General features: G+C 54.6%; 8 protein-coding genes, 1 non-coding gene and 1 pseudogene across 26 annotated transcripts in view; 7 read left to right on the top strand and 3 right to left on the bottom strand.

Moving 5' to 3' along the window:
* TMED3 (transmembrane p24 trafficking protein 3) overlaps positions 1-2344 on the top strand; it is a 2661-nt gene extending 317 nt beyond the window's left edge. Inside the window, exons 1-3 of one of the 2 annotated variants that reach the window (XM_055141843.1) lie at positions 1-82; positions 834-1082; positions 1765-2344. The exon at positions 1-82 is cut by the window's left edge and continues 317 nt beyond it. In XM_055141843.1, the coding sequence (XP_054997818.1) occupies positions 1-82; positions 834-1082; positions 1765-2016 (583 nt within the window). In that variant the 3' untranslated portion in view covers positions 2017-2344. The remainder of the gene's footprint in view (positions 83-833; positions 1083-1764) is intronic. The other variant, XM_004617550.2, reaches the window with a different exon arrangement.
* Positions 1-13907, top strand: part of MINAR1 (membrane integral NOTCH2 associated receptor 1) — a 13952-nt gene extending 45 nt beyond the window's left edge. The window contains exons 1-5 of one of the 4 annotated variants that reach the window (XM_055141840.1): positions 6434-6971; positions 7697-7944; positions 8460-10533; positions 11073-11288; positions 11731-13907. In XM_055141840.1, the coding sequence (XP_054997815.1) occupies positions 8470-10533; positions 11073-11288; positions 11731-11928 (2478 nt within the window). In that variant the 5' untranslated portion in view covers positions 6434-6971; positions 7697-7944; positions 8460-8469 and the 3' untranslated portion in view covers positions 11929-13907. Of the gene's footprint in view, positions 83-6433; positions 6972-7156; positions 7513-7696; positions 7945-8459; positions 10534-11072; positions 11289-11730 lie in introns of those variants that run through there. The other 3 variants (XM_055141841.1, XM_004617549.2, XM_055141842.1) reach the window with 3 other exon arrangements.
* Positions 13908-16656: 2749 nt separating this feature from the next.
* On the bottom strand, positions 16657-21135 carry MTHFS (methenyltetrahydrofolate synthetase). Its single transcript, XM_004617548.2, has 3 exons — positions 20450-21135; positions 19421-19682; positions 16657-18480 (listed from the first exon to the last, which is right to left on the bottom strand). Exons 1-3 carry the CDS (start codon positions 20561-20563, stop codon positions 18239-18241), a joined length of 618 nt encoding a protein of 205 aa, XP_004617605.2. The 5' UTR covers positions 20564-21135; the 3' UTR covers positions 16657-18238.
* Positions 21136-33292: 12157 nt separating this feature from the next.
* On the top strand, positions 33293-33399 carry LOC129406186 (U6 spliceosomal RNA). The gene has a single exon (XR_008630849.1). It is a non-coding gene; the product is annotated as a U6 spliceosomal RNA (small nuclear RNA).
* A 1853-nt stretch (positions 33400-35252) lies between these two features.
* On the top strand, positions 35253-75641 carry ZFAND6 (zinc finger AN1-type containing 6). 10 transcript variants are annotated; one of them, XM_055142884.1, is made up of 7 exons: positions 35254-35435; positions 57712-57873; positions 63602-63772; positions 64844-64952; positions 66432-66532; positions 72338-72451; positions 74719-75641. In XM_055142884.1, the coding sequence occupies exons 3-7, from the start codon at positions 63619-63621 to the stop codon at positions 74865-74867; spliced, it is 627 nt and encodes a 208-aa protein (XP_054998859.1). In that variant the 5' UTR covers positions 35254-35435; positions 57712-57873; positions 63602-63618; the 3' UTR covers positions 74868-75641. The 10 variants fall into 10 exon arrangements, with proteins under 10 accessions (XP_054998864.1, XP_054998859.1, XP_004617670.1 ...); XM_055142887.1 differs by lacking the exon at positions 35254-35435 and adding an exon at positions 40419-40447; XM_055142886.1 differs by lacking the exon at positions 35254-35435 and adding an exon at positions 40471-40487.
* On the bottom strand, positions 39263-39388 carry LOC129406340 (small nucleolar RNA SNORA2/SNORA34 family; annotated as a pseudogene).
* Positions 75642-76738: 1097 nt separating the features above from the next.
* Positions 76739-85384, top strand: FAH (fumarylacetoacetate hydrolase). The gene is made up of 14 exons (XM_004617616.2): positions 76739-76919; positions 79394-79504; positions 79948-80069; positions 80175-80224; positions 80812-80902; positions 81946-82043; positions 82117-82169; positions 82469-82568; positions 82653-82783; positions 83179-83254; positions 83825-83871; positions 84156-84257; positions 84843-84960; positions 85195-85384. The coding sequence occupies exons 1-14, from the start codon at positions 76839-76841 to the stop codon at positions 85272-85274; spliced, it is 1260 nt and encodes a 419-aa protein (XP_004617673.1). The 5' UTR covers positions 76739-76838; the 3' UTR covers positions 85275-85384.
* Positions 85385-85772: 388 nt separating this feature from the next.
* Positions 85773-90448, bottom strand: CTXND1 (cortexin domain containing 1). 2 transcript variants are annotated; one of them, XM_055143923.1, is made up of 3 exons: positions 90096-90448; positions 86936-87023; positions 85773-86638 (listed from the first exon to the last, which is right to left on the bottom strand). In XM_055143923.1, exon 3 carries the CDS (start codon positions 86432-86434, stop codon positions 86255-86257), a length of 180 nt encoding a protein of 59 aa, XP_054999898.1. In that variant the 5' UTR covers positions 86435-86638; positions 86936-87023; positions 90096-90448; the 3' UTR covers positions 85773-86254. The 2 variants fall into 2 exon arrangements, with proteins under 2 accessions (XP_054999898.1, XP_054999897.1); XM_055143922.1 differs by having other exon boundaries at positions 85781-86491; positions 90096-90440.
* Positions 90449-93878: 3430 nt separating this feature from the next.
* ARNT2 (aryl hydrocarbon receptor nuclear translocator 2) lies at positions 93879-122145 on the top strand. Of its 4 annotated transcripts, none has more exons than XM_055141873.1 (19): positions 93879-94099; positions 99191-99305; positions 100406-100453; positions 100637-100850; positions 101408-101621; positions 107962-108064; positions 108381-108446; positions 109058-109143; positions 112269-112345; positions 112909-113043; positions 113915-113989; positions 114084-114235; positions 114663-114735; positions 115610-115721; positions 117761-117857; positions 118166-118304; positions 118537-118699; positions 119115-119254; positions 120123-122145. In XM_055141873.1, the coding sequence occupies exons 1-19, from the start codon at positions 94069-94071 to the stop codon at positions 120219-120221; spliced, it is 2139 nt and encodes a 712-aa protein (XP_054997848.1). In that variant the 5' UTR covers positions 93879-94068; the 3' UTR covers positions 120222-122145. The 4 variants fall into 4 exon arrangements, with proteins under 4 accessions (XP_054997848.1, XP_054997846.1, XP_054997847.1 ...); XM_055141871.1 differs by having other exon boundaries at positions 93880-94099; positions 115610-115733; XM_055141872.1 differs by having other exon boundaries at positions 93882-94099; positions 115610-115733; positions 119118-119254.
* A 5475-nt stretch (positions 122146-127620) lies between these two features.
* ABHD17C (abhydrolase domain containing 17C, depalmitoylase) lies at positions 127621-134577 on the top strand. Its single transcript, XM_004617612.2, has 3 exons — positions 127621-128210; positions 132286-132465; positions 133297-134577. Exons 1-3 carry the CDS (start codon positions 127696-127698, stop codon positions 133514-133516), a joined length of 915 nt encoding a protein of 304 aa, XP_004617669.2. The 5' UTR covers positions 127621-127695; the 3' UTR covers positions 133517-134577.
* The last annotated feature ends 1279 nt before the right edge of the window (positions 134578-135856 follow it).

Raw genomic sequence — 135856 nt, 5'->3', positions numbered from 1 at the left:
CACCTTCGAGCTGCCGGACAGCGCCAAGCAGTGCTTCTACGAGGACGTGGCTCTCGGGGTGCGCTTCTCGCTCGACTATCAGGTGCGCCCTGCCGGGCGGAGGTGGTAGGACCTCCCCCTAGGAGGGGAGGGGGTGATGGGACTTCCAGAAGGGGCTGGAGTGATAGGACCTGGGAAAGGTGGGGGTAATGGGACCCTCCAGGAGGGGATAGGGTAATGGGACCCGGGGTGGGACCCCCCCCCACCGGAAGGGATGAGGGTAATAGGACCCGAGAGGGAAGGAGTAATCAGACCACCAGTAGGGGATATAGTGATGGGACTCCCCAGGAGGGGATGTAGTGATGGGGTCCCCCAGGAGGGGATGGGGTAATGGGACCCGGGAGGGAGGGAGTAATCGGACCACCAATAGGGGACGGAGTGATGGGATCCCCCAAGAGGGGATGGGGATGATGGGCCCCAAGAGGGAGGGTGTGATGGGACCCGGGATGAGAGAGTTTGCTGGGACCCCCCCCCCGGAAGGGATGGGGGTAATAAGACCCAGGAGGGAGGGAGTAATCAGATCGCCAGCAGGGAACAGAGTGATGGGATCCCCAGGAGGGGATGGGGGGAGGGATGGGACCCTGGAGTGATGGGCCCCATTCACCAGCTCAAGAGGTGGTCAGTCGGGCAGGCTGTTCAGCACCCCTGCATTATCCTTGAAGGGTAGTGGGGAGCAGGAGGGTTGTGGTCCCTATCAGGAGCAGGGGGCGAGGTCCCAGGCTGCTGCTATTGGTGCTCTTAGTGGGCTGCTCTTGGGGTTCTGCAGGTAGGTCATCTGCCTAGTGTACCCACAGGTCATCGCGGGGGGCCACTACGACGTGGACTGCTCAGTGGAGGACCCACAGGGTCGTAACCTGTACCATGGCACCAAGAAGCAGTATGACAGTTTCACGCACCAGGTAGAGCTGGCAGGTGTCCACCAGTTCTGCTTCAGCAATGAGTTTTCCACTTTCTCGCACAAGACTGTCTACTTCGACTTCCAGGTGGGGGATGAGCCCCCCATTCTGCCAGACATGGGGAGCCGGGTCACTGCCCTCACGCAGGTGAGTGCAGGGGCACAGCCCAGCCCCTGCCCTAACTAGAGTGAGACCCATAGACAGAACTGATCTCCATGGAAAGGTGGGGTAACCTGCCAGGGGGGCGTGTCTTGGAAGCACCAAATATTTACCGAGTGTCAGGTACCCAGGAACCCTGTAGAACAGGAGTGTCCTGGCTACTTGTTCAGGAGCTGCGTGTCTGTGTGTCCAGCAGCCATGTCACGACCTGTCCCTGGTGCTTGTGGGCTGCAGCCGTGCCTTGGCCTGTCCTCTCTTGCCTGCCGCCCCTCTGGGCCAGTGCAGATGCAGAGGGAATCCATATTTTTGACCTTAGAGACTTTTTTTTTGGAGGGGGGGGCACTTGCCTCGACTCAGGGGTTACTCCTGACTCTGTGCTCAGGGAACCATATGGCATGTCAAGGATTGAGTTTGGGCCGGCCACTTCAAGACCATCCTGTCATCCTGTCTCTCCATCATTGGCCCTTGAAATAGTCCGGGTGAATTAGAGCTCTGGGATGCTATCCTTGGTGGAGGCCCCACAGTGTTTGTGCTGTGTGCAAGGCAGGACCCCAGCCCCAACATCTCCTGCACGAGCCCTTTGCAGCCTGCACTTGGGGTCAGTCAGGCCTGGGTCTGTTCCATTTAGCCTCCCCAAGTCCCTCCTTACTCAAGGGGTTCGTTCGTTCAGCCGCTGTCCACCCCCACCCAGATGGAGTCGGCCTGTGTCACCATCCACGAGGCGCTGAAGTCCGTGATCGACTCGCAGACGCACTACCGGCTGCGGGAGGCCCAAGACCGGGCTCGGGCGGAGGACCTGAACAGCCGCGTGTGCTGCTGGTCTGTGGGAGAGACAGTGGTGCTGCTGGTGGTCAGCCTGGGCCAGCTGATGCTTCTCAAGAGCTTCTTCATAGACAAGCGGCCCAGCAGTGGGGCCTCCTAGGGGCCCCGGTGTGTGTGTGTCTGTGAGGAGGGCACCGTCCTGGCTCCAGGGCTCTACAGCTGGTGGGGAGCCAGCATGGGGGCTGTCCCTGCACACCCTGGCCACCACCAGTCGCCTCCTTGTAGTAACCTGGATGAAGACGCCCTGGGGGCTGCTCTTTTGGGAGAGGGTGCAGGCAGGGCCTGGTCATCGGTCATCGGCAGCACCCCTGCTACAGGGAGGGGCCTTCCATGCGCCCCCTGCTGCCCCAGAGGCAGGCTGGGGGGTTGGGGCCTGGACAGATGGTGGTGGGAGGGACTCAAGTCAATAAACTGACCTTGAGCCCTACCGACTTGGCCTTTCTTCTTGGCTGGAGGGGCCGTGGGCCAGGGAGCAGAGGCACCTGCAAACTGGGGGTACCTGGGGGGGTACAGTGCCAAGTCCATGATCCATGGTCTGTCCGGTGGTCTGTCCTCATTGAGGGGTCCAGCCGCGGGCTCCCAGGGACCGGCATGAAGCTGCATGTGGGGAAGGGTGAGCTGGGGGAGGGCGGCAGAGCACGGAGGGGACTCCAGGAAAACGCCAGGTTTTTTCTAGCGCTGCGGCAATATAAGAAGAAAACACCAGGGGGCAGCAGAGGCACTAGGTCTTGAGCGGTTTGGGTGCCGGTGGGCTGGAACAGAGGACCAAATAGGCAGAGACGCTCCAGACTGCTCTGGGGTTTGGTCCGTGACGGCCAGGTCAGCGAGCATCACCGGCTCAGCCTGGCTGAGGAGAGCTGGGGTGCTCCCACTGACCTCAGTGCCAAGTCCACACTTGGCTGGGGGTCCTGGCACACAGGGATCAAAACGCCTCAGGGGGCCTGGGGGGTGCTCAGCTTTATGCCTGCCAGGCCAACGCTGCCTCACCACCAGCCACAGCCAAGAGCCCAAGTTTTGTAATTAATACTCAGCTGATTAATTAGTTCCTCCAGAGGCACTGATGAACCTGAGTAATTGGAATTCACCTTTTTTCTTTTTCAAATGGATGTTAGCCACTCATTAAAGTGCTTTCTTAAGTTCCTGAGGAATAGAATCAAAAAGCCTTTTGCAATACATGTTGACTTACAATTATACTTCTCACCTTTTGTTTACAAAATTCTTACTTAACCAGGGGCTGGAGCAATAGTCTAGTGGGCAGGGTGTTTGCCTTGCATGTGGCTTACCCAGGTTCCATCCTGACATCCCATATGGTCCCCTGAGCACTGCTAGGAGTCATTTCTGAGTGCAGAGCCAGGAGTAACCCCAGAGCATTGCTGGGTGAGACACACTTTCCCACCACCCCCAGAAGAAAAAACAATCAACCCTATTTAACCAGAAAGAATTGGGAATGGAAAACGATGTATTAATATATAATATATTGTTACATCAATAATAAAATATTAAATAAATTTTAATTAAAGTTTAATTAATTAATTAAAATGAATTTTAATTAGATAATAAAATAAAATAATAAAATATTATTACTATAGCACTGTCGTCCCGTTGTTCATCGATTTGCTCAAGCGGGTACCAGTAACGTCTCCATTGTAAAATTTGTTGTTACTATTTTTGGCATATCAGATATGCCATGGGTAGCTTGCCAGGCTCTGCTGTGCGGGCGAGATACTCTCGGTAGCCTGCTGGGCTCTCCGAGAGGGATGGAAGAATCAAACCCGGGTCGGTCCCGTGCAAGGCAAACACCTACCTGCTGTGCTATTGCTCTAGTCCACTTCTATTTGTAAATTTAAAAATTATAGTAATACCTAATAATTTTCATATTGTCTATGACTGTTTCCTTGCTGAAACTGCAAGAGAAAGTCTGCAGAGAAGGTTTGTTGATGCTGGTCTAAAATCATGAAGCTCGGGGCTGGCGCAATAGCACAGCGGGTAGGGCGTTTTTGCCTTGCACGCGGCCTACCCAGGTTCTAATCCCAGCATCCCATATGGTCCCCTGAGCACCACCAGGGGTAATTCCTGAGTGAAGAGCCAGGAGTAACCCCTATGCATCGCCGGGTGTGACCCAAAAACCAAACAAAAAAAAAATCATGAAGCTCATCCTGTCATTACAGCTGAGATGGTGATCGATGATCAGAACCTTTTTTTTTTTTTTTTTTTTTTTTTTGCTTTTTGGGTCACACCTGGCGATGCACAGGGGTTAATCCTGGCTCTGCACTCAGGAATTACCCCTGGCCGTGCTCAGGGGACCATATGGGATGCTGGGATTTGAACCCGGGTCGGCCGCGTGCAAGGCAAACGCCCTACCCGCTGTGCTATCTCTCCAGCCCCGAACCTTTTTTTTTTTTTTTTTTTTTTTTTTTTTTTTGCGTCACACCTGGCTCTGCACTCAGGAATTACTTCTGGCAGTGCTTGGGGGACCATATGGGATGCTGGGAATTGAACCCGGGTCAGCCATGTGCAAGGCAAATGCCCTACCCACTGCTATCACTCCAGGCCCTTAGAACCTCTTTTGAGCTGTGTTGTGATCATATTAATATTGTATGCCAGGAAAAGCAGGAAAAAAATTTAATGAATATAGCCCATAGTAGCACCAGGAATTCCATCTAGGAACACATTTTCTATTGTATGTAATACATATGATAAACATAATTACATTGTACATATTATGTATACCATGTATAAATATTACATTAACAACTATATAACATTTAGTACATTGAACATGAGTCATTTAAATATATCTTTATTTTTTCTTTTTGGGTCACACCTGGCGATGCACAGGGGTTACTCCTGGCTCTGCAGTCAGGAATTACTCCTGGTGGTGCTCAGGGGACCATATGGGATGCTGGGAATCGAACCCGGGTCAGCCGCGTGCAAGGCAAACGCCCTACCCGCTGTGCTATTGCTCTAGCCCCCCTAAATATAACTTTATTGACACATTATTTCGGAAAGCATCTCCTCCATTTTACCTGCTTTGTATTTTGATTTGGCAGAGCCTTGCGGCCATGGGTGTAGCTTATTAGCAGACAGAGGATCCCCCACCTGCTTGCAGTCAGCCGGCCAGGGTGGTTCTTGCTGGCCAACCATGAGTTATGTCCAGGTGCTCAATGGATCAGTGAAAGGACAAAGGGTGCAAAGGGCAATAACTTCCCAGTGTATTGGGGAATGTTGCTGAAAAGCATCATTAGGGACTTGGGGCTGGGAGGTGGCCCTTGTGGGGCCAGGTGGCAGCACACTCGAGTGTGACCTCACTGTGCTACTCCAGGCTTTGAGAAGAATTTTTTTTTCTTTCGGGAGGGGTGCTTCAGGCATTGTCCAGAGGTCCCCCTGGCATTGATAACTCCATTACAGCTTCTGAAAACGCCTCTCTCCTGCTGCCAGCATCACCTCTGGGGGTCTGAGCACGGGTTCAGAGACCAGAGACATCACCTCCCCCGGAGCTTGCAGGGGGCCCCTGGCTCTGCCACTCCTCCATGGCGGGGTACAGAGGTGACTCATCTGAGCTGGTGGCTGAGATTACAGAGAACAGACGCTCACCGAGGCGTGTTTGCAAACAGTTGGCATTGTGCAGGTCTGGGGCGGGCACAGCCGCTCTTCGTACTCCCTGGCTGCATCCCTTGAGCTGCCCCCCAGGTGACCTCCAGACTTCCCTGCTCTCCCAGGAAGCGGTATGAACATCGCAGCCCCTCCTCCCCCCACCGCCAGTCAGCCTCAGCACAAAGCAAGTGGGGAGGGTACTCCCCTTCCACACCACTGACTTCCTGGAAGGTGCGGAGGACCCCATTGAGGTCCTGCTCCTGGTCTTAGCGCTGCTCAGGAGGGTCGGGACCCGGGCAAACGGAGAAGTCCTCCGCAGGGCACCAGGCAGGAATGGGGCGTCCCCAGGGGTCAAGGGGAGCATTTTTCAGCTTAGGATGCCAGGGAGCTAACATCTTGGGTTTTGGGTACCACCTTCATTCTGGGGCCCCCCTGCCCAGTGCCCTCCTCCTCCCTGCAGGAACCATGGGGCACCCTCTTACCCTGGAGACTGACCCACTGCCCCCCCAGCCCAGGTCCCCAGGCCCTCCTTTGGTCTTTCTGTGCACGGAGGAACACAGAGAAGGGTCCCCCTGCCCCAGTGGGTAAGAGGAGGCGGGCAGCGTGTCCCGACTGGGAGAAAGTGTGGGAGTCTGGAGTGCTGGCCCCCAGCGGGAGAGGGTGTGAGCGCCCCTGGTGTGGGGGGGCCTTGCGAGCCTCTTTCTGTGTGGTTTCGGAGGAAAAGTGAAGAAGCCTCATTTCACAGCTGTGAGCCAGGGGCTGCAGGGGGCCTCCAGCAGGTAAGCTGGAGTGGAGGCTTGTCCTGCTTGTCCTGTTCCCTTTACGGGACAGGGCAGCTCTGCCACTCTGACTTCTGGGGGCTGGGCTAAGGGCCTTGTGTGGGGAGGGGCGGGGGCCGCTAGGCACAGACTGTTCTCAGGCCAGACAGAGGCGGCACTCAGCTACTGGCAAACACTGGTTGCCATCGGCCCCCGCCACTCTTAACCCTGTCGCTTCCTCCCGCCTTGCGGGAGGGCATCGCCGGCGGCCGGCTGTGCTATCCCATGGGCGTGGACATCGCCCCCGGAGAGGGTCCACCCGGAGGGGCCGCGCGCCCGGGGAGGGTCACCCGGAGAGGCCGCGCGCCCGGGGAGGGACCACCTGGAAAGGGGCCGCCCGGAGGGGCCGCGCGCCCGGGGAGGGGCCACCTGGAGAGAGTCCACCAGAGGGTCGGCTCCGAGAGGGTCCGCCCGGAGGGTCCCGCCCGCCGGTGTGTGCGCGCCCGGGGAGGGCGGTCACGTGGCGGCCCATCGCTCCAATCTGGGCCCCTGACGCCCGGCCGGGCCAAGAGGGAAAATCAATGAGCGAAGTGGCCGGCGCGGCCCGGCGGGGCCCGGGGCTGCGGGGCCGCGCGCCGCGGTCACCTTCAGTGCGGGCCGCGGGGGACGCGGCGCGGCCGGACACAAAGGGGGGCGCGCGCAGGTGAGTGCAGCCCTGGGCCCTGGAGGGGAGGGGGGGGCCGGGGCGGGGGCCACTGCCTGAGTCCGCGGGGCCACTGCGGCCCTTGGTGGCCGCGGGGTGGGGAGCTGAGCCCGGCCGGGGGTCTTCGGAGGGGCGCGCCTGCAGTTTGGGGGAAGTTTCCACAGCTGAAAATCCGATTCTCCGGAAAAGACGTTTCGAGGGTTAAATTCGGGGGCTGTGTGGGCACCCGGCTGCCCCCGTGGAGAGCCCCTGGGTGCTCTCAGCACGCGCGCCCGCCGGGCCCCGCGCACCTGCTCAGCAGGAGCCCGTTGAGGACTGACACTAAGGGGAAGGGGACCCCCAAACGCGGCGACGCTGCTGCTGGGGCACGCACAAAGGGGTATGCACCCCGCCTCTGGCCGAGGGGGCCGCCTGCAGGATGCCGGAGGCCAGGACCGAGGCGGCACCGCCGGAAGAAGAGAAGGGCTGGGGGCGCTGCAGAAAGCGCCAAGCGAGATCCATTCTCCATGCCGGGCGCCTGCAGAGGACCCTGGAATGACCCGTGAGCAGGGGCTGGTGGTCCTAGGAGGTGTGGAAAGGCTTGGAGCCCGGAAGCCAATGCCAAGGGCCAGGAAGGGAGAGGACAAGAGTGCTCCTGAGTGACTGAGGACCAGGAGCACTGGGACGGGGAGCCAGCTCTGACTCTGGCGGTTCCAGGACCGAAGCCTTTTTTTCTTTTTCTCTAGATGCGACCTTGGTGACTTACCAGCTTCTAGAAGCCTCGGTGCCCTCTGGGTGGGGACGTCTGTCCCACCTCAGTCCTGAAGCTTCCGGGGCTTTCTCACGCTGCCCCCACACTTGAGTCTTGGTGTTGCAGAGCAGAAGGGCGGCAGTTTAGCAGGGAAGGCTGCCTGGGAGGGTGAACTATGTCTCTGGGCGCCTAGAGTCCCAGCCTCACCCAAATTCACTGGACTCGGGCAAGATACGTCAGAGGGTGGGTGCCTGATTCTGTGCTGCCCGAGGGGGCAGGAGGTGGGTGCAGGGGGCGGGTCTCATGGTTTTGTGCTGTCTGTGGGGACAGGGGATGGGTCTCTCTGTTTTTTACCCAGCTGCCCACAGCAGCTTGGCTGCAGCTGCCCTTTCCATGACTCTGGCCCCTCTGGGGGCATTCCCCTGCCGACCCAATTTCCAGCTTTTTCCTGTGGCTCCACGTTCAGCAGGCTCAGGTGGGAAATCACTTAACAAATCTGCTTCACTCTTTGGGTGAAGGATGACCCACCTCAATGAACGTCTTTTTGCAAAACTACTGTCATGGGTGATTTTTCACAGGGGCCCACAGTGGCTCTCAGGGCACTGTGCAGGGCCAGGGATGGAACCCGGGTCTTCGGCAGAGCCTGAGCATAGCCCCAACTGACTCGCCAGGCCCCCCCATCATTTTCCCTGGCCTTTCTGGGACACGTGGCTCTGCAGGGCGCTGACCATCCCCCTCATCCTGATGCTGTCTTCCAGGTCCTGAGCCATGGAGGCCCCCCGGGAACCCCCGCTGGTTCTGGTGAAGGTTCTGGAGGAGCTGGCCAGCACACGGCCCGCGACATCCTACCAGGACCTCTGCCAGTCACTTTGTGCCCGCCTGGATCTGCCACAGCTCTCCAGGCTCCGGAACCTGCTCTTCCATACCGCCTGCCTGGACCCCGGCTTCCCGGCCACGCTGTTCAAGGACAAGGTGAAGTGTCCCGCAGACAACTCGCAGTCCAAGAAGATCATGGTGGCTGCTGACGTGGTAACCATGTTCAACCTCATCCAGATGAGTGGCAGCACTGCCAAGGAGAAGCTGCCGGGGGCAGGGGGGTGCCGGGAAGAGGCGGGCGGCGAGGCTGAGTGTGGGCCCCTGGACTGCCAGCTCCGCCAACAGCCCTTTGGCCCAGGATACCCAGCTGGGCGGCGCGAGAGCAGGGAGAGCCCCGAGTTCCTGCCCCCCTTGCAGCCCGACTTCCTGCTGGGGGTGGGCGAGGCCAGCAAGAGCCGCACGGCATCTCTGGACCGCCTGCAGCGCCTGGGCCCTTTTGGTGTGGGCGTCCCACGGCCCTGCGAGATGCAGAGAACCTACTTCCCCATGAACCTGGACAGCGAGCTGCTCTCGGACACAGAGCCACTGCCCCCCAGCCTGGCCAGCAGTGACACCTTCCTGCCCACTGACCGGCCCCTGCTGGTGCCTGCCCGCGAGCAGAGATGCGGTATCTCCAGTGAGAACTTCCACCTGCTGGTGCCCATGGGCCCCCAGCAGGCCGGGACAGAGCGCGGGGCATCCCCAAGGCGGAAGGAACCGCCCAGGAGCCCCGTCTTCACCCACAGCTTTGAGCTGCCGTGCAGTAGCCCCGGCCTGGACCCTGGCAGGTACGACCAGCGACGGGTCAAGCATGAGAGCCTGGACGACCTGCAGGCTTCCACCTACTTCGGCCCCTCGCCTGTGCCTGGGGCAGCGGAACCGCGGCGCTGCCCCGGAAGGCCTGGAAGACCCAGCCCCTGGCCGGCCAAGAGCTGGAGCCTCAATACAGACGAAGTGCCTGACTTCGAGTGCTCCTTCTTCAGCAGAGAGCGCCCCGAGGAGAAGAAGCGGCGATACCCCAGTCCTGGCACCCAGAGCCCCATGTTCCCCACCCGGGATAGGCGTCAGGCTTTCCTGGCACCCAAGGACTCAGAGCCTGTCCTGTACGTGGCCACGCCTGGGGGGAGCCCTTCTCCTATGAACTTGGAGAACGCCGAGCCAGCCAAGGCTTTCCAGGAGGACAGGCCAGGCTGCGGCAGCAGGCAGCTGAGCACCGACACCAGCAGCGTGAGCACCCAGACGGAGCCGCTGGCACCGGAGCCCAGGGGCACCGCCAGGTCCAGCGACAGGCAGGGCCGGAAGCGGTCGGAGGAGTCTGAGGCCATCAGCGACGACATCAGTGACATCTTCCGCTTCCTGGACGACATGAGCATCTGCGGCTCCTCAGGCATCCTGCCCTCATCCTGCCACAACAGCCTGGGGTCCCTGTCCCAGCTGCCCAAGTCCGACAGTGACAGCCCCGCCGGGGGCCAGGGCCACTCGGAGGAGGAGCTGAGGAGCAGCGTGTGCCGGCTGCTGCTGCGGATCGGGGATATCGAGCGCAGGCTGGAGTCGCTGCTGGGCGTGCGCGAGGAGATCTCCCAGGTCCTAGGCAAGCTCAACAAGCTGGACCAGAAGATGCGGCAGCCCGTGGAGCCGGCGGGCCGCGCTCCACTGGACCTGTCAGAGGACGAGGGGAGCGACTCGGCCCAGCTGCCCCACACCCACACGCCTGCCCGGGAGGACACGGCTGCCGACTGGGGCTGCTCCGAGGGCAGCAGTGGCCACAGCACCAGCTTGCACGTGGCAGCCCTCAAGCGGAGCCTGCTGGCCCGGCCCTCCTCCAGGTCCCTGACGGAGAACAGTGCCACTGAGTCGAAGATCGCTAGCATCTCCAACTCGCCGCGGGGCTGGCGCCCTGTCACCCATGCCACCCACGCTGGCCGTGGGGGCCTGGGTGGGGCTGAGGGCAAAGACTGGCATCGCAAGTCCAAGGAGGTAAGGCCGTTGTAGGGGCTTCACGAGGCCCTGGAAAGTCCGACTGGCTGGTCTCCTGTCATGCATGAGGTTTCTGTGGGGAGCAAGGGCACAGGCAGGGCTCCCCCACGTGTGCCAGAGAGAACAGGAGGGTCTCCCTGAGCTCCTCTCGGGAGCTGGGGAGCTCTTGGGCTGCCCCAGAGGGATGCAATGTGGGGTGCAGTGTCAGGGAGAGGTACCCCAGGAACCCAGGATACCTTGTGCCCCCAGCAGGCACTTTGGGCAGGTCCCGCATGCATGTGTAGGGTGGCACTGTTTCTCTGTGGACAGTGTCCCCTCACCCCCCCAGAAGTGCTCTGGGGCTCCCGGAGACTTGCTGGGCCCCCAGCCCCCACCCTCGGGTAAAAGCCGGTAGAGGCTTTTCCTCAGTCTTGGGTCCATCCTCTTTGGGAGGCATTCGCATGTCTATGGTGGACAGTGTCCAGGCCTGGACATGGGGTCTGTCTGGGGTTGGAGACACGGCAGTCCAGGGGCCCACACTCGTACCCTCTCCTGCACAGACCGACCGGCAGCACGACGCCCCCCGCACTGGCTTCCTGGTGGAGCAGGTTTTCAGCCCCCATGCGCACCCCGCCTCGCTCCGGGGCCCCACCAAGGGCGGCTCATTGTATGCCAACATGCGGCTGGCCGAGGTGAAGCGGCAGCCCCCCTGGGCCCTGGAGGAGCATGTCCGCAGCATGGGTGCCAAAGGCAAACTGGCTGCACTGGACCTGCAGGTAAGCGCTCAGGTGGGTCCCCAGCCCCCAAACCCAGAGACCACCCCCAGCACCACCATCCCCCACAGCAGCCCCCCACCCCCTGCTCCAGAGGCCCCGGGCTGTCCAGGATGAGGTGGTGGCTGAGAGGGCATCTGCTGGCCTCCCCTCAGGGAGCAGAGGGACATGTGGGTCCCTGGAGGCATGTCTGCGGGGCTGTGGGAGGCCCCAGGAAGGCGGACACAGGAAAAGGTCCAGGAGGGCAGCAGCCGGCTCTGTCCACACTGATAGTGCTGGGGTGTCACCTGCATCTGGAGGGTGCGGGGACCTAGTCCACCGGGACAGTCAGACAGAGCCGTGGGGATCTTGGAAAGGCTCTTGTGTCTGTAGGGGTGGAGGCATGTGGGACTCACGCCTGGGCGGGGACGGGGAGGACCTCCTTGATGCTACCCTCGGCCCTCAGACACAGGAGTCCCTGAACCCCAACAACCTGGATTACTGGATGGAGGGGCTCCACACGCCTGGCTACGACTCGCTGCTGAAGCACAAGGAGGCTGAGTTCCGGCGCGCCAGGGGTTGCAAGCTGGCGGCCCTCATCACCGCGGCCACCTGCACTGTGCTGCTGGTCATCGTCGTACCCCTCTGCACCATGAAGTCATGAGCAGGCAGGGCGACACAGTCTCGGCGGGAAGAAGTGGGTGACCGGCACGTCCCAGGCCCGGGGCACTGAGGGGCCTATCAAGGGCTAAAACACTGATTCTGGCCCATCTGACACCATCTTCATGGGCCACCGTGGAACTTTCTGCACGCCCCCCTGTGCAGGGCAGGGCTGAGCTGCCGTGTCCACTCAGAGCCTGTCCCCATCTGGGAGTGGGGGGTCAGGGGAGAAACCCCAGGCTTCGGGCCCTGAGGGAGTGGGTGTCTCCCCAACCCTCTCTGGGACTTTGTGTGTTTGGGGCTCATACCTCAAGAACAGAGATGAGAACTTAACGCTGAGGTTCTCAGGAGTGTGGGGCCCCCACCTCCCTTATTCCGGGGGCTGTTCGCAGCTCCTCAGCCCTGGCAGGGTCCTATGGGGGGGTCTCAGCTCCCCCATTACTGACACTGGCTTTCCAATACTGGTCAGCAGAGCAAAAAGAAAAAAAAAAAAGACAAAACAGCCCCACTGAACCACATCTGTGCGTCTGTCCGTCTGTCTGTTTGGCCAGCTGGGCTCCGTCTTGTCTCTCTGAAGGCGCTGCAGTGTCCCCTGGATTCCCGAAGTCACTCCACCTCCTGAGGCCGAGTCTTCCCTGCCCCTGGGATCTGCTGGGGACGGCAATGTGAGGCCAGCTGGGGCGGCAGGGCCCAGGGAAGCAGCCTTAGAGCAACCAAAGGCCAGCAGAGCCACGTCCTTGAGTCGGGGTCAGCACAATTTGGGGGTGCCCAAGTGAATAGCTGTGTGGTGTGGCTGCTGCTGACATCCAGCTCTTCCTTTCCTGGTGCTGTGTGTGGGGTAGCTGCTCCCTGAAGGTGGCCCTGGGGTATGGCCCCCATTCTGCCATGCCTCCATCCACGCCCTCTAACTGCCTCTCTAGTCTCTCTGGCCATCCGTGGGGCAGTGCTAGTCAGCTGGGGAGGGACACAGCCACCCAGACAGGGAGAGGGAGGATACAGATCCCCCTGCCCCCATCCCAGCATGGTCTCTGCAAGGGCCATTTCCTGGGTCTGAGCCTGCATCACCACGTGCCCGAACCACCTCATTCCCATGTTCAGGCAGCAGCCTGGCCCTGCAGTCAAGATTCTGTCCTCAGGACTCAGGAGCTGTCCCGAGCTTGTGGCAAATCATTTTCCTTCCCTCCTCTTTCCATCCATCTCAATCCACTTTGGACAGCGCTCAGAAAAGCAAAAAATCCCCACCTTTAGCTTCCGGGTATCCACCTTATACCTCCTTGTTGCCTGGAGCAAACCCTTCTCTGTCCACTGCCTGCCCATGGCAGGTAGTCAGTGCCAGGGCATAGCGGCACCTGGAGGCCTGACTGATCACTACTGAATGCTCCCCTCAAAACCACAGCGGGCCGGTCGTGTTTACAGATACCCCAGAGAAGGTGATGGAGCCCCTGGACTTGGGACAGAGAATACTGCCCAGAAAGTGTCCAGCAGGTGGTTCAGAAACTCGGAACACCATGGCCTCATCTGCTTCCAGTATTGCACAGCCTGAGCGAACGTTCTGGTTGTCCTGGTCAGTCACAAGGACCCTGTTACAAAACTGGATGCCTGGGGGGTCCTGAGGACCCTGTCATGACTATGTGAGCCTGGGGTCTATTTCTAAAGGGGTTTGTCACTGCTGGCATAATGTGCGATGGGGTCTCAATATTTATTCAAGTAACTGAGAGACACAACACACTTACTTATGCCTTATGAGTGAGGGGTGTGGGAGGGCAGTTCAGGAGAGACTGGGGCTCCGGGTCTGATGCGTCCGTCTCAGCTCACTCCTGGTGCTTGGCCAATGTTATATAAAACCAAGAACTAAGCACATTTCTAGACCTTGTTTTCAAATGGCTCTAGTCACATTTGGTGAATGTACAAGGTTGGTTTGAAGCGCTCATGTAAAATCTGCCTCTCCACATATAACCGACAATAAACTTAGAAAGTGGTTGATTCCTTGCCGTGGGGTCTTTGTCCTGGGCACTGAGGAGCTAAGCTGCAGGCACCAGCCCTCATGGCCGGGCTCGGGGACAGGATGTGCTGCCTGCTGTGCTACTGTGCTGGCTGCAGGAGTTCTTAATTTCGAGACAGAAACTCATCCTTTCCTCCGCATGCTCGCCCTGCTGAGCCACATTTAAGACACTGAAACTTCCTTCTCCTGGGTCTCATGCTGCATCAGGCATAGGTGACCGTCAGTAGTGAGACACGCCTCTCCCTGGACACGCAGCCCACATGTTTGCGCTTATGGGCGTCTTGTGTCCACTGTCTGTTCCCGTACAGAGGAGGACAGGGCTGCAGCATGCCAACGTGCCATCAGTTGCGACTTTACCACTGGAACAGCGCCGAGCCCCACCTCCAAGAATGAGCTGGACTGTACTGTCTCTGTGCCAGAGGCCCAGAGAAATCAGGGGGGCCCAGGGTAGGGAGGCCTCGGAGTGGGCCAACTGAGCACCCCAGGAGTCCCAGTTCCTTTCTCATCTGCCACATCTGACCTTATCTGACCAGGAAACTCAGGACCAGAAAGGGGGTAGCAGAGGGTTGCACACAACTCACCTGCTCAGGGTCTGAGCCCCTCCAGGGCAGGGCTGTCCCTCCCCAGGGGACACAGGGAGACATGCGTCAGGGTTGTCCAATGGGGAATGCAGGGGATAGGAATTTGGAATCCATGCTGGGGATGCTCCCGAGGCCGCATCCAGAGCAGCCTCAGTGGGAACTAGACATCCTTCTTGTAGCGGATGAGGTTCCTCCAGGCCAGGCCAGGAGCTGCAGGCACCTGGCAAAGCTCTTCCATCAAATACAACTACTCTCTGAGGGCCCGGGTGTCAGAGGCCAGGAGAAAGTAGGAAGCACACAGTGCCAGATACATGTTCTGGGGAAGACTGGGGTTTTCTCATTGGTGGCCTTGGGAGGAGAAAAGTGGAGGTCTCAGGATGCACAAAGAGCAAAGGGACTGGGGATGGGGTGGGGACACAATGTCCCCCCCCACCAACTCACACACTTCCCTCTGCCTCACCTGAATCTAATTTCCAAGCCGCCACATCACAGACATCAACGGCTTCCACAGAGGTGCCAGTGAGTAAAAATAGAATCCAGAAGAGCAGGCGCTGACTTATTAGCAGACAGGAAGGAAAATGCATTCAGACACGGTGGGGTTAGGGGAGGGAAGGCTGCCTGTGTCCCCGAGATCCAGGATGACACGGAAGCCCTTTGCCACACAGATGACATGAGAATTGTCTTGCTTTCAGAGAAAAGACTCGAGACATAGTGGGGGGCTGTTGCGCTGGCTTTCCTCTCAGTGACCCCTCACAGGCCCAGGCCAGGCGCATACCCACTACATGACCTTAACTGCACCATTTCTTTTTTTTCCTTTTTTTTTAGGGTCACACCCAGTGATGCACAGGGGTTACTCCTGGCTCTGCACTCAGGAATTACTCCTGGCGGTGCTCAGGGGACCATATGGGATGCTGGGAATTGAACCCGTGTCAGCCATGTGCAAGGCAAACGCCCTACCCGCTGTGCTATCGCTCCAGCCCCTTGCACCATTTTTTTACGCAGTGTCTTCCTTTACCCTGCGATTCCCTCCACATGGCTGTCACTTCTGTGGCTTTGAAATCTTCACTCTGAGTGTGGCTACGTCCAGCCTCTCTGCCAGGCAGCACAGGTGTGGGAACAGGTGCACTGAACTTCCTGTTGTGCCATTTTGGGGGCTCCCTATGCCCACACTTCACACGTCCAAGCTCTGGGTTGTGCCCAGTGCAGAAGAGACCTCTGTTCTTTCAGTTCCGTCTTGAATGACAGGAAAGTGTGTCTTCCTTGATCAGTCACACAGCTGACCCATACATTTTTCTCGTGGGCTATTTTTTTCCTGGGGGACAGACAGCATGCTCCACACTCACTCACACCTGTGTGCCCTTGCTGAGTCTCATAGGCAGACGCCATGGTCTTGCCTGGTCTGTAGCCAACTGTGACGCCACCTGCCTTGTCCTTGTCCATGCAGCACGGGCACAGCACTGCCGCCTCCCACCAGCCAGCGCATTCATTGCTCTTTGCATCATTAGCACCTAAGGGTGACCCTGCCTTTTCTCAGGGGTAGTACACCAGCCTCAAGTGGTTCTTTCGGCCTTGGCCCAGGGGTAGCTGGAGAGGGGCAGTACTCCCCTAGGACACAGCACCCCACTAATGACTCATGCCTGCACCAGTCCCAGCTCATGATTGATCTGTTGCACCCCCTCCTCCACCTTACTGTCCCTGCCTGGCTACACTTCCCTACCTGCTGGCCACTCCCCCTGGCCCTTGGTGTTCATGCAGAGCAGCTGTGAAGGCAGAGTGTGGAAACAGGGCAGGTGACAGAGGTGCCACTAATGCCGATGCTAAAAGTAACGCAGCCTCTGACCAAGATGCGGCCTGGACCAAGAAGTCACCCCTCACCCTGTGCCCACCCTGATGGGAGATCATCGCCCTGTTAGGTCAGTGTGGTCGGCCCTGTTCTCTCCTCCTCTGCCCTCAGGGTCATGCCTCCTAGAACTGTGGCCAGGACCATCAGTCAGCTGCATCTGACATTGCTCATGGAGTGAGTCGGGATGCTGTGCTCCCCTGGAGGGCGCACCTCACCATTTCTCTGCTGATAAAACCACAATGGCTCTGGTCGTGGAGACACTTACTCTAGATAGATCCTCCCTGATTTAATAAGGCCCTGAAAACAAACAAGGGAAACTTAATTTGTCACAACAAATCATCATTTTTGGGGATGCCACATAAAAAACGATGATCTGGAGAGGCCAAGCAGCCGAGGTGCCCTGGAGACGCTGTCACATAGTGTGGAGGTCGGGAAGCAGGTGCAGTCAGGGACCAGGAGGACGCAAGCGGGCAGCACCTGGGCCGTGGGCACAGCACCCTCCCTCCCCTGAGGCTACAGATGGACAGAACAAGAGGCATTTTGGCTCCTGGGGTTCCCAGGCTATGGCCAGGACAGGTGGGAGCTGGGAAGCGCAGCAAGGATTACAGGGAACTCTGTGCCGGGACACCTGCCCCAAACAGGGCGCTGTAGGCCCAGTGGCCACACAAGTCACCAAGCAGGGTTCACTATCCCCAGGTACTAGCTGGGCTTGGGAGGAGGGTCTAGATGGCTTAAAGGGAGGGGGACACGGTGGCACCCTGAGAGGAACCCTTGTAATACACAGATTCAAACAAGAGCCTCGGGGGCTTGGCTGGGCCCCCAGAGGCCATTGGGAAATACATCAGGCAGTCAGCGGTGAGCTGGCACTGAGCTGCCCCCTACACCCCGGAGAGGACAGCATAGGCCTCTCTTTGCAGATGCCCAAAGAGGAGGGAAGCTGGGTGGAAGAGCAGGATTGTTTGGGGTCCCAGGGGACAGTGCGTTCCACCTGTGAGGGGAGGGAAGAGACCCCTCAGCAGGGGCGGCGAGAGAGGCCAGCACCTCCTTAAGCCAGTCACCAGCCCCACAGCAGACTTGGGGTACCTCCCCCTCTTCTGCTCCAAATACCTTGCAAAGCTTGTGCCTCTCAGAGCACATGACTTCCCGAGGCTGAAATGTCAGCAAAAGACCAACCATTTTTCATGGCTGATGAAAATGTCTAAAGAAGAAATTGGACATCACTTAGTACAGAAGCCCAGGCTCCCCTGGGGCTGTGCGATGCCAACCCCTGCAAATGTCGGGAGGCCACTGCCCTCTGCATGGCCCAGCCAAGTGCCCTCTCACTCCATGACGAGGGTGATGGGGTGGGGGTCCAGCCAGGGGATAGGACTGGACCCTGAACCACCGCTCTGCACTCGATGGCGTTTGAACCTGCAAGCCACATACCCACCCTTTCTGCTGCAGACTGCCCAGGAGTGAATGCCATGGGGCAGCAACCATGAATAGGGCTTTGGGCAGGTGAGGGTGTCCAGGTAAGAGGTGAGAGCACTGGGTTGGAGGGTAGGAGGTCCAGAAGGAGACAAAGGTGTCCAGGAGGTGAGGGTGTCTGGGCAGGAGGGTGTTGAGGCAGGAGGTGAGGGTGTCCAGGCCCAGGTTTGACCTGAGTCCCGAGGCTATTCCCAGGTCATTCCTAGGGGAAGGGCACAGCACTGGCTGCAGGCAGTGCTCAGCGCCAGGCCCCCTCAGATGCCAGGGGGTGATGCTGTTCTGGCCATGTCTCCATGGGATGCAGGGCCCCAGCGACACAGCATAGATGCCTGGTCCCTCAGCCCACATGCGGAGGGCAACACGGCTGTATCATGACGAAGTGACACTGGAGGGTCTGTTGGGGGTGGCACGATCAGGCCTGTCAGCAGGTGGGAGATGTGGGATCCTCATCAAACAGCACTTCGTCCACCTGCATGTCACCCTCATCCACTGGGACGTAAGGACACACCTGCTCTCGGAAGGCCAGGGCCAGGGTGTAGGGTGCTGCCGGCTGCTGGCCCAGGCAGCGCTGCAGGAAGGCGTCGTAGTAGCCCTTGCCCCGCCCCAGCCTGTGGCCCTCTGTGTCAAAGCCGAGCCCCGGCATGAAGATGAGGTCCAGGCCTCCTGCGGGGAGAGAGGGCAAGAGTCAGCGTCCGGCCCATGATGCCTCATTCCCGGACTCCCAGAGATGCCCAACAGGGAAACATAAAGGCAGGGCCAGGCCGCAAGCCCTTCGCCTACCCACGCCTGCCGCTGGGCACTCGAACCTTCCCAGCTGGGGGAGACAAGGAGAAGCAGGGGGAAGAGTCAGCGGTCAGGGGTCAGGCACAAGCCCCAGCAAGCAGGGACACACACCCTATCCCAGGACCCCCTTGGACGCCCACCTTGGCCAGAGAGCTGATTTCACAGGCAATGGCCTGAATCACATTCTGTGCCATATGCATGGGGACCCTCCCTGCACCCCCACCCCTTCCCACTGCCTCTCTCAGAGTTCCAGAGATAGGGTCTTGGAAACAGAACTTGCCTGGACTCCAAGGGGCACACAAGGCACTGAGACTGACTCAGTGATCAGTGGCTGGCGCAGCCGCGCCCCCTGCTGTCCGACACGGGGACTGCACAGGACACCCCAGTGCTACAGAAACTAATGTAATATATGTTTGTAGTTTTATTTGACTTTGAGACTTAAGAAGAAAATGCAAAAATCAGGGGCTGGAGCGATAGCACAGCGGGTAGGGCACTTGCCTTGCACGCGGCCAACCCGGGTTCGATCCCCAGCATCCCATATGGTCCCCTGAGCACCGCCAGGAGTAACTCCTGAATGCCGAGCCAGGAGTAACCCCTGTGCATCGCCGGGTGTGACCCAAAAAGAAAAAAAAAAAAGAAAATGCAAAAATCAAACCCCAAACCCCAAAGCAACACTAAAGTAACTTCAGTGTCTTTTCAGACGCTGGAACCGTTTCCCTGTAGCTGCTGGCACAGTGGGTGAAACACAGGGTCAGGCTGATGCAATGTCATGCCAGGGGCCAAGGAACACGCGCAGGGGAGGGAGCAGCAAGGCACTCACCTGTGGACAAGGCCTCCTCGAGCACCTCGTCATCGCTGGGCTGCTGAATGTTCCAGGAGGTTCTGGGCAGGGCGGCCAGCTCGTCCGGAGAGGTCAGCCGCACCATGTCCATGTGGCTGCTCCCAGGCTGGTAACGCGGGATAAAGCAGGCTTTGCCCTGCTGGAAGATGTCGTGGACAATGGCCCCCGTGTCCACCTCATCTGGCATGCTCAGGAAGATGGAGACCCTCCTGGCCTTCTGGTACTGGGGGTGTGAGAGCACCTGTGAGAGGGAGGGGAGATCCTGGAACCAATGCTCCATCTCCATACTAGGGCTGTCAGTTCCTGGGCCTGCATGCCCTCAGCTCTGCCCAATGTCCCTGCAGGACACCCCTCCTCTTGCAGTGTGACTGCACCTCCCGGTCATATGGGGCTGCATTCGTGTCCCCTGATGAACACCCCATCTCATTCACCCTCTTTCAAGATGTAACTCGGTGCCCACCCAGGCTTTGCTTCAGGACTGGACACATCATGGTGTAGTCTGGAGGCACATGGCACGGTGGCCCCCTTCCCTCGGGGTCTCTGTGGACAGAGCTCAGAGAAAAATGGGGCCACTGCACCCGCTTCCCAGGAGTCCGGAGTACGTGGAGGAAGACAAGATGTAAATGGGGGAAGTCGGGTGCAGCTCCTCTGTCTCAGAGTGAAGATATGCACAGAACCACGTTCCTGATACACTCCCAAGTGCTGATTCTGTGAGGGTGTTGTGAGGGTGTCGTGCATTTCCCAGCTGCGGGGATTTGACCCTAGACCCAGGAGAATGCAGCAGCTGTCATGGGTTTCCTTCACTATGCCAATTTCTGCCTTTCTCTCCTTCACGCTATGCCTGCGAGCTGGGAGCCAGTGCACAGTGTGGCACCCTCTCTGGAGAGCTCTCGCAATCCAGGGAGCACGCCTGCAGCGTGCGCGCCCCCACCGACGGGACGTGCGCGTCCACCCGCCTCGGGGCTGCGCCCGCGCACTGGTGGCAGCCCCCCGCTCACGCGGTCGCACCTTCTGCGTCAGGAGGTGAGACTGGCGTCGGCGCTCCTCGGCGCTCACGGCCCGCAGACGCTGCTTCAGCTCGGCCCGCAGGCGCTGCTTGGCCCCACGCACCGCCGCCGCCATCTCCGCACGCCGCCACGCGCCGTCCGCGGACGGAGAAAGCCGTTGGGACCGGGCGTCCAGATAGGGGCGTGGTTTCTAGGACAAGGGCGTGGTTTATTGCCGGAAGGAGGCTTGGGGGCGTGGTTCCCGGGTTCCATAGAGCGTACTTCTGGGGGGCGGGCCTCTAGACAGAGGGGCGGGGCGTAGGGCGTGGTCTCCCCGTACAGCCTGGGACTACGCCCCCTTCCTGGGCGGGTTTCTTGGGGCCCAGGTGTGCTGCCACAGTGAGGGTCACCGCGGCGGTGACCCTGACGCCGGGCAGAATGACGATGTTGCGAGTGAATTTGCGAGAATGGGTGGGTCTAGGTCAGTAACTTAACGGGCGAAGGCGGGCGCCAGCACCCCCAGACTCTGGCCGCGCTCCAAATTCCCCCGGCCACAGAAAAGCGAGTGGGAGAGAGAAGAGGCACAGAGTACCCAAGCCGCGGGCGATAATGTCCAAGTGGGCCTGCGCCTGACACGTGGAGCTGGGCTAGCGCTTCTGCAAAGCCAGAATGAAAATGCTGCCGGGGGTTAGGGAACAGGCAAGGGCCCTGAACCAGAGACAGCGGGACATTACTAAATTCTTCTACATACATTTTTTTTTTTTTTGCTTTTTGGGCCACACCCAGCAATGCTCAGGGGTTACTCCTGGCTTTGCACTCAGGAATTACTCCTGGCGGTGCTTGGGGGACCATATGGGATGCCGGGGATCGAACCCGGGTCGGCCGCATGCAAGGCAAACGCCCTACCCGCTGTGCTATCTCTCCGGCCCCATAACATATTTTTAATTCGCATAGCATTTTTATTTTATTTTTTAATATTAATTAATTTATTTATTTTTTGAAGTAAACAGATTTTATGTAGAGGCTTTTTGAGGGAAGGAGGAAGGGATAAGTGGAAGAGAGAATAGTAAGAGTAACGCGCTCAAGAGAGAATGCGGGCTTCTCCTGTGAGGATCTGGCCCAGGACAGACCACAGGAATCTATTTAGCTTTCTTAAGACTCTTTTTACAGGAGCCCTCATTCTAGAATAACTTGATTTTCTGCCCCTGAGCAAGGAATTCAGATACAGGCACCCCGGTTCGCAAGAAGGGTGGTGGTCAGACCAGATAACCAGACCCATATCACATGACCCATATCACAAGACCCAGAACTGCCCCCAGAACCGGGACATTCCTGAATATTGGCTCGAATACTGATCTCTAAAACCATAGGCTAAGGAGTGATGTCCTTTTAAATGGATTGGTTAAGAAAATTTGCAATATTACAAATCTATTGGCTATGAAATGCGCGGGCTCTGCTGTAACGGCCGGGGAAGGCCTATATAAGATCTCCTTTGGAGAAGCTCGGGGTCTTTTGCCCAACCTGCTGGACCTGCGTGTCCGTGTAGGCGGCTGGACCCTGGATAGCCAGTCTTACAATAAACCCTGCTTGCTGTTTGCAGTCTCTGGAGTCTGTTTGTCGTTATAGGGAGATCTCGATCCTCGCCCTAACACTCCAAGGGTGGAGAGAACCCTTACATACATCCTAGACTAGACATGAATGCATGAAAGTACACATCTCAAGAGGGGAGATGCGGGCGACACATGTGCTCGGTCACATAATAGCAAGCAACACATGGGCTCAGGCAGCATATGCGCGTCCTCATAGCATTTTTAAAATACTGCTAGAGAGATAGTCCAGCGGGTAGGGCATCTGCTTTGCAGACGAGATTTGATCTAGTCCTCCCATAGGTCCGCCTCTGTTTGCCAGGAGTAATTCCTGAGTGTAGAGCCAGAAATAACCCCTGAGCACCCCTGGGTGTGGCCCAAAAAACCAAAACAAAACAACTTAAATTTTTTTTTTTTTTTGCTAAAGAGATAGTACAGCAGGTGATCCAGGTTCAGTTTTCTGGCATCTCATATGGTCCCCGCACCCTTTCCAAGTAACCGCTGAACACCGCTGGGTTGGCATAAAAATAGTGTTGGGGAGAGAGAGCTCAGGGATCAGGGACACATACATGCAAAGCACGTGCCAGGACCTGAGTTTGAAGCCAGACCATCTTATGGCCCCCAGCCCAACGTAGGGCCAAAGCAACCCCATATCTTGTTTTTTGGGGTTTTTTTTTTCCTTTTTGGGTCACACACGGTGGTGATGCTCAGTGGTTAATTCTGGTTCTTCACTCAGGAATTACTCCTGTGGTGTTTGGGGAACCATATGGGATGCCGGGGATGGAACTTGGGTCAGCCACATGCAAGGCAAATGCCCTACCCGCTGTGCTATCCTTGGGGCCCCCCATAAGTCCATATCTTGGTACCCTAGCACTGAGCTGCCTAAATGGTTGGCCAGGTATCATGAGTGGTGGGCCTGGGTCCCCTTGAGAACTGCTTTGGAATCCCCCTCCCCACCAAAAATACTCCAAATAGGAAAGAAGTGAGATTTTGACAAAACTTTTTCTAAGTAAATAGAAATCTCCCTCCTATGGATTCTGTTACAGGACAGGGTGATAGATATCAATCTCAATCATAGGCGTCTTTGTTCATCTTGTTACTAGGTGTGTATGGTAAGATGCAACTGAGATTTATCAGTGGTGAAGAGAGATCAGCAATGAAAAGCAAGAACCCTAGACCCCTCTGTGTCCCTAGCACCACTGGCAGATACTTGCATTCTGGGATATGTGCATCTGTTTTTTTTTTTGGTTTTTTTTATAAATTGGGTTTTTTTTTTTGTTTGTTTGTTTTTTGCTTTTTGGGTCACACCCAGCGATGCTCAGGGGTTACTCCTGGCTTTGCACTCAGGAATTACTCCTGGCGGTGCTTGGGGGACCATATGGGATGCCAGGGATCGAACCCGGGTCGGCCTCGTGCAAGGCAAACGCCCTACCCGCTGTGCTATCGCTCCGGCCCCCCCCCTTTTTTTTATAAATTGGGGGTTCATGTGTTCTGGGTATGTGTTTTTTCGGGGATTGCTATCTCCTTCGAATGATGTTCCTAGCTGACCCTCTGATAGCTATTCCAGGCCTGCCAAGTACCTTCTTCCCTTTTTTTTTTTGCTTTTTGGGTCACACCTGGCGATGCACAGGGGTTACTCCTGGCTCTGCACTCAGGAATTACCCCTGGCGGTGCTCAGGGGACCATATGGGATGCTGGGATTCGAACTCGGGTTGGCTGCGTGCAAGGCAAACGCCCTACCCGCTGTGCTATCGCTCCAGCCCCTTCCTTCCCATTTTTAAGTCAGGCTCATGATGGTGCATGAGTACCTGGAGGAGGGTTGGGGACCTCTGTGTCTGTGTCACCCATTGTTGGTTAGTGACCACTGTGCATAACTTTCTGATTCAATGAACCTGCCTTACTTGAGGGGTGGGGGAAATCACATGCCCTCTGGCATCTGGGGTGTATGTGTGAGAAACCCTCTCCCCAGTGGAGCTCAGAGCCTCCAGGAAGAGGAGGAGGGGGCTGGGTGGGGGGAGAGTGGGCCCTGGAGGGGGATGGGAGGGGGGTGCGCTCTGGAGGGGAGTGGGGGAAGGGTGGGCCTTGGAGGGGGTTTGGGAAAGGGTGGGCCCTGGAGGGGTTGGCTTCTCATGCCCTACAACAGTGTCTGGTGGGGGATAGAAAGTGACTCTGGGGGGGCTGGAGCGATAGCACAGCGGGTAGGGCATTTGCCTTGCACGAGGCCGACCCGGGTTCGTTTCCCAGCATCCCATATGGTCACCCAAGCACTGCCAGGAGTAATTCCTGAGTGTATGAGCCAGGAATAACCCCTGTGCATCGATGGGTGTGACCCAAAAAGAAAAAAAAAGTGACTCTGGGGGCCAGAGTGATAGTACAGCAGGTAGGGCATTTGCCTTGCATGTGGCCAACCTGGGTTTGATCCCCAGCGTCCCATATGGATGGTCCCCTGAGCACTTCCAGGAGTAATGTAGTAATTCCTGAGTGTAGAGCCAGGAATAACCCCTGAGCACTGCCAGTTGTGACTCAAAGAGCAAAAAAAAAAAAAAGTGGAGGGGTTGCTCCAGCCCGCTATGCTCTTCCATCAGCAGCAGGCTACAGAGATAGTCTTATTCTCAGCAGACTGTGCTAGGGCCTGGCATGGCAGTGACATCCTGAGGATCTAGGGGCAAGGGCAGGAGGAGTCTCGGGCCCTCAGCAGGGCCAGCCAAGAACATCCAACCACACTATTATCCAGTCTGGGTGTGAACTTCTTCACAAATCCTTCTCCCTACTCGGAAAGGTGCCTCATGGGACAGTGTCTTTATGTGTCCAGCATTGAAGCCCTGTGCTCTAAGGGTGGCTCTGAGGCTGCTGTGAGGCTAGTGGATATCTGCCACTGTTGGTAGAAGTGCCTGTGACACTGGGGTTCAGGGATGGAGACTGCCCCAGAGGACACAAACCAGCCAAGCAAGCCCAGTTAGTGGGTGACTCACCGCTGTCAACAGCAGGCCCCATGCAAGGCTGTGTGGGCCAGAAGCAGGACTGGCACTTACTTCCTCTGCTTTCTGGGACCTCCCTCTGCTCTGTGGACCCCAGCCCCTCTCATCACCAGGATGCAGCCCAGAGCCACCTTCAGACCTTCCTATCAGTGAATGCCCTTCTACCTATACTGCCACCCACCCACACACTGTCCTACCACCATGTCCCCCACATCCATCCATCTACCCACCCACCACTATCTTTCCACCATGCCCCCCACAGCCAGCCAGCCAGTCACCCATTTATCCATCCAACCACCTGTTCAATTTGTGTTTATGGGGGCTGGAGCAGTAGCACAGTGGGTAGGCTGCTTGCATGCAGCTGACCCAGGTTCGATCCCTACGGCATCCCATATGCGCCCCCCCTCCCACTCCAAGCATTGCCAGTAGTAATTCCTGGTTGCAGAGCAGGAATAACCCCTGAACATAGTTGGATGTGACCTAAAAACAAAACAAAATAATTACCAAATTTGTGTTTTTGAATCACATGGGCATGTGCTAGGCAGTATAAACATGGTAATAGGCGTATGTCTGGCAGAAATGATTGGGTGCCCAATAGTAGTGAAATATTCCCATAATAAATGTCGGTGCTATGAAAGAAAATGACTGATGTGACAAAGGCATCCCATTTTAGGTTGTCAACTGGCCATGGGCAAGGCCAGGCCGGGGTGGTGACCTTTGAACTGAGGTCCAAGGGATGGCACAGGAAGAGGGCTGGCACTGAGCTCTTTGAGCAGAGGACAAAGAGGCACAGGCTCTGTGGAGGGATCCCAGGGCCCAGAGGGCTCAGTAGTCCTGGCAGCCGCAGCCCCCTCAGCGTTGGCAGAGGAGCACAAGGGAGCAGACGGGTGAGGGTGGGCGTGGGGGAGCAGGTATGAGAGCAAATTGTTCCTTGCACACAGCCTGTCCTCTGAAGCCCCCAGCACATTGGCGCACCATCCTCTTCCACACAGGGGAAGCATGGGGTGAGGTGTTGTTGGGTGGGTCCTGCCAGCATGGTCAGCATGGGGGACTGAAAGACAAGTGAGTACCAGCGCAGCAGCAACACCATACCCCCTTTTCATTGCGGTGCAGAGGCAGGATACATGTGCATGTGTGGGTAAACACATGTATCCTGCGCAAATGTGCATATATGTCTGTGCGCTCATGGCTAGCTGACCCCCGCACCTCCACCATACACCTACTGGGAAGCTCCTTTTCCCAGGAGTCTCTTCCTTCCCCCGTGTCTGCCAGGGCCCCACAGCACAGCCTGCATGTGTGGGTTCGAGTGCATGCATAGAGAACAGACCAGCAGGAAAGCCAGGCAAGCAGTCTGACGACCAGGGGCTTATAAACGCACAGAACCCTTGACAGGAAATGGAGCAACTGTGGCTGGTGAACGGAACGTTGTCCCATGCTTCCTGTGCTTGCCGGAACCCGGCTTCCTCCAGGGGCTATTCTGGTCTTCTCGGTTTGACTTAGCATCTTTCTGAATGATGGGGCCCACCGTTGGCTATCCAGTGCACCTGGGTGTGAGATACTGCGTGGCCAGGCTGGAGATCTGTGAGACTGTTTGGTGACAGACACACACAGCCCGAGTGTGAGGAGGAGGAGGAGGAGGAGGAGGAGGAGGAGGGCCCTGGATCCGGAAGCAGGCACTCAGAACTAAGGATGGAACTTTGCAGCTGCAGTTTCTGGGACATACTGACACAAGGGAGAAATCTGTGAGGTTGGATGAGAAATGTGGGTCAGAGGGGCCACCTCCCGGGATGTAAGCCTGTGGCCCCGCCTCAGGATCAGACATGACACTTTTGTACCTACTTCCCCTTCCCTGTTCAAGGCCCTCGGTCCTCAGACTTTGTCCACCCGTGTGGACAATCCGGTCTGCCCAGGGCAGTTCAATTTTGTTGTTGTCCCAGGAAACCCGGTGGGTCAGGCACGCCAACCAGTCGGCGCACATTCCAGGAAAGCACCGTGGATCAGCCATCAGGAAGATTCCGGGGTTAGCACCTGCCTCTGATGCGGCTCGCGGCCAGCCACGGCTCCCCGCGACGCTGGCCACTGCTGCTGACTCAGCACCGCCTGGCTGCAGAGTCAGCGGGCGGAGCCGGGACGGCAGCTCACAGCCACTGGGTTTCTGCTCAGCTGAGTTCAGGGCCCGGCTCACAGGGGAGGAGTCAGCAGGGACCCGGACGGGGGTGGGGCGGCGTCAGCCCACGGCCTCTCCTGGGGACGCCCTCTGCTGCCCTTTGGACAGAGGACTTCCAGACCCAGGGAACAGCTGGGGTCTGGGAAGTCGCTGGTCCCTGGCCGGTGGGTTCAGCGCCACACCCAGGGCTTGACGACTCTGCACTCCCATGGCCCCACCCACATCCTGGCCCCGCCCCTCCCGGGGATCTCCACCTCTGTCTCCCCGGCCTGCAGACTTGTTTCTTCTACTGCTTCTCCGGAAGTGTGTGAACTGACTTCAGAGCCAGTGAGCTCGGAAACGTGAAGTGAGCCACCCGAGGGTGCTGTCCCCACCCCACCCAGCGACTAGGAGGAGCTGATGCAGAAGCTCCTCTCCTGGCCCAGCCGCCCCGTGAGCCCCGCCTGGGAGTCCCCCCAGCCTGGGCGCCAGGTGTGGGCATTGGCCTCGGTTCTAGAGCAGCCTCCACCCCAGCCCCCATCTACTGCCTGGGAGACCGTGGCTCCGTTCCCAGTGGCTTCCTGGTGAAGGGTCCTCCATATTTCTCTCTCTGCAGGAGCTTGGCCAGCTATGTGGGTGCCAGCAGACTGAAGCGACCCCCCCAGCTGTACACCCAGCGGCTTGGCAGGTGGCACCTCCAACTCGGATGTGACCAGGAGATCATTTACAAAGGGGCGGGGAGGCCCTGGACAGCTGCAGCCACAGCCTGGGGGCGGGGGGGTTGTCCACCTGAGCACGCTAGGCTGTCTTGGTTGTGGTCACTCCTGATTCCAGCCTATTTTGAAGATCATAGCGTGATCTGTGGCCCTATTCACCCCATAAAAACTTCAAAGTCTAAGGAAGGAAAAGCACAAGATCAGCGTCCGGTGGCGTCTCTTCCCCACCCACGCTCCTGGTGGTGATAGTGGGGGCTGAGTGTTTGGGGCTGGCGTGCACGCAGGCTGACTTCCTGGGGACCTGCTCTGAATCTGCCCCCAGACCAGCAAGACTGGGCCTCCTTAGTTCCACAGGCCACCATCCAGCCATCCACCCCCGTCGTGGCCCTGGGACCCCTCACCCCACATTACCACATCTGAGCTCCACTCCCTTGCTGTCTGGGAAGTTCCCTTCTGGTGGTCAGGACTTGTGTGGGAATCCGGGGGCCAGGCTGACAGCACATGGTCCTTGATGGGGGCTCCTATGTCTTTGAGCCTTCCCTCCCCTCTGCACTAGCAGTGTGCCCATGACATCAGTGCAGGGAATACTCTCTAGAGTGTGCTCCTTGTGCAGCGTGCAACCTGGACAGCACGATGCCATGGCTGCCACAGACTAACTGGCATTTGGCTGCTGCACAGCATGCAGAGACCAGCAGGGCCCTACCTAGGTGAGGTGGCCCCTCACAGGTGGCAAGTTGGGTGGTTCTGGCTGTCATCACTCTATGCCTGGCTTTCCAATTGGTTGTTGTTATATAGACAGTGCTGCTGGAAACTTCTTTCTTTCTTCTTAGTGTTTGGGCTAAGTGCCTGGTGATGCTCAGGGGTTACTCCTGACTGAGCTCAGGAATAACTCCTGGCAGTACATGGGGGACCATAGAGGATGCCAGGGATCAAATCTGGGTTGGCCAGGTACAAGACGGTCGCTCTCCATGCTGTGCTATTCTCTCCAGCTCACTGCTGGAAATTCTTGCTTGCCCCTGGAGCGGGTGTTTTGGGGATTTCCACTGCTAGAAACACAGCAACCAGGTCAAAATTGACATACTTACACTTTAAGACCAGCGCCTTCTGCTGTCTTTGAGCCTCACTTGATGGCTCCGAGTCTCTGTGTTGTCGAGTCCTGGCCTCCACTTGGTCCTTTGTGTGCTTGGCAGGCCAGCCACATGCCTGCCAGTGGCTAATTGTGTGTGCCCTTACTCATTAACGATTGCAAAAGGCCATCTAATATAGCCCTGACCAGGTCAGGTGACACCTATAACCACTGTTTACTGAGCATTTGTTTTTTGCCCCGGATACTTTGCTGGGTACAGGCTGTTTTTTATGTAATCAACCTAATGGAGAACAATTATCATCTCTCTTTAGAGATAGCCATGGAGGCTGAGAGACAAATAGCTCGTCCCAGTTGCCTGTCCACGTCCCATGCCCACTGCCCAGTGCTGGGATCCACAGAGTCACAGAGTCACTCATCAGTGGCAGGCTCTGGGCACAGGGTGCTGCGGGCACTAACTTTCAGTTGCCTCTATGGTGCCAAGTGAAGCACTGCTGGAGTGAAGACAGGAGGCAAGAACTGATTCTGGAACCCAGAGCAGGAGCTGTGACTCCCTGCAGAAAAATATCACGGCCTTTGGAACCCAGTAGGGTTGGAAGCCAGAACAGTGCCCCCTCTGTGCCTTCTCCATCTGTCATCTCCTGCCACGTTTCCCAGGGACACACAGCTGAGCTCAAAGGGTGAGGATGCCCACCAGGCAGGTTTGGAGGCCCACTGGCCAATTCACGCATTCATTTCTGTGGAGAGCCTCCATGGAACCGTGCTTCGTGAACACCTGTTTCTTGTTGGTTGCACCGTGCTTCGTGAACAACACCTGATGGGGAATCAGGATGTCTTGTCACGCTCACAAGTTATGGCTGGTTTATCAGCTGCAGACACTTGAGGGCAAACAGGCAGGGAGAAGTATATAAGGGGGGAAGTCACCTAGCTAGTCGGTTCTCCCTCATGCGTCCCCCTTTCCTCCTTCCTCCTCGTCCCCGTTCCTGATTTCTTCTCTAACGCATGAGAAAGTTCCTGAATAAATCGCAGCCAAAAGGATCTCCAAGTTGCGTGTTTCTTCGCTGGACGAAGCGGCGCGCGACAGCTGGTGGCCCGTACGGGGAACCCGACTTCCAGTACCCCCCGGTGGATTCAGAACTTGCTTCGATTTATTCAGGACTAAGGTTCACGAGAAATCGTGACGATGAGGTTCCTGTGGTAAGTCAGGACTAAGGTTCACGAGAAGTCGTGACGATGAGGTTCCTGTGGTAAGTCAGGACTAAGGTTCATGAGAAGTCGTGATGATGAAGTTCCTGTGGTGAGTCAGGACTATGGTATCCATGCATATGTATGTTTTTGTGGGTTGGATTTTTATCTGTCTTTCCTTTTGTTTTTTTGCTTTTGCTTTCTATGCTTACTCTAAGGATCAGAAGTGCGATAAGGCCGTACAACCAGGACAAGTAGCGTTAGGAGAGACAAAGAAGGAACTGTTGAACAGAGGCAGCCGTCATGGCATTGTAGCCTCTGAGCCAGAGGAGGGTTCGGACGTGGAAAGCGAGGCCTCTAGGGGAACCCCACTGATGGAGGGACTCGCCCCAAAAAAGAGAGGAAGGCCCCGAGAACCATCCATGACCCGTCCGTCTCTTTATCCCTCGCTACGTCAATTTCAGCAGGGACGGGCTAATGGGGATTCTGACCCTCCTATTGAGGAGGAAGCTGCGATTATTCCACTCAAATAGTTTCTTTGTGTAACTTACATGATGATTGGGCGATTCTTCGATTTTCTTTTCCCAATGTTATTGATAATCATTATCCCAAACATCCACTAATGACCTTCTTTAAAACCCATCCGGTAATTTTCCCCAAAGTCACCTCTTATGTACCCCTTCGGGATGTTCCAAACATTTATACTGATGGTTCAAGTACAGGCTGGGGGGCTTATATGATAGAGGGTCAAGATCCTATTCGTATGCAATTTCCAACTATGTCTCCTCAAGTTGTGGAACTCCGCATTGTCTTAACAGTGTTTGAGCATTGCCCCTTTGCTTTCAATTTGATCTGATTCACGATACGTTGTAAATGCTCTTTGCTCACTCGAGGTAGCAGGACCCATAAAGGCCTCCAGCTCGATAGCCTCCTTGTTATCTGCTTTACAGCAAATTCTTTGGACCCGTGAAAAACCATTTTTTGTCACACATATCCGCTCTCACACAGGCCTTCCGGGTCCCTTAGCAGAAGGCAATGCTTGTGTTGATGCACTCACTAGACCATCTTGTTTTGTTATTCAGTCTCCTTTACAATTAGCAAAAAATTTTCATGACCGTTTCCATGTTTCTTCTCGGACCCTTCAACATAGATTTCAAATACCTCGAGCCGAAGCTCGGGCAATTGTTTTACATTGTTCACACTGTGTCCCTTTTCTTCCTGCCCCCTCCATGGGCATAAACCCTCGTGGTCTTGTGCCTTTATGCATTTGGCAAATGGATGTTACACATTTCTCGGAATTTGGCAGGCTCAAATATCTCCATGTATCTGTGGACACGTGCTCCGGTATTATTCATGCCACTCCCCTTTCTGGAGAGCGGTCCACAAATGTTATCTCTCATTGCCTTGAAGCATGGGCAGCCTGGGGCATCCTAGCCCAACTGAAAACAGATAACGGTCCGGCATACACCTCTGCTAAATTCACCGCATTTTGTGCCCAGATGGTAGTCTCTTTATCTCATGGCCTCCCGTATAACCCACAAGGGCAGGGCATCGTTGAGCGTGCCCATTCCACCCTTAAAGCATGCCTAATAAAACAAAAAGGGGGAGTTGGCCTGGGACGGCCCCCTCGAGAAAGAACCTCTATTGCACTTTTTACTCTAAATTTTTTGATCATTGATGATAAGGGCACCTCCTCTGCAGACAGGCATTCTTCAAAGATCCCTGTGTGCCAAGGATATGTTAAATGGAAGGATATTCTTTCTGGTGAATGGCACGGCCCGGACCCCGTGTTAACCTGGGCCAGGGGTTCTGTTTGTGTTTTTCCACAGGACAGGGCAGAACCAGTGTGGATTCCTGAACGTCTGACACGGAAGACCGCACCTCAAGTAGACCAAGAGGTGGAAACTGGTGCTCCTGTTCAGCCTGGTTCCTGTGATGATACGAGCTGAAGAAGCAGCTTTTTGGGCCATTGCTACAACTTGGCCTGCTTTAATCCCTTCCGTACCCTCCTTAGTAATAAGACCAGAGTAGAAGTCCCCTCTATTTTATAAAAGAGTGGGTGGAGTGGGAGTAGTACTATCCTTATTGCTTCTCACTGCTTTGGTTTTTGCCTGGTGTCTATTTAAAATGCAGCAAGTACAACTATTTACAAAGGCGTGATATTTGCAGGTATCCCGGCCCTGGAGGCACAGCAATCCCCCAAGCTTTGGCTTGCAATTTTGAAACAATAATCTTGCTTGGAACAATCAGGTCTAGCTGGATGTAGCAAAGGTATTGTGCAGCTGAGAGCCCTTAACTGCAGGGGACCTCCTGTAGTTGAGGAGTTTGAAAGGGTGCACTATACCCCACCTGACCCTTGGACCAACCTAAGACAGGGACCTATAAGCGAGAGGGCTCCCAATGACGGGTAAGGCCAAGGGGGCCGAGGTCGCTACACAGACTTGTTGTTCTAAAACAAAAAGGGAACTGTGGAGAGCCTCCATGGAACCGTGCTTCGTGAACACCTGTTTCTTGTTGGTTGCACCGTGCTTCGTGAACAACACCTGATGGGGAATCAGGATGTCTTGTCACGCTCAAGTTATGGCTGGTTTATCAGCTGCAGACACTTGAGGGCAAACAGGCAGGGAAAAGTATATAAGGGGGGAAGTCACCTAGCTAGTCGGTTCTCCCTCATGCGTCCCCCTTTCCTCCTTCCTCCTCATTCCCGTTCCTGATTTCTTCTCTAACGCATGAGAAAGTTCCTGAATAAATCGCAGCCAAAAGGATCTCCAAGTTGCGTGTTTCTTCGCTGGACGAAGCGGCGCGCGACACATTTCATACCCAAATGATAAAAACATAACATCAAACTTCAGGAAAACAACTTTTTGTTTTATAATCAGAAAGGAGGCACATAAAAGGAGGCTGATTAATTTTAGTTCAACTAATGTACTATTGCAGAAACAGAAATAAAGGATCTGTAAATGCTCGTAGGGTTTTAAGGGATGAATAGGAAGGAGTCTGGTAGAGCAACAGCTGAGAGTATGTGCACAGGGTCATGAAAAGGATTGTTGATTAAATGTATGATGTATCAGAAGAGAGTCTGTGAGCTGCTTTGCTGGCATCATAAAACTGGAGACCCTTACAGCTATTCTAAGATGCTTTCTCACCTGATGGTGGTTAAGAGTCCTCAAGTGCTTCCTTCGGCAGCACATATACTAAAATTGGAATGATACAGAGAAGATTAGCATGGTCCTTGCGCAAGGATGACACGCAAATTGGTGAAGCATTCCATATTTTGTTTATAAATGTATAGACATGGAGAGTATCATGCTAAGTGAAATGTGTCAGAAAGAGAGGAACAGACATAGAAGGACTGCACTCATTTGTGGAGTATAGAACAACATCACATGAGGCTGACACCCAAGGACAGATAACAAGGGCCAGGGGGATTGCCCCATAGCTGGAAGCCTGCTTCATGAGCAGAGGGGAGAAGGCAGATGGAATAGAGAAGGGATCACTAAGAAAATGATGACTGGAGGAACCAGTTGGGATGGGAGATGCATGCCGAAAGTAGGTAATGGACCAAACATGATGACCTCTCAGTGTCTGTGTTGCAAGCCATAATGCCCAAAAGTAGAGAGAGGGGTTGGGGAATATTGTCTGCCATAGAGGCAGGGGGAGGGTGGGAAAGGGGGAGTATACCCGGAATATCGGTGGTGGGGAATGGGTGGGTATTTGATCATTGTGAGATTGTAAACCAAACATGAAAGCTTGTAACTATCTCACGGTGATTCAATAAAATAAAAATAAATAATAAAGAGAGTCTCAAGTATAACCCATGGTCCCCATATCTTTTGAGGTGTTCTATAAGGTTAAAACTATTTTCAAGTGGCTGGAGTGATAGTACAGTGGGTGGGGCATTTACTTGCATGTGGTTGATCTGCATTCAATACCCAGCATCCCATATGGTTCCCGGAGCACTGCCAGGAGTAATTCCTGAGTGCAGAGCTAGGAGTAACCCCTGAGCATCGCCGGGTGTGACCCCAAAAAAAGAGTAAAACTATTTTCAAGGACTGAAGAGATAGTATTGGGGTTAAGGTGCATGCCTTACATTGTAGTTGACTGGGTTTGATCGCTAGCACCACCAGGTGTGGCTTGAAGGCTACCAGAACACCCTGGGTAATCTTGGCCTCTGGCACCTAAACAGCACCACCTTCCCAGACCCTAGCTCTGAACTGTAGGCCAGGTAGTGAAGAAATTCTTGAGGTGCAAAACAAGTGTTTAACTCAGGCCAGCATGACTCAACTGAAGGTTGAATGACTTCCAAGGAAAGCCGTGGGCTTCTCAGTTATATCTAGATGAGCCCGGGAGAAGAACTTTGGGGAAGCCATTTTTCCTCACCCTGCATCTCTGGGCCAGGGACTGGGCTCTGGGAACCTGGGACCACACACCGTGCATGCGTGTCTCTTCATGCCTGTGTCTGAGCGTGCACAGGTGTGTCTGAGCACTCGCGGTTATACAGAATTTCCCTATGGGCGCTTTCAGTCTAGTTTCCTCTAAGAGCTTTCTCTGACAGGAAACAGTGCTGCTCCGGAGGACGGAGCAAGCATCGGGAGCTGGACTTTGAGTTTGCAAAGGTAAAATGGGGTGGAGCGGGACATTGCGGAGTAGAGGCGCCTGTTCTCGTTTGGAAAGAGCTAGGAATTCCTCTCTACCCAACTGGCAATCCATGTTTCCTGGAGTTTCAATCAGTACTGGGCCCTGCGGGGTAGCAGGGTGAATCAGAACCTCCCTAATCCCCGGAGACCGGGCGAAAAGTTTAGTGTTAACTGAGGCCAAACGGATTAAGAGTTGTCCTCGCCCCGCCTTAAAGCGCCTCTCCCCGCCCCTCTGCGGGTCTAGCCAATCATCATCCGCTGCGAGTTATAACCCCGCCTTCTCCCAAGGGTCTACTCTCCAGCGGACACGCCTCTCTCCGGACTGGCAACTGGGAGAGCGCACTGATAAGTGGCCCCGCCCCTTCCTCGGGTTTTGACAAATGGCCGCGCGCGCCGGGTGTCTGCCCCGCCTCTTCCCCGCCTAGACCCTCCCCGCCCCTGCCCCGCCCGCGGTAATAATTAGGCGGCGGGCGGGGCGTGCGTCAGCGCGGCGCTGGCCAATCCCCGAGGGGCCCCGGCGCGTCACGGCGAACAGCCCGACAGAAAAGTTTGATAAACAGCGGACGGAGGGCCGGCGGCGGGCCGGAGCTAGCAGGGCTTCGGCGGCCTTACCTGTCCCCACTCACGGGCGGCCACCGCGGCGGGCAGCGCGTCAGGCGGAGAGGGCCGCCGCCAGGTGAGACGCTGCCGCCCCTCCCCCCCGCCGAGGCAGTGGCCGGAAGCGCGCAGGTGGGGGCGGGGCGTGCGCTCGCGGGCGGGCGGCGGGGTCGGTGGTCCTGTGGGGGGCGCGGGGTCAGGGATCTGGGGGCTCGGGGAACTGAGGGGCACCCGGGCTGAGGTACCTGACTGGGCTAACGAGGTGGACGCGGCCAAGGGGCTGGGAAACGGGGTCTGGGGGGCCCGGGAAGTGGGCCCGGGGGCCGTTGGGGACGATGAAGTTAGGGGGTCGGTGGCTGGCGGGCCGGGGGTGGCGCAGGGAGAAACCCCTGGGAGCGTTTATGCGGGCGGGGTACAGCCCCCCCCTCGCGTCCCGCCACCCGGGTCACTGCCCCACAGGGGTTCGGTCCCGGCCCGGCCCGCGCACTGGACTCTGGAAGCCCTCCTCTAGGCCCCCTTGTGCCGAGTCCGCCTGCCGAGCTTGCCGAGACCCCAAAAGATTTGACCCTGGGGGTCCCGACTCTGGGCGTCGTGGGAGGCGCTGCAGGTGGGACGGCGGGTTTGGTTGGAACCTTGAGCTTTGCAGCTCAAGCCCAGAAACTGTGTGGCCGACGCCTTGGATTTGGTGTTGCAACCCCCGTGCCCCCTCTGCTGCTTGCCCTGGGGGTTAGGTGCCGTGCCAGAAGCTGGGTATCCAGCGGGGAGGAAAGGGTGTCTTCCGGGTTTGCTTCTAGGTGCGGGCAGAGGATTCAGTCTTAATTCTGGTTCATAGTGTTTGGACATTGTGGGAGAAATCAAGATGACTACTCATCTCTTCTTAATTTGAATTTCTTCCCTTTGAAATTTCAATATAAGAAGTTTGGCACTATTTGCTTTATTTATTTATATTTTCAATGCAAAAATACTAAGTAGAGTCGAAAAGATGTGTAACTTGCTATCGGTTAAGTAGCCAGATTTGGTAGGGCTACTTTTGGTAGGACATTTCCACTCTGCTTTAAAAAAAAAAAAATAACGCACAGGGAGAGGCCTCTTGGGGGTTAGGATGCTAGTCTAGGTGCATCACTGGTCCCCTGTACTACAGGAGCCAAAAGGCCTGTACCCTACGCCCTAGTGTTCATGCTCATTTGGTTGACCTAGAATTGCTGAGAATGATCCAGGACCTCTGGCTTGAGGGCCTTTCCTGCCCCCCAAAACTAAAACTCGATTCTTACTCAGTTGTAAGACCAGTGTAATTTTTGCCTTCCAGAAAGAGTAGGAAGTTACAGGGTGTAAATAGCCATTGTTACATTTTGTCAGGTACAGGCCCAGTTTTTCTATTGTGTACACACTTACATCCTAAACAGTTGGAAGTTGAACTCTTAACAATACTACCAGGGTTTTCTGCCTTTAGCACTTCACTAAGTCTGCACCTGTGGCCTGCAGTGCCCCAGATGTCCTGTTGTGCCCTGGATAGCAGGCCTGTGGCTGCCATTCTGGCTTCATCTTCTATCCTACAGCCCACTCTGGCTGCTCCAATGTAGAGCCACATTTCAGTGTGTGAATTAGATTATTTTGTTCCCAGACTCACAATCCTCCAATAACCTTAAAATTCACAGAATAAAATTTAAACTTTTTCCCGTGTCACTTATACTTTAGACCTGCATTGTCCAGTGGAAATATAAAGGGAGCTATAATTGTAAAGTTTTATGATTTGGTCATTCAACCAAAAAAGTCAAACCAAAATAAGAGTTTGGTGAAATTTTATTTAGCCCCACAATATTACGATTTCAACAAGGAATCAGTGTAAGAAATTTAGTAATTTTCTGCTTTATTTTATTTTATTTATTTATTTATTTATTTATTTTTTGAGACAAGTCTTCACAATCCCGTATATGTCATCCACTTAAAGCAAATCTTGGGCTAGCTTTGTTCAGGTGCTGAGAAGCAAGAAGTATCCTGTGGTTGCAATGGGCCTTTGCCATAACCATTTCCCCCTGGCTCCATGGACAGACTTCCTCCCTCTTTGGACCCCTGCCCTGCAGCTGTGTGTGTGTGGAGGGAAGCATGAGCTGGGCCTTGTAGTTGTTGCTCCTTGTGTCATATTCCTTGAGTCCACTCCAGCCCCCCTTTAGAGATTGCCAGTTACTCACCTTTCCTATCTTGGATCCCCTCCCTTTGTAGAAGCTACTGGAAAGGGGTGTGTGGGTTCTTTTGTGCGCCCTCTACTGGAGTGTGAACTGCCAGAGGGTAGGGTTCCCTCCTACCCAACCTTCAGAGCCCTTGAGTGGTAAACTTGTCTTTAAAAGGCCATTTCAGGGGGCCGGAGCGATAGCACAGCGGGTAGGGCGTTTGCCTTGCACGCGGCCGACCCGGGTTCGATCCCCGGCATCCCATATGGTCCCCCAGGCATTGCCAGGAGTAATTCCTGAGTGTAGAGCCAGGAGTAACCCCTAAGCATTGCTGGGTGTGACCCAAAAAAAAAAAAGCAAAAAAAAAACAAAACATAAAAGGCCATTTCATTCCATACTGTACAAGTACTCTTCCCCTTTTTTTCTTTATTTTGTTTTTGGGCCACACCCAACGATGCTCAGGAATTACTCCTGGTTTTGCAGTCAGGAATCACTCCTAGTGGTGCTCTGGGATCATATGGCATGCTGGATCACGTCCAGGTTGTCCACTTGCAAGGCAAATGCCCTACCCACTGTTGCTATCTTTCCTGCCCTGCAACCTGTTTTCTGCTTTGTGTAACTGGTTATCTTGTCCTTTTTTTCATCATCATCATGGGAAGATCATCTTAACACCTAAATCTTACTATGTGTTTCTTCTCTGGGAGTCATTCTGCCGTTCTGTTGATGAATCAAAACTATTTTTGTCATTACATAAAACAGTGCTAACTTCTTCCTTCTGCAGGTCATGGTCTGGGTGATTTATCTTAGTGTTTGTCTCTTCTTCAGGTTTGCTAATCTGGTAGGTACCAGCCACCTGTGGCTCTTTAAATTGATCCAGATGGAACAGTATTAACGACTTCAGTGTCTCCACCTTAGCTTTGAGGGCATCTGGGTATAGAACAGATACACACGTGACTGATGACTGTCACATCTGGCAGCAGAGATAGAGTCTTCTGCAGTGACACAACTACATGCCAATTTGTAAATAATCATGTGGCACATAGCTGCTTCGTTTCATGTAAGCAGCATGTTAAGCCAGATGGCTGGTGAAATATGGCAAGGCTGAATTGAGATGTGATATAAGAATATAACATGACCTTGATCTCTCACACAAAAAAAATACTTTTGAAAAATTGGATGACATCTTGGTATATGTTTTGTGGTAAGTGAAATGTTGTTACCACTCACTTAGCTGTTTTGTGGGTTGCTGCCAAGACATTGACAGTGAGATTGGGCTCTATTACATTTCTGTCCTGCCCCAGACCCTGGTTTCTGCAGTGGGAGGGCTAGATCACAACGTATGAAGTGCTCCAAGATTTGAGGGGTGAATAACTTTTCTATTAGAATGTCAGAGAATATTACCTGTGCAACTTTGTTTTCAAAATAGTTTATTTCCTTGGTGATAATTTTAAAAAATAGGGGCTGGAGAGAATACAGAAGGTAGGGAAGGGTGCTTGTCTTGCACACAGTCATCCCGGTTCAGTTCCCTACCACTGCTAAATGTGACCCAGAACCAAAACAACAACAAACCCAAACCAAAACAACAACAAATCCAAATTCAAAATACTGACTGCGTTTGCAGGGAGTTCCCCTGTTTGGTGTATGCAATTTTTTTAGTTTACAAGAGATTTCTCTGTATTCAAACTATAATTTGGCTTTGTGTCCTTCTAATACATAACGTTTTCTTTTAATATTTTTCAGATGTTTCTTTCTGATGAACTGACCATTACGTTTCCAAAATTTTGAAATGGTCAACAGACATTTCTTTAGGCTCCTGATTGAAATCAGCAGCTTCAGCAGAGTGCTGGCCTTGATTCAGGGCCAGTGATACATACATTTTCTTTGGAGGAAACGGGCTTGCAACATTTTGAACTTGGAAGGCCCATTTATTATTTATTTAGTGTTTGGGGGCCACACTGCGGGGCTCATGGCTTACTCTGGCTCTGTGCTTAGGGGTCTCTCACTCCTGTGCCTGGGAATCCATGGCCTAATGTACCCCCCACCCCCTCCTCCTTGGGTTGGCCTTGTGCAAGGCACACACCCTCCCCCTGTACTCTCTGGCTCCCTAAAGCCATAACTTTGAGCCGAATTTCTGGAGATTTGCCGGAAGTGTAAGACTCGAGCTACACTTGCTTTTACTGTGGCTACGTTCTTGGAAGGCAGCGGGAACTTGGGTAGAGGTGGAAATGCGACTGGGCTGAGGTTCAGTGTTGCTGAACGCCACCGTGGTTCCTGCCTGGTGACATGGGGAGCGGCGGCGGCCAGGGCAGGAGGTGCCGGTCGTCACCTTGGGGTGCTGTGCTGCCCGGCGGGGGGGGGAGGGGGGCCCCGTCCGGGGCAGACGTCCTTTCGCATGGAGCAGTCACCTTGGCGAGACAGGCGTGCGTGGGCCCCCAAACCTGGCCAGCGGACCTGTTCTCTGCCTTCTGAAGTCTCGGTGACTTGATTCTTGTGGGGCGCAGGAGCTGGGGGGCTCTCTGGGACAAGTGCCCTACCGTCCAGTCTTCGGGCTGCTCCGGAGTTCAGGCTTGCTCGCTGGCAGAAGCCAGGGCTTTCTGCCCCGCTCGTCGCCTCCCGACCCAACTGCTTAGTCGGAGGACGGCGCCGCAGCTACGGGGCCCGCGTACCTCCGGACCCCCACCTGGAGCTGACACCGCGCTGCTGCGCCTTTAAGGAACCAGCTTATCCGGGGGCCGCGGGTCCACCTAACCTGCTAGCAGGAAAAGTTGTTGAAAAGAATGGATGGCGGCGCCTGCCAATGGCCACGTGTGGCCGCCCTGGCGGGGCGGGGCCTCGGCTGGCCAGCCAGTGGCGCGGCGCGGGCGGGGCTTGCGCCGTGGGTTTGGTTGCGCCGGAGGGTCGCTTCAAGTGAAGTTAATGTGAGGTGAGGCAAGCAGAACCTTGTGGAGTTTGGTGGGTAGGAGGTTGGTTCCCCCTCCCCGGCCCCTTCTCTCGGCCCGGACCCGCGGGGCGTGGGTGGGCCGGCGCTCTCGCCGCGGGCAGCGCGGGTGCCCGCCGAACCTCCCGTCGAGCCGGGAGCGGAACAAAGGCTGTTTGGACAGGAAATCGGGGCTGGGACCCAACTGGACGCTCGCGCGGCGGTTCCGAGGCGGTTCGGGTGGTCAGGCTCCGGGCCTTGCGCCTCTCGGTCCCGGGGCCCGATGTTCGGTTTGGCACTCCGTAACCCTCAAGTGGCCAGGAGGCACCTTTGGCCGTCGGTCAGGCCGTCTGTCTGTCTGTCGGACTCGGGGCACGGGGTCGTCGCCCCCCCCAAAGGCCTCCGCTCCCCTTCTGCTGGGAACGGCTGTCCCAACCGTGGGGGAGGGGCCGAGTGAGACGTCCGCCTGCCTGGGCTCGGAAGCCCCCTCCCCCGATCCCTCACTCCTTTGGTCCCCCCACCCACGCCGGGCCAGGGGCTTCGTGTTAGCCCCGAGGGTCCGGTCCTCAGTCCTCCCACCCGTGCGCTGGACCCTCCCCCTAGCCTCCCCCCTCCCCCGTTGGCGCCCCCCTCACTTGTGGAGGCGGGGGTGGGGGGGCTGACTCGCTCTTCCCTGCCCAGTGCCAGCCATGGCCGCCGCACTTTGCTTGGTCGGCAGACTTCTTGTGTGGGCATTTGCTCCAAGTTTGCTTTCGCCTTTTTAGGAGAAGATAGCCCTTGGAGTTACCCCCTGGCGTGGCCCACCCAGCTCCGAGGCTGAGAACACTAGGAGCCCTCCCGCCACCTTTCAGAAAAGTGCTGTACCCGAGATGGTGGTGACTCTTTCATGCCCCCCTCCCCAGTCCGGACTTGCTGATTGTTTACCCGGAAACTAATAGCCTATTTTATATTACATCTTCCAAGATGTAGATGGAACTGTGTGTTAAAATCTGGACATTAAAGTCAGCTGAAGGGAATCGGTAGGATTTATCCACTGAAGGAAGTGAAGCAGTTGCCATTTCATTGTAATGTTTTGTTGTCGTATTTACTGTTTACCTGCCGGCATAGTGTTTTACTATCTGTTGTGCGCTACTTCTGTGAAGTACTGGCTGAAGAAGCATTTTCTTCCGTAAGCGATGTCGGAACCGTGTTTTGAAAGGTGGTTAGAGTAGTGCCACCAGCCTTCCTGTCAATACAGAAACTGTAGTGAATGGATTTCTTAAATGCTGCCAACACCTTTTCAGAATTTCATAGGTTTTGATAAAAGGTAAGAAGGTGACTCCACATTGTGGTGCTATACTTGTTTCTGAAGGTCTTTGAAAGCACCTTTGACAATAAGTTAATTCTGTACATTGTTTCTATCCCCTCTCTGAAATGGAATAGGCCTATTAATGTTTAAGTGATTAACTTGTTAATGAATTTCTAGAATTTTTTTTTAAGTTGTTATAAAGCAAATTTTTAGACAACTAAAAATCCTAATATATTTTATAAATAGGCAGTAGGTCATAGGTTAAACTGTAATTCACTGCAACTGTGGTGGAACACATACAAACCTGAATTACTCAGTGCAGTCCATTTTGCAGTTTAAATAATTTAGCTTTGTTTCTGTAAACTTTTAGTCTCATTTACTGATGGCTTTTTATGTCTAACTTGTAGATCTAATGCTAGTATATTGGTCATCAGTTTGCTTCAGGGAAAAGTTGGTATTTTTCTCCTCTCAGCGCCCATCTGTTGTTGCCTGTGTGCTTGGTAGTGATGTGCGCAAAGCACACTGCTGTCGCCCTCTGAGCCATCGTGTTGGGGGGGGGGTCCCATGGCCGTGAGCCCTTTTATTGTGGGTTCTCTTTCACATAGTTGGCTGCAGTACAGCCAACAGTCACTTGCGACACTGATGATCATAGAAGGTGGTGCTGCCAGTATCACATTTGGGATTCAGGGGTTGGAATCAACTCCTTGCCTCATGCTGGCAGAGTAGGAGCTTGAACCACTGACCTGGCCTGGGGCGTGGGGCCAGTTGTTTTCTTAATGTCATAATTTTTTTGTCTTGACTGAAGAGTTTGGTGTTTTCAGATCCTTTGTTTTCTTTGAATATTTGAAATGGAGACTAAAAATGGCTTACTTGATTAGTGAGATGATTCTTATAAAATATATTTTTATGTATTTTAATATTTTAGGTGTGTCAGATTTTTCACAGGTAAATGCTTTATCCATGGATAAAACAAGTGTTTAAATATTTAAATGTGTTGGTGCTTAAATATTAACATTTTCCTTTGTTCTGAATTTGGGGAAAATATTTCTTGTCAGATTAATCTTACTGGTACCAGACTGAGGATACTTAAATAAAAACAGTCTCAGTGAAAGGTGTTTTGAACGTGGCTGTAGTTTACATTTCAATGTATACCCTCAGTAAAAGGTTTGCCTGTCCTTTTACTGCTCTGGGAACAATAGAACTTTGAGAATCTCTGAATTCAGCAGTAAGTACCGTGTTCTGGATGACAGAATTAGGGAGTATCCTCGTAGTTGGTTTCAACTAAGAGCTGGAAGCCAACTTTCTAGAGGGAAAAGAAAACTTGGAATGACCTAGTATTGGGACAAGATAAGAGTAATGATACCTTTGTTTTGTTCCTTTAGAACGGAGAGAAATGTGTACAGTCTCTTATTACTGGTCTCCAAGGGGAAAGCAGCAATTTTCTGACCCCTACTAGCAGAAGGAAATTTTTTTTATGGGTATAAGGTTGGTAAAAATGGAAAGAATCTATGGTAGAATTTTGTTATTTATTTATTTATTTGGGGGAGTTGGGCCACACCAAATGGTGCTCTCGACTCCTTACTATGCGCTCAAGGATCACTCCTAGCACTCAGGAATCACTTCTTGCAGTGCTCAGGGGACATAAGGCATGCTGGAGATCAAATCCTGTCAGCTACAAGACAAATGCCCCAACACTGTACTATCTCTAGTTGTTTTTGTTTGTTTTTAAGCAGGGACCGCTCCTTTGAAGCATTGGTGAGGGCCTGAGGTCACTTGATGTTTGTCGTCGGGGACTACCAGGGCCATACCTGACAGTGCTGGGTGGGGTAGGCATGCAGTGTTGGGATTAGACATGGCTTTGCACAGTTCAGGCCAAGTTTTGCCACTTGAGCTATCTTCCTGACCTTGGTCTTTATTTTAAATTTTGGGATTTTGGGTCATACCCAGTGGCGCCAGATCTGCTTCCTCAGTGCTCAGAGGTTGCTCCCTGCAGTACTGGGGGCCCATGTGCCATGCCAAGGATCAGATTCTCAAATCTAGGGCTCTTGCATACAAAGCATGCACTCAGCCCATTGAGCCATCTTTCCTGGCCTTCTGCCAGAATTCTTTTAAGGTTTCTTTGTACTCTATCTGGGGAATTCCAGTTCTCTAATGGTTTTCGTGTTTGGGTTCTTTATAATAAAGTAGTAAGGATTTAGGAGGTAATTTTTTTGTTGATAACTTAAAAAGTATTTATTAAATGATTTGTCTTAGAACATGCTCTGAATCTGATTTTCTGTGTTTGAATAGAAAAAAATGAGCTGAAAATGATTTTGTTTATGTTTTGGTAGAAGGAAGCAGATTTGTTGATCTTTATATATACACATACGTGTATATGTATTGGTTTTTGGGTCACACCTAAAGATGTTCATGACTTCTGACTGCACTCAGGACTCACTCCTATTGGGAGCTCAGGGGAACATAAGGGGTTCTGGTGATTGAACCAACGTATGCAAGGCAAGTTCCATACCTGCTATACTATTGCTCTCGTCCCTAGTCTTTTATATCTTTATTCACTGTGATAGCAGTATCCTGGGTACTTTATCCTCTCACCCTTCCCTTCTCTCTCTTTTTTTTTTTTTTTTGTGAGCATTTGATTTCCCAGTAAAATAGCACTGTTGACTACTTTTTCCTTCTTGAAACTCATCCTCAGTTCAGTGATTCTCTCTGGGCTTCCTTCTGTTTGTGGCCTTTGTTCCTTGCTTATGTTTGCTTTTACAACTATTAAGTTTTGGAATGTCACCGGATTCTCATCTCACCACTATTCTCTATTTTTTTTTTTTTTTTTTTTTGCTTTTTGGGTCACACCCAATGATGCACAGGGGTCACGCCTGGCTCTGCACTCAGGAATTTACCCCTGGTGCTCAGGGGACCATATGGGATGCTGGGAATCAAACCAGGTCGGCCACATGCAAGGCAAACACCCTACCCGCTGTGCTATCGCTCCAGCCCCACTATTCTCTATTCTTTTGGGTAATCTGCAGCCCTCTTTCTTTGATGAACCTCCTAGATAAAGTGGTTTCAAGATCTTGAATCTTAAATCCAAACTTTCTTTGGGTGCAAGGATGGGAAGGTTGAGTCCATGCCCTGCATATTCAGGGGCTGTTTCTGGTTCTGTGCCTCGGGGTGACAGCTCAGGGCACCCCGAGGCACAGAACCATTACTGGGGATTGAACCCGGGTACAAGGCAAGAGACAAGATCCTAACATCCTGTAATACCTGGAATTATTTCCAGATCCAGGCTTTGTCTATATTAGGTTCGAGCTTATTTGTCTCACCAGTGCTTCCTCCACTCCTGTATTATAGCCACCAGAACTAAATACTCAGCTGCTGCTTCTGTCCTCCAGCAACATCTCTTTTTTTTTGTTTGTTTTGTTTTTTTTTTGGCTCACACCCAGCCATGCACAGCGGTTACTCCTGGCTTTGCACTGACCATATGGGATGCTGTGAATCGATCCCCAGTTGGTGCCCAGTTGGTCCCCAGTCGGTCCCCAGTTGGCCACGTGCAAGGAAAACACCCTGCCCACTGTGCTATTGCGCCAGCCCTCCAGCAACATCTCTTAAGCCCCTTTCTCTCTCTGCAAACGGGTATTCCTGCCAGAAGACCAGAGTCTGGGTGTTCACTCTCTTTTTGAAGTCCAGAATCCGTCCCTATTTTTCTCCCCATCCTGGCAGAGGTGACTTTCTGTTCTTGATTACTAAGGCAGCCTCCAGACTGGTCTCTTCTTGTGCACTGCTTTTTCATGCTAGTTTCTGCTGAGACTTCCTGAGCAATTCTTTGTTGCTCTTGGATCTTCTTTCAATACCTGGGGTGTAGAATAATACCAGCTAATTCTGTGCTAAGCCTTTTTTTTTGTTTTCTCTCCTGGTTTTTGGGCCACACCCACTAGTGATCAGTGCTGACTCCTGGCTCTGTGTTCAGGGATCACTGGCTCAGGGGACCATATGGCTGCTGGGGGCTGAATCCAGATCTGCTGGTTGCAAGGCAGACACTCTCCCTATCCACTAAACTATTGCTCCAGCCTCTGTGCTTAAACTTTTTTAAACAGTCCCCAAACTTAAAAGTTAAGTGTAGTTATGCTACCTTCCTTCTACTGAGAGATAGTGTGTATAAGGCAAATTGATCTAGCCAAAGTCCCTTGTTTAAAAATATTCCTGGGGAGCAACCTGTTCATCTCTCCTCTCCTTTTCCCACCCTGCTCCACTCATTCCATCCAAATCCAACTGTTTATACTTGACCCATTAATCAGATGTGTTGCCCAAGTTGAAAGTGCCTTAAGGAACAGTTTCAAAAAAGCATTTCCGACGGTGTTTTTGAACAGATAGAGGAATCTTAGCATCCCTTAAATATGAGGAAAATGGAAGAAAGATTTAGGGAAAATAAGATAGATTTCCACATGTGGTGGTTTTTGAATTTCAGAGCTGTCAGATTCCTCACATTTAATAAAAGCTTGAGACCAAACTGTGTAAGAGGAAGATTTTTGTTAGGCAAAGTGTGAAAGCACTTTATCTGTGCTATTTGAAATGCTAATGATCTCCTTGAATAGCTGTTAGCCTGGACCTTGTATTCATTTTTACATCCAGGTGTATAAGCCATCCCCCTGGGACTACAAGACTATAGGGAGGGTCATAGTCTTTTGCATAAAATGTAACATCAGAAAAGTTAAATTCTGCAGGTAATTTCATAACAGAAGTAGTTGGAGTGCTTTTTTTTTTTTTTTGCTTTTTGGGTCACACCCGGCAATGCACAGGGGTTACTCCTGGCTTTTCACTCAGGAATTACTCCTGGCGGTGCTTGGGGGGACCATATGGGATGCCAGGGATTGAACCCAGGTCGGCCGGTGCAAGGCAAACGCCCTACCCGCTGTGCTATCACTCCGGCCCCTGGAGTGCTTTTTGTTTCCAATATTTATTTATTTCTTCCTAAAGCCTTTTCCCCCTGAAGCCTTTCCCCCCCCCCCCCCAAAGCCTTTTCATCTCTAGCTTTGAAAACAATTTGGTCATAGAATCAAGAGGTCAAATGGATAAAATATTAGAAAATACTGATCAGAATTGGTTTCATTGAAGGGGTTAGAGCTTAACTATAATTTGGGGCTAATGTAATTTCTGCTTTTATAAGCCCCCTCTCAGGAGGCCTAGAACCTTTTCAGTTTTTCTAAGCAAACTGGGCTGGTGGTTCAGTGCAAGGGACAGAAGATGTTGGGCTGCTTGGTCCCTGCACACTGAAATAATTTTCTAAAATATTTAATTGCCTGAAATAATTATTTCATTAAGCAATTTTTTCTCTAAGTTACATCTAGGCTAGACAGGTGGTCTTATCTCCTGAGTCACCTACTCACCTGGACAGGTAAGTTTACAAAGTGTGGAAGTCCCATCCTTTTCTGAAAGCAGACTCACTCACCACGTGGAGAAGTTGGAGGTGCTCTAAATATGTCCTGCCTTCTATTCAGTCATTGAACATCTGGGAACCGTGCATCATTTGTTAAAGTGATTGCTGTATAAGGTCAGCAGGAAAGGGAGAAAGAAGGCTGGAAGGGTAATCAGGAGGTGTAAACAGAAAATCCCGGGCATCCCTTGAATGTTAGAGGTGTTTGAGATCACCTTGGTGACAGCGTTCTTTGGGGAGAGGGAAAAAAGTGGATGTAGAGAGCAATGGCTTTCTTTATTCCCCAGAAAAGAGACAATTTAGAGAAGGACAAGTGGTCAGGGTAATGGAGAGAGGGATTCCAGACACTTCTGGGGGTAGGGGAGCCCAGGTTGGAAGTGCTCTGGGTGGAACGGTAAGCATTGTGAAGTAGAAAAGCCTGGAAAGGAATTTCATCATTACCGCACTGTGCTATATCAGACATGGCAACTTTTTTTTTTAATGAAACTTTTTTTAGAGTAGTTTTAAATTCACAGCAAAATTCAGAAGATTGTTTAGCGATTTCCTGTGAACTTGCTTTGTCCCCACAGTGCACCTCCTTTCCCATTAACATTCACCCTGGGAGTGGTTGGAATAGGTGACTACAGTGATTTGTCAATAAGCATCAAGTCCTAGTTGACACTGGGGTGCCTATTCTCATGTTTTCACTGCTCTGGAAATCCTCTGTATCCTATTTCCCTCCCTAAAGCCCTGACAACTATTGATCTTGTACTGTCTCCATAGCTTTGCATTATCTAGTGTTTCCTAGAGTGGGCTGTAGTACCTTTCCCAGGGATGGCACTGCTAATCGCTGATGCAGATGGGAGACACTATTTGTGGCTTAAATAAGATTGGTTTTAAGGGGGCTCTGAGTTAATGTATTTTTTTTTCTAATTAGGGGCGGTAGGCCAAATTTGGGAACCTCTACTCTTAGAGTGTCATTGAGTTGGAGCCTTACTGTGTTGCATGTAGCCTTTTCAGATTGACCTTTTTCTTAAAAAAAAAAAAAAAAAATTATTTGCAGCAGTGGTGGGCAGGGTGAATATCCAGATGTGCTTTGGGCTTACTCCTGTCTCTGTACTCAGGCATCTTTCCTAGTGGAACTAGCACTCTAATGGAATGCCAGGGATCAAACCTGGGTCAGCTGTATGCATGGCAAGCATCCTACCTATTGTAACCTGCTCTGATACCCTATTTGGATTTTTTTTTTTTTTTTTTTTTTGGGTCTCACCTGGCGATGCACAGGGGTCACTCCTGGCTCTGCACTCAGGAATCACCCCTGGCCGTTCTCAGGGGACCATATGGGATGCTGGGATTTGAACCCGGGTCGGCCGCGTGCAAGGCAAACGCCCCACCCGCTGTGCTATCTCTCCAGCCCCCTGGATTTTTTTTTTTAATGTTGCATTTCAAGAGTTCTTTATAAATGTACTTTTTTGTTTTGTTTTTGCTTTTTGAGCCACACCTAGCAGTGCTCAGGGGTTATTCCTGGCTCTGCACTCAGGAATCACTCCTGGCGGAGCTTGGAGTATCATATGGTACCATTGCCTGGGTTTGAAACCTGGTTGACAAGACAAATGCCCTACCCACTGAACTATCTTTCAGGCCCCTGGGTCAGTAATATATATATATATATATATATATGTATATATATATTTTACTATCAGAGTATCTTTTGCAAATATTAAGTCTCTGGCTTGTCTTCTCATTCTCATTCTTCTGATAATTGCTTTCCACAGGGCAGGTGTCTTTTAGTGTCCAGTTTATCAATTATTTCTTTGATAGGCTTTCCTTTTGATGCTTATATCTTAGAGGTAATCAAGCTCAACTAGGTTTTTCTCCTATGTTACTTCCTAAGAGTTTGATCATTTTGGGTTTAACAGGTTTTTGGGTTTTTTTGTTTTGTTTTGCTTTTTGGGTCATACCTGGCGATGCACAGGGGTTACTCCTGGCTCTGCACTCTGGAATTACCCCTGGTGGTGCTCAGGGGACCATATGACATGCTGGGAATTGAACCTGGGTCAGCTGCGTGCAAGGCAAATGCCCTACCCACTGTGCTATTGCTCCCGGCCCCCCACCCCAAGTTTAACAGGTTTTTGATCCATTTTGAGTTTATGTTTGTGAAGGAAGGAAGGTGTTTAGTTTTTCCGGGACCATTGTTTGAAAAGTCCATCTTTGCTCCCTTTGCATTTGTTCAGCTGAGTTGCCTGTTGTTTACATGGGTCTATTTCAGAGTTCTTTATATCATTCTGTATGTCTCTTTGTTCTTTCTACAATACCACATGGCCTTTGAATACTGCAATTTATGCTAAGGTTTGTCTGTTGCTTCTATGATTCTTCTTGGTTCCTCTTGAATGCCTCCTTTGTGGCCCTACCCACTGTCACCAAACAATCATAGCTGTTGATGTGGATTTCTAGAGGGCAGGAGCCGGAGCCAAAAGAGCTGTGGACAGAGATCTAGGTGGTTCATATTTGGTTATCACTGCCATCCCATTGCTCATCGATTTGTTTGAGTGGGCACCAGTAACGTCTCTCATTGAGAGACTTATTGTTACTGTTTTTGGCATATCCAATACGCCTGGGTAGCTTGCCAGACTCTGCCATGCAGGCTCCATACTCTCAGTAGCTTGCCGGGCTCTCCGAGAGGGGCAGAAGAATCGAACTCGGGCATATTTGGTTATATAATGATTAATTGATTGAATAAGAGAATTGAAGAGATCAAAATTTTGAGTTTAAGAATGAAAAGAACCAAAAGATGTTTATAGTGGAGATGAGGGAAGGGGGGATGGCATGGTTTGGTTCTCATAAAACCACTGGAGAGCCCATCTAGTCACTGATCTGACTCACTGAAGCAGAATGAATAACAACTGTGTTCCTGTCACTCTCTTACCTTCCCCAGGAATCATTCCAGAGGAATCTTGAGGTCACAAACCCACAGGTTCAGCAAAGTTAGTACAGTTCTCGGACTTTCATTAAGATTAAAAAAAAAAACACAACAACAAAAAACAGTTACCCTGCCTTGGTTTCTTTCTCTTCCCCTAAGCAAATCTGACGGTGAGATTCTGCAGACTCTAGGCTAGACTTTCCCATCTGAAGGCTCTGTCCCTTCATGGGGATCAGTTGCGGTGATTTATGTAGTCCTTGGATTGGACTAAGCTATTTGATGTTTGCGGTGCTTTACAGCAGGAATGCTGTATAACCTAGGATTGGTGGGGATGAGAAAGGATGGATGTGCACTCTGGTTGTGAGTTTATGTTGCATCTTCACAAAACATAAAAACATACATGGATAACTTCAGGAAGACCTTTTATGTTGGGCAGAATATCAAAGCTTAAGTGATTTTTTTTCCTTTTTGGGTCAAACCCAGCAATGCTCAGGGGTTACTCTTGGCTCTGCGCTCAGGAATTACTCCTGGTGGTGCTTGGGGGACCATATAGAATGCTGCGGTTAAGTGGAGAAAACATAAACTGAGTATAGTGTAGACAGAAAGGAAGATAGAGTTATTTTGTACTGCAGATAAAATACTGTATTTTTGCCTGTCCGCTGTTAGTTAGAACTAACATTTTATACAATAAAAGAGGAAAAGCATTAGACAGAGTTCTCAGACCCTAGGATGGAAGTAGCAAGATAATTGGACCCCAGAGTTTCTGTCAGGTTTTAGCCACAGCTGAGTATTTCTCAATGATTATAATCCCGAGAGGTCTGATTAGTTCATAGTTTACATTTGCCTAATCAGAATGGAAACCTTCATTGTTTAGTAGTTTGTTTTGAAACTTAAAGTTCTCCGTCACCTGAAATTATGAATTTTCAGAAATCCCATGGCAGAGTGGCAGAATGTAAGCACTCAGGGAAGCAGGCATTTGTATGGGTATGCTACATTTCTGACCTGTGGAGGGAGAGAGGAGGAGCCAGGGGTGAGCTGGGAGTCTCTGCCCTCCTGGGGAAGCAGGGCTGGGGTCTCCTGTGTACACAGGAGGGCAATCTTTTCCTGGGATGGCTTGCACCCTCTGAAACAAGTGAGGTGGAGAGAGAAGGAAGTGACGGAGCTTTTTCTCCAGACCAGTTATTCTTTCTCTCTTTTCTCCCCAGCCATAGCTCTTCCACTTTTGTCCAGGTCTGAATGAGCCTTAGTTTTACTGCATTTGGCCCTGTGTGACACTTCATCTGTAGCTGTGGGACTTAACATTGGAGTGAGGTCAGTGAGGATAGCTATACCCTTTAAATGACATGCAGACAACTTGTCTGCAGCAAAGAGCCAAAGTGTGTGTTCAGGATTGTGACCCGTATACATTACAGACCTGTGCATTCTGCTGTGCTAGGATCTGCAAGGGTTTGGGTGTTGATCTGAGCTGTGAGTACTCCAGTGTGCTAGTGTGCTAGTAGAGGAGGCTCTCCAAAGAGTGATGCCTATCCTTCTATTTCCTGCCTTAAAAGTACTCATTTGTTGGCTGTTTCAGGTCTTTCATGTGGGAGAGGGACTGGTTAGTGGGGAGAGGTGTATCCAAATGCTTTTTCCACAGGTTTTCAACCTTTTTAGACAATTTCAGGTTATCTGTAGGGCTTTGCTTCATGTGTGTTAGTACCTTTTCTTCAACCTATTACTCAGGTTGGACTTCCATGCTTTGACTGAATGTTGTCTTTCCCTGCTCAGTCACTAGTTATAAATGAATGGTGATTCCTGGATACAGTTGTCTTGTGTTTCCTTGGAAATAAGTTGTGTTCCTATTTCTTACTTGCCTAATTTTTGCATGAGTTTTTGGGGAAACGGTCCTCTGGTCTTGACATTGGAAGTCCCTTTGTTTTTCTATTAAATTAGTATCTCCCTAGCAGTTCAGAACAGAAAGCAGAATATGGATTGTTAAGTAGAGTAGATAGCTGTGAGTTCAAGGCAAACTAATTTTAATCAGTTTCTCTTGAATGCTTCTACCTCTATCACCCCCAAAGTTTATCAAATTGTCTGCCCTAAAATTTGAATAGAAGATTTCTTTAACAATACTTCCCTTATTTTAGTTTACATGCTTATTGATTGTGGGACAACCAAATACTTGTTACCCTAACAGCTGCTTTAGTAAGTACTGGTCCTGGTAAGTACTGTGATTCATAAATACTATAGTAAGTACAGCTGCAATAATGTAAGTACTTCATGTATTGCCAACAAAAAGCTTTTGCTGAAATTCTAGTGCACTGATACAAAACTTAAAGTGGGAATCCATTACTTGAGTCAGCTTCTGAGATGAGGTGCATCCTTTGACCAAATTTTAGTTGAATAACCGCAGTTATTATATAGTTACTGCCTTTGCAGTAGTTTGAAATCATTTTCTTTCAGCTGTAATTATGCACCTACTATTTCCTGTACTTAAACAAAATTTCTTAGTATTTATCTAAAGTATTACTCCTCAGACTTCAATCAGAATCCCTTGGGGGCTTGTTAGACCATGCTAATCCTTACGTTCTGCCTCTAGAAATTGATTCATTGGATATGAGGTAGCACCTAGGAGTTTGCAAATTTCTGATGCTGTTAATCCATGAAACTGAGCAACGTAGGGTTTAAGGTTATATGCAGAGTCCACAGTTATTACAGGGAAAGTCTGGCTATTAACTTAGCTCTTGACATTTTGAATATTACTCTTTGATTCCAACTTCAGGCCAGGGAGTTGAGATTTGAGCTTCTCCTCCGAGCATTCTTTTGAGGCAGGGTTGGGGCTGTACAGGCTTCATCTCGGTAACTAGATAAGATAGCAAATAGGGCAGGCCCTTGACTAAAGAGGTGAGAACAGTTTGCAGCTGAATGCTGCCTGACTGCTCTTTAGAATGTTTCTGTGGCTTTCATGATCACACATGGAACAGATTGGAAGACTGAATTATGCCTGCCAAATGCTTAGTCAGGTGTCTCTGACCTAGGTAGCCAAGTTTCGAGGATGTGTGTTGGCAGGGTTGGAGCTAGATGATTCCTTGGTACTTGAGAGTAAATATGTCTCTACCCTTTTTTTTAATTAAGGGAGACTTGAAAATTAATCATATCACTGGTGCTCTTCAACAACAGAAGAGGTGTGAGTCTTGTTTTAATGGTGTGAAAAGGAACAACTTTGCTTGTACTTTGTGTAGTTTTTATTGATTTTTTTTTTTCCTCAGTGGCCCCTGGGTACCACCATTAAGTCCTTGAAGAGAAAATTGTACAAATCAGAAAATCTTAAGTAAGGGCTTATTGTCTGGTGAACTGTTTCTAGATTGCCATAGATTAATCTACTGCTGACTGTTTAATGGCCTGGAAGGAGAAAAGATGTTCATTTAAAGCGGATTAGAGTGTTCTACACAGTTTCAGCATATTCCCTGATTGAGGCTGGAAATTAAAGATGAAAAGACCCTGCAAATTGAATTTACTGTTGTTGACTTATAGAGGTTTAGGGTTAGTTTGTGTGATGTGGATAAATGCAAGTCAAGTGTTAACCCCATACAGAAACCTCTGCATGGTTTTTTTTTTTTTTTTTTTTTTTTTTTTTTTTTTTGCTTTTTGGGTCACACCTGGCGATGCACAGGGGTTACTCCTGGCTCTGCACTCAGGAATTACCCCTGGCCGTGCTCAGGGGACCATATGGGATGCTGGGATTTGAACCCGGGTCGGCCGCGTGCAAGGCAAACGCCCTACCCGCTGTGCTATCTCTCCAGCCCCACCTCTGCATGTTTGACTGTTGTGTGCAGGTGTGCCAGAGGCTAGAGAGAGAGTGCTGAGCAGGATACGTGGCTCATGAGGCTGGTGGGACCACAGTAGAAAGAACTGAGTCTCACTGCCTGACTTTGACAGGAAAGTGATGGATCTCTTGACACCTGCATTATTTCTTAGTGGTGCTGTTTTGCATCTAGTTTCCTTCATATATATTTATTCCACTTGGTAACCAATAGTAGTTCCCTATAAATTGACTGTTAGCAGGATGAGTACAAGAGGGTTTGTAAGAAAAAAAATGGTTTGATGGCCTTTGGGAACTTTTTAATGTTTATCAGCTGTGCTCAGTCAGTAAACAAAGTATAATTGAACATAGTATTTAAAAAATCAGCGATACATGATCAAACCATGGACTAGATGGGGAGTGAAATGGTAGTTTTTTAGACTTATAATACAGGACCTGAAGGAAGATCTCCCTCATCATTGGACTGGTGTTGGTATCTTTGTACCTTTGGGCATGTATTGGACAGATACATACATATATATATATACATACATACATACATCCATGCTCATCATTGGACAGATGGTCACAAGTTGCTTTAGACTGCTGCTGGATTGGAGTTCGAGTGAATGGAGATAAACAGGAAATGTTGCTCTCTGTTGTGAAGTACTTGGAATTTGTAGACTACAAGGTTCAGATACTTGTTATATTTTAAAATAAGCCCTCATTTATAGAGAGGTTTCTACCACAAATAAATAGTTCATGCTTGGGGCTAGAGTGATAGCACAGCGGGTAGGGCGTTTGCCTTGCATGAGGCCGACCCGGGTTCAATTCCCAGTATCCCATATAGTCCCCCAGTACCTCCAGGAATAATTCCTGAGTGCAGAGCCAGGAGTAACCCTGTGCACTGTTGGGTGTGACCCAAAAAGAAAAAAAAAATAGTTCATGCTCCCCTTAGCAGAAATCCCCCATTGTTAGCATGTAGTAGATGTGTGTGGTCCTCTGTTTTCTTAGTGCTTGGAGAACATGTCACATGCTTCACATCCTTTTGTTTTGAAATCTTAGATGTACCATTTCTGAGGAGAAGGACATTCTTCTGTGTGCTTTGTGTCCATTACCCAATGAGAACACTGAGCACCAGTGGCACGCAGATTGAGATTGCTTCAGGTGTCTCAGTGATATTCCCTCTTCCAGTTCAGGAACCGTCTCAGAATCCTAAGTGTGTTCAGTTTGTCTTCTCTTCTGTATGCAGGAACATTTCCTTAGACTTGGAGGAAGCCAGTCCTGACTTGATTGGTCCGTGTGGGTGGAAGTTGCCCCTCAGTCTGGGTGTCTAAGTGTCTTGGTGGTTTTGGGTAGCAGGGTGGTCTTGGTAGTAGTGCTGTACTCCTGATGTGGGCTCCGTGGTAGCATTAGGAGCACAGGCCCACCTTGCCCCTTGTCGCTGACATGACAAGGGTTATTAACCTTTTGGTTAATGTTCTTCCACATAAAAGTGATTATCCTTTCTTTTGTAATAAGTAACTTGTGGAAGAGATCCTTGAGACTCATCAGATTGCTATCCACCAAGAATTGGAACACTCTGCTAAACTTGCCTGAGTGGATTATTACAGCGGTAGTTGAGGTTCAGATACTTAATTGCACAAACTCATCTCTTTCAGCTCTTGAATTTTTACATTTGTTAGGTATTTTATTTTGAACTGGAATTTGTCCTCTGAGACTTGTACTGTGAACAATAAACAGCTCTTCAGTATGAGGTGGGTTTTTTTTTTTTTTTTTTTGGTGTTTCTCTGAGTAACTCACTTCCATTTCTAGCAACTGATTCTTTTTTTTTTTTGCTTTTTGGGTCACTCCTGGCTCTGCACTCAGGAATCACCCCTGGCATGCTCAGGGGACCATATGGGATGTTGGGAATCGAACCCAGGTTGGCCGCGTGCAAGGCAAACGCCCTACCCGCTGTGCTATTGCTCCAGCCCCCTCTAGCAGCTGATTCTTAAAAAAAGACAAGTTTCCTGGACAATATACCCCGTGGCTCTTAGAACACCCATATAACTGGCGCAGTGGAAAGAGACTCACAAAACCCAGAAATTGGTTCAAAATATGAAACCAGTTCTAAACCAGGGCATTATGGATGGACACATTCCCTCTAATGTATTTCATTATTTTATTATTCTTTTAAGTTTTGGGGCCACACATGGCAATGCTTAGGAGTTACTCCTGGCTCTGTAATCAGGAATCACTCCTGGCGGAGCTTGGGGGACCATTTGGGATGCCAGGAATTGAACGTGGTTTGGCCACATGCAAGGCACATGCCCTGCCTGCTGTCTATCTCTTGCCTACCTCTCATTTAGACTAGTGCTCAAGAGCACTGCTTTGCATTGCTTTGGAGGCAGATAAATCTGGATTTGTGTCTGATCTCTGCTCTTTACTAGCTCTGGTTCTAAGCAGCTTCTTTACTGCTCCCAATTTCAGTCCAAAATTGGTAATGAGTGCATCTGCTTTTCAGGGTGGGTTAAGGAATCAGTGTACAAGGCAGCTTCCTGGGACATGTCTGCTGCTCCAGAATAATTGATAATCATTTCACAGAGAACGTACTCTCCCCTCATCACCCGTATAGACAACTGACGTCTTGCACTTGTTTTATACTGCCAGTTCATTTAAACCTGGCGTGAAAATCAGAAAGTTTTACCAGTTCAGCTATAGAACAGCTAAACTTTTGGACAAATATTTCAACTTGTGTGAAAGTTATTTTACCAAGTTACAGCTTTTGTTTTTGTTTGGGCTTATACCCATCTGTGTTTACTCATGGCTCTGTGCTTAGGGAACTCCCCTCAGTTCTTGGGAGAATTGTATGCTTTGCCAGGAATTGAACCTACGTTGATCGCATACAAGGCAAGCACCTGACTTGCTGTACTATATATCTTCAGCCTCCAGCTACTTTTCTGGGGGTTTGGATTCTTTGTTTGTTTTTTTTTTTCTTTTTGGGTCACACCCAGCGATGCTCAGAGGTTACTTCTGGCTTTGCACTCAGGAATTACTCCTGGCGGTGCTTGGGGGACCATATGGGATGCTGGGGATCGAACCCGGGTCGGCCGCATGCAAGGCAAACGCCCTACCCACTGTACTGTCGCTCCGGCCCCGGGGGTTTGGATTCTTAAGTTAATTCATATGTACAGTATAAGTAAGATTATAAAGAAACCTCTGAGATATTTTGAATGAACCCTAAACTTTTAGTTGTCTTCTATAGCAGCAAATATAAAAATGTCAGCATTAAATGACAGGTTAGAACTGAGGCAGTGAAATATGAGTGAATGTTTTCTTACAGTGTTTTTAAGCCCTGTGGCTAATATAAGTAAGTTTACTGTGTTTGTGAAACACTGTTTCCTAAAACTTATTGTAGAAATTGAGGCCCATATTATACATGTAAAGGGGAAGTAATTAGCTAGGTAGTCTGACCGTTTTGATGAAATGCTTCTGGACAGGTCTTCCAAATCCTTGGTCCTCTGTAGGTGTCTGAGGTCATCCCTCTTGACTGTTTTATAAGATGGTTCTTTAGTTGGTGGCCATTTATGCTTAAAAAAACCAAAACCCAACAATTAGCTTAAACCTTTGAAAATAGAAAAATCTCTTTTTTTTTTCTTATTTTAGTACAGATGATTATAAAAAGCAATTTTTTTATCTATCCTGTAGTTAGGTAAAGGGAAAAATACACTAAAGTTAGAAATTATTGTACATTGATCTCAGCAAATGAAATGTTTTGTTTACGAACTTTATCTTCACAACTCTTTACAAGTGAAAGCACTCCTAAACTTTTAGATGATGAAAATGTAGTTAATGTTAACTGTCTCAATTCTGTTTCCTGTTGCATGTGTTACAGGAATGAATCTGGAGTCTGCTGCAGTAAAACACTGAAGGCTTTAAAATGTTTTCTTGCATAAAACTCAAACTTTAAAGTAGCTGCTTATGAGGATAGGGAAGGCAGGAAGCTAATGTCTGTCTCAAGATACAGGACAGCTGTTTGCTCTTCAACCTCAACTGTGTGAGTAGACCTCAGCCTGGCAACCCTCCCTAATGGGCATAGCAACCTAGCACCGTCTGAAGGTGCATCGAAGGTAGCATGAGGTGACATGGCTAGGGTCTGTTGGATACTGTCGGCGGGTTGGGGGAGACCAGAATTTAATAACCAAAGTATCTCATTAGTGACCGTGCATCTTTTTTCAAAATCTTAGTATTGGAATCTGCTTATTAGTGTGAAGGAAAAGATTACATTTTAGATTAGTATTTGTTTTGCAGTTCACTCTTGACCTTTTACATTTATATTACATATATGTTAGAAATTAATACAAAATGGTTGTTGGAACTACTGATTTAAATTACAGTTAATAACAGTAGGTCTTTGTAGTCAGCATACAATTCAGAATAGGAACTGTTTTTCCTAAATGCAGTTGTCTTTTAGATAGGCCAGTTTCTTTAAAAGTTCTTTGATAATGTATCTACCCACTGAAGAAAATATTTTTTCTCTTCCTAAAAATTATCTACCTTAATGATTAGGGTGTTTTTTTGCAGATGAGGGGGCAGATGAGGGTTCTAATTTTTTGTTCTTCACGTTTCCTCATAAAATTTTCCTTCAGGGAGGGAATATGGGTTAAGGCACATTCCTTGAACACAGCAGCCATCCTGGTTCATGTGTCACCACCACATGGTACCCAGAGCATGACTGGGTACAGCCTCAGAGGCAGGGCCCCCAACTTCCAACCTCTGCTGCCATGGTTGGGGCACTCCCTGGTATTGCAGGTCCCGAGTAGTACTGCGTCCTTGGGCTTCTGCATTGAGGCATCAGCTCATTTGGCTGAGAATCCTTGGAAGAGGCCCCCAGACCCTCTAAGCACCAGTTGGAATCCTCCACTTTCCAAATTGTTTTCTCTTTGGAGTTCAGGAATGTTAATATAAGTGGGCTGATTCTCCACAGAGGAATGCATTGTCTGTATAGATGAGGTGGTTGAAAGTACAGGTGTGCGTCATATAGACTGATAGATGTGTTAGTTTAGCTAGAGTTTGTAAGCCTTGCTCGGTGGTTTAGGAGTCAGTAGAGGAATGCACTGTGCTTTCACGCCTGGGTCTCAGATGTGCTAGCTGAGGGAGATTGGAACTGACTGTCCTGGAGATCAGTGTAGGCCTTCAGGAATCTAGTGGGAACGTGTGCTACACCCCAAGAATCTTAGGGCAGTGCTGTGAAGGGTGTGTGGTTGAGGGAGGCTGATGGGCATGTAGTCAGGAGCTTTTTGAAACTCACACTTTAGTGTGTTGCATCCTACTCTCTCAGCTCTGAGTTTTAGCAGTTTGCTACTTTTTAAACTTTTGTTCATTTGTTTTTCTGTTTCTGTGCTACACCCAGTGCTGCTCAGGATTTATTCCTGGCTCTGCACTCAGGGATCTCTTCTGGCAGTGCTCTGGGAACAATATTGGATGCCAGGGATCGAGCCCGGGTCAGCCATGTGCATAGCAAGTGCCTTACCCAGTGTACTATCTGATTATTTTCTTCTAGAAATATGGCTGGGTCAGCGCCAGCTCTGCAATGAGGGGAGGAGTATTGGGACCAAGTAGCAGGCTGTCCCTTTGTCAAGAACTGTGGTTCTACAGTGACTCCCCAGGGTCGCACATTGAATCGGAAATAAAGAAGGCTTTGGGGCTACACAGTTGGCCACATGCTGACTGAGGTTTTAGCTCCTTTAGTTAGCAGGGGCACCGCCCCCTTAGTTAAAGCACCAATTCAATTCCTGGTACTCCTGGTTATGTTGGTGAGGGTTATGGTGGTGCTCACACTTTCTCACCATGGTGCTGGCTGATCTTCTCAGCTGTGATGCTTTGCTGGGGTCATGCCCTATATGTGGTGCTTGCAAACAGTAAGTGTGGTGTGGCAAGAAATTGTAGTGCCAGGATTGAGCTTGGCACATGTGGGACACAGGAGATTAGAACTCATGTGCTTTTATGGCCGGTGCCCTGAATCACTGAACTATTCCTCCAGGCTTCATGAAAAGCATTAATTTGCTGCTGTGCAGAGTAGTTTCCCCAGTAGTCGCTTTGGGAAATTACATGTTTTAAATTTTTAATCTTACCATTTAAAAGCAACAGATCTGATGACATTAAAGTTTGATGGTGATGCTAGACTTGTAATCTGTAATTAATTATGTGTTTTTATGGAAATAGACTTTTTTCTGGGTGCTTCTGAATTTGGGATATAGATACACTGAGAAATGGGCCCATTGGCCAGTGGGAGAACCTCTTCTACAGTGTCACATTGTACCAGCACACACAGGAAGCACACATCCGCTGGTACGTGAGAACATTATTGCTCAGTCTTTTTCTCTGTTGTCCCAAAAGGGCCTTTTTTGTTGGGTTTTTGGGTTTTGGCCATGAGCATCACACCCAGCCAGCAGTACTCGGGGGTTACTTCTGACTCTGTGCTCAGAAATTACTGCTGGCAGTGCTCACAGAACCATATGGGATGTCAGGGACGGAACCCTGGTTGGCCACATACAATGCAAGTCCCCTGTCCATTGTCTTACCTCTCCAGCCCCCAAATGAAAGAGATTTTTTTTTTTCTTTTTGGGTCACACCTGGCGATCCTCAGGGGTTACTCCTGGCTCTGCACTTAGGAATTACCCCCTGGCAGTGCTCAGGGGACCATACTGGATGCTGGGAATCGAACCCGGGTCGGCCACGTGCAAGGCAAACGCCCTACCTCTGTGCTATTTCTCCAGTCCCAGAAAGAGCATTTTAAAATAGTACTTTCTGTCTCATCTCCCACTTCTTAAAGTTGTCACTCCATTTGATGTCTTGAATGGGATTGAGTATCTGTTCTTTGAAGAAATGCTGCCTACATTGGGAAGACCCCGTTTATGACAGAGCCCCGGGCCTTTCTGCTCTACAGAAGCACTCTGAAAAGCCCTAATTGATGCAGGGTACAGCTAATGATAATGAGATTACAGATTAAACCTGAGGGGGAAAGAACTCACAAGAGAATCATTACTACACTTAAAGATATTTTGTGTAGGGAGGATATGCAGAGTTTGCATGCAAGGAGGCCCAGGTTTAGTCTCTGGCACCACCTGGTTTCCCGCACCCTGCTTAGACAGTAACCCCTAAGCACTGCTGGGTTGGCTCTCAAAGCAATACAAAGCAAAAATATTTTGGAGAAAATCCCGTCTCCCCAATGATTTGTTGCTGCCATTTTTGCAGATCTCTTTAAGGAAAGTCTAGCTTGATGGCTGTCTCTGAAGTTCTCTCATAGTCTGTGTGTTCCATCAATGAGATGCTACAGGGGAATGTGTTGTTCTTCAGATGGGTACTGACATTGAAGACAGCTTCCCCACATCAACCTAGACTTGATGCCCAGGACTTTGCAAGGATCCCATTGTTGTACAGTGAGAAACTAAAAACTCTGGACCTGTTCCTGTCAAGGAGCTCTGTGCTAGCCTTCCCTCAGCATGGTTTCTATTAAGGAGCATTGTGTTCTCCTACATCGGTGCTTCAAAGATACTGGTTCATTACCTGTGCTGCTTTCCTCAGATTGATATAGCAGCAGCTCCTTTCGCAGCTTGATTACTGCCCATCAGTCAGATCTGAATAGCTAGAGATTAGTTGTCTTGAGACCAAATTTAATGAGATGGTGCTTTTCCTATGAGTTTGCCAGCTGACAAGGAGCATGCTGTTAAACCGTTTGGGTGTGGCTCTCCTGTCCTAATGTGGCAAGGATCCCTTAGGGTTTCATCTCCTTTTTCTGGGCTTCTGAGGCCACTTACCCGCACAGTTAAGAGGCAGTGTTAGGAGGAGAGTGTCCATGGGGGCAATGCTTATTTTTTTTGGGGGGAGGGGGCAATGCTTATTACGGGACTCATGATTTTAGACCTGGGGGTTTGAATCTTGGTTCCACCACATACTGGCTGCAAGACATGATTCCCAAACTGCACGTGCACCCTGTTAACCCTCATGAACACAGGCAAGACATTGTTTTAATGAGATACTCACCGCCTTCTGCCACCCTGGTTATTTTTTTGTATTTGTGCAGTCTCTAGAGAGTGTGTTGAAGATGGGAATTCTCAGATGACCGGGCAAGATTCCCAGTTCCTGGTTAAAAGTCAGAATATCTCTGTGGAACAGGACATTTCCATTTAAAGGCAAATGCTGAGCCTGTTGATTCATTTTATAATCCACCATTGGTTATGAAATTTGCTGTGCCCCTCGACCCTCAGTAGTTTGCTCAAGTAATTTAGAGGTAAGGGTCAAATCAGCCGCCTTCTGTCGCTTAGTCATTTAGGGGTGTCTGGAGCAACAGTCATCCTGTTTAGAGATACCCTTCCAGGAAGTTCTGTATTAGGTCTCTCATTCCACACCCACCCACTGTGGAGTGACCTTCCTTTTACTCAAAGACCTTATAGAATCAGGATGAACCAGTCAGTACCTTCTGTCACCCTACCCATGCCAGAGAAGGCCTTTCTGGGGGAAATGGTGCACACAGTTCCTCCATCTGCTGTAATCGCGTGTCTTCCTGTGGTTTTCAAAGGCGCCTCAGTCTTGTTGGTTTGCTTTCTGAGTATTTAAAGAATAAGCAAGTGCTTTCCTTTCAGTTAGGCAAGTGGTATCTTCTTGTGACAGGATTCAGAAGTACAGAAAAGGTAGAGAGGTATGAACTCTCATTCTGGGTTCTACTTTTTCCTCCTTTGATGATTGATACTCTTTTGTCCTAATTGGCAGCTTGGTGCTCATGCAGCTGCTCTGCCTTTTCATTCATCACTAACATTTTTCTCTGTCAAAAAGGATTTAAAAATACTGTAAATGACAGAAGCACTTTAAAAGTTTTCTGTTGAACATTTATTTTCAGTTTATATATTGAGTTCCCATCCCTTGTATATATTCTTTGTTATGATTATACCTATTTGGTTCTCCTAAGACCTCTGGGGAAGAGATTAGTTCAGAGGACTTTTTTCTGCAGCGCTTGTTCTTGGAGGTGAATTGCTGAATTAACTTTCCAAAAGGTTTGGACCAATTTCTCTATACCAGTATTCCACCCATTTTTCCAGATCTTTTGCCAGCGCTGATGATATGTTAAATGCATTTTTTTGTTACTTTGTTGTTAAATGTTTTTGAAAACATATTAGGTTGACACAGACTTCAAGCAAAATTTTAAATGCTTAAAAATTAATAGTATGGAACCTAATAATATTAAAAATTAATAGTATAACCTAGAGAAAACTTAAAATGTATATATTTTTTACTAGGAGGGCCTGAACTGAACTAGACGCAGAGTTTTTCTTAACATTCTGATGGTGCAAGTTTTTCAGAGCCAAAGCTTTCTCCAGTTCTTCTTCCTTTGGGAACCAGAAAAGGCCTGGTTGTAAAGAGGTGCTGAAAAAGAGGCTCAGTGTATTTTCTGTGGTCCTTATTTTTCTCTTAGTCCTGGGCCTTGAGGGAGAGGCATGAAGTTGCTTAGGGGTTTTAGATGTGGGGTTTTACTTTTTTTTTATTTTGGTTTTGGGGTCACACCTGGCAGTGCTCAAGGCTTACTCTGTGCTCGGTGCTCAGGGATCATGCCTGACAGGGCACGGGAGACAATTGTGGGGTGCTGGGGATCTAACCCCTGGGTTGGACGCCTGCAAGGCAAGCACCTCGCCCACTGTACTATCATCTGACCTCTATTATGATGCATGTTTTAATAAAAAGATCATTGTTTGTTTTCTGAGCTCTTGACAATCCTGTGTACATTTCAGGTGTGTAACAGAGGAACATGGCTCAAGAAACTAATCACAGCCAAGTGCCTATGCTTTGTTCTACTGGCTGCGGATTCTATGGGAATCCTCGGACAAATGGCATGTGTTCCGTGTGCTACAAAGAACACCTTCAAAGACAGAATAGTAGTAATGGCAGAATAAGCCCACCTGGTAAGTAATTTGGTTAGAACAAGCAGAATTCATAATTGTGGAACCTTGGGTAGTGCCCAAAATCTTTGTTTGTTTTTGAACCCCTCCCAACCCCCCCCCCCAGCAAAAAAAAAGTTTTTCTCTTTTGGGGCCACACCTGGCAGTGCTTAGGGCTTTCTCCTGACCCTGTGCTCAAGCATCACTCTTCGTGGGACTCAGACTAGATGTGGTACTGGGGATGAAACACTGTTGGCCATGTGCAAAGCAGACATCCTGCCCATTCTGCTGTTGCTCTGGCCCCAAATGCTTTTTCACTCTCACATATTATCTGTGTTACTATATTCCTATTAGTAAATTTTGGAATGTATAGTCAGTGGTGGGGAAACAGGAAGAAAAATATCCCTTCCTGTTAAGAATAACTACAGATTCATTTCCCAGTCTTACCTGCTGTGCTTAGGAGCTGTTGCCTTGTTCAAAGAGAGGCATACTTTAGGCATGGAGGGCTGCCTTGGAAATCAGGGCTAAAAGAAGAACTGGGTTCTCTCAACTGTTTGACATTGGAAACCAACATGATTTTAGAAGGGAAGTTTGGGTTTAACTTGGCACAAATAGTCTCTAGAGAAATCCTTCCTTCCATAGAGAGAGTGGGCTGCCTCTATATGGAAATTGCTGGGTGCAGTTCCCTGAAATTTTTCTGGAGTTGAGGTGGGGTTTTGTTCAGGAAGTTGTATATGAGAGCCTGTACGTCCCGTGCAAAGCATGGCCTCTCCAGTGGTTCTCAGCGGGTAGGGCATTTGCCTTGCACATGACTGACCCGGGTTCGATTCCCAGCATCCCGTATGGTCCCCTGGATCCCCTGAGCACCGCCAGGAGTTAATTCCTGAGTTCATGAGCCATGTGCATTGCCAGGTGTGACCCAAAAAAGCAAAAATGAATAAAAAATTAAATTAATGTACTTTGCCTGGAAAACAGTTGGGGAAATTATAGCAGTGACAAACCTACCCATTACATAGTGTGAGAGAAGCTGGTTTGATTTGGCAGAGGTGGGGCTGCTCGGGGCAGTGTTGCTCATGGTGTGTGTTTGTTTTGCAGCAGCCTCTGTGAGCAGCCTATCGGACTCTCTGCCTGGCCCGTGCTCGGACGGTGGGGTTGCAGCTGCTCGGTCAGCCTTAGAGTCCACGTCTTCATCCATGCAGCCCAGGTAAGGAGTCTGGGAACTTGGATGATGAAGGCTTCCACTTAGGAAGAGAACCAACTGATCAGCAAGAAAATGCTTTCCATTGTTTTTGCTTTGGGGTGGCAGTGGGTGATGGTTCCCTTTTCAGTTATGTTAACTTCTGATATTAGCTTATTCTGTGTTAAAGTAGTTCCAACTTCTCTTTGTGTTTCCTAAGAGGTCTGTAGTGCCTCCAGGGGGCGTTGGAACAATGAGAGAGCAGTAGGGGCCTTCTGTAGAATTGGGGATTGGGTTTATAGCGGGAGGAGGGAATGTTTTCAGATCACCTGGTGGTGCTTGAGGGCTACTCCTGCCTCTGTGCTCAAGTATCGATTTGGTGGTACTCAACCCCTAGGTGTTAAGTTCGCTCTTTGGCCATAGGGCGTTTTCTTTTTGCTCACTTACAGAATGTGAAATTCCATTTTGTTTTCCCTGAAAAGGAGGCAGTAGGTCAAATAAGTTGGGGAACCTCTGGTATAATGGTGTAATTTTCAGATTTATTCGTATTATACTATGTACTTTCTTTATGGGCTGCAGCGATAGTGCAGCGGGTAGGGCGTTTGCCTTGCAGGCGGCCGACCAGGGTTCAATTCCTTCGACACTCTCGGAGAGCCCGGGAAGCTACCGAGAGTATCTCGCTCCCACGGCAGAGCCTGGCAAGCTACCTGTGGCGTATTCGATATGTCAAAAACGGTAACAACAAGTCTCACGATGGAGATGTTACTGGTACCTGCTCGAGCAAATCGATGAGCAACGGGATGACAGTGACAGTGACAGTGACTTTCTTTATGATGTTTCCATGATGTGACTTTAAAGTCACGTCATGAGAAAACTGAAATTACATTTTTACTCTGCTTTTGGAAAGCAGAGTTTCCCAGTACAGTAGGGAATATTTTGTTATGATCTGCAAGTTGTATCTCTTATGGCTTGTGTCAAGGCTGTGTAAGTATGACTCAGGCCGCTTTTCATTCAGTGAATCCAGACACAAAGGCTACACTGCTTCTTGTTTCCAAAGCACAAACTTGTCCAAATTGTGTCTCTGAATCAAAACTGTGGTTCCTTGTCAGTGATAAAAATGTGCCTCTGGTGGAGTTCATGCCAATTCAATCAGCTTAATCAATGGCTGAATAAATAGCAGTACTCCTACATTTGAAAAAGAAATATTCCTTTGTGTTCATTCTTTTCCTCACCATCTCTTAGATCCATTGAACTTTTTTTTTTTCCTTTTTGGGTCACACCCAGCGATGCTCAGGGGTCACTCCTGGCTCTGCACTCAGGAATTACCCCTGGCCGTGCTCAGAGGACCATATGGGATGCTGGGAATCAAACCCGGGTCGGCCCGCGTGCAAGGCAAACGCCCTACCCGCTGTGCTATCACTCCAGCCCCGATCCATTGAACTCTTAGTTGTTAAGATACTTTATGCATCATGATCTTCTAATATTCACATATTCTTGCTTTTCTAGCCCTGTGTCCAATCAGTCACTTTTAGCAGAATCTGTAGCCTCTTCCCAATTGGACAGCACATCTGTGGACAAAGCAGTGCCTGAAGCAGAAGACCTGCAAGGTGGGCCTCGCATTGCCTTTCCCATGGAGCTGTGCAAGCACCTCATGGCCGGCACTGTTCCGACTACACACACATGTATGGTGAATGATGTGCCCAGACACCAGTGCTGCTCCCCAGGAGCCATCTTTGATCTTCTCAGTGTGGCTAGTTAGGTTCTCAACACACAGATAGTATGTGTAAAAGTTGTTTACTTTGAGAAATGAATGCTTCACTCAGACCTTTTACTATTGGAGGCAGTTTCAGGAGTATTTCCTCTCCAAACAACATGGGGCTACTGCTATCTGGGGGACTGCAGTTTGACTGCTGAGTGAGATTGCAGCGCCCCCTTTGCCACATGTGACACATGTCAGGTGCTGTGTTTGTGGGTAATGGTGCCTCTCCCTTGCTGTGGAGGACATGATCTTAGAAGACTTGATACTTCCTCAAAGTCTTTCTCAGAGGACAGAGTTGGCTATTTCAGAGGCTATAGGAAACCTGGACTTCATTAGTTCCATTCTACCTTGCTACTTGAGTCTGAAGAGGCTGCCCAGGTGAGCCTGTGCAGCCTGTGAGAAGCTGCCTTCTCAAGGATGAGGCTTGTTTACCTCTTGGCCTGGTTTCAGCGAAAGGCCTGGCCCAGGGAGTGAAGCAATCTTAGCATCAACTTGTGACAGCTCACACTTGGAGCTAGTGATTTCATGCCCAAGAAATGATTGCCATAATTTACCAATTTATAAGAAAATGTACCCTCTTTTTTTCTTTTTTTGCTTTTTGGGTCACACCTGGCGATGCTCAGGGGTTACTCCTGGCTCATGCACTCAGGAATCACTCCTGGCGGTGCTCAGGGGACCATACGCGATGCTGGGAATCGAACCCGGGTCGACCGCGTGCAAGGCAAAAGCCCTACCTGCTGTGCTATCACTCCAGCCCCAAAAATGTACCCTCTTTATAATGCAAAAATATCCGAGTGTTATGATAAAGTTAGTAAATATTACAAGTTGAATAAATTTTTTCTCTTCGTTAAGTAGAAAAGTTTAGGCAAGGACAGAGGTGAGGGATACCTTATGTTTTTGGTTTTTGGGCCTCACCCAGTGGTGCAAAGGACTTACTCCAGGCTCTGTGCTCAGGAATTATTCCTGGCGGAGTTTGGGGAATCATAGGGTGCCAGGGATTGAACCCAGGTGGCTGTGTCAAGGCAAGTGCCCTATCTGCAGTACTATCATTTTGACCCTGAGGGATATTTTTAAAGTAGAAATAGAGAACTTGCTGAGACATAGTTTTCCACTGGACAGGCACATGAACAGGGCAGTATTCAAGCTCTCAGTTGCAGGAAAGACATTAATATGGTATACAGGTGATTAGAACTGATGTTTCAAAATTAAGTGAGTTCATGTAGAAATTGTGGGTAGATTGCTGATGTGGAAAGTGTATCCCTAAAGATGTCTGAATCCGTATCACAGGATCCAAATGCAAGAGGGGCAGATGGGAGATAGAAGAGCACCTCAGCAGGCGGCAAGGAAGGGGTTGTCCTCTGTGGATAACTTAAAGTACTGAAGCCAACAGACTGTTAGAAGCATGAGTTGCTTAGCTATTCTGAGAATTGAACTACTAAGAGGGAAAATAGGCTGTTGATTGTGAGGATGTTGCTTAAGTACCTAAGTACCATCCTGCAGGCATAGCGAGCTAAGACATCAAATAAAAGAGTTATAAACCTTTGTGAGCTTGGATCTGGCCGTTTCTCTGATAGTGACAGCTAAAGCACAGGTAACCAGGGCTGGAGCGATAGTACAGCATGTAGGGTTTTTGCCTTGCATGCAGTTGACCCAGGTTCGATGCCTGGTATCTCATATGGTCCCCCAAGCACCGCCAGGAGTGATCTCTGTGCATCCCTGGGTGTGGCCCCAAAAATCCAAAAAATAAAATGTAACCAAATGTAACCAAAGATGAGTAAATGGAACTACATCAAAATGAAAAGCTTTTTTGCTTAAAGGGATGATTTTAGGAGATTGAAAAGTCAACCCATAGAATTGGCAAAATACTTGCCTATACAAGATCCTGTATGTGATAAAAATCCATTAATAGAATTCAGTAATTAAAGCCAGATTTTTAAAGGGGTCAAGAATACGAATGGACATTTAACAGAAGATGTGCAGATGACCAAGTATTGCTGAGAGAAGTGGGAGCCTTTGTGCTTTGTTGTTGAAAATGTGAAATAATGCAGCTACTTTGGGGAGCAGCATGGTAGCTAAGTTGTTTACTCTGAAAGACAAGTTAACTTAATCCAGAAATTCTATCCTGCAACCCAGGAGGTTAAAAAAACGTGTCCACACAGACACATGAGTGAGAAGTTAGTAGCAGCATTTTCCACAGTAGCCCAAGTGTCTGGAAGTGCTCCTCAGCCATCGAAGGGGAGAAAGCTCTGATGGCTGCTGCAGGCTGGAGAATTTCCCAAGCACCTTAATCAGAGAAGCACAGCAGCTGTATTCCATGGCTGGAAATGCCCACAACAGGCCAATGCACACAGAAAGGTTGCTTGCTCAGAGCTGTCTAACACCAACCAAATTGACTGGGGCTGTGAGATGACCTGCATGTTCTGGAATTAATTCATGCTGGTGCTGTCTCAGCCTTCTGAGTATTTTAAAAATCTACCCAGTTGGACACTTGAAAGAATACATTTTATGAAAGGTGGTTTATTTTGCTGCAACCTCTCCTTTAAAAATTAGGATCATTGAAGTGGGTTTGCTCAGGACCAACTGTGTAGGGGTTAGACTTGGAGGGAGCAGCCAGGTGTCAAGATGGACAGTTCAAAGATGGTTACTGGGTTTTGTTACAGTTTCAGGCAAGGAATAAAACTCGCTTTTGCCCCCACGTAGCTGCTCTTGTCTTTAGAGTTGCTGGGGTGTATGTGAATGTGTGTGTTGGGAGCACTTGGAACAGAGCTCTCTGCCCACTGAAAGCAGAGGACACACTGGTAGGTTATACTTTTCTTGGCACTTATTCTACTGCTTTTTTATATTACTGCAGTTTAAAGAGAGAAAGTTTGTTTTTACTCAAAACAGGACTGCTGTAAGATAAAAATCAAATGTGTATGTCTCATTTAGGATACTGCTTACTCCATAATACAAACCTGTTTTTCATTTGAATTTTTGAGCTCTGTGAAGGATGTTGGATATAGCAGTAATTTTGAAAGGTCTCTTTTTCTAGCTTCTCCTTTTATATTCTAAGGAGAAGGGGGTTCACTGTCCCAGTGGGTGGGGGTCACAGCACCTTCATGCTGAGTCTATGCTGAGTCACTATGCTGGGTCTTTTCCCACTGCAGAGCATGGCAGAGGCTGCTCCCCCACCCCCAAGAGTACGGGCCAGTGCTGCCAGGAGAGCTGCCAGGACTTTGAGGCCCACCAAGCAGGTGTGTGGTCTAGGTGGAGGGCCTGCTCCTGTGGCAGGTTCAGTCTCAGCTGTGTTGTGTGTGAGAGCAGCCCCATGCAGGAGTGCCAAATGGCTCTGCACATTCACCGTTTACTTCTCTGCACTTTTCTCTTCCAACAGGATCCACACCAGAGGGCCTTGTTGCTCTTGAATGTGGTCCTCCTTAAAAGCAGTTGTTCGTAGACTTTGGTGGGTAGTGCCCTGGGGCCAGAAGCCTTGGCTCCCGTCCTGTTCTCATTGAGGCCACCCACACAGACCTTGGGCCTGCAAGGAGAACAGAATCGCTGCCTTCTCAATGAGGGCCACTGTTTCCTATAGTTGTCACTGAGTATATAATGCGCTCCTGACTGCTAAGGGCACTCATTCTGTTGCAGGTTCTGTCTTTGGCCTTTTTTAAAAATGGGATTGTTGGGGGCTGGAGTGATAGCACAACGGGTAAGGCGTTTGCCTTGCACGCGGCCGACCGGGTTCGAGTCCCAGCATCGCGTATGGTCCCTTGAGCACCGCCAGGAGTGATTCCTGAGTGCATGAGCCAGGAGTAACCCCTGTGCAGAGCCAGGTGTGACCCAAAAAGCAAAAAAAAAAAAAAAAGGGATTGTTGGGGTTGGAGCAATAGTACAGCAGGCAGTGTGCTTGCCTTGCACACAGCTGAGCTGTGTTCAATCCCATGCACCCCATGTGGTCCCCCCAAGCAAGCCAGCAGTGATCCCTGGCACAGAGCCAGGAGTAAGTGTTGAACACAGTGGGTATAGCCCAAAAACTTTTAAAAGGAAAAAAGAGAGAAAGAAGGGTTTATGTGTCCATTGTGTTTCGGAATAAAGCATTTGCCTTACTATCCTGTGCATCTTCTCAGTATCTCGGTGGAATACTGCTGCTTGGTTCTGCTTGTGCCCTCTGTCCTCGGTATAGTCGGGAAAATAAATGGCCATCAGGACTGCAAGTGGGTGATTCTGTCAGTCAGTTCAGTGGACAGTAACCGGGACTGCTTGTGCTGAGAGTGGAGGAGCAGCAGCTAGGACTTGCAGCCAGCAGGGTCATGCAGTTCTGGCCCCCGGAGGTGTTGAGCCCAGGGAAGCAGCACAGATGAGTGGCGTGTGCTGGCATGCAGTGCCACTGAGGAGCCACTTGGTGGCTTCACCTAACACAGAGGAGGTCTAGGGGAAAGAAGGGTGCTCAAAGGGGGACCTGTGCATTGGTTGTGTGCAGTGTCGGGGGCAGGGGGTGGGGGAGTTGGCATGTGCCAGTGTGCTGGGCTGCTTGCACTGTGGTGCCCTGAAGGGGCTCTCTGCTGATCTGAGGTAGAGGTTGGGAGCCTGGTCCTGCTGAGGCACTGTCTAGGAGCAGATTGAAGGCGCAGCCCCTGACTTCAGGACACCAGAGACAGCAGGGAGTGTCAGTGGTCAGGCTGAAGGACAGCTGGCAGCTTGGTCTCCCTGAATGCAGCATTTTGTTGTAATCATTACAGTATCCTATTCTCCCTGTATTACTCCCTAGCATTTTTGAGGTTTCATGTGAAACATGCTGAGAATTTTAAGCATATTTAATAATTTCATTGAATCTTGATTTCACTTCATTTTTCTCATATTCATTGAGAAATTTGCATCGTTCTGACCACTAAACTGTAAGAAGTTTCCATGTGGTTCTTTTTTTTTGGGGGGGGGGGTCACACCCCTTGATGCACAGGGGTTACTCCTGACTCATGCACTCAGGAATTACTCCTGGCAGTGCTCAGGGGACCATATGGGGTGCTGGGAATCGAACCCGGGTTGGCCGCGTGCAGTGCCAATGCCCTGCCTGCTGTGCTATCTATCACTCCAGCCCCACCATGTGATTATTTTCTTGCCCACTCCCTTAGAATATCCAAGCGAGCAGGTGTACAGCTACTAGATAAATTAGAAATACTGCACCTTCTGGGGTATTTGCCTTGCACACGCAGGTGACCAGGGTTTGATCCCTGACATTCCATGTGGTCACCCAGGCACCTCCAGGAGTAATTCCTGAGTACAGAGCCAGGATTAACTCCTGAGCACCTCTGAGTGTGACTCAAAAAGCATATAAATAAGTAAATGAATGAATGAATGAATGAATGAATGAATGAATGAATGAATGAATGAATACTGTGCCTTCTAGAGTTCCTGTTGACATATCAGTCCTTCTCAACTTTGTATGCTTGTCTGTCTCCTGTGCATACATGCATTTCACAGAAAGTGTCCCACTGACTACCTGCCTTTTCATTTGAGCCTCTACCCAACAGGAAATCAGATCTTCTTCGGCTGGTCTCTGGTCTATGGGGGTGAGGGGTGTGGAAACAGTGACCTCCCAGGTAATTTTACTTATTAAAATAGTAAAAGCAAAATTTTACTGAGTAATTAAATTTCTCCACCTTCCTCTTTTTGTCAGCTTCAGTATCAGATACAGCACAGCAGCCATCTGAGGAGCAAAGCAAGTCTCTTGAAAAACCAAAACAAAAAAAGAATCGCTGTTTCATGTGCAGGAAGAAAGTGGGACTAACTGGTAAGGGCTGGAATGAAGTGAACAAAGTGGGATTGTGTTTTAGAATAACATAGTCACCCCTTAGATTATTCTGTTTCCATGACAGGCAATACTTAATATGCTTCCATTTTTTTCTTCAAGGAAATAAAAGTTGTTTTAATTATGTATCCCAAAAATGAAATAGCTTTTAACATTTTTTCAAGATTTCACCTGGCATTGAGAGTATCATCCCCGTCTAGTGACTGTGCCGGGCTCTAAGGGGAAGATGTGACCTGCCTTCCCGAGCTTGCTCTTGAACCAGAGCGTGAGCTCAATCCTTAGTGAACACAAAGCGCTTTGTGCTAGCAGGGCTAATGTGGACTGTGGTGAGGGATCAAGACTTGGAAAATGGTTCTTAGCTCTCCTTTAGCCCTAGTGAGAGTCCTCACAGGCCAGCCAATACCTTTCAGGTGCTGCTGTTACTCGAGAAGAGGGAGAGAGAAGGTGCTCAGTGGACTCTCTGTGTCAGGCGGAGAGAGAGCAGCTTCCTGGTAGTGAAATCAGTTGCTCTGGGAATTCAGCTCAGGGGTGCTGTTCTGTAAGAGAAGAGGAGAGACTCACCAGGGGAAGCTTCATGTAGGTGGATGCTTCCGCAGTCTGGGCCAACTCCGCCCAGACTGATGGCAACAGCACTCCAGGCAAAAGGCATGAACAGAAGCTCAGAGGAAAGCAGGAGGGCAAGAAGTCTGGCTGGCTAAGTATTGGTGCTGTGGGAATGGGCAGTGTGGGAATCTGACTGTGGTACAGGGCATGGTCACTGAGCTGCTCTCCTGGCCTAGTGCTGCCGCCAAGAGGCTCCATTTGTCCCTCATGGCATTCTGAGTTTTCTGCAAGAAGTACTGGCCCCAGACGCTGAGAGGAGAGGGGGCTCTAGCTAAGGGTTAGAGAGGAAAGGGAGTGGGGAAGGTGAACACAAAGCTCCTTGTAACTAGAGGTGCTTGCAAGGAGGCGAGAGCAGCCAGCGCAGCCTTTCAGAGCCACAGTCTGTGCGGGGATGAGTCTCTCAGACTCAGGGATCCGAGATGAAGTAAGTTTCCTCTTGACAATCTGTCTCATCCAGTGTTACTGTTGGTTTTAATTTTCATTTGTTATTATGAAATCACAGATTATTTTTGAAGTTTAAAAAACGGTGGTGAGGGGGCTGGAGCGATAGCACAGCGGGTAGGGCGTTTGCCTTGCACGCGGCCGACCCGGGTTCGATCCCCGGCATCCCATATGGTCCCCCAAGCACCGCCAGGAGTAATTCCTGAGTGCAAAGCCAGGAGTAACCCCTGAGCATCGCTGGGTGTGACCCAAAAAGAAAAAAAAAAAAAAACGGTGGTGAAAGAAGTTTACATCAGACATCAGTGTTTAAAATATTCCTGTGCTTCATTTCTAAGGCCCTAAATTGGGAAGTGGGATCGATTTTCTTAAAGACTATCCACACTCTTTATATATCTCTTTGTCATTTAACCTTTGGCTATTTCCCTATCAGTTGTAGCTTTTAATCTCTATGAAAGAACTGAACCACGTTCTTTATATGAGATTTTCTTGTAACAAATTTCTGGAAGGAATAAAATCCTTCCAGTAATGTGTTACTCAGAATTGCAGATGCTGCAGCTGAGAGAGACTCCTTTGCCTGTGTTGATGAGTTAAGCAACTTGACACTCGGGCAGCCGGGCTCTAGTCTGTCCTACCCCAGTCGAGTGGCGTCTCCACTGCAGGGTAGCTCAGGACACTAAAGAGGGGCCTTCAGAGGGGCCGGAGTGATAGCACAGCGGGTAGGGCGTTTGCCTTGCACGCGGCCGACCCGGGTTCGATCCCCGGCATCCCATATGGTCCCCCAAGCACCGCCAGGAGTAATTCCTGAGTGCAAAGCCAGGAGTAACCCCTGAACATTGCTGGGTGTGACCCAAAAAGGAAAAAAAAAAAAAAAAGAGGGGCCTTCAGAGGCTCTTCACACTCTGGTAATGGGGTTTGAAGACGATTTCCCAGTTTCCAGTGAGCCTTCCTGTCTCTGAGAGCAAGTCAGTGTGGCTACGTCCCAGGAAAGAAACGTGAGTGCAGAGAAGCTGTGCCGCAGCTCCTGTGCAAAGCTGTGGCAGACAGGCACAGGAGATGCGGCCTCAGCCGGCAGCTTGGACAATGCCTGCTGAGGGTCTCTTTTGAGCGCTGCCCTGTCGGTGTGGGCGCTCTTTCACACTAGTTATGTTAGGAAACCTAATTTTGGACCTCCATCCGACTCACTTGTGCATATCAATCATTTTCAGGGTTTGAATGCCGGTGTGGAAATGTTTACTGTGGTGTGCACCGTTACTCAGATGTACACAATTGCTCTTACAATTACAAAGCCGATGCTGCTGAGAAAATCAGAAAAGAAAATCCAGTAGTTGTTGGCGAAAAGATCCAGAAGATTTGAACTCCTGCTGGAATACAAAATCCTTTGACCATCTGCAAACTAAAAATTGACTTGAGGTTTTTTTTTCCTAGTCCTTGGGATGTAGAGCAATGTATCTTGCATAGACCTTTCAATCATGCATGTCATCAGAAGAATAGATTTTTGTTTTTGTTTTGAAAATGACTCTGAACATTTATTTCCATTGCAGTTTCTGTGGCTGAAAACTTTTAAGTAAACTTTACAAGTATTATCCTTTTAAGATCATTTTAATTTTAGTTGAGTGCAGAGGGCTTTTATAACAAACATGGAGAAATTTTGGAGGGCTGTGATTTTTCCAGTATTAAACATGCATGCGTTAATCTTGCAGTTTATTTTCTCATTGTGTATGTATATATAGCTTTTCTCTGCAGCACGATATCTCTTCTGAGAATGCCCTTCGGGGCACTAGCATCAGTAACTGAATGTATCTTAATCATTTTGGCTGCTTCTGGTTTTGTTTTGTTTTGTTTTCATTAACAAAGGTTATACATATGTTAGCATAGAGTTTCTTTGCACCCACTATTTATGTCTGAATCATTTGTCACAGGAGAATGTGTGTTGATAAGATTTTAAGTTTGTGTGTTTTCATTTGTTTGAGCGAGGGAAGAAAAGCTGTGTGCATGTCATTGCTGGCCACAGGTTTCTTTCAGATATGTTCCTGGTCTGTGTGTACAATATGAAGAATGATCTGAAGTAATTGTGCTGTATTTATGTTTATCCACCGGTCTTTGATTAAATAAAAGGAAAACAACAGTGCTTCCCTGTGTTGCGTTTTCTGTTCTTCCTGGTAGAAGTTCACTGGGTCCCTGAGTCCTGTAGGCTCTGGACAGGTTTTGTAACAGTCAGTGCCTCTTGTCTCTTCACAACCTGACCTGCACTCCTCACTTCTGAGGGATGTCAGCAGTTCTCCAAGCAAACACCACTTGCATTCTGTCACTCAGATGTTGTTCTCCCAGGATCCCTCTAAGGAAGAATGTGCTGCTCTCTGCATCCCAGGGAGCTGGGACTGTGGGCTCAAACTAACTTTCTGTCCTGGAAGGGAGATACAGTCTCAGACCCGGACTTTGCCTCTGGACCAGCATGAGCCCAGGAAAAGAAGGTGGTTATGTGGATCACCTGCGTAAGCACTGACCCTGAACACAGCCGCTCCAGCTGGCGAAAGATGCTAACAGCCGAGTGAGGAATGTGAGAGCGTGAGGGCGGCAGTGTTCTCTCCGGAATCCTGTAACTGTGCCTGTACATGTCCTCCCCAAGAATTGGAAGAAGAGATGGGGGTTTGGAAGTTCATTTGAAAACCACATCTCAGTCCCCTTTACCCACCTGGCCCCACCCACTCCCTTGGCAGAGGTCCTAGGATGAATCATGGACCTGCCACACTGGGCACATTCATGTGGCACACAGCACATTCTTGTGATATGTATGCACATATGCACAGTACTCGGGCACCCCTAACCCTAACCAGCGAGCCTGACAGGGTGGCTGAAGCCCCAAGAAGTCTGTGTGTGATCTGTAGGGCAGGACCACTGCCACCTGCAGGACTCCCCCCGCCCCATGCTGCAGGCGGGACCCCGGGATGCCAGGAGGTGAGTATGTGGGTGCCTGGGCACATGGTCTGCCCCCTCCTGACCATTTTGTTACCTGCTCCATTGAGCTGAAACTTGCGGCTGGCCCTCATGGCAGTCTGGATTACAGGCCAGGGAATTCTCCCTACGACAGGGGCCAGCTGAAGTGCTGGACCGCTGGCTCTCGGGAGGGAGGGCTGAGGCCAGTGGGGGCGGGCCCGATGGGCCGGATGGGGCGGCGCGGGCTGGAACAGGCTCCCAGGGGCCGAGGCGGAGCCGGATGGGGCGGGTGCGGGCTTGAAGTGCAGAGTCCGCAGGTCCGAACTTCGCAGAACCCGGCCTGCTTGCCACCGCTCGCTTCGCGCGCCCCTGGCCAGTCCCGCTCGTCAGCATGTCCTTCATCCCGGTGGCCACGGACTCGGACTTCCCCATCCACAACCTGCCCTACGGCGTGTTCTCCACCGCCGGCAACGTGAGCGCGTCCCCTCCCCGCGCCGGCCCCCTCTCCGCGCCATGTCCCCCCTGTTCCCGCGCTGTGTCTCCCTCCCCGCGTCGCGCCCCCTCTCCGCGCCGTGTCTCCCTCCCCGCGCCGCGCCCCCTCTCCGCAACGTGTCCCCCCCCCCTGTCTCTCTCCTCGCGCCGCGCCGTGTCTCCCCCTTCCCGCGCTGTGTCCCCCTCTCCGCGCCGTGTCCCCTTCGCACCGTGTACCCCTTTGTGCGGCGTGTACTCTTCTAGCGCCGTGTCTCCCTCTCCACACTGTGCCCCCTCTCCGCTCTCTGTCCCCCTCTTCCTGGGCTGTGTCTCCCTCTGCGCCATGTCCCCTCTCTTCCCATGCTGTGTTCTCCCCCCTTCCCACGCATGTCCCCCTCTCCGCGGCGTGTCCCCTCTCCACGCCCACCCTGCTCCACCCCCTCGACCAGCCTTGCCTAGGTCTGGCCCCCCGGGACTGCGTTTGCCCTAATTTCCTGGTTTCCATGGGCTCTGGTTGTGGGTAGGAAGAGGTGTGAGGGCAGAGAAGGGGCTTCAGTGTCTTCAAGTGTGGGTTGTTATGTGTCTCTCCATGATTCTGTTCCCACCTCCTAAAGTTAACTTGTTTTTGGGCCAGGAGCAGTGGAGCGGGGTGAGGGGCTGCCCTTTGAACTGCCCTGCTTTCAGACTTTCTAGACTCCAGAGCCCCAGAATCAGGCACCAATTCCCGCCCTCCCCCCCCCCCCGCCCCACACACACCACCACCACCACCAACAACAACAACCTCAGGAGAGGCTTGTGAAACAGCTCACCCAGACGCTGAGGCTGCTGGGCTCCGCCAGCAGTTTCACAAGGCCAGAGCCAGCCAGATGTTGCAAGGACCCAGTCTGTCCCCACTGAAACCTTAACCACACTAGCCAGGCCTGCACCCCGCACCCTCCCTGGCCAGGCTTCACACTTGGAGGGTTCCAGTTAGAGACCCCCTTCTCAGAGTGGCCTGTCTGCAGTCTAGTCACCAGGCCCTTGCGAATTCAATGGGGAAGAGAAGGGACAGCAGGGGGTGGGGGTGGGGCATGGTCTGGTGAGCCTCTCATGCTCTAGGTCCTCCAAGACTCCCTTACCTCTTTTATTGACAGTGGGTAGTTTGGGGTGGGGGGAGGCGCAACTGGTGGTGCTTAGGGGCCACTCCCAGGGTACCGGGTTCAAACCTGCTTGCAAAGAACATGCTCCTGTCTGCTGAGCTCTCTATGGCCTGCCCTTAGCTCCTCTATTCGGTGAACTCTTAGGGTCCCTGCTTAGGGGGGGGTGTCAGTCCCTCTTTCCCTCAGGAACCGTACTTCCTATGCTCAGCTCTCCAGCCACATGGGAGACATTTCTGTTTTTGGAACATTCTTTTAAAATATATATATATATATATATATATATATATATATATATATATATATATTTTCTTTTTGGGTCACACCCAGCGATGCTCAGGGGTTACTCCTGGCTTTGCACTCAGGAGTTACTCCTGGCGGTGCTTGGGGGACCATATGGGATGCCGGGGATCGAACCCGGGTCGGCCGCGTGCAAGGCAAATGCCCTACCCGCTGTGCTATCGCTCCGTCCCCCAAATATATATATTTTTATTTTTATTTTGGGGTCACACCTGGCGATGATCAGGGGCTACTCCTGGCTTTGCACTCAGGAATTACTCCTGGCAGTGCTCGGGGGACCATATGGGATGCTGGGAATCGAACCCGGGTCGGCCGCGTGCAAGGCAAATGCCCTACCCACTGTGCTATCGCTCCAGCCCCTGTTTCATGAAACTAAGAAAAGTTTCATGCCGGAACACTAACCACAATTGCCCTGGAGCTTTCTTGCTCCTCCCTCTGCAGCATTCAGCTGACTTGTGTTCTCCTCCGACAGGACCCTTTGTGCCCTCCCTGCGGCAAGACTGTATCCTGCTGGCCCCCAGTCCACACACTAGCAGCCCACCTGTGCCTCTGCCGCCCGGCGGCTCAGTGGGTGGCTGGGTGAGGACAGTCCTGTTATCCGGGCTCCTGCACACACCTGGCCCAGATAGGCCCAGCTTCTACTCGGGTCCTTCTCTGCCCTGTCCAAGCTGGACTGGGAGAAGTGGGGTGGGACCAGGACCAGGGGACTGGGGTCCTGTTCTCCCCCCAGTACTCCTACCAATCCTGCACTCCTGAGCCCAGCCAGGCCCACCCTTAACCCTGCCCGCCTCGGCCTAGGGAGTACCCACTGCATGCTCCAGGCGGCCTACATTGGTGTGGGGGAGACTGAGGCACGAGGAGGTGGCTGTAGGAGCCTCGTGGAGAGGAATAGTCCAAGGGAAGAGACAGCCCCAGGTTGGGGTGGGGGGCTCTGCCTGCTTGGCCGTCAGGCCCCTGCTTCCTCCTGCATGTTTGAGCTCGGCCGCGGGGCCCCGTCTGGGGCCTGAGCTTTGTAGATGCTGACACGTGTCCTTCTCAGCCAAGACCGAGGATTGGTGTGGCCATCGGCGACCAGATCCTGGACCTCAGCGCCATCAAGCACCTCTTCACTGGGCCTGTCCTTTCCCAGCACCAGGCCGTCTTCGATGAGGTATCAGCTCCTTTGTCCTGTGCTAGGGTGCCATTCAGTGGGGCCACAACAGAAGGGAGGCCTGGGCACTGTGTCCATGCTGACCTTCCTGTGGCTCCCGGCTGATGCCCCCACCATAGTCATTCCCTGGAAAAGGCTACACTGCCTCCCAAGGTGGGGACAGCTGTCCAAATGGACACAGCTTGACTTCCTATACGTGTCGGACCCTGGGGTCTCTGGCCACTGGGCATAAGTATCCATGAGCTGTTGAGATAATTATCCCCAGTCCTGCTACTGTGGTGGGCTGGGTGGGAATGGGACCCACAGATGGGGCCCAGCCCTTTAGACAGGGGTCATCAACAGGCCCAGCAGCTTGTGTGCAGGGCCACAGGGGAGCCAACCAAGCCGCTGGGGACAGCCAGACCCTGGAGTCCCCTGCCCACTCTTTCTCTGTTTTGATCCAGCCAACACTCAACAGCTTCATGGGGCTGGGCCAGGCCGCCTGGAAGGAGGCGCGAGCGTCTTTGCAGGAGCTGCTCTCAGCTGGCCAGGCCCGGCTGCGGGATGACCTGGAGCTCCGACGTCGGTGAGGACAGCGGGCAGGCTGGATGGGGCTCCTGGAGGTGCCATGCCTGTGATGAAATCCCCCTTCCTGCTGGATGCCCCCCAAAACCCTGCTTATGCATTTTAGGGCATTCACGTCCCAGGCGAGTGCCACGATGCACCTCCCAGCTGCCATCGGTAAGTGCGGGCCCTGCCTGGAACCCAGAGGGCGTCATCAGCATCCTGCCCACCTGGAAAGGGTCACTGTTATCCTGCCCAGCACAGATAGGCACCTTCCCCCCCACCCCACCCCCCACAGCCCTGTTCTGGCTGACCTTCTCTGCCAGCTAGTGTACCCTGCCTGACTGTCAGTGGAACGTGCCAGGTTTAGCCGCGCAGCTGGAGCCCATGGGGCAGCTGAGCAGAGAGACCTCCAGGAAGGGGGCACAGCTGTGCTACAGCCTTTTCACTCCTGACATCATCCCCACACGCCCCTGTGCCCCCAAATCTCTTCCGTCTCTGGGGCACAGCAGATCAGCACAGACAGCCCCAACCTTTTTTGTGTGCCTGAATTCTGCCCTGGGAGACAGGGAGGAGGCCACATGCCGGCCCTCTGTGCTGGTGAGCAGAGCCCCCTGGAGGGCTCAGGCCCCAGCGAGTCAGAGGGCAGGTGTAGCTGGGGTGGATGGCGCTGTGGGGTCAGCACCACCTCCGCTTCTGACTCTGGGTTTCCAGCGGCATTCGGTGAGGCTGCTTACTCATGCTTGGTAGGTCTCCCTCTGCAGGGGACTATACGGACTTCTACTCCTCCCGGCAACATGCCGTCAACGTAGGCATCATGTTCAGAGGCAAGGAGAATGCACTCATGCCCAACTGGTATGTCCACCACCCCCCTGTGAGGCACGGGAAGTGGGCACACTCAGCTGTGCCTGTCCAGCAACCAGGCCGGTAGCCCCAAGGAGCCGGGATCTGCAGGCTTTCCCCGGGTGGTGGCCTATGCTGTGCTCTCTAGCACTTCACAGCCTCCCCCTGGGGCGCTGTCCCCATGGATATTCCCGGTCGGTGACCAGCTGGCCATTTGGAGGCAGATTACAGGCAGCAACGCCGATAGGAGGGCAGATGGGTCATGGTGCCTTTCAGTCCAGTCAAGGCCATCGACTGGGCCGTGGCGCTGCCAGGGTCACAGTCTTTGACCCAAGCCTTTGTTGCTTGCTGTGCTGTGGACACTCATGGTACAACACAGTGTACCATGTGTGTGTCCTGCATAACACATTGGCCACACATTGGTTGGTGGACCTGAGGGGCCTGTGGGCAGAGATCCTGCTTTTCTGTGGGTGCTTCAGTGAATTGTGCAGGGAGGTGATGTCCAGTCAGGCTGCAGTGCTAGGATCTCTACCCCGTAGTCCTCTGAGTCCTCCTTGAGTCCTCCCCAAGTTGCTAGAGTCCTCCCCAAGTCCTCTGAATCCTACCTGAGTCCCCGAGTCCACTGGAGTCCTCCCTGAGTGCTTCTCAGGTTTCTGGTGTCCTCCCCAAGTCCTATGAGTACTCCCTGAGTTTCCCGAGTCCTCTGAGTCCTCCCCAAGTCCCCCGAGTCCTCCCTCTTCAGGCACAATTCAGCTGTTTGTCGGAAGGACTTGTCCATCCTCTCAGGGACTCTAGGAGGCCCTGTCTGCTGCTGTCCCCGAAACACTGGCTCTGGCCTGACAAGGCAGTGGTGCTGGGGGCTGACGGGGCTATGCTGGCCAGTGCTCAGGGCCACCTGGTGCCAAGGGTCATGCTCGGGGCTCAGATGCCAGGTGTGGGGCCCTTTGAGCTGCCGCCGGCCTGTGACTTTGACCCGCACTTGTGTACAAGCTTGTGTTGATTCGGCCAGTGAGGCCAGCACAGAACACTGACCTGTCCCGCCCCCCCTCCCGCAGGCTGCACCTGCCTGTGGGCTACCACGGCCGTGCGTCCTCCATAGTGGTGTCTGGAACTCCGATCCGCAGGCCCCTGGGGCAGATGAGACCAGACGAATGTGAGTACAGGCTGGCCTGTGTCCCTCTGGCCTCCCGGGGTGCCTGCTCACCAGCCCTGTCTGGCTTTTGCAGCCCAGCCCCCCGTGTACGGCCCCTGCAAACTTCTGGACATTGAGCTGGAGATGGTGAGTTGCCGGCACCCCAGCCATGCGTAGGGAAGCTGGGGCCGTGGGGGGCGCTGTTCTCCCGGCTGAGACTGGCCCGCCCATCAACTCGTGCGCTCTCTGGGTGCTCAGAGACCTGCACAGGCTGGTTCTTCACAGGCTTGTGGTGAAGGGCCCGAACACGCAGCGTGTCGTATGTGGAGGGCATAGTGTGGGAAGAGGCACCCCTGGCCCTGGCACAAGGGGAGCCTAGCACTGCCCACACCTGACCTTTGCCCTCCAGTGTCCCTTGCTCATCCCTGCCCTCCCCTCACCCCCAGGCTTTCTTCATTGGTCCTGGGAACAAATTTGGGGAGCCCATTCCCATCTCTAAGGCCCAGGAGCACATCTTTGGGATGGTTCTCATGAATGACTGGAGCGGTAGGTGTGGGCCGGGTGGGGATAAGACAGGGTGAGGATGGAGTGGCTGGGGGCAGAAGGGGCTCAACTCTGTCTCCCCTGCAGCCCGGGACATCCAGAAGTGGGAGTACGTGCCTCTGGGCCCCTTCCTCGGGAAGAGCTTTGGAACCAGCATCTCACCATGGGTGGTACCCATGGATGCACTCATGCCCTTCGCCATTCCCAACCCAGAGCAGGTAGGGAACTTGTGTGCCCTGCCTCTGTTTCACCTTTCTGCTTGCCTGTGCAGAACCATCCGATGGTGACGCCCGTGGCTGCAGGCTCAGCCCTGACTGTTCCCCTGGGCAAGTGTCAGAACCCTAAGAATCTGGAGTTGGGTTCTCAAGGCCCCCACAGCCACCCAACTTCCAGGGGCACTAGGGAAGTCCCAGACCCCAGCTCTATGGGTATAGGACGCACCCAACAGCCCCTGTACTGGCCATTAACTTCCTCAGCCTGATCTGCACTGCAGGGTTCCCTGAGGCCCGACTTGACCCCTTCCCTGCTCCCAGAGCTGGCACCACCAGCCCACACTGCAGGGTCCCAGGGAGGGGCTCCTCCCCCAGCCCCTCATTTGCCTTTACTCCTCTAGGACCCCAAGCCCCTGCCCTATCTGCGCCACGACCAGCCTTACACATTTGACATCAACCTCTCTGTTGCCGTGAAAGGTGCTGGTGGGCCCGGGGTATCCTGTGTCTGGGGGTATCCAGTCTGGGGGTATCCTAGGGCCAGGGGTGTCCTGGGGTCTGTGTGACCAACACCTCCCTGGCCAGATTTCTCTCCTGCTAGCCTAGCCCTCAGAGGCCCCATGCCCCCCTAGGAGGAAGGATTGTTTTCCTGGGTCAGAAGGAAGGGCCGTGAGCCAGGACTGCTAGTAGCAGCAATGCCTTCTGGAAAACTGCTGGCCTCAGATGGGACACTAAGGCAGAGACAGGAAGGGGTGTCCCTGGGGAAGCTAGAGCATGACCCCAGTCAACTCTTGGGGGTGGCAGTGAGGACCACCAGACTGAGGGATGGTGGGTGCACTATGATGGAGGGATGGAGAGAGAGCAAGTTCTGGGGACTGCCTGGAGGAGGGGGTATCTGGTCCAGAAACTAGTCCTGGTGCCTGGGAGCTCAGAGTTCACAGACTTAACAAAATTGGGGTTGGTGGCAGGGTTCTGGGCAGAATACCTTGTGCCTTCCACAGGGCTGTTTCCTGCTGCTGTGGGCACTCAGAGTCACTGTCTCCTTAACAGGGGAAGGGATGAGCCAGCCTGTCACCGTCTGCAGGTCCAATTTTAAGGTACCATGCATGCCGGGGCCCATTCCTCAGGCGTGGGGGTGAGAGCTTATTTTCCCAGCGCAGGAGCTGGGGGCAGAGGCATCTGTGCAGGGCGGTCTCTGTCTGCCATGAGGGCTACCTCTCTGCTGGGCAAGCATCGCGCAGGCCAAGGGGCTGTCCAGGAGGGCTTCCTGGAGAAGGTGGGAGGAATTGTAGCTCAAAAGGAGTGAGAGGTGGCGAGCCCCTGGGCTTGTGCTTGCCTGGCCTGCATGGCTGCCCTGCCCACAGCGCCTCTGTGCCCGTAGCACATGTACTGGACGATGCTGCAACAGCTGACCCACCACACCGTCAATGGCTGCAACCTGCGGCCTGGGGACCTTCTGGCTTCAGGGACAATCAGCGGGCCGGTGAGTGGACTGTCACAGGGGTCAGACCCTGGTTTCCTGCCTCCGCACTCACCCTGGCTCAGAGTTCTTCCCCCACTGTGGCTTGGGCAGGCGGGCAGGCACCTGACAGCTGCAAGGCCAGGACCTGGTGTGTTGTCTGCTGTCCCCAGGGCGCCACTGCCCAGCCACAACCCTGCTGTGCCTGCACAGGGAGCACTGAGATGAGACAGGCTATGCCAAGCCCTACCTGCAGCTAGCCCCAGGCACCCCGTTTCTGGGGAAGCGACTCTGAGGTCTGGGATGTTTCCCTTTCCTTTATATGAAGTGTGTCTGAAACCCAAAAATAACCTGTTCAACCCTGTGGGCCGAGTGCCCCAATTCCCGATGTTGGGGGACCTAGATGTAGGTTAGCAGGGCTGCTTGGCCCCCTGGGGTGCCAGCTCCTGAACAATGAGCGTCGGAGCCTGGCTCTGGGCTTGTACAGGTGGGTGGGAGCCCCACAAGAGAATACCAGGAGAGGAGCATAAGGAGGAGAGCCCCAGGATGGGGGCAGCAGGCCTTGTGGTACTCGGCTGCTGCTGCCATGCTCACACTGTCTCCTGGAAGGAGCCTGAGAGCTTTGGGTCCCTGCTGGAGCTGTCCTGGAGGGGTACAAAGGCCATCGACCTGGGCGCTGGACAGACCAGGAAGTTCCTGCTGGATGGGGACGAGGTGATCATCACAGGTGAGGTCACTGCCAACCATATACCCTCAGCACCTCCCCCTCCCCGGTCCCTCGGCACCTCACTGGACACTAGCCACTATCCCTTGGCTAACACAGCCCCAAACCTGCTCTGTCACTCTCCCTGAGCTGGTGCCCCGGGAAGTGGGAGCTGTCCATCCGTCCACTGTCCTCCCACTGGCCTCCTGAGCCCCCCAGTGCTCTGAGCACTGAGCTGCCACCCACTCTCTCTTCCAGGCCACTGCCAAGGGAACGGCTACCGCATCGGCTTCGGCCAGTGTGCCGGGAAGGTGCTGCCTGCCTTGTCTCCGGCATGAGGCCCCTGTGTACTGTGGGGAAGCCCCGAGCACCCCCAGATCAAGCTCCCCATTGGTGACAAATAAAGCAGGTGGCATGTACCGTCCTGGCACATGCCCTGGCAGTCTGAGTGGTTGCTGGGCTTTGCTGTATCATGGGGCTCTGGCATTGTGACGCATCAGGTGGGGAGGCTGGAATCTGTGGAGTTTCCACTTGCTCAGACCCATGTCCATGTCCTGGAGTCAGCGTCCCCACGTCCCCACCTCTTGGAACCTTCGGCTAGCATGTAACCCTCAGCAGTTCCCTGAGTGGTGCTTGTCCAGACAAGGCAGGGGTGGGGGGCAAGGGGCTTCAGTGACCCGGTGGCAAGCCCTCTTGAGGTAACAGCATGCTCATGGTAGGTGTGTCTGTGAGTTACAGTGGGGTACACGGGATTTGTGGGTGTGTCTGAGGAAGAGTATCGGGGCTCATGGGTGTGTCTAAGAGTCGGGCAGGACATGGGGGCACGTGTTTGGGCTAGAGTAGAGGACAGCTCTTCTTGGACAGGGCTGGGGGGACAGTACTGCCCCCTGTCTCTGCCCACCCCAGGATACCTGGTGTGGTAGACTCATGGCAAGCTGGGTGACCTGACTATGCCCCCTTTCCTCGCCACCAGAGCTACCTGTGTGGGGAGCAGTATGTGGGGGTCTGCAGCTCTGGGGGTTCCTGTTATGCTGGCGCGTGTCCGAGTGCAGCCCGCGGGTCCTAAGGAGTAAAGACTTGACAGCCCAGAGGTGGCTTAGAGGGGGCAGCCCCCGCCTTCTCTTTGTATGTCCCGAAGTTTCCAAGTGCACAGCTAGTTAACCCACAGGGAGGAAGAGAGGGGCTCCTGCGGTGTTCGGAGCCCCCAGTGCTGGCAGAGTCCCCGATGAGCACACTATGGTGTGCGGTCAGTTCTGGACCCTACCCGTGCTCCCCAACCTTTGCCTCCCGGGGCGATCCCTCTTCCTGGTGGGGCGTCTCAGTCGTCCAGATGCTGCTCCTCCCAGGTGGAGGTGGGGATGGCGCTGTAGGGGTCCATGATGACCTTGGCACAGCGCACGATCATCAGCAGCAGGAAGAAGCAGAGGAAGCCGAAGCAGGCCAGCGTCAGCCCCTTGTCCACATCCAGGTACGGGGGCTCGGGTGTGGGCGTGTCCATGGCCAGGCGGCGGTGACGGTGCAGGTGGGCTCGGGGCCGGCTATGACCATCTTCCACCTGCGGGAATCCCTCGGGCAACAAGGAGTCCTGCAGGGCTGCCTACCTCTGAAGCCAAGTGAGGAGAGGGGTGCTCTTGGGTGTAGGGGTGTGGTCTCTTGGAGCTTGGATGTAGGGGGTGGGCTCGGATGGGCCCTTCCCGCTGACCTGGGTGGAGCCATGGTGTGAAGCTGGGATGGGCAAACCCTGTCCCTCCTTTTCCCTCCTGCCTGTGCTGAGTTGCACAGCGCAGGTCCTCACTGAGTTGCACCCTTCGCACAGCGCCAGTGTGGAGGTTCAGGGGGACTGAGGGTGGGTGGTGAATTCTAGGGAGTACCAGGAGGCCTCTGCCTGTTCCCCATTCCCACTCGGGGTATGGTATCAGCTGATCTCAGCTCAGCCCAGGATTCCTGCAGTGCTTAGGAAGGGGACATCGAGGCATGGGAGCTTCTACTGGGCACCCACCTGCCAGCAGAGGGTTACCAGGTTCCAAGGGCCTTCAGGTGGGGCATGATGCAGGGCTGCTCCAGGGGGTGGGGCAGGTCAGGCCCATCTGCAAGAGGGGACAGAGACTGGCAGAGGGGATGGAGACTGGGAAGGACAGAGACTGGAACGGGGTTAGAGGCTGGGAGAAGGGTAAAGGTGCTGGCCCCAACAATCTGGGAGGCAAGAATGACCCTTGGTTCTGAGTGTGCTTTCTTTTCTCCTCTCTTCTCTCCTCAGAAATCAACATCTTTAAATAGCGTGGTGATGGACTGGAGGTGGTACTTGCCTTGCACGTGGCTGACCCAGGTTCGATGCCAGCCCTGCCAGGAGTGATCCCTGAACTCGGAGCCAGGATGTGCCCTGAGCTTGAAGGCACGCACACACACACCAAAAAGCTGAAAACTAACCGTAGAAACCATTAAATCACACACACAAACATTCATCTGAGTTCCCTGGTGTGAGCCTGAGCTGCAGATGTCCAGAGAATGGCCTCCTATGCCCTGGACAGTGCTGGGGCCTCACGCTCCAGGTGTGTGTGCAGCTGACAGCGGCAATACCCCCTCCATGTTCTGCCATCACTCTAAATCTTGTGCATTTTCATGAACTACTTGTGGGTCTGTGTGCTGGAGGAGGACTGTGGGGAAACCAAGTCCCAGCTGTATCCCCAGTTCAGCCTCAGTCTTAGGGCCCACCTGAGGGTGCCCTGCCACCCCCTCCCTGCCCTCCATCTGGGCTGGGCTCTGGTCTCCATCATGGCAGTTTAGGGGCTCCTCTGGGCTCAGGAAACCCTCCTCTCCGGGCCCAGCTCCTTCCCACTCCTGCCAGCCTGGCCCTTTCTGAACTGCAGGCTGGCAGCAGCCCCCTCAGATAAGGAACTTGGGGACTGGTGGTTCCCCGACCCCCGCAGAGCGAAAGCCCGGGCAGCTATGAAGGGAACAGGCTCCGGAGGCTCATCTGCTTCTGAGTCAGCGGGATCTTCCAAGGCATCTGTCAGCCTGACACTTGGTTCGGGAAATAAGTCTGTGGCAAGTGTCGCACAGATAGAGCCTGGGCCAGGAGTGAGGCTTGGACCACTCCGTGGAGGCTCCTATCTGGTCTATGGGTGGTGTCCCCGGCCCAATAGGGCCCCGCAATCTGGAACTCAGGGCCCAGCCAGCAGGACCCTGAGAGGCTTCCAGGTAACAAATGGGTGTCCAGTGACTCAGGAAAACAAACACCTAAACAGAGGGCACCCTGGAGGAAGTGTCACAGAGCTATGCAGCAGTCAGGGGCCACACTGTGGACTGGCTTCTCCCCAGACTCCACAAAGCACAAGTGTGACGTGAATGATCAGACAATCTGTCCTGAGTACCCTCCCAGGAGCAGCTCCTGTCTATTCTTTCTTGCCCAGTCACGTCCCACAGGTCACGCGGGACAGGGAGAGATGTGGCAACTGGCCTGGGCTGGGAGGTGCTGGGGCGCCTGTGCCTGTACCTGCTCACAGCCCCACGGCGTGTCCTGCTGGAATTTTCTGGGGCAGCTGCAACTCCACCACAGGGAACCTGAAGTCTGGCTGCAGGCAGCTGCAGATGCGATGTGACAGAGCGGGGCATGACGTGGGGTGTCTGCTGCCTGGCAGCACCTGCACCGTGAGCACTGCCAGGGGAGGGGCCCCTAAGGCCTTAGCAGCGGCATTTTCCCGAGAACTTGGTGGATAAGATCATCACCCCCTGGGAGGCTGGGGCCAGGCTTCTGACCTCATGGGCCCCACGGCCGCCCTACTGGAGGGAAGCAGGGGGCTCTTTTCTGGAAACGCTCTTGTTCCCTGCTTAGGTGAAGGCAGGGCATCCGACCCAATGTTTTGCACACAGGCGGGTCTTGATTGGCCGGAGCTGGGCCAGCGCACAAATGTTCACTGGAGGAAGGCCCGAGAGAGCAGGAGCGAGTCCTGCCATCCGCTCGCTCCCAGCAGCCTACCTCCTGTCTTCCAGGCTGAGTAAAGGGCCTTCTGCTTTACAGAACCTCTGACCCACCACAGCCACGATAATGATCAGCCAGAGATCCTCTGTGATTTTCCAAACTTACTTGAGCCCAGAGGCACCATTCAGCACACACCTATGACTCGTGTGTCATGCAGAAATCACAAACAAGGACCAGAAAAGCCAGTGGGTAAGTGGCCAGCAGGGTTGGCACGGTGTGCCAGGAGGGCAGAGGCAGAGCTGGGCCATGTGCTGCCTGCCCGCTTCTCTTCGGGAGAAATGAGCCCCCAGTGTGCCCTGGGAATTCCTGGGAGGTGAGTCCTGATTGCACAGTTTCCTCCCTTGCTGGCGCCTAAAGCCTGGCACAGACCTCTGCCAGCATTCCTGGAAGTGGGGCCTTTGTCCAACTCCATCTGAAAATGCGTCCATGGTTCGGACATCTGAGCAGCATCAGGGGGCCCTGGACCCACAGTGAGGTTCCCAAGGACCTGGTGTCAGGCTGAGAAGGCTCTGGGGAGCAAGAGTGTACCCCTACCCCCATCAGAACTGTAGCAGGCACCACCAGATGGAGAAATCCTGCCTTTGAAGGGACCTGCAGACCCGGAACCCCGTTTCAGGACCCAAAGCCATTTCAGCCCATGGATGACAGACCCGTGTATCTTTCCTGGCAGCCTGCCCTTCCAGAACCTTCCTGTAGGCAGGGGAAACTTGATGAGATTTAGCGCCAGGGAACATCCCTAGATCTCCCACCCAAGACCCCATTCATGAACCGGGTCCCTGCCATCTCCCTGAGATGGGACAGAAGCTAGTGAAGACCTGAGCTCTGAGGCAAGAACAGAGACAGGCAAAGGCAATGGAACTTTCCCCAGAAGTTCTGGCTGCAGCGACCTTTGGCAGCCCGGAAAAACATCTCCTATTCATCCGGTGACCTGGGCCCCGGGGGAATTTCTTCTTAACTTTAACTCTGCTTGCCTTCCCGCCCTTCTCCTGGCTGAGCGTTCCAGGCTCCCCTGGGACCGCACAGCTCGGCAGGAGATAATTTGCCCCAGCACCTGGGGCTGCAGTCCCCTCTCCCCCACCTTCCCCACTGCCCCCCTTCCCGTATGCAACTCAAGGTGTCCCGAGACCTGCGCTGGGACCAGAGCTTACCCTGAGTGCCCCGCTGCTTCCGGGGTTCTTACCTGGCCCCAAAGGCGTCGGGTCAGGGGGCCGGATCCTGGAAGCCCCGGGCGCTTCCCTGCACGGGGCTAAACCGGCGCGGCCTTTGCGGGGTTCCCACCCGGCCCGAGTGCGGGAGGCCCAGCTGCAGCTGAGTCAGCGCCCCGGCAGAGGCGGCGACCGAGGGGGGCTGTGAGCTGAGCCGCAGCCGCCCGGGCATTTTAAAGGCGAAACCCTGGATGCGGTTCAAGAGGAAAGGCGGGGCGCGCGGCACGGACGGCCCCCGCCGGGGGCGCAGGCCGGTCTGGGGGCCCCTCGCCTGCATCCCTCCTGGCGCCCCTGAAGGCGCCGCCCCGTCCTGCGGAAGCGCCGCCCCGCACCCCGCAAGCCGCATCTTCTCCGCCAGACCCGAGCCCGCAGAGCTGGGACAGAGCCTCTGCCATGGAACGCGGGGGGATCCCGGCCCGGGCAGTACCGGAGATCGTGACTGAGCTCCCCGGGGGACGAGAACTCGCCCCGCTCCCGCCCTGGGCTCAGGTGCGCGCTCGCTGGAGCCGCGACGCGCGGGACGCGACTAGTGCAGAGTAAGGGAAGGCAGGGCGGGCCGGAGTGGGCAGTGCAGGTCACGCAGCTGGTCCGCATGCTGAGGTCCGCTTGGGACAGTCTGCGCCGATAGGTGCGGGGCGGGCACGGAGTTGGGAGCGGCGCTGGGAGGGCGGTGCTCTTGTGGGTCGGGTCCCCACGCCGCAGGGAGCTGCTGAGTGTCTGGGGAGGCCAGAAGGAACCCCGCATGTTCCACTTGCCGGGCGCCACAACGGCCGGCAGGGCTGGATGCGTGGTCCCCAGGCACAGACAGAGAGAAACTCCAGGACGCTGAGCTGCCCGTTCCAGCTTCTGCCAGTGTGCATGGCCGCCTGCGAGTTCTCTCGTGAATGCAGGTTCCCATGTGAAAGCATGTTCCCACGGTTTTTTTTTTTTTGGGGGGGGAGTTCCCGTGTGAACACAGGTTCCTGCGTGAACACAGGTTCCCATGTGAAAGCACATGCCCATGGTTGCCGGAGTTCCCGCACGAATACGTGAAAGCATGTTCCCATGACTGCGGGAGTTCCTGTGCGAACACAGGTTCACTGTGAACACAGATTCCCATGTGAAAGCACATTCTCATGATTGCGGGGGTTCTAGCGAACACGGGTTCCCGTGAACACAGGTTCCCATGTGAAAGCACATTTCCATCATTGCGGGGGTTCCAGCGAACACAGGTTCCCCCGTGAACACAGGTTCCCATGTGGAAGCACGTTCCTATGAGTGTGCGGGTTCCTTCCCGCTGTTTCTCAAGTTCTCGCATGAGCTCACTGACAGGCAATGCAGGCGAAGTCACAGGTGGCGTTCGCAGGTCGGAGCTTCCCCTCAGTTCAGCCCTTCAGTTCTCAGTAGGCTACTAGAGGGTCAGCACTTGAGGGGAGGAGGCCCTTCCTGCCTGCTGTTGTTCTCACGCGGAGCATCCCCCAAACCTTGCATGGCGATGCCCCGTCCTAGCCCCAGACAAGAGCTGCCCCTGAGTAGAACCTGAGCAAGGCCCAGCCCTGCCCACTCGGCCACCCCCACTGCCCACATGGTTGTGGAGGCCACCTTCAGCCAGGTGCCTCCGTCAGCTCAGGCCCAAGGGTCACACCTGACAGCCAGACCCAGGTGGGGCTCAGAGGCCAGCATGTACCCATTCTTGTGACTGCTGTCACTTGGGTCCCACACTAGTGGTTCATTTGTGTTTTTGTGTTTTGTTTTGGGTCACACCTGGCGATGCTCAGGGGTCACTTCTGGCTCTGCAGTCAGGAATCACTGCTGGCGGTGCTGGGGGCCCCCTGTGGAATGGTGGGGATCGAACCTGGGTTGGTCACATTCAAGGCAAACACTATCCCCGCTGTACTATGGCCCCGGACCCCATGTGACAGATTTTTCACTGTGAAACAATACCAGTGTATTTGGGGCTTGGGGTCATCCCTCAGGCAGAGTCTGTGCTTGACCCTTGGAGTCCCCTCTCAGCCCCCAGCAACCTGTCTGTCTGCAGAAACTGAAATCCACAGAGTCATTAGGTCTGCAGGGCAGGAACTGTCACTGCAGGTCAGGCATTGCCCATGGGTACAGCATCGGGGGAAGCCCAGTAGGTGACCTTGAGGCCCCCTGAGGCTGTCATCCTGGTGGCATAAATCTGCTCCTTGGACCGGGCAGCCACCCCTGGAATCCAGAGTTCAGGCTGGGAAAGGTTCAGTGGTACAGCCAATGGTCAGGCCCTGTCTGGGACAAGTTGTAGTCCACCCACTCTCTGTTCTTATAGTGTGTCTGAGAGTCTGAGGCTGAGGAATGAGGCAGAGTGTCCCCCTTACATCAGGGTACAGTGACTGAACAGGGCCACATTCTTCTCTAGATGCCATATGACTGTCCCTTCTGGATACAGGGTGGTGTGGGTGGAGAGGAAGTCCTATCCATGTGTCCTGTCCTCTAGGCTGCTCAGTACTCTGACCCCCGTGCATCAGGCGACAGGCAGGAGCACCTGGTTCCCTGCCTGCAGACCCCGCCTGAGGGGCAGCAGGGGGCCCAGCAGAGGCAGCCAAGCTTCCAAGAGGCTGTCTCAAGAAACATGGACTTGCTGACCTCCAGTTTCTGTTTTTGCAGGATTTGAAGGCCCAGCTCACAGTTCCTGCAGACCATGGGGCCTGGACCCCAGCTGGAGGGAGTCTGCACCCCAGTGGCACTGAAGGGGTCCTATCCCCCTATCCTATCCAGGTACAGAGATGAGGGGAAGCCTATAGGTGTAAGCAGAGGAGACAGGCAGGAGCTCCGCAGTAAGAAAGTAAGCACTGCCCCATGCGGGTTGTGCACACAAGTGTACCTATCTGCATGCATGCGTATGCAGGAGTCTTGTGGGCATGTGTGGCTGTGTATACATGTGTGCACATGCAGTCTATGGGGAAATGCCCCTCTCAGGGAAGGGAGGTGCAGAGGGGGCTTGGGGACCACAGACATGGATTGAGGGTGCTATTGGGGGTCTTGTCTGTTTAGGCTCCCAAGGAGGGTTGGTCTGCTGGGGGTAGTCCCTACCCAATAGATCTGTCATGGATGTCTTATGCTTTCCCGTTTCCAGTCCCAGCTTTCCCTCTGAGCCCAGTTCTCAGGCCAATGACCGTCCCCTGACCTCCTCGGTCCAGGGTGACCACAGTGTCACCAAGGCCACCCACACTTCCTGGGACAGAATCTTGCTTCTCTGGCTTTGTCTCCTCCCACCCAACTATTCTCACGGGTGCCCGACACGGCTGGGTGCCCGGCACGCTGGGGATTGTGCCAGCGTGGTCTAGTTTGTCCAGCAGTCACATGAACACCACGAGGGGCCCCCTTCCATGGCTGCGGGCACCCGGTGTGAGGCCACTGTACCCCGTGTGCCTCCCCCCAGGGCCTCAGATTTTAGTCCTTGCTTGTTGCTCTGGGCTGCAGCAGGCAGGATGGGGACCCTGTGGGCATGAAGCACCTCTCACCTGTGCCCACCTAGGGCAGGGTCCCGGCAGGTACCCTCTGACAGACGCCAGCTCTCGGCTTGGGGCGTCGGGGGCACCCGCGGTGACAGTCCTTGATTTGGAGGGAACCCTGGGCCCGGCTGTCCAGGGCTGTCCAGGGCCGCGCCCCAAGGCCAAGTGCACAGCGCTGCGCCCTTTGTTCCCGCGGAGTCTCCAGGCCCCGCTGCCCCCGGAATATTAATGGGCTCCCCGCCCCCGGCCCGGGCCGCGCCCCTCCCGGGGCGTCCCCGCCCCCCGCAGGCCAGCACCTGCGCGGCTGCCGGGCCCGGCCTGGGGGTCCGCGCCCGCTCCCCAAGTCTCGCGGTGCTGCGGCCGGCCGGGAGCCCCCGCCGCGTGACAAAGGCCCGGCCGGGCGGCGGGCGGCGGAGCGCGTGGGAGCCGGCCTTTGTGTGGCGCCGCGCAGGCTCCGCCGGGGCCGCCCTCCCGCAAGATGGCAACGCCGGCCGCCGCCAACCCCGCGGGTGAGTCGCGGCGCCCCCCGCCCGGCCGGGCCTCGCGGGTGGCGGGCCGGGCGGGGAAAGTTTGGGGCCGGGTTCCACGCCGGGGCCGGGCCCCCTCCGCGCCCGGCTCGGGCGCAACCCCGCCCCCACCGCCGAAGCTCGGCCCAGCTCGCCGCCGCCCGGGGATGTGGGGGGCTGGCAGGGGGCGCTGGCGGAAGCTGGTCCCGCATCCGGACCCTCCTGCTCGCCTGGGACCTGGGACAGAGGCAGGGGCGATCGCCGGTTTCCCCCATCCCACTGGGGCCTCTGGAAGGGGGAGGAGGAAAGGAAAGGAAGCGGGGGCTGCTGGAGGCACGGGGGCCTTCTTCTGAGTGTGGGCACCAGCCCAAGGGGGCCTTGCTGGAGGGGAGGGGGCAGTGCTGGGGGAGAAGCTTCGTGATGGGGGTGAGGGGTCTGTGCTGGAGGGGAGGGGGCAGTGCTGGGGGTGAGGGGTCTGTGCTGGCGGTTGAGGGAGCAGTTCTGGGAGCGAGGGGGCAGTGCTGGGGGTGAGGGGGCAGTGCTGAGGGTGAGGGGTACATGCTGGAGGTGAGAGAGCAGTTGGAGGTGAGGCAGTGGATGCTGGAGGTGAGAAAACGGTCCTGGGTGGTGGTGTTTGTACTCAGACGGGAGATGGGGGGAGGGCAGTAGGAGAACAGGCCAGGGAGACGCCGGTGAGGGGTCCACAGACACAGAGGTGAGGGTCCCCCAGTCACAGGTCATGGTCTCCCAGTTGCAGGTGAGGGTCCCTCATTCATCGATAAGGGTCCCTGATCATAGGTGAGGTCCCCCAGTTTCAAGTGAGGGTCCCTCAGTTACAGGTGAGGGTCCCGCAGTCTCAGGTAAACGTCCTGTGCAGGTGAGGACCTTTAGTTGCAGGTTCCTCAGTTGCAGGTGAGGAGTGCAGGAGTGGCTGGTGGCTGCTCGTACCCAGAGCCAGTTTGAGGGCACAGACATGGTTGTCCTGAGGTTGCAAATGGTTTCAAAGAGCAGAGCACAGAGGCCTCTCTGAGTTCCTGGGCCTGGGCGCCTAGCCCTTTTTTTGGGGGGAGGGTGGCACTCCTAGTGGACTGGCCTGTCCCTCCTGCCGCTCTCAGGAGCCTGGACCCGTTAGCACGGTGTTCTGGGGAACCTCGGGAAGTTGGCATGTCAGGACTCATGTACAGGTGTGGCACTGGGAGGCCCTGTGAAGCGGGGAGCCTCTGCTCCTGACCCTCGGTGGCTCCTGGGCTGAGTTGCAAACTCAGACAGGGGCTGACAGTTTCCTCGTGCACGACCTGAGGTGCTTGTCTGACGGACTCCAAGGCCCCTTCCACGACGAGCTTTCTGAAATCTGTTACTGGTTCTTTACTCCATCTCTGCCTTTGCATTTTGCAGGTGGGGGGGGGAGGACTGCAGTTTGGGGCCATACGTGGCAGTGGTCAGGGGGCACTCCTGGCTCTGTGCTCAGGAATGATTCCTGGCAGTGCTGGGGCGCAGGGGACACCTGCACTTGGGGAGTGCAAGGCAAGTGCCCCATCTCTGCAGCCCCTTTGTGCGTGCGTGGGGGGGAGGGGGAGGGGCTTTCATTTAATTTTGGAAGCTAACTTACTGCTTCTGTGCCCACATGAACCATGCTTGCATTTTACTTGCAGCCACAGGCTGGGAATGTAAAATCTCGTATTTTTTTATATAATGTGGCTGCAGGAACTTGTGTTTGCCATTCTGAGAAACACCCCCCCCACACACCCCCGGCCAGTATTTCCCCCCCTCCCCACTCCTTCCCTCTGCCTCCCTTTGTTTCTCAGCTGCCAGGGGGACCCTTCACACAGGGAGGTTTGTGGTGGTAGTGATAGGGATGTCATATGTAATGGGACCCTCCCGGGAAGGGAGTCTACCTGCTGCTTTGGGGTCTGCCTGCTGTGTGCCCCTGTGGGCAGGGTGGACATGGATGTTAGCTGCTCCTGATTGGGAGGACATGGCGCCAGCTGGAGTTGGGATAGTGGCCCGTTTGTCCAGGCTCGTGACAAGTGACGAGCTGCTGTGCCCTGAGCCGGGTCTCATGACTGGGTATATTGGCTCGGAAGCAGCTGGTGTGTTTGCCCATCTCCAGAGTCCCCTGGAACTTTCTCCAGAGCTGAGCCCTGCAGAGCACAGTGGGAACGGGGCTAGCTCCGACCTGCTGCTCTGGCAGCTTCTCGCCACTAGGTGGCACCGTGGTTCCGGGTTGCTCCAGCTGCTCCACCCTGCAGTTAGTGGTTGGCCTTGGTGCCCTAGAGACTGGGGTGCGGGTGGGCTGGGGCTGGGCTGTCTTGTCCCGTGCCGTCCAGCAGGGGGCTGTAGTCACGACCAGCCTTGGCAGTCCTGGAGCTTCTGTGTGGGTGGCGATGGCGAAGGGATGGTGTGGAGCCTCTTCCCTAGTATGGATCTCTATCATTCTGCACCGTGGCTGGGGGTTAACCCTGCTTCCTTCCTGTCAGTCCAGGGCCCCCAACCCCTGCGGGGTGGCCTTGCTGACCCCCAGTATTGCAGTGCCTGAACTCTGAGTCCTGTTTGGTGGAAAATTGCAAAGAGGGTCCCTGAGCACTTCTTGAGACCACCCCACCCCCGCAATAGACACCTGTCACATAGACACCCACAAATGCTACAAAACGACCCTTTCAGCCCCTAGTGTGCTGCTATGACGCTTGAGACACTGTGTGCCGAGCTCCTGAACCATCAAACTGCTTTACAAGGTGCCTTCACATCAGACCTGCCCGCTCCTCCCAGCACGGCCATCTCCCCTTTCCTGAGAGGATGCCAGCTCCCCATCATGACCCCGGAGGCTGGGATGGGCCCTAGCTCCCATGAGCTACGTTTGCGCAACAGCCAGGAAATGATGGTGTCAAAAAATGCACAGAAGTAGGCATTGATCAGGGGGCTGGATATAAAAAAATACACAAGGTGCTGGAGAAAGAAGGCTGAGGGGCAGGCAGAGCCCTTGCTTCTCATGCCCAGCACTACATATGGTCCCCCTAGCCCTGCCAGGTGTGACCCCTGAGCACTGTCGAGTATGCCCCCCAGCAACAAAAATATTACTCACATCCATAAGTGAAGAGTTTGTGAGTGGGAACGAGTGTGGGACAGACAGCAACACAGACTTAGCCTGAGCGAGTTGGGGGCCTGCCGGGGGTCGGCTGGCTGTGGCTCTGTGCCTCTAGGGACCAAGGCCACGGTGTCCCTAGAATTTTCACACACTAGCCTAAGCGAGGGGAAGAAGCAACCTGAACTGGGGCACGGGGGACAGTGGGCCACATGCCATCCTCTCTCCTCTAGCTCTGGGCTCCTGATCCTCAGACTCAGGTCCCATTTGGCACACCTGGTGCCTGGACTCTCTGATGAGGACACAGGGCCTACCCTGCGCATGGCGCTGATCCTGGCGGCCCAGGCTTGGGTCAGCCTGAGATTGGTGTGCCTGGCTGGTCCAGAGGTCCCTGGCCTCCCATCACTCTGCCCTGGGCTTCTCTTCAGGCTGCTCTGTGCTCTCTGCCCTTTCCCTGAGTCTGGCAGGGTTCCTGGTGCCCACTGGGGTCTGTGCTCTCCCCTGCCCTGGGTTCTAGTAGAGTCTCCAGGGCATCGCCCTGCTTCTCCGCTCTGGGGTATTGCACTTGGATGTCCCTGGGGTCCCAGTGCCTGGTGTATGTTGGGGGGAGTGGTGCGGGGCTTGCTGGGACCCCCTGAGCACCTGGCTTGCTTTCCCCCTTCCTGGGCCCATGGGTCACCCTGTCCCCTGCCTGCTACCTGTTTCACAGGGAGTCCTGGTCCTGCCTGCCACCTGGACCGGCAGAGCTACCACTCCCACGGACAGACTTTGGGGCGTCATGGCCTCCCCGCCAAGCCCCGCTGCTCCCCGGGGAAAGCCTTCGCTGGGAGCCCCAGTCAGGCGCCTTCCAGAGCTGAAGTGGTTAATGGGGCTGCAGGCGCATTGATCAGTATGCAAGACAGTTGTCACGGCTGAATCACGGCCTCGTGGAGGTAAACAGTGACGACACGGCGGCCAGCCGAATACGGATGCAGCCAGCTCCTCTGCGGTGCTCTAGCTCCCGCAGCCCCGGGCCCCCCAGGACGATCACACAGGCCCGGGGGCTTTGTCTCCCCCAGAACTCGGGGCTCCGGGAGAACTGTGGGAACTGTGGGGGAGCAGTGGTGGCCACACCTGGCGGGACTCTCATGGCGTCGTCTCTGCTTCCAGCGTGAAGGTCAGGCCGCTGATCTGAGCCCTGTGAGGTGGGGGAGCAGGCTGGAGGTGCCCCTTCCCCGAGGCCTGTCCTGGAGGCCCTCCAGCTCCTGTCCTGGCATGGCCGTGCCAGGGCCTGGCTTCCTGGGTGGAGGGGGGCGAGGGGGGGCGCGGCTGCACACCCAGTGCTGGCAGAGGAGTGGGCACAGCCTGCCGTGGGGGCCTCGGCCTGTGGGTGGTGGGGCGGAGCAGAGGATCCCCTCGATTCTGGACTCGGGTCTGGTTGGTGGGACAAGGCCCCATGTGGGTCGTGGTGACCCATGGGAGCCCGGACCCCCCCACCCCCAGACTTTGCCTGCCTGACCCAGAGGGCGCCCCCGTGTGGCCACAGCCAGAACAGCAGCATCCCCATACCCACCCTGATCCTGGAGTGGGGGATGGGGTGGCCAGTCCAGAAGCTTTGGGAGCAAGAAGGGGAAGCAGGGAAGCAGGGTGATGGAGGTCAGTGCTGCCCTCGCCAGAGTGCCAGGTGGGGTGGCAGGGACAGTCTAGGGCAGTGGGCGGGATTCTGACTGGAGCAGCGTCGGTAGAACATTGAGGTGCTGTGGGGGCTCCTGCCTCGCCAGTCCCCATGGACTCCTGTGACCCTTTCCCTCAGGCTTCAGCCAGGGTGCAGGAGCCAGGACTGACTCCAAGAGAAGCTCTGACATGAGATTTTGGGGGACACACAGGACTGTGCCCAGTGGTGCTCAGGGACCACGCGAGGCCTGTGACTGCTGCATACACCGTCCCAAGACGGAGGTGCTATCTCAGGACGGGGTGAGGGGGACCCTGGGAGCAGGCCAAGGGTCTCACCCTGTATTGTCTCTGCTGCCTTCCAGAAATGGCTTCGGACATGCCCAGCTCCGTGGCGCTGCCCGTGGCCCCCATGGCGGCCACCGGGCAGGTGAGGATGGCGGGGGCCTTGCCTGGCCGGGGAGGAAAGAGACGCTCTGGGTAAGCAACATGGCCACTGCCGGAAGGGCCCTGCCTGGAATTCCTCGCCCCTCTCACAGCTGTGGCTCCACATCCTGTTTTGATTTTGCAAGACCCCCGTGTGCTGTGAAGGGCGCCAGCTGGGCACTGCTGTGTCTGGGGCCCCTCCCTTCTCCTCCTTCTCCCCACCCTGCCCCAGCGGTTCCCACAGGGGCTGTGGGTCAGCCTGCTCCCCACTAGGGGCCGCCAGCATCCAGGCGCTTTCCCAGGGCAGCTGTGTCCCAGGGTCCCGGCCACTGAGAGCTGAATCTCCGAGTCCATACTCAGGGAGATTCCTGACGGACCCCACTGGCCCTGGGCACAGCTCAGCAGGGGTCCCGAGCACCAGGAAACACCGGGTGGGGTCAGCCTGAGTGGATGGGACACACCTGATCTCCCAGCTCAGGGCTCTGAGGGGCAGGAGAGTGAGGACAGGGTGCCCAGGGTTCTGATTCATAGGGCCTCTTTGTGCAGCTTCTCTGCAGGGGTCCGGGAGGGCCCCTCCTCTCTGTGTCAGAGCCGGGCAGAGCTTGTGTGCAGGGCAATGAGGGCTCAGCTCAGACTAGTGTGACGGGTCTGGGTCCCCTCTTGCTCCCAGTGTCTTTGTACACACTTTTCCCTCTGTCCTGGCAGTGGGGTCTCCTGCCCTCAGGCACTGTCTGTCCTGCCTCCCACTCGTGCCCCCAGTGATGCCTTTATTTCTGAGGGGACACACCCAGTGGTGCTTAGGGCTTACTCCTGACTTGGTGCTCCTGGCCGGTTGTGCTCGGGGGACTGTATGGTGCCAGGAGTTGAATTTGTGCAGGCTGTGTGCCAGCCCTCCCTGCTGTCCTGTCGCTCCGGCCCTGCACTAACTCCTTTTGTCCTGGCATGTAGGTTGCATGGGTATGGCCATGGGGCTGGCAGTGGGGGTCCCTGAGTGGGGAGGGGGATCCACATAGCCCTGCTGCCCAGACCTGGGGGAACTATCTGACCAATTCCCTGAGCCCCAGCTGCCCTCATCCCTGCCCCTAACACCCTGCCCCTGGCAGCCCTGCCCCTGCCCACTCTGTGCCCTCCGACTCTCTGTTCTGACTTTTCAGGATGGACTTTGAGGATGAAGATGGTGAAGGGCCCAGCAAATTCTCAAGGTGAGTCGTGGTGCCCTGGGTGGTCTGAGGCAGGAGTGGGGTCCAGGGTAGGCCTGGCATCTGGTAGAACAGCCTCAGCTGTAACTCTGCAGGGATCACGTCCGGGGCACCCACCTGCCACCCGCCCCCCTGCGCTGACCCTCTCTCTCTCCCCACCTCTCGCCCCCTCCTGCTTGCGGGAAGAGAGAACCACAGCGAGATCGAGCGGCGCCGGCGGAACAAGATGACGCAGTACATCACCGAGCTGTCGGACATGGTGCCCACGTGCAGTGCACTGGCCCGGAAGCCCGACAAGCTGACCATCCTGCGCATGGCCGTGTCGCACATGAAGTCCATGCGGGGCACTGGCAACAAGTCCACGGATGGCGCGTACAAGCCATCCTTCCTCACTGAGCAGGTGTGCCCCCAGCGTCGTCCCACGAGCTCCACAGCCCACCTGCAGGACATTGGGTGCCCAGGGTTTGGGGGTGTTTGGGGGGATGGGGTGGTGGTCAGGGCTTATTCCTGCCTCTGCACTCAAGGACCACCCCTGGCAACTTGGGGAACCCCATGGGATGCCCGGGATCAAACATGGGTCGACCATGCCCAAGGCAAATTCCTTCCCTGCCGTGCTCTTGCTCTGGCCTTGTGGGTGCCCGAGTTTGCTGGACAGACTTGTGGGTGTAGAGGGCCTGGCTCTACCTCCTCAGTGCCAGGCACTGGGCTGGCATTTGTGCTCAGCGACTGGCCGCTTTGACTGTGTTACTGAGGCTCTTCCCAGGCTATCACCTGGTACCTCGGTGCCTCCTGTGTGTGGGCCTGGGGCCTCAGTCGGGCCTGGAGCCTTCTGTGAGCATGGAGAGTGGCAGCCTTGCCCCCGCCCACTGTGTGCTCAGACATCGAGGCTGCCCTGGGGCCGAGTCTTGAGAAGTTGGGAAACGTGTGCCCAGCCCCAGCACCGTCTCCTCCTCCCAGGAACTGAAGCATCTTATCCTGGAAGCTGCGGACGGCTTTCTGTTCGTGGTGGCAGCCGAGACGGGGAGGGTGATCTACGTGTCCGACTCGGTCACCCCCGTTCTGAACCAGCCGCAGTCGGAGTGGTTTGGGAGCACACTCTATGAGCAGGTGCACCCCGACGACGTGGAGAAGCTGAGAGAGCAGCTGTGTACCTCGGAAAACTCCATGACAGGTGAGTGAGTGCCGGGCGCTGAGGGAGCGTCTGCAGCATAGCAGGTCCACGGAGCGGGCACATGCTGGACTTCCTTGAGAAGTTTCATCCTCTGGAGGCTTAAAAACTCTTCAGTACGGGGGCTGGAGAGACAGCACAGCGGGTAGGGCGTTTGCCTTGCACGTGGCCGACCCGGGTTCTAATCCCAGCATCCCATATGGTCCCCTGAGCACCGCCAGGGGTAATTCCTGAGTGAAGAGCCAGGAGTAACCCCTGTGCATCACTGGGTGTGACCCAAAAACCAAAAAAAAAAAAAAAACTTGCAGAATCCCTGCTGTGTTTTACCTGCAATATGGGGACATGGACACCAGGCGGCAGTGTTGCCACAGAAGCCAGCGCTAAGGCGCTAATGAGATTAAACGACAGGGCAGGCGGGAGGGGGGAGGCTGTGATTGATTGTCCTCAGGACATCCCAGGCTGGATCCCTGCGATGCCAAAACATAGAAACACTTTAATAGTGTCAACTCCATGACGGCAGAGTAGAGCTTGCCGAGCAGGGAGGGGAGGGGAGCTTGAGAAATCACAGCTGTGAGCCTTAGCCTCTGACCAGGCCTCTGACCTTATTCCCGTCATAGATGCTGGAGTCTGCACCGCAGCTCCTGTTGGGCCTCACTGGAAGGTGTGTTGCATCTCTGAGTCAGGGCTGGGAGCTCTTCGTGGATTCCTGTTGTCCAGGACAGGAATCAGGTGCTTTCTGGGGTGAGGAAAGTGTGTTCAGGGGGCTGGAGCGATAGCACAATGGGTGGGGCATTTGCCTTGCAAGTGGCTGACTGGGTTCGATTCCCAGTATCCCATATGGTCCCCTGAGCACCGCCAGGGGTAATTCCTGAGTGCAGAGCCAGGATGAACCCCTTTGAGTCCGGGTGTGACCCAAAAAAGAAAAAAAGAAAAAAAAAGGAAAGCGTGTTTGGGTAATCTCAGCGCTGGCTGTGCCCTCTGGCCTGGCCTGAGGCCACCAGCAGGAGTCTGGGCTGGGGGGGGCTCTTGCCAGAAACTAGGTCCAAGAGTTCCCATGATGCCCCATCTACCCCGCGGCTCCTGAGCAACCGTTCCCACTGTGCATCCTGCAGGTGAAATGTTTGCGTGGCCTTGGCTGTGTGTGGCACGGCGTGGCCCTCCTGGTACTTACCTCTTGGGTTCATGGAGAAGAGCAGCTCATGAGTCTGACAGACTCCTGTCTCGGCTGTGGCTTCCCGTCACTCAGTGCCACCAGCTAGCAGGATTGTGCCTCGGTGTGCTTGCGGCTGTGTGTGTGGGAGGGGTCCTGGGTTCCCCACCAGTATGGTGCATTCCAGCTCCTGGGCATTCTCACGTGGCCTCCTGTGATACAGTCTACCACCCTTTCCAACGAGGGTCAGCCCCTGGCCTCAGTTTAGTCCTGGGCTCTGGGCCCTGCTCGGGATTCCTGCCGACGCACGGCACGAAGAGCCCGTAGGTGTGTGTGGCACAGCCTCCCTCCAAGCAGCACTTGTGAAGTTTGGAGTCAAGGGTCCCAGCTTCGTGCATAGACAGACGCCCTTGGTGGCTCACAGGCCCCCACCCTGGGCTCCCCCCACCCTTTTGTGGTAAGGAGTTTAGGAAATTGTGCCTAAGGGGACCCAGGGAGCCAAGGTTGAAAGTGTCCTGTCGAGGGGCTGGAGCGATAGCACAGCGGGTAGGGCGTTAGCCTTGCACGCGACCAACCTGGGTTCGATTCCCAGTATCCCATATGGTCCCCCAAGCACTGCCAGGAGTAATTCCTGAGTGCAAAGCCAGGAGTAACCCCTGAGCATCGCTGGGTGTGACCCAAAAAGCAAAAAAAAAAAAAAAAGAAAAGTGTCCTGTTGAGGCTGCCCCACCCAGAGCAAGCCCAAAACCAAATCCAACGGGCCAGACTGTTCCGGTTCCACACGGAGATGCAGGGGGGCACGCCACAGAGTCTGAATGGCTAGCGTGACTCAAAGGAAGGCACTTGGAAATGATGGGAACAACACAATGTGGGAATTGTCAGCAGTCAGCAACTGTTGCAAAACCAGGCCCTTCCAGGCCTCTGCAGGGGCCTGGATTTCCTAACCCAGTGGGACGCTCCCAGGCCAAAGGAGCAGGAAATGCTCACCACAATAGCCAGGAATGAGCAGATTGGCCTCCTCACACGCACCAGAAGGACCCCTGCCAGGTGCTTGCTTCACTGACCCCCACTTGGCACCAGGGCCCGGTTCTGACCCCCACTTGGCACCGAGGCCCAGTTCTATGATGCTGTGCTCAAAAATAACTCTATTGCAAAACTCTCCGTGGGATCAAGGAAATTAAAATAGTTTCCTTTAGCTTCACTAAAAAATAGATTCCCCCATGGGCTCATCCTGACTCACGGTGGACAGTTTTTGGGACCCCACGGGGCCCTGGTCTCTCTCACTGCCCTGCGTCCCTTGGTTCTGTGAGCCCCCTTGCCCCCCAGAACCTGTGCAGGCAGGTGGCTGGTGGTGGCTCTCAGCTGTCCCCTACCTGGGGGGACACAGGACTGTCCAGCCTGCGATCCCTCATGTGCAGCTTCCCCCCGCCCCCGTCCTCGCTAGACCCTCTGTTTCCAGTCAGTTTTATTGCGCCCAGTGGACAGGTCGTGCTTCATTTCCGTGTGCTCTGATGAATGCAAACAAAATCAGTTATTTGAAAATAACAAAATCATCTCTGGGCCCACACCATGTCCGGCTGACCTAGCCTGGCCAGTCCACTCTTGTTGCCAGGGCTGGCTCAACTTCTTCCTCTGTGGATGGGGCGAGGGGGGGGCGGCTCTTCCCTCTTAGCTTCACTCTGTCAGTGGACCATCATCCCCGGGCCATTTGCTGCCTTCCACCAGGCCCCATAGCTGGGGCTCAGGCCCCTCCACCAAGGCACCCCTCCCACACAGCCCTCCACCTTGGGGGTACCTCGCCCACAGCCCCTCCACCCTGGAGATCCCCCTCCTGCCCACAGCCCCTCTATGCCAGGGGTCCCCCACCTCCCCCGCCCACAGGCCCTCCATCCGGGAGCCCCCAGTGGCATGTGAGATGGCTCGAGGCACAGGCCCACATTGCTGGCATTCCTGCAGCATGATGCCTTAACAAGGAATGTGCTTCCCCAGGTCACGGGTCTGAAGCGGTGTAGAGCTTGTCCTGTCCGAAGCAGAGGTGTCGGGTCACACGGCCAGACGGCATGTCTCTTGGAATGTGGGTCTGGAGATGGTGGGGGTAGGGGTGAGGCCCATGTTGGTCTGGCCACAGTAGCTGCCCCGGCCTGAGCTCTCCCGGGCAGGTCACCCCACGTCCTCTAGGCCAATCCCTTCTAGGTTCCTGCCTCTGCACATACTCCATGTCCCGGGGTCTGGGGGCCGCAGGACAGGGCAGCCTGACCGGGCAGTGTCTTGGTGTCATCTCCATCCCTTGCTGTGCCGCTGCTGGCATCAGCCCCAGGCCCTGTCCCCTTCATCTCACCCAGGAAAGCAAGTGCTGAGGGATGGGCTCAGACCCGCTCCTGCCCTGCTCTTGTGGGCAGCCCCGGGTCAGATGCAGCGAGCAGGACTGGTACTGGCTGCCCGTCAGATCAAAGTCCTGCGTTTCCAACACAACGTGGCTGGGCTGCCGCAGCTGCCCATGCCCGACTCAGGGACCTGATGGAGGGGCTACCCAAGTCCTGCTCCTGCTCCTGGTATGTCAGAGCTCCTTCCAGGCAGGTGGAGCCGAGTGGGTCCCTGCAAGGGATCTGTTCCCGTGTGCCCAGCTGCTGCGGGACGGCTTGGCCCTATGAAGGCAGGACACAGCGTTGCTGGAACAGAACCAGCATGGCCTGGTCTCCGGGCACCTGTTCTGGGGGCCACACATTTTTGGAACAGCATCACATGACCTCCATGGAGAGGCCGGTGACTTTGCTTTCGTTGCTAACCGGGCTCTCTTGTTTTCTTCCCTGCTATCTTGTTTTCTTCCCTTTTCAAGCTCAGATAAGATGTTTCCAGTTTTCTTAAGGAATCTTCTGCTGAAATAACTCACATTTTTGTTTGTACTTCTGCCTTCGCCGGGAGCCTCTGTCTAAGCACAAAGCCTGCATGTGAGATTTTGTCCAAGGAAAACTTTGGTCTTCCTTCATACGAATTACCGTGGGCCAGAACGTCCCTGAAGGCCACTCCTTGCAGAATGGGGGCCTGTGCAGGGAAATCTGTGCTTCTGAAGCCCTCAGGCTCCCAGGCTGGGTTCTGAGAAATCTCTGGAATCAGGCCATCACCTGGGTTTGGGTCATGGTCCCCTGGAAGCCTGGTCTGAAACTTTTCAGTTCTTGGGGAGAATTTGCAGTTAAGCCCCCAAGCTGCACCCTGCTTCTCCTCAGGAAATGCTTGACCCCCGCTCTGCTGCTTGCTGGTGCGGGGAGCACTGCAGTGGACACTCCAGGCCACAGAGACACCCTGTGCAGACAGTGACCCCACCCACGCTAGGCGCTTCTGCCATCCTGCTTCCTCATTGCACAGTCCTCAGACAGAGGCTGGGGATAGGGGGTTTATGTACCTCTGTCCTGAGGGGTGCCTGGGGGATCCCCACACGATGCTGTGAGCATGCAGAGTGACAGCCATCCTGGGCGAGTTTGCCTGCGTAGGATGTGGAGCACAGAGACGGCCTCTTATGGGAGGAGCAGGTCACCTGAGAGCTTGGAGGCCGACCCCTGCAGGTAGGGGAGGGGCACCTTGAGATGCAGCACAGCAAAAACATCTGGGGCCTGTTGAGAGGATGAGCACATGGATGAACGAATGGATGAGTGCATGAAGCAATGGGAAGAGGATGTATGGGTGGAGGGATGGGAGGAGGGTGAAAGGGTGAGTGGGTGGAGGGATGGGTGGTTGGTGAGTGGATAAAGGGATGGGTGTGGGGTGAGTGGGTGGAGGGATGGGTGGGGGGTGAGTGGGTGGAGGGATGAGTGGGGGGCGAGTGGGTAAGGGGATGGGGGTGAGGGGTGGAGGGATGGGTGTGGGTGAGTGGGTGAAGGGATGGGATGAGTGGATGGAGGAATGGGTGGGAGGTGAGTGGGTGAAGGGATGGGTGGGGGGCAAGTGGGCAGAGGAATGGGGGTGAGTGGGTGAAGGGATGGGTGGGTGGTGAGTGGGTGAAAGGATGGGTGGGGTGAGTGGGTGGAGGGATGAGTAGGTGGTGGGAAGATCAATGGGATCTGATCAATGGGAGATCAGGGAGTTCTGCTTGAGGGACCCAGGGAAGACTCCCAGGAGCTGACTGTGGTTTTCTGGCGAAGGTGGTTCCGGGCGAGGCATGTGTGGACTAGAGTGAGGACCTGCAGAAAGGACCGTGTCTGCCTTGGGTGTGGGTGCTGTGTGGTGTGTTCAGGGGTGCTCCCCACAGAGCCCCTGGATGCAGCTCTGATCTCTGGTTTCCAAGAGCAGATTTGGGCACCCCCACCTTTGTTTCCTTGCGAATCTCTTGTTGAAATGCAAGTATTTGGGATATGTTGCCAAATGGGTTCCACCTGTGACCTTCGCTTTTTTAGAACGTGCCTCCGCAACATTCCCCGACATTCGGCGGCGACTCTCACTGTTTCTCTTGGACAGGGATGGGAATGTGGGAGGAACGGGCCGTGTGCCAGGCAGGGGATCCTGCAGCTCCTGTGAGTGCTGGATCTCCAGTGAAGGCGGGGAGGGGGCAGGGTGCGGCTGACCTGGGTCTCCAAGGCGGGGCGGTGTCAGGAAGGTGTCTGGCAAGGTTCAGGGGTCATGACACTCCTGGGGTCTAATGGTTCCATGTTGGTGTTGAGGCCTGGGGTGAAGCTGATGAGGGGTTTCAGGTGCAGATGCGGAATCTTTATAAACCCCTGGGAGCCTCCGGCCCTGGCCTGGGGTGAGGATGCTGCCAGAGAGGGGAGGTTTGGTACTGTCACACGGTCTGGTCTCAGGAATTTGAGTGACCTTGGCCAAGGTCAAGGAGGTGCCTGGGGGTTCTGGAGGTGATGGAGTCTGTCCAGGGTGGGGGCTTTTGGGGTCACTCCGGACAGTGCTCCGGGGTTACTCCTGGCGGTGCATGGGGGACCCTATGGGATGCTGAAGATCAAACCTGGGTGGGCTACGTGCAAGGCAAGTGCCCTTCCCGCTGTCCTGTCACTCTGCCTGGAGGTGATGGAGTCTCGACATGCAGACGCTAGTGTAGACACTCTTTGAAGAAAGCAAAGTGATCAGGATTGTTCGCACTTCCTTTCCACATGTTACCTGTCAGATTCCGGGAATCTCGGGCAGCAGCTCCAGTGGGACCGTGTGCCCCACTGCACCCCTGGCCGGGAGCTGACTAAGTGCCCCCCACAGGCCGCATCCTGGACCTGAAGACGGGAACGGTGAAGAAGGAGGGACAGCAGTCGTCCATGCGCATGTGCATGGGCTCGCGCCGGTCCTTCATCTGCAGGATGAGGTGCGTGTACGTGGGTCCCACCCTGGACATCAGCGGCCCGGCCGGGAGGGGTGTCTGCCACAGGCACTGTCCGCATCATCATGTCAGCTGGGCTCCCACTCCCACCCTCTGTCACTCTTCCAGAGGCTCCCAGGGCTGCTTCTGCGGGGGTTGGATCAGGGGCTTGTGGGGCCGAGTTCGGGCTCTTGACGCAGGAGCTGGAGCACTGCAGTGTCCCCCACCCTGGGAGTGACCCTGAGCATTGCTGGGCAGGACCCCAAACCCAACAGAATCAGGGTCTGTGCAGAGCAGCCCCCATGCCAACCCCTTCCTGCAGGTGTGGCAATGCCCCCTTGGACCACCTCCCGCTGAACAGGATCACCACCATGCGGAAGAGGTTCCGGTGAGCGCTCTCGGAGGGGCTCAGGGCGGGGGAGCAGTTTTGCCCACCAGGATCCAGGGCTGAGCTTGAATGGGGCCAATGTAGGGTCACTGGACCGCTGCCATGGGTTATGAGGCACTTTTATGAGGGGGCGACGGCCAGGCCAGGTTCCTGGCAGGGTCCTGAGGAGGAGAGGGGGTGGAGGGTGCCCACCTGCAACCTCACAAGCATGTGTTCAGTGTGACCCTCCGGGGCTCCTGCTTGTGCCCAGAGCAGCCCGGCTGCCTGCTGGGGATTCTCGGCAACACATGCCCGCACGCGCATGCACACACTCCCATGCACGTACGCACGCACATGCACACATGTCGCACGCACACGCACTCACATGCACACACACAACATGTATGTAGATATGCACACACATGCAACACACACATTCACATACGTGCACAGAGTCACCCAGTTCCTCGACCCCAGAGGCTTCACCTGCCTTGGCACCTCCCTGGGAGCCGTCCCCAGCCCTTCCCCTTCAGATACACATATATGCAGACACACATATTCTCGTGCACTCACCTAAACCTGATATACACACCTTCATGTGTGCACACACATGCCCTTCCCCTTCTCCCCAGGAACGGCCTCGGCCCTGTGAAGGAGGGGGAGCCCCAGCACGCCGTGGTGCACTGCACGGGCTACATCAAGGCGTGGCCCCCCGCAGGTGAGCGGGTGTTTGCTGGCTCTCGGCCTCTCTGTCTCTGTGTGTCTTGCTCTGTCTGTTTGTCTCCATCTGTTTCTGTCCCACTCACACACATGACCATGAGGAGAGGGATGCACATCACAGTCGTCCCAAGTCCCCTGGAAACCAGACTAAGGGGGCTCCTCGGGGCTGGGGATCACACACGTGAGGAAGATCGCACACTGTGGGGTGTGGGGTACAGCCTTAGGTCTGCGGGGGACAAGGATGTCCCCAAATGCCACCCGGTCATTGTTGCTTGAGCAGACACATCTGCACCCCGCCACAGGATGGCCGGAAGGTGGGAGGGAGACGGCATGTCACCAGGACTGGGTTGGTGTCTGCAGAGAGCTTGGCTCCTGACCTGAGTCTGTGTGGACCACAGTCGTCCAGCCGCAGCCCCAGGAGAGTGCAGAGAGGGCCGGTGTTTATTCTGGAGGAAGCAAGACGTGATTTCGGTCTCCAAGTATTTGAGGGGGTGTTATGTGTAGAGGAGTGATCTTTTGTGGAGAGTTCCAGAAAGCACAGTTCAGAGGAAAGTTACCAGGAGGCCGATTGTCACTCCACAGGGAGAAAGGAGCATGAAGAGGGGGTGAAACAGAGATACCAACACACACAATGCACACAGGATGCTCACAGAAACACACAAACACACACATGTATGTAACACACTTGACGTGTGCATGCACAGGGTACCTTTATGCATATGCAGACACGTGCACACATATACATAGACATGCAACTTTGCATATTTACATATACAATTCACACGGACACATGCAGACACACATATTCTCGTGCACTCACCTAAACCTGATATATACACCTTCATGTGTGCACACACATGCACACACATACATGACCTTTGGAAGACAGGTCTGCACATGACAGTGATTTGGGACCACCTCATTGTCCGCCCAAGTAGCAGAAGAGAGGACAGGGTGCCCATGCTCGCCTTGAGGGTTCCTCTTATGGCATCGGTGCCTGCCTTGGGCAGATAGAGGGGTCACGTTTCTAGGAGTCAGCTCGGAGCAGCCGTCAGAGTGGGGCTGCTGCAGCCTTGTTTATGGGTGTGAGAATCCTGGCTTAATCCACGCAGCCACCATGGGCTCAGGCGGCCGGGAGGCGCCTTTGACAGTGCTGGCACCGGGCTTCCAAAGCGTGGCCAAGACCCCAGTGGCGCGAGAAAGATCGTGGGTTTCCTTGTCAGCGTTCAGGACTGGCCCCCGGAGTGATCCCTGCTATCGCCGATATCAGCTGGGGTCATTTTCTCTCCAGCAATTCCCACGTTTTCCATGACACTTCTCATTGGCGAGTGTGACACTGAAAGAACGCAGTCTGGATTCTCCAAAGGCCATTTCCACAGGGGGAGGCGATGAGGCTGCTGCTGCCCTGAGTCGTCTGGAGGGTGGGCCGTGAAGGAATTTTACCTGGCTCGTGAAACCTGAAATGTCCCTGGGAACATTCCCTGTGCTAGGTCCCCCCAGCTCAGGAGGGGGCCACACTAAGCTTGGCCATGGCCAGACGCTGATAGGGGACATGGTCCCTCCTGCTCTGGATCCAACTTCCTGAGCCCAGATGGTCCACAGACAGCCTTGCAAACCCAGGAGGTAGGCTGGTGAATTTACCTTACTGTGTCCTACGGGCCTGTCCCCAGCCTGTGGCCTTGGTTCCTACCCTCACCTGATATCTGGGCTTACAGCAGCTTCCGTGTGTTCTGGTATATTCCAAAAGGTTTCTGTGTGTTCTGCCATGTTACAGTGTGTTCTGGTATGTTCTGGTGTTTGTAGGAAGCCTGCCTGCGCAGCTTCACAGTCACTTTGCTTGTCCTTCCTGTTGAGCTGAGGTGGGGGACCCCAGGCGTCCCCACCTCATGAGTGCCGGGGTGCCTGTGCTCAGGTTGAGCCTTGTCCATACAGCCCCTGCCGGGGTGTCACCTCATCCCAGTGCCCCACCATGCCTAGAAACCCCAGTGAGCTGTCTGCTGGACCCAGGGAGCTGGTGGCCCCAGAGCCACCCCACCCCAGCAGAGCCTGGTCGTACCTGGCAAAGTCCCCAGACCTGCCCACAGCGTGCCTGAGGCCTGAGGTGATGGGGCCTTGGCTGGAGCCCCAGCGGCCACTTTGTCGAGCCCAGCCCTGCATGAGATCACCCCGGCCTGTTGTTGGCCACGCTCCGGAGGCTGCCCGTCTAGGGGGGACCCTACATGGCTTGACCTGCTGGACGCTGCCCCGAGCCTGCAGTGGCCCTCCAGCCCCCATGCTGGGGGCAACTCTCGGACCCTCTCCTGCTCCTCAGCTTCACCCTAAGTGTCCCTTTGCAGTCGGGGGGCTTGCAGGGTGCTGGGGTCACTGCTGACTCGGGGTGGGCTCAGGGCTGAGGCATGTGGAGGGGACCCCTGGGCAGAGGCAACCAGGCTGGAAGGAGAGAGGGTCTGCAGGCTCGGTAGGTGCGGGATGCTTTTGGGGTTCATGCTGGCCACGCCAGGGAGCCAGGAGTGCACAGGGCCCCAAGAGGTGCCTCAATAGATGATCCTGGGGAGCTGATTCCTCTTTCCTGTTCCTCACACCAGCCTCTCTCGGAACCCCAGGGACCCCCAGCCTCTCCCCAACCCCCCAAGGGCCCCCAGCCTCTCCAAGTCCCCTAGAGACCCCCAGCCTCTCCCCAATCCCCCAAGGGCCCCCAGCCTCTCCAAGTCCCTCAGGGACCCCAGCCTCTCCCAGACCCCCAGGGGTCCCCAGCCTCTCCAAGACCCCCAGGAACCCCCAACCTCTCTAAGACCCCCAGGAGCCCCCAGGCCCCCCAGGGACCCCCAGCCTCTCCCAGACACCCCCTGGGGCCCCAGCTTCACTGTTGTGTGTGCTGAGGAGCTGACATGTCACTGGCATGTCGCCAACCCCCTGGGAACTCGTGCCCTGTTTCACTGTGAGAGGATGTGTCCCTTCCTGTGTTATCAGCATGGCAGACCTGGCTGAGGTGACCGCTGTGGTCTGAGAAGACAGAGACCCGGTGGATGCATCCAGGCTGGGATGCTTGGAGCTGGAGGCCACGGGGAGGCGGCCTAGGGCAGGGGCCCAGGGTGCTGACGGTGCTGGCAACCCCCATTTCAGGGATGACCATTCCCGAAGAGGACGCCGACGTGGGACAGGGCAGTAAATACTGCCTGGTGGCCATCGGGCGACTCCAGGTAGGAAACAGCTGAGCCCGCTTGACACTGTGATCCTTGATTTCTGGGCCACACCTGAAGGGGCTTGAGATGCTCAGTGTTTGTTTTCTGTGCAGAGAGGAGGTGGACACTGAGGGAAGGGGCAGAGGCTGAGGGTGAGGGGCGGGGTCTGAGTGAGGGGGCAGGGTCTGAAGGAGGCTGCAGAGTCTGAGCAGGGTGGATCCCAGGGTTCTTTCTGCTCCTGGGGCTGGTAGGAAGCCCTGACCCCTGCAAGCCTGTGAGCTTTGCAGCGGGGCCGAGCTTCCCAGCCCTGCTCTCCTGGGACACGGTGAGGAGGTGACAGTAGGGGTTCCTATCCTGGGGCAGCTGATCCCCTGGGTACAGGTGCACGGGCAGAGAAGGGTCTTTGAAATCGTGGCACAGTTGGGGACAGACTTCATGGCTCCCTCTGCCTGAGGGGAAATTGAGGCTCGTGGGGACAGTGAGTCCCGGGCACTTGGAGGCAGCCATGGACAGGGACACGCCTGCTATGACTGCAGCGATGGGGAGTGGGCAACTCCCCGCCACCCTCGGTCTGCCCCCAGGTGACCAGCTCACCCGTGTGCATGGACATGAGCTCCATGGCAGTGCCTACGGAGTTCCTCTCACGCCACAACGCAGAGGGCATCATCACCTTCGTGGACCCGCGGTGCATCAGCGTCATCGGCTACCAGCCCCAGGTAGGCACCAAGCTGGGCCTGGCCCCCGGGTCTGTGTGGCAGCCGGTGTCTGAGGTCAGGGCTTTTTGCAGAGATCTGAGCTCCAGGAGACGGGACACTTGCAGCTTAAACATGTGACTCAACCAGAAACCCCACGTGTTGCTCCCATGTCTGTCTGTGCTGGTGTTGCACGACACAAAAGGAAGGAGCATGCGGGCGTGTGGCCTGCTGGCGGTGGCTGCATCCGGGTATGGGCATGCCAGGCTGGCCATGCTCCTCCCAGCTCTTGTCATGAAATAAAAGTGGCCGGAGGAGAAGAGTCCTGACCCCGGGATGGATGGCACCTGGCCTGGGAAGGTTGCTGGTGTGTCCATCAGAGAAGCAAATGGTCCTGTGGGATGTCAGATCCTCTGGTGTCTCTCAGGCCCTGTGAATCCTGAGCCTTCTAGGAGGTGGATCCCCTCCCAGCTGGGTCCTGAGGCTGTGTGCTGGCCTGGACTCCGAGCACTGGTCACCAGCTGCCTTGGGCCCTTCTGCAGGGATGTCCCACCCCTCCAATGTGCTGTAGTTTGCACATGGAACTGACTCCTTTGAGGAGGGGACTGTGCAGCACCTGGCCATGAGAACAGTGTCCACCGCCACCTGCAGGCCAGCATCCCGGCCCACCAGTGACAAGCCATGTCCCTCATGTTCCCTCAGTGTGCTCGGTGTCGGCTCCCCATGGCAAGCATGGCTGCTGCTCCCGGGGCTGCCTTAGCCGGATAAGTCGGCAGGGTGCACGCTTGAGGGATTGAGGGTGGGGCCAGCTCAGTGCCCTGCAGACGTGGCAGGGTCTCGGGTGGGGGTGTGCCGCTGTCTACCCGCTCCGGTGGCTAAGGCGCCCTCTCTGCAGGATCTCCTTGGGAAGGACATCCTGGAGTTTTGCCACTCGGAGGACCAGACCCACCTGCGGGAAAGCTTCCAACAGGTGCCTGCTTGCGCATGCCGAGGGAGGGAGGCAGCGGCCGCGCCGTCGAACCCGGGGCTTCCGGCCACTGACACCCTTCCCCGATGTCGCACAGGTGGTGAAGCTCAAGGGCCAGGTGCTGTCGGTCATGTACCGCTTCCGCACCAAGAGCCGCGAGTGGGTGCTGATCCGCACAAGCAGCTTCACCTTCCAGAACCCCTACTCGGACGAGATCGAGTATATCATCTGCACCAACAGCAACGTCAAGTACGTGTGCGGGCTCGGCCCTGGTGCTGCTCCTCTCAGCCCATTCTCCACACATGTCGGGCCACGGGGCAGTGCACAGGTGGACAGGGGACGGCTGCAGCTCCTTCTGTGCTGCTTTTTCTGCACGAAGCGAAGCCACACACCAGTCTGTGCCCCCAAACACAGCTTGGTTCTGGTGGAAAAGCTGGCAAGAAAATACACAGACGTCGATGCCCGGGGACTGGGGACACCATGCCCATCTCCACCTCCTCTGTCCCCAGGGCTCCCTTTCATCTCCTCAAGGAAGCTGTTCACGGCCACCCCTATCCCCCAAGTCCCTGGTCACCCCCCTGTTCTGTCCCCTGCATCCCCCGTCATGCCTCTGTCCCCTGAGTCCCCGGTCACTCCCTCTGTCCCCTGAGTCCCTGGCCACCCCCTCTCTCCCCAGGCAGCTCCAGCAGCAGCAAGCGGAGTTAGAAGTGCACCCGAGGGACGGGCTGTCATCCTATGACCTGTCTCAGGTGGGTTTCTGGAAGCTTCCCCCAGGGGTAGTGTTAGAGGGTCGTGTCCCTGTCCTAGGGACCCTCAAAGGCAAGCTGCAGGTGCAGGTGACTGTGATCCCTGGAGCAGAGTCAGTTGGGGGTGCTGCTGGGAACTGGGGACTGCGTGGGATTCAGTGCCCACCTTCTGCCCCTACCCTTGAAGCCCTGCAGCATTCCCCTAATCCTGCCCATCCTCTCCCCTCCCCAACTCCAGCCCTTCAGCTCTCTCCTCCCTTATCCCCTCCCCTAGCTCCTCCTCCTCACCTCTCTCCTCCTACATCCCTCTCCAGCTCCTCCTCTTCACCTCTCCCCTCCCTACCTTGCCCTACCCTCATCCCTTCCTCAGCTCCCCTTCTTACTTCTCCCCTCCCCCAACTCTCCTGTCTCCCTCCCTTATCTCCTCACCTTTCCCTTCCCTTGTCTCCTCCCCCAGTCCCCCCTCCTCACTTCTCCCCTCCCTGTCCCCTCCTTCCTCTCCCCAGCTCTCCTCTCCCTCCCTCTCCCCTCCCCCATCTTTCCCCTCTTCACCCTCCCTATTCCCCTCCTTCCCTTCCTTACCTCCTTTCTCCCTTCCCCCTGCCCTCCCTCTGGCCTGCCCTTCCTTCCTTCCTTCTGTACCTCGCTCCCAGTTTCCCGGATCCCCGCCTTCTCCCTCCCTTGGTATTTGGCCTTTCCCCAGACTCATCTGTCTGGGGTTCTCGCTCATGCCTCAGCCCCTGGCCCCTGGCATGTGTTCTTTCTCTGCCGCACTTAGAGGCTCTCCTGGGAGACTGGGGGTTCTGGAGGGAAGGCCCCAGGAGGGCGGGCGGTGCCTGTCTTCGTGTGGCAGGACCCTGGGTCTCTATGCCAATAGGTGCCCGTGCCCAGCATCCCCGCAGGTGTCCACGAAGCCAGCAAGTCTGTGGAGAAGGCTGACACCCTCTTCTCTCAGGAAAGGGACCCCCGGTTCGCCGAGATGTTTGCAGGTATCAGTGCGTGTAAGTGTCCCAGGGTGGGGTCCAGCTTCCAGCAGGCACCCGACATTGTTCTCAGTAGCTTCCGAGCTGGCTCCAGGCACACGGCAGAGGAGCCTAGAGCCAGGCAGTGCCTCCCTCCCGGGGTTGGGGGAAAGTGTGCCCATCTCTAAGCATAGCCCCGGCCCTGAGGACCATCCCCAGTGGCCTCAGGTGTGGCAGGGCCACATGTGGGAAACAGACTTAAAGCCCTGGGCCCAAGGCTTGCCTGCTGGGAGTAGCCCCAGATCACGGCCAGGTGTGGCCCTGAGTGCCCATGACCCAAAATGAGAAGCAGGCAGGAAGCAGAGAGGCGCTGAAGCCCACGAACAGCTCTATGGCTGCTTCCCTCTGCCAGCCTGTCCCTGTGGATCCTCCAAGCTGGTCAGGGGCTCACAGCAGTTGGGCCAGCGCCCGCATGTCTGTGCAGCCCACCTAAGCGGGCCAGACTTCGTCTTGTGTGCCCTCCTCCAAGGTTAGCAGACCAGAAAAATCACACATCTGTGTTTGTCGCGGAGGAAAACCAGTGGGCTTACCCAGAGAGTGGAGCACTGGAAGCAGGGGGTGCAGCTGCGGAACCAGGGCCAGCAGTAGAGGAGGGAGAGACAGATGTGGCCGGATGGGAGGGGACAGGGGTCCGGGCCCAACAGCCCCATCTCTCCTCTCGAAGCCCTGTGGTGGACGGGGAAATCCTCCAGACTTGAAGCAGAAGCCCTGAGACACCATCACACAGAGACAGGGACAGCGAGCCCTGAGCGAGAAGGGGCCCCTGACCCCACTGTCCATACCTGCAGGCTGCACAGATGTGGGCTGGGCTCTGGGGGCGTGTATGCACAGAGCCAGCGGGGGGGGGGGGGGGGCAGCTTCCTGCAAACACACAGGTCGGGGGATCTGATGCCTCAGATCTCTGCAAACCTGCCAGATGCAGAAGCTAGAAAACCCCAAAAGCTTGTATCCAGCGCACTCAGCCAGGCATGGCCCACCCTGGCCTCGGCAATAAATAGAAATTCCTCATCCGCACGTGGTGTTTTCTCCCTGGTGGTTACTGAGAAGCAGCTTCCGGAGCATTTGAGCGTAACCACTAATGGAGGGGAAGGAGCAGGAAGGAAGTCCTACGTCCAAGAAAAGAAAGGCCGCTTTTAGCAAATCGCAAGGTGCTCAGTGGAGCCAAGTGCGGCCAGCACGGGCTGGTGGACGTGCTTCTCAAGGATGGTCCTTCCGTGGCGCCCACAAAACTGCCGTGATGTCAGACATGATGCAGCTGCACGCCACCGAGACCCAGGAAGTGCTGCATTTATGGTCAAGCCATGTAGCCACAGTCAGGACCCACAGAGCCAGGGGCCAGGTGGGGAGGCAGCCACGGAGCCGGAGGGGCCATGGAGTAGACAGCCACGGAGCCCTAGAGCCACGGAGCCAGGGCCACCACAACAGACAGCCACCCCCCTCTGACATCTGCTAAACCAGATGTCGAGGAGACCAGTTTGGGGGTAGGACAAGGGACAGTGGTCACTGAAAGGGGACCTGGGACCAGGCACAGCTACAGGAAGACCTGACAGGCCATCATCATGGGAAACTCCAGGCATCTGTCTCCACCTTAAAAAGGCCTGTGGACCAAAGCAGCCGATGAGCTCGTCCACACCCGCTGACACTTCATCCACATCAGACACCAAATTGTACCTTGGCAGCTGAGGAAGCTGGCGGAGTCTGCACCATCTTTTACCAGAGTGAAACTGAGGCAGAGACCACTTGGAGAAGACTCACCCCCAATATGCGGGCAGAGCTGGTCCCCGTGTGCAGGATCCTGAGCGCCTGAGCATGGCCCTCACCTGCTCCATGTGGATGCAGTTGCCCCTGACCCACAGCTGGGGGGTAGAAGCATTGTCGTGTCCCTCTTCACCCCAAATGGCTTTCTCTATAGGGGTGGGGGAGGTGGGGGTGCCCCACAGACCCTCCAAAGTGGCCACACACTGGCGCCTGTCCCTCCCTTGACCCTGTTCCTCTGCCCTCCACAGCGGAAAAGAAGCTGATGAGCTCGGCTGCTGCGGGGAGCCAACAGATGTACCCCCAGGGAAGCCCCTTCCCCACTGGCCACTCGGGCAAGGCCTTCAGGTACTGCAGGCTGCACACCATGCCTCCCTCGACCTCCCTGGGTGGGGCATGGCCTTGGGCTCCCAGAGAAGTCAGCACCACTGCAGACAAGACTGACCTGAGTGCCATGGGGGTCTGGCCCCTGGGAGTGCATCTGGCACCTGAATCACAAGTGGGGAAGAAGGTCAGCTACTGGCCATGGCCGCCAGGCCTCAGCCGAGTCTGCAGGGACACACTGAATGGCCCGTCCCTGCTTGGGGCCCTGGGGTGTGACTGTGGAGTGGGTGGGGCTGGCAGACAGGTGCACGCAGTGACCCGCTTCCCCCCAGCTCCTCGGTGGTCCACGTGCCGGGGGTGAGCGACCTCCCGTCCTCCTCCTCGAGCAGTCAGAACATGGCCCAGATCTCCCGGCAGCTGGGCCAGGGCCAGGTGGCATGGACGGGGACCCGGCCGCCCTTCCCAGGACAGGTATGATGCATGGGCAGCCCCTGTCTTGGGGGGATGTGGGGGGCAGGCACAGGAACTCGAGGGACCAGCTCACCCCTTAGACTGCAGGTCCCCAGGGGCGGGTGGGGATGGGGGTCTTGGCCTCAGCCCCGCCCCCCACATCCCAGGGAGCAGAGCACGGTCGGGTCCAGCCTGCACCCAGCCATCCCCAGGCTTCCTGATGCCCGTCCCGCCCCTGCTCTACCCTGTCCAGCTGCCCTCTCAGTCCAGCAAGACCCAGACTTCGCCCTTTGGGATTGGGACGAGCCACAGCTACCCGGCGGACCCCTCCTCCTACAGCCCCCTCTCCAGCCCGGCCACCTCTTCGCCCAGTGGCAGCGCCTACTCCGGCCTCGCCAACAGGACTCCAGGCTTCGGTAGGGGGCCGGGGGTGGGGTACGTGCTGCAGATCAGCCCCAGGTCCAGAATCCGCCTGAGGCCTCCTGCGCCTCTTCTCTAGGACTCAGCACAAGCTGGTCGTGTCCCCAGCTCCTGTACATGTGGCACATGTGTCCCTAGTACGTGTGTCCCCGGCTCCTGTACATGTTTCCTCAGGTCCTGTACATGTGTAGCTAGGTCCTGCACACGTGTCATTCAAGCCCTGCATGTGTGTCCTGGGACTGGTGCCATTGTCCTTGTCCTTAAGACTCTGAGTCTGGGAACTCACACACTGCCTGGCAGTTGGATGAGGCCGCCCTGTGGCCCCCAGTACGGCCAGTGCTGACCCTAGGGAGGCGGCTGGGGTATATGGTGGCGGGACGGCCCCTGAGCCAGGTGTCCTGTGGTGGCCAGCAGCAGACAGCGGGCAGAGCAGTGGGCAGTTCCCAGGGCGGCCCTCGGAGGTGTGGTCCCAGTGGCAGAGCCAGCACCACGGCCAGCAGAGCAGCGAGCAGCACCCACACCCACAGCCCGGCCAGACGGAGGTGTTCCAGGTAAACAGAGGCAGCGCGGTTTTCTCCACTTCCTCTCTCGCTTGCACCGCTGTGGGGTTCAGGCAAATGGATGGAGACCCTTGGGTTCAGCAGCGCTCACCTTAAGCCTCCCCTGGCCGTGAGGCCCCTCGGAGCAGAGCCAGCCCCTCTGCCTGCCTGCACTGCAGAGTGAGGGTGGGGCAGCTCTGAGATCCAGGCCCCGAGCCCTCTCTCGTGGTCCCTCTCTCTGGTGACTCCCCTCCCCCCTCCCAGCAGCAGCAACACCGCCTTGCAGCCAGGCTCCAGGCACTGTGTCCTTTTCTGGTGTCCTTTTCACTGGTGTGTGAACTGAGATTGAACCCAGATTTCCGTGTGCCAAGCCCAAGCCCAACCCCACAAGCCATCTCCTCGACCCCCCCCCGCCCCCGCTAGGCTGTGGCTTTTCAGTATGCAGAGAAAGGCCTCACTGCCCTCCTGCGACCCTCCTTCCTTTACTGGGGGCTGTGCCCTGCCCTGCAGAGTCTTCCTGTGGCCTCCCTGTGGCTGGTGCTGGCAAAGCCGGGTCCCTGAGCTCGCAGCCCAAAAGTCACGTTGTCATATGGACTCCGCACCTGTCCCCCAGCTCCTTTGTCTGGATTTTTCCTCCTGGAAAAGAACTGGCTCAGGGACTAGAATGGTTGAGCATCTCTTTGGGGACTGAGCTAGAGTCACTCGCTCTCTGGTTGGGGGGTCTGAGGATGTGGGGGTGGGCTTCGTGGGAGGCTCCTCACAGGGACCCTGGTGCCCCTGGTCTCTCAGCTGTGCCGGGGTCACAGACTGTGGCCTCCATGAGCTGGTGGATACAAGGGTGGGAGACAAGCCCAGCCCTGTGCCCCTTTGTCTCCTGCAGGATATGCTGCCGATGCCAGGGGACCCTACTCAGGGGACGGGCAGCTACAACATTGAGGACTTCGCTGACCTGGGCATGTTCCCGCCCTTCTCAGAGTAGCAGCGAGCAGAGCTGGGCCTCGGCGCCAGGTCCCCTGCTGGAACCACAGCCCCCTTTCCAGTTAGGCCTGTCCCCCCCCCCGTCACTGGGCCCCCCGCCGGACTCGGAGCCCAGGGGCCTGCTGGCCACCCCACCTGCACCCCACCAGCCGCTGCGGGCGCTATTTATTGTGCTTGTGCACCACGGCGTCAGCCATGTTCTTGCCACCCGCTCGTGGATGACCCATGACGGACTGTGACGTGGTCCAGAGCTGGGTGTGGTGGTGGCTGCCGGTGGTGTGTGTCTGCTTTGTGCTGTGACGTGAGTGTCCCCATGGTTGGTCCGTCTGTCCTTTGTCAGAGGGAGGCTCTCTGCCGGGGCGTCCAGGCACTGGGCAGAGGATGGGGCATCTGAGCACAGGTCCTGGCTGCTCCCAGTCAGGCCTCTGGCGGGAATAGGAGCAGATTCTGGAAGATTCTGTACTGGGAGCTAAGCTCACCTACTTGCTTCCCAGACGGGAGATGTACGTGTCTGTCTCTCTGCACTGCCCCCCCTCCCCCGCTCCCTGTGTCCTTGGCAGGAGGAAGAGTCTTGACAGCCCCATGGAAAGACTGGAGAGGACCACTCCCTCAAGCCCTTGTATCCTTTAGGACCTCTCTGGCCCCTGGTCAGCCCAATGGGCCGCACCGCTGGACTCAGGTGTGGAGGGCCTGGCCCCCAGTGCCCCTCAGCCCAGAATAGGAAGATACCATCCACCTCAGCTGTGTCTGACCAGCTCCAGGGAACCTGCACCCTGTCTGGGTACCCACTGCCAGAGCCCGGGGGTCCACCTGCCTGCTATGTGCAGGGTTCTGAGCCCACTTGCCAGACCCTTCCAAGAATAGTCCTTTGTCAAGCGCCAGTGGCCATTTATTGACTGTGTGACCCAAGTTCCCTGGAGCAGCAGCATCCTTTCGGGGCTGTGCTGGGCTCTCAGGAGCCTTTGTTTCTGGGGAGGTTCAGGGGTTGAGCCCCCTTCCATGTCCCAGACCCAGAGGAACTTCTCTCTCCAGTCTCCCCGCCCTCAGCCCCCCAACCCTGGTGTTCCACCCTAGCCCTGAACTCACCCCGGCACCAGGCTTAGTTTTGTGAAAGGCACAGAAATAGCTTTTGGATCGAAGGACGATTTCCAGATGAAAGGCAGACTCTCTGAGGCTCTGCCCGTGAGTTCAAAAGTGTGGGTGCCTTCCCAACTGGTTTTAGATGAGCTGTGGGTTCCTGGTGGGGTGGACAGACATGAGTCTGCCTGAGCAGCTGCACTGTGGACAATGCAGAGGTCAGCACGAGAAGCCAGGGGAGCCCCAGCAACAGGCGAGAGCAGTCGTGCCCCATCTCCAGCAGGTTAGACTGCAGGACCAGCGTGTGTATTCTGGAGCCATCTCTTTGCGCATCTGGTTGTGGCTCCCACAGAATCCAGGTGGGGTGTGGCAGTTGTTTGCTGTGCTTGGCTTGGCTGGGGTCCTGGGTCGATACAGTGGGGCTCACGTGTCCCTGTCCTGACACCAGTTTGTGCTGGTCATCCATGTACAGCCAGCGGGACAGCAGGGAGAGGAAGGTTCTGTGTCCTTCCGTCTCCACCGCCAGCCTCACTGGGGTCTGCTGCAGTTCACCTACACTCTGCAGCCACCTTCTGACCTGTGGCGCCGTGGCGCCCCCGAGGGGCCAAGTGTTCCCCATGGTGAGCTATGCCAGGGGCTCCTTCCCTCTGAGCACCTCGGCCAGGCCATGGGAACCCTGGGCGGTCTTTCCTAACCTCTCTCCTGGATGTGACCTGTGCTGTGGCTAACCATCACTTGTCTTTCTAGAATGTTCTCTATGACTAATGGTTACTAAGTCGGTGGTGTCTGTGTGTGATGAATGTAACTGCCTTTTAACGTCTCATTCCAATAAAGCAACTTTGCTCTCAGCCAGTTCTACCACCCAAATGATATTGGTCCCCAGCATTCTGCTCAGCAGAGCCTCTTGCAGATGGGCTGGGGGAGGGGGTGTCACCATCACTCCTCAGGCTGTAGGGGCTGCACCTGGCATGTGCTCCAGGGGCACCACAAGGGCTGTTTTGTGCTTTGGTGTTTCTGGTTGGTCTTTGGCGCTTAGTCTCAGTGGCAGTGTGCAGCGTCAGGCTGCCGCAGTGCCAGGATTGAGCCTCTGAGCCTGTCCCTGGCCCCCAGCAAGACTGTGTTTGGGGACCATGATAAACCTGTGGGGCTAGAGGGTCTTCCTGGCCTGCCACCAAGAACCAGCCTCCGGCCCCCCACCTCTTCTTCCTACTGGGGCCTCGCTCTGGGTGCCACACCTGGATTACGGGCATTCCTTCCCAGGCTTCTCACTGCAGCCCTCTGCTCAGCCCCCTGAGGAATTCTCAAAGGCATGTTTGCGGTCTGGTCTTGAGAGCACCCGATCAAGTGGACTTCAGCGCCTAATGGTCCCCAGGGGGTATTGAGAGGGTGCAGGGCGCATGGGGAGCAGCAGGCCACAAACTGTCAGAAAGAGGGGGTCATCTCAGCAGGGATTCCTCAGAGCTGGGGCTGCCAAAGTACCCTGCTGATGTGACCCTTGTCACTGTGGAGGCCTGGGAGGGCCTGAGCCCAGCTTCTTCCCATCGGAAGGGCCAGGCTGAGTTGGGCCATTCAACCACTTCGGATGATGGGTCGGAGGCTGCAGGATCTCCCAGGAGTCCAGGGGACAGGCCACCCAAATGAAATTGGGTTAGGGTTAGGTTAGCATTGCTGCCCAGTTTGGTGGCCAAGGGGGCATGTGGAACCTCCACGATTCCCCACCATGCTTCTCTAAGGCATTACCCTCCAGACACGTCGACCTGCATGTGGTCCTGGTCATCTCACCGGTGACCTTTCTCTTGATTCAGCTCCGCAGAGGACAAACCACTCCCTATTCAGTTTGCTTGAGAAAAAAAATGTTCCATGGTTTGACATGTCTCACTTTGATGGGGAAGGGTGGTGGAGGTGGGTCCCTAGTTGTGATCAGGAGACCCGGGGTCCATGCTGGGCGGCACTTGGACAAATAGGCCTGGTAGTTCTGTAGGCAGGCCCCACAGTGGCTGGGGTGGAAGCAGGCTCCAGTGCCCAAGGCCTGAGTCCCTGACCTCTTGAGACACCTCTCCTGAGATCCCTTCAGAGCAAAGGAACCTCAGGGCTGTGGACTCTGCAGCCCGAGTGGAACCAATGCTATGGTGAGTGCTTCTGAACATGGGCTACGGGGGCAGGAGACAAGCAGCTTCCAGGCCTCTACACTGGGCTGGAAGAGTGAGGGAGATTTGAGGTGGACCCCTAAAAGGGCAGCAGGCTATAGACACAGAAGAGCCTCATTCCCCTAGATTCACACGACAGCTGTGAAGCCTAATGGTCTCATCCCTTCAGACAGCAAAGGGTGGTGGGGCCCAGGGCTTTAGATGGAAGAAAATGGGGAGCCCTACACCCCACAAACCTGCAGCACAGTGCTGTGAGACAGGCTGGCTGTCCAGTGGAGGAGGTGTCCCGTGACTCACTCAGGGCACCCATATAGGGCAGAGAACCCAATGACTTGGTGACTAGGTGGGGCAGGAAGCCAAGGTGGGCAAGAATGTGGAGAGGGGAAAGGAGGGGCCCCCTCAGTGCCCTCCTGCAAGGTCCCCCCTCTGAGGCAGGCATCCGGCCCTGGGGACAGTTGGTAGAAGACAGTTGGTCTTCTACCCAGCAGACAGGCAGGTGTCAGGCTGAGGTGGGGAAAACTGTGGACTCGACACACATGCACGCACTCGGCCCAGCACTAGTTCTGGTCCACTCCAGGTGCAGACCCAGGGTGGCGATAAGGCCCAGAGCCACGACCTTCAGAACAGAGAAGGGTTCAGACTGGAGCACAGGATGCGGGGGATGGTGGAAACCTGCAGGGGGAAGAGGGGTAACAGGTTTTGCAGCTGCACCTGCAGTCTGTATTTAAAGTGGTCAGAGCACAGAGGAAGGGGTCAACAGCAATGTATGTCGGGGGAGGGGGTCTCTGTAATGAGGGAAAGTGCAGTGGGGCAGTCTTGTTGAGTGGGCGGAGTCAGTGCGAAGTGGGGCGGAGTCTTGTGAAGTGGGCGGGGTCAGTGTGCAGCAGGGCCGTGTCTTGTAGAGTGCGCGGGGTCAGTGCTCTACGGTAGAGAACTCAGCATGCAGGAAGAGCTCCAAAGGCCCTGCCATTTCTAGGCCCTTTGAGCAATGCCCATTGCAGAAATGCTCATGATTTCTCTAAAGTCCACTCTGAAAGACTCCTCTCTGGGGTAACCTCAGAAATCAGAGGGCAGGCCACGTGTTTGCAGGAACTCCCTGGGTCCTGGCGCCCCTAATTACAGGAGCCTGGCTTCAATTAACCCTGCTGCTGCCCAGTTGTCATTTTGAGCCGTATTTAGAGCCGCTGGCATTTCCACTGCACTCTTTAATCGTGTTGTTGTGGGCTGTTTTCCTTCATCTAGTCTGTTCCTCATACTTGGGCGACCAGCTACTCCTGTTCTGGGGGGTCCCCAAGGTGCAGACATGGGCATGGCTGCCCTGAGTGCGTCGCCAAGCTGGAGCCCTGGAGCCCTAGGCAGCACCTGACCAACCCCCATGGTTCCCACGCTGCCTCCTGGTCTCTCCGCAGCTCTGGCCTCAGGTGGAGCTGGGGATGTGGGAGCTCTGAGTCTGAACATACACAGAGGGTCCCACGTCAGCTCCCTGCCCCCCACCCCTAACAAGCCTGGACCTGACAGTGGGGTTGTGGATGGCAGTGTGTGTCACAGGACAGGAATCCTGGCCCCAGTGAGCTGTGACCCCGGACACACAGAGGAGAAGCCACGGTGAGCAGAGGGAATTATGGAGGTATGAAGGAAGCCCCTCGAGGGAAGTAGTGTGGCCTGTGGCCACTCCAATGGACCCCCAGAGCACACCTTTCCTGAACCCCGGTGGTGTGTCCACTCAGGGCAGCCCTGGAGGGTCAGGGGTTGGGGTGACTCCCTGTCCCACCCTCTCTCTGCACCGTGCAGTACCCCAAGTACCCCAATACTCCGCTCAGAGTCTGGAGTGGGATGCAGCCTGAGACCCCACGTTGACCTCTTCATGTAGGGCTCTCTCTCATTCTTCCTCTCCTTCCCACCCTCTCCTCCCTCTGCCTCTCTTCCTCTTCCCTATTGTTGCAATTTCTGGCTGTGACTCACACTGTCTATCATGGCCTGTCCCAGATACCTGCCCTGCTCTAAAGCCACCTCCTTCATGCAGCCTCCTGTGATTGCCTGCTCTCCAGGAGTGGGAGTGACTGTATCTGGCCCACCTGGTGTTGCACTGGGCTTTGTTGTCACTTGCCTCCACTGATGTCACAGAACAGGAAGAGGGTGTTGCTGAATGAGACCAGGTTCTGCCGGCCCAGCAGGCCATTCTCCATCATCAGGAGCTGGGTAAAGGCCTTCCTGGGTGAGGGCCCAGATCCTCTCCAGATTTCAGGTGCCACCTGGGCATTTTTGGTCACACCCAAGAGCCATCACAAACACAGGAATCAACATTTGTGGCTCACTGTGGTCAGTCATGCCAAGGGAACTTTGAAAACTCTGGCTTTGTCCTCCCCTTGGATGCTTAAGAAACCTCAGCACGATCAGGAATCTGAGGCCAGACCATGGGGAGGGGTCCACAGGCAGCAACTGCTGGGATGGTATCTCCTGTGGTGTCAGTCCTGAGGCTTTGATCTTTTCCTTTTCTCCCCTTTTTTTGGCCCTTTGAATTGAACCTTATCCTTTTCTATTGAAGAAGCCAGTAATTCCTGTGAATTTGAATTTTGGGGTATTTTTGTTTATATGCTTTTTGTTTTTGTTTGGGGCCACATCCAGCGAAGCTCAGGGGTCACTCCTGGTTCTGCACTGAGGAATCACTCCTGGCAGTGGTCAGGGGGTGCTATGTGGTGCCAGGGATGGAACCTGGGCTGGCTGCATGCAAGACAACTGCCCTCCCTGCTGTACTATCATTCCGGCCCGGTCCTGTGGATCTGAAACACCCACTGTCTCATATGTGAAATGTTGCACCTGGGAGCTGCTGTGGATTTCCTGCCTGGCCTCATTCTGGTCTCACTACTGGAGTCTGGCTCTTGGTTTTAGTTTTTGGGCCACTCCTGTTAGCATTAACATGAGGACTCAATTTCCAGCTTGGTGGTCAGGGGTCACTCTGAGATGCCGAGGGGTCTGTCCAGTCCTGGGGATGGAACCTGGAACTCCTGCATGCGCCAGCTCTGCGCGCCAGCCCTTTGACCATCTCCCCTGATGGAATCTATGTTAAATATTTGAAATTTCCTGGAATAACATACAGATTAACTGTTCATGCACTTGCTGTGCAACTCTGACAGACCCGAAGCAATAGTACAGTGGGTAGGGCTCTTGCCTTGTATGCGGCCACCCGGGTTCCATCCCTGGCATCCCATATGGTTCCTGGAGCACTGCAAGGAGTAAGCTCTGAACATTGCCAGGTGTGCCCCCGCCAAAAAAAAGAGTTCATCCTTAAAATGGAACCCCCTGAGATTGCAAGAAAGTGGGTGCAGGGGTTGGAGTGGTACAGTGAGGAGGGTGCTTGCCTTGCTCATGGTCAATATGGGTTTGATTCCCAGCACCCCATGTGCCCCCTGAGCACTGCCAAGAGTGATCCTTGAGTGCAGAGCCAGGTGTGACCCAAAACCAAATACTACTACTCCCATCAATAAAAATTTAACAGTTAACGTGACACATCTTTGCATATGAGACTTCACGTACAGATTTCCAGGACAGGAACTGTCTGCCAGTCTCATACAGGCACACCCACCGCTTCGCACCACGGCACCTGCAGGTGGAGGCAGTCGCCTAGAGCCTTCTGTTTGGGTTCCTGCAACTCTACCAGCTCAGAAAGTTTCCTGGGAGAGTTTCCCTCTACCTTCCAACTTGAACTCGGGGGAGCGCACCGCAGGGTAGGGCAGAGAGGGGAGCCGTGGGGGCGGGACGCCATGGCCAGTGCAGGTGTCCCTGGGGAGGAACCCTCTGCAGACCCGAAAGCTGGACGCAGTCCCAGCCTTGAGCCGGCAGGTGCGCCCCATCCCGCCCCGCCCCCGCCCCTCCCGCCGCCGGCCCCGCCCTCCCGCCGCCAGCCTCCGCTGGGCCCCGCCCCTCCCGCCACCGGCCCCGCCCTCCCACAGCCAGCTTGCGTTGGGCCCCGCCCCTCCCATCGCCCGGTCCGCCCGTTCTGCCGCAGGCCCCGCCCCACCCCGCGGCAGGCCCCGCCCTGCCGCCCGCCCAAGCCGGGCCCCGGGGGCGGGCGCGCTCCCCCGGAAGTGGCGGCGCGCGACGGGGGCGCGCACGTGCGCTTTGTGTGTCGCGCGGGCCGGGCCGCTGCCGCCGCGCCTCAGGGCCCGCGGGGCCTGCCGAGCCGGCCCCGCCCCGCTGCCGCGCCCCCGCGGCCGGCCGGCCTGGCCAGGGGCGGCGGGAGCCGGCGGCCCCATGCCCGAGCCCGGCCCCAGGATGAACGGCTTCTCGCTGGGCGAGCTGTGCTGGCTCTTCTGCTGCCCGCCGTGCCCGGGCCGCATCGCCGCCAAGCTGGCCTTCCTGCCGCCCGAGCCCACCTACACGGTGCTGGCGCCCGAGCCGCGGGCGCCCGCCCGCGACGACAGCCCGGCCGGCGCCTGCAGCCTGCACCTGAGCGAGCGCGCCGACTGGCAGTTCTCGCAGCGCGAGCTGGACGCCGTCGAGGTCTTCTTCTCGCGCACGGCCCGCGCCAACCGCCTGGGCTGCATGTTCGTGCGCTGCGCGCCCGCCGGCCGCTACACGCTGCTCTTCTCGCACGGCAACGCCGTGGACCTGGGCCAGATGTGCAGCTTCTACCTGGGCCTCGGCTCGCGGCTCAACTGCAACGTCTTCTCCTACGACTACTCGGGCTACGGCGTCAGCTCGGGCCGCCCCTCGGAGAAGAACCTGTACGCGGACATCGACGCCGCCTGGCAGGCGCTGCGCACGCGGTGAGGGGCCGGCGCCGACGCCCCCGTCCCCGCCCCGGACCCGGCGGGCCTCTCTCTGAGGGTCCCACGGAGGGGCCCTGGGCGCAGCGCCTCCTGGGGCACACCTGGCAGGTTGGGTGACCTTGGGCAAGCTGTCGGTTCTGGGGCCCCGTGCGCCCCGTGTGGGGTGGGGGTGGGGGGCTCCCTGCCCAGTTCTCGGGACAGCTGAGGTCTGGGCACCTGCCGGCCCGGGAGAGGCCGCAGAGGCTGGAAAGTTGCTGTTTGTGGGACTGTGAGGGGAGGCCCAGGTGTCTGGGTTCCCCTCAGAGACAGACAGACAGGAAACTTGGATTTTACTTCCCGTGGGAAGGGGCCGTCTGTGCCCCTGTTTCGGTGTCTGCGCCCTGGCCCTCCGGTGGGGAAGGGAGACTGAGGCAGGCCAGTACAGCTCAGTGCAGAATACACCTGCCTCAAGCCCCCAGGAGCCCTCCTTCCAGGTAGGGAGGTGCCTCCAGTGGTCCCCCCCCACCCTTTGCCCGGAAGTAGCAGCTGGCCAGGCGGAGCAACTTACTGGAGGCGCAGGCCATGTCCACGTAATCACCAGCATGGTTTGGGCTGATGGGCAGATCGCTAACCCGGCCAGCCCGCCTACATTTGCTTGCAGTTCATCTCACTGTATCCAGAACTCACCTGTAAGATGGGCTCAAGTAAGGACAACTTGTGAGGTTGGGAGGCGCCTGCCCCCTTGTTCCTGCCTGTCAGACTTGTTCACAGAGTGCTGTTAGCCCTGTGAATTATTTCCTGTTGGTCAGGTACACCGAGCCCACTTCCACCTCTCTCTGCGCGCGCGCGCACACACACACACACACACACACATGCATTCACACATGTGTGTATATAGATATGTATGCACACATGAACACAGGCATTGGCCCACAGTCCATGAGACATGCATGTTGGTGTGTGTTCATGTTTGTGTGCATGTGTGTAAGGGACATGCCTGCTTTTGTGTGTACTTCACAGCTATGTCCACAGGTGTGTAAGCAACCAGGGATGGGACTGTCTCCTGGAACCTTCAGAAACGTCATGTGGCTGTCATGGGCTCAGGACTGAAGAAGAGGCAGTGGAAGCGTCTCATGTGTAGCTGGTAGTTTCTGACACGCGTCTGGGGGCCAGGAGAGACCGGAACTGTGGCTGTAGGAGGGACCTCCCTTGGCTTCCTGCTTGGAGCCTCCAGGCTGACCCTTTCCCTTCTCAGCTCCTGCTGCTGCTGGGTAGCTGGACTCTTGTGGCCTTTTCCATCACTGCTCCCTCCTTCCCCAACCCTGTACCCCTGGACTGCGCATGGTGAGTTCAGCCCTACAGGAGCCATCCGACAGGACATGGGTGCAGGGTCATTTCTGTCCACCACCTATTCCAGTGGTCAGTGTCCTCACGGACCCTGATTCACTCCTGGAGCTGGTCAGTGGGACCCCGTGCAGGAGCCCTGCGGAGCTCTGCCCTGCTCACCTCTGGGAGCCCAGTAGAGATCCTGATGGGCCTCATTCAGCCTCAGTGCCCAGGGGGAGAGCGCATCGTAGGCTCAGGGGACCTCCAGGAGCGGTGGCCAGGGACAGGGACAGCATTTGAGACGGGGGGCTGTGCGGCTGCCCAAGCAGCTGTTCATCTTGGATGTGTTTCTGATCTCTGGGAACCTCCGTATAGCTGCTGCTGTGGGTTCGGAGGGATGGTGAGGACCATGATGTTGTTGGTGATGGGAAAGTGTGAAGATGGTGATGCTGGTGAAGGTGGGCATGATGGGAGGGCAGAGGTGAGGGGTGAGGAGGAGGGGAGAAGGTATAGGGAAGGGTGGAAGTGGAAGGAGGGGGAGGGACTGGCAGCGCACACTCAGGTGCTGTGTAGTTTGAATTGGCCCCGAGGCCCTGGAAGGGACAGCTCTGCTCTGTACAGCCTTTCTCCCCTCTGCGCCTAGCCTGGGCTGCACTGGAGCAGGGGCATGGCGCTGGGGCAGGGCCCCTTTACCTTTGTGGGAACTGTGACCTTCCCTTGCCTTGGGGGGGTTTTCTGTTTTGGACCTGGGGGCACTGGGCATTTCCGCCTCTGGACAGGGTGCAGAGAGCAATGATCCTGCACCTGTGCTTCAGCACTCCCACCTGTTCCTCACGCCCCCCCAGGACCCCCTTACTGCTGCCGCCCTGGGGTTCTGCTCTGCTCTTGGGAGCAGACAAGTTCTGCCAGAGTCTGAGACATCTTTGTGGTGGGGGGGTGGGGAGACAATGAAGCGGCTGGGGCCAAGCAAGCTGTGCTTTCTGACCTTGGCCCTGACTGACCTTGGCTGACCTTGACCGAGGGAGCCTGCTCAGTGCTGCCTTTTAAAATATGCATGTGAGGCATGGGTAATAGAGCACGTCGACAGGCTGCCGAGATATTGATTTCCTGGAGCGTGTGGAGGGAGCCAGGCTCCAGGCTGAAATGGGAGCCTGCTTCGGGAAGCAGGTCCTTCACTGTCACCACACCCAGGAGGGCACTGAGAGTGCCAGGAAGAACCAAGAGTGTTCTTCCATTTACATGCATTTTGTATATTTCATTTGGTTTATCCATGCCCTTCCCTTTCTTCTGTCATTGTGGTGCCGTGGGGAGTGCAGGGTGGAGAGCACACGGGCAGCACCTGAGATTCACCTTCAGGCTTCCTGCAAGACACCTTCCTCCATGGAACCATCCCTCATTCTCCCCCAGTTATGCCTTTAGTGGTGTAGACTGGGAGTAAGGGCCTTTACGGAGGACAGATGATCAGATGATCAGGCTGCAGTTTGAATCTGCATCTGACCATTTCCTATCTGACCCATTTCCTATCTTATGTCTTGGCTACTCCGTGGTCTGCAGGGACTGTCCCCAAAGGCTCACTGCCTGCCTCACACCTTTACTTCCTGGACTCCGGGTGTCCAGAAAGGGGGGTGAGGCTGGTGTGTGCTGCAGAGCCCAAAGGGCTTGTGGTAAGTGTGCAAGTGCTTCTGAATGGGAAAGAGAGAGAAGGAAGTAAAAGTGCACGTGGTAGAGAGCCTTGAAAATTTGAAAAATAGCATTTGCCGTTGCCTTGAAATTGCCACAAACAGCTCCGAGAAAGGAAGGCCTGTCCCTCCTGTGGGACATAGGACACAAGTTTGGGGGTGGGTGAGGCACAATAGCCCCTGCAGGGTGCCCTGCTGTGGCCAGCAGTTATGTCCGGGGTCATTCCCTGGGGTGCAACAGCAGCTTTTCCAGATCTGACTTTCCAGAATTTTCCCTTCCCTCTGCATTCTGCTCTTCCTGAAGTGGGCGTTTCGAAACCACAGTGATGTTTTAGATAATAGGGGCAGCATTTCCCTCCAGGGCAGAGTCCAGCCACTTCTTCCTGCCTCAGCTGTCCTGCCCTTTAAGTTGGTGCTTGCTTGGGGATTACACCTGGACCCCACTGAGGTGTGACTAAGGAGCTCTTAGGAGGTGCCAGTCTGGGGCATTTGCTTGCCCCTAACGGAGGCAGTGTGGGTATGTTTGTAGATGGAGAGAAGGAAAGGGACACCCCTGATGTGAGGTACCCTCCAGGGGCCCAAGTCTGCCACACCCCTGGGAGTGCTGAAGCTGCATGCCCCCGCTAGGGAGACGGGCTTCAGGGGAGATGCTTCATTCCTGGCGTAGTTTCCAGCTGCCTCTCATCTGGAACATTTCCTCAGTGCTGCTACTAAGACTCATTATGCACTCCATTCATCATATTCATGGTGAATAGATTAAATAATTCAGTTACAATTAACCGTATGGGTTATAATTGTTTAAAACTCGATTTCAAATTAACCAATTACAACAAATTAAACACTGTAATTGATCACTTTTATTTAGATATTACCTCTCTGAGCCTGCAGATAGAACATGGATCCTGCGCTACCCATGTCCCCACGGAGCGACTCAGCTTGGAGAGGTGGCCAGGTGGTGGTGTAGTGGGCTGTGGTCACTCAGCGCTGGGGCATCAGGCTCAGGGACAGTCTGGTGCCGGGTTGGACTCCCCAGCTCATGCTGCTGCTCTCCTGCTGCCTGAGCTAATGAGCCTGTCCCCCACCTCCAGGTATGGGGTCAGCCCTGAGAACATCATCCTGTACGGGCAGAGCATTGGCACGGTGCCCACCGTGGACTTGGCCTCCCGCTATGAGTGCGCAGCCGTCATCCTCCACTCTCCACTCATGTCTGGCCTGCGCGTGGCCTTCCCCGACGCCAGGAAGACTTACTGCTTTGATGCCTTCCCCAGGTAAGTGCCCTTCCTACCCGGGGCCTGCCGCCATCCCACACAGATTCTCCAGGTGTCATCTCTTCCTGGTTAACGGTCTCCCAGCAGCTGTGGGACCCAAAGCCTGAGGGCATGTCTGCATGGGTCCGTGTCTGGTTGACCTGCACAGCATTCTCTAGCTCCTGTGAGCCACAGCCCCCATAACCATGCCTCGGCTCCAACACGGAAAGGGGGCATAGAACCAGCACCTCCATTGGAGCCAAGGCTTCTGGACTGTTCTTTGGAAGACCCTGCTGTGGGCCGAGGCAGGCACCTGGACTGTGTGAGCCTGTTCATAACAGCCCGTACTTTGTCTGGGGACTGCTCTCAACCTTCTGGATGCCTCAGTGGCCATAGCCCTTTCCAGCGGGACATTCAGATGTTTACCTTTTAGGAGTCCCTCAGGAGGAGCACTTACTGTGTTATTTTCTGGGAGCCCTCATGGTGGTGCTGGGGGGAACCTGAGGCTCCTTCCTGCACTTGGCCCCTTTTCTGCTTCTCAGGAGACAATTGGCTAGAATCTGCTGGCCTGTGTCTCCTCAGGACTTGGGAACAGAAGTGGGTGTGGCCATTCGGCGACAGTGACCCCTGACCTCTGCTTCAGCAGTGGTGTGTGGAGCAAGGTGCCGGCCCGTGCAGGTGGCGGTGGGGAGCACTGGGCTGTCAGGACCTTCCAGCAGGTCCCGACCCCTGGATGGAAAGCGCAGGGAAGCCAGAGGAAGCGGGGCCCAGCGTGCACGCGTGCACACGTGCGTGGGGCTGGCTGGTGGTGCGGAGTGGAGGCACCCTCCCAACCCCTGTTCTGTCTTGCAGCATCGACAAGATCTCCAAAGTCACCTCCCCGGTGCTGGTCATCCACGGGACGGAGGACGAGGTCATTGACTTCTCGCACGGGCTGGCCATGTACGAACGCTGTCCACGGGCTGTGGAGCCGCTGTGGGTGGAGGGGGCAGGGCACAATGACATCGAGCTCTACGCACAATACCTGGAGCGGCTGAAGCAGTTCATCTCCCACGAACTCCCCAACTCCTGAGGGCCAGCCAGCCCCACCTGTGGGAACACCGGGGTGCTCAGTACGGGGCGAGGCTGTGGCCTCTCTCCCTGGCCGGCCTCCACCCTTGGGCCGCCGGCGCAGGCCCAGCCGGACCTGTGCTCCGCACCGAGAGCCATACTCACATCTGTGACGGGGTCTGAAAATGCCTTGTTCTTCCTGTGGGCACCCCGTCGCCCCCAAACACGTGGCCAGTTGGGCCATGTGTGGGAACTCTCACCAACAGCTCCATGAACCTCCTGGACATCACTGGAATATTCCGAAAAGAAACTGAGTGTCTTTCTCTCTCTCTCTCTTTCTTTCTTTCTTTCTTTCTTTCTTTCTTTCTTTCTTTCTTTCTTTCTTTCTTTCTTTCTTTCTTTCTTTCTTTCTTTCTTTCTTTCTTCCTTTCTTTCTTTCTTTCTTTCTTTCTTTCTTTCTTTCTTTCTTTCTTTCTTTCTTTCTTTCTTTCTTTTTCTCTTCCTTTTCTTTTCTTTCCTTTCTTCCTTTCTTTGTTCCTGTATGTGTGTTACCAGCCCACCAAGGTTCTCCTGTTTTGCTTGTCTGGTGGTTCTAACTCCATGCCTGGCAGATGCTGGTCTCAGAGCTGGGGTCTAGGTATTGCCCCCGGCAAGAGACCACTGTGCTCCCCTCCTCAGTCAGGTTCCTAATTCCTGGTTTGTAGTATAAATGATTGGATACATTTTGTTAATATGTTTTTACTCCTCTGTTTTGCTATTAAAATTTTTTATAACATTTCCAAGATGAAAAATAACAAACCAACAGCTGCTGCATTTATGCTTTGAAGAATCTCTGTGATCAAACTCTACTGTGTGACTCTTTGTAGTTCTGGGGACTCTGGGCTCAAACCCTGGCAAGGCACCGAACCTGTGTCTCTGCCAGAAGCTACCCAGGACCTTCCCCCACAAGGTGCTGGAGGGGTTTCCGTTGGGGGGGTCCATCTTTGGGCTGACTTAAATCCTTTCTCAATTCAAAGCCTTAAATGTACTGTAAGCCTCAGCAGCTTGTCCGGGGCGTGACGGGCAGTGAGGAATAAAGATGCATGAACCACAGCTGCTGGCTCCATTGCCTCCTTCCTTCCTCTCCCTGGTGAGCCTGGGCTGGAGCCTGCCTCTTTCTCAAGGGGCCAGAAGCGGTGTACCCCTGTCTTGAGGGTCCCTAAACCTTCTGCTTGACCTCCATCTTTAGGCCCTCTGTGTCTAGGCTCTGGTCCAGGAGACTTCCTGTGGGAGGGGCAGCCAGGCCCTCTGCACTGTGCCATGTGCCACTGATCACACTGAGCGACCCTGTGGTGACATTACTTCACCCTCACCCTCCTCCCCACCTCATGCCAGGGACTTCGCCCATCGCTCTCATACCTGTTTGACTTTTCTTTGCACAAAAGCCAAGCCCGTTTTCAGGTGCTTCCGGTTCCTCAGGCTTCCTTCCTGTGCAAGTGTGTTCTCGCCTAAGCGGCTCGTTTGTGTTTCATTCATTCATAACATAAACACCTCCCACCATTCCGCTCTGCGGGCCAGTGTGGGTGCCTTTTCAGGAAAAGGACTGAACGCGAACTCAGGCGGGCAGAGGGGAGTTCTGAGCACAGGAGTTTACTAGTTCTGCAGCCTCCTAACTCAGAGCGGAAGAGACGAGCCTGTAGCCAGAGTGAGCAACACAGGCTCACAGGATGCCGATTCTTCTCCCTTGTGTATCTTGAGCTTTGTGAAATGTGAGCCTATTTTACCTATGCGGTTAAGTGAGTTCTTGGTTCGCAAAGCTTCACATGACTTTTGCAATCAAGAAATTGACTGCAATTTCCTATCAGCTGCCCTCCTCCCACCCCTATCACCCACCCTGTGGACAGAGTTTACAAGCCTCTTAGAAATGAAAATTCAGGGGACCAGAGAAACAATGCAGAAGGGACGGAGTTTGCCTTGCATGTGACCTACCCAGATTCATTTCCCAGCACGCCATATGGTCCTCCAAGCCCACCAGGAATGTTCCAGAGCACAGAGCCACATCATCAGGTGTGGCCCAAGAACAAAAAATAAAAGAAAATGGAGGAGAGCCAGGAAAGTAATGCAGGGTTAAGGCAATTGCAGGAGGCCATTTAATCCCTGGGAGAACATCTGGTCTCCTGGGCACTGCCAGGGGGTGGCTCCTGAGCACAGAGCCAGGAGAACCCCTGGAGCACCGCTGGGTGTGATGCAAATACAAAAATCCCCCAGGAAAGAAAAATGTTCTCCCTTGGTGTCAATGCACTCTGAGATGGAGAAATCTATTTTCAGGACTCCTGAGTGAGCGGCTGGCCAGGGTGGCAGTGATTCCTGTCCAAATGCCAGC

This window comes from Sorex araneus, chromosome 6 (genome assembly GCF_027595985.1).
Source record: "Sorex araneus isolate mSorAra2 chromosome 6, mSorAra2.pri, whole genome shotgun sequence".
Classification (NCBI taxonomy): domain Eukaryota; kingdom Metazoa; phylum Chordata; class Mammalia; order Eulipotyphla; family Soricidae; genus Sorex; species Sorex araneus.
This window is presented reverse-complemented; position numbering and strand designations above follow the sequence as displayed.

Excerpts from the sequence above, each read along its gene's own strand:
- MTHFS (XM_004617548.2), bottom strand. The coding sequence starts at position 20,563 with ATGGCGGCGGCGGTGCGTGGGGCCAAGCAGCGCCTGCGGGCCGAGCTG. Across the intron at positions 19,683-20,449 it reads CTCACCTCCTGACGCAGAAG|GTGCTCTCACACCCCCAGTA; the intron begins GTGCGACCGCGT and ends TCCCTCTCACAG. Across the intron at positions 18,481-19,420 it reads CGAGGAGGCCTTGTCCACAG|GAGGCCTGGACCTCATCTTC; the intron begins GTGAGTGCCTTG and ends CTCTCCCCGCAG.
- CTXND1 (XM_055143923.1), bottom strand. The coding sequence starts at position 86,434 with ATGGACACGCCCACACCCGAGCCCCCGTACCTGGATGTGGACAAGGGG.
- ZFAND6 (XM_055142889.1), top strand. The coding sequence starts at position 63,619 with ATGGCTCAAGAAACTAATCACAGCCAAGTGCCTATGCTTTGTTCTACT. Across the intron at positions 64,953-66,431 it reads TCTTCATCCATGCAGCCCAG|CCCTGTGTCCAATCAGTCAC; the intron begins GTAAGGAGTCTG and ends TTGCTTTTCTAG. Across the intron at positions 72,452-74,718 it reads GAAGAAAGTGGGACTAACTG|GGTTTGAATGCCGGTGTGGA; the intron begins GTAAGGGCTGGA and ends AATCATTTTCAG.
- ARNT2 (XM_055141871.1), top strand. The coding sequence starts at position 94,069 with ATGGCAACGCCGGCCGCCGCCAACCCCGCGG. Across the intron at positions 99,306-100,405 it reads GGAGGAAAGAGACGCTCTGG|GATGGACTTTGAGGATGAAG; the intron begins GTAAGCAACATG and ends CTGACTTTTCAG. Across the intron at positions 109,144-112,268 it reads CAAGGCGTGGCCCCCCGCAG|GGATGACCATTCCCGAAGAG; the intron begins GTGAGCGGGTGT and ends CCCCCATTTCAG.
- FAH (XM_004617616.2), top strand. The coding sequence starts at position 76,839 with ATGTCCTTCATCCCGGTGGCCACGGACTCGGACTTCCCCATCCACAAC. Across the intron at positions 80,225-80,811 it reads GCACCTCCCAGCTGCCATCG|GGGACTATACGGACTTCTAC; the intron begins GTAAGTGCGGGC and ends CTCCCTCTGCAG. Across the intron at positions 82,044-82,116 it reads GCAGATGAGACCAGACGAAT|CCCAGCCCCCCGTGTACGGC; the intron begins GTGAGTACAGGC and ends TGGCTTTTGCAG.
- ABHD17C (XM_004617612.2), top strand. The coding sequence starts at position 127,696 with ATGCCCGAGCCCGGCCCCAGGATGAACGGCTTCTCGCTGGGCGAGCTG. Across the intron at positions 128,211-132,285 it reads TGGCAGGCGCTGCGCACGCG|GTATGGGGTCAGCCCTGAGA; the intron begins GTGAGGGGCCGG and ends CCCCACCTCCAG. Across the intron at positions 132,466-133,296 it reads TGCTTTGATGCCTTCCCCAG|CATCGACAAGATCTCCAAAG; the intron begins GTAAGTGCCCTT and ends TCTGTCTTGCAG.